The 130088-nt window shown below is 45.5% G+C and overlaps 1 protein-coding gene across 4 annotated transcripts; it reads left to right on the forward strand.

The window, feature by feature from the left end:
* Positions 1–15077: 15077 nt before the first annotated feature.
* Positions 15078–119784, forward strand: lztr1 (leucine-zipper-like transcription regulator 1). 4 transcript variants are annotated; one of them, XR_005460107.1, is made up of 23 exons: positions 15078–15331; positions 31258–31320; positions 36737–36793; positions 37726–37805; positions 40533–40641; positions 43423–43506; positions 51138–51195; positions 55862–56001; positions 60320–60521; positions 62956–63000; positions 76889–76999; positions 84144–84236; positions 84484–84579; positions 85078–85243; positions 89512–89598; positions 94701–94870; positions 95340–95496; positions 102864–102990; positions 105257–105406; positions 108456–108561; positions 109923–110003; positions 112162–112371; positions 117703–119784. XR_005460107.1 is itself a non-coding variant. In XM_038792579.1 (22 exons), exons 1-22 carry the CDS (start codon positions 15183–15185, stop codon positions 117817–117819), a joined length of 2448 nt encoding a protein of 815 aa, XP_038648507.1. In that variant the 5' UTR covers positions 15078–15182; the 3' UTR covers positions 117820–119784. The 4 variants fall into 4 exon arrangements, 2 of the variants coding, with proteins under 2 accessions (XP_038648507.1, XP_038648518.1); XR_005460108.1 differs by lacking the exon at positions 89512–89598; XM_038792579.1 differs by lacking the exon at positions 112162–112371.
* The last annotated feature ends 10304 nt before the right edge of the window (positions 119785–130088 follow it).

Here is a 130088-nt window from a genome sequence, read left to right on the forward strand (position 1 = left end):
TTTCAGGTTGAGCAAGTGAGCTAGCTGCCATGCCATGCCATGCAGCTAGCTCACTTGCATGACAAATCTTGATAGTGTTTTCTAATTGAAACTCTTTCCTCAATAGCCTCTCACGCACATTATTATTCAATATCCTGAACACTATCTGATCGCAGATCATCGATGTCTTTAATGTGCTAAAATTGCAAGACTGCGCCTTCAACTGCAAGTTGGCTAAAATACTATCAAACAATTTGCCTGTCTCATGGATACGCGTACGGAATATATAACGTTCAAACATTTCATTTTTCTTCAGAAAGCAATGCAGATCAAAGTATTTTATTACTTCATCGAAACTCTTGCTTTCCTATTCGCTGTCAAACGTGAAGGTATTAGAAATTTCTATTGCTTGAGGACCTGCTACCATGAGCAGCAACGCAATACCCCTCTCGTGCCTGCAGGCCAAGGGCTGAAACATAGAGTCTGAATTGCTGCTTAAAAATATGCCAATTCCCATCTACATTACCGGTGACGTGAAGTTGGTGGCGTGCCTTCAAACCTTCCATTTCTAACTTCATAGTCTTTCCACGCATTGAGTTCCAGTTGCCCATAGTTTACCAGGTCAGCGGAAGAATTTTCATTTTCTTTCTTCAGCATATTTCGACCCATCTTCTCCATTGTTATCTTCAATTGTTCATAATCCTGGTGCCATGTTATGTTCTGTGTTATGGCCGTGATAAAGATCAACACAGAACATATAGGGTGGGATTCTGCAATAATGGGGCTATGTTCCCACGCCGGCGTGAAAACCGGCGCCAAGCACTCCGTCAACAGCCACCGAAAGTGAGGAATTCTTCACTTTCTCAGGATCTAGGTTGACACCGGAGTGGTTCTCACAGCTCCAGCCGGCGTCGAAGGGCGGGCGCGAGTTCACAAATGCCTGGAACGTCCGGCGTGATCTCGCGCATGCACGGACCGGCGGCGTATTTCCGTGCATGCGCGGAAGGGGCGATGTATTTCTATGCATGCGTGGGGGTTCCTTTCTCCACGCCGGCCCCCGGGCAATATGGCGGAGCCCTACAGGGGCCCGCGCGGAGAAAAGAAGGCCCCACGGAACCAGTCTGCCTGCAGATCGGTAGGTCCTGATTGTGGGCCAGGCCACCGTGGGGGGCCTAACCGGGGTAGGATCCCTGTCCCCCCCCCCCCCCCCCCAGCACACTTACCTGCCAGATCCCGCCATGTGTGAGGTGAGTAATTCAAGTCGGCGAGACTGGGCAAAACTTGACGGCCACTCGGCCCATCGAGGCCTGGAGAATTGCCGGAGGGGCCTCTGTCAACAGCCCCCGACCTGCATGGTGGGAATCCCGCCGGCCCCTGAAAACCGTTTTTCAGGGGCCGGCGGGCACCAGAGAATAGGGCAGCTGGTGTTGGAGCAGCGGGCCGGGATTCACGTCTCCCCCCCCCAGGGATTCTTAAACCTGGCGCAGGTTCAGAGAATCCCGGCCATAGTTCTTTGATTAGTAGAATACTTTATTAACAGAATGAACACGTGGAAAGATAACTAATGAACTATGATACAAACGGTAACAAAATAAATGAATTCAGTGAATTCTCCTGGAGCTGCTTCTAGTGCGACTATACTTTTGTACAACTTACTACCAACTGGTGGATATCTCAAGTCACATGGTAGATCTCTATCGCCATCTGCTGGTTGGAAGTTGTATTAATAACTATATACATATATAGATACTATATACAAAACTGTGTACAGGCATATCACCACATCAATGATAATGAAGCCACAGAAATATCATCCGGTTAGAAGTTGGTTTGCGATCATCATAACGTCACGGAAGTTTTGCATCACAGCAAGAGGGCCTTCAGAATATTGTTTCTGCATCGGCCATCAAGCACCTATCTATTTTAATCCCACTTTCCAGCACTTGGTCCTGTAGCCTTGTGTGCTATGGCGTTTCAAATGCTCATCTAAATGCATCTTCAATGTTATAAGCCTCTACCACCCTTGCATCCAGTGAGTTCCAGATTCCCACCACTCTCTGGGTGAAAAGGTTTTTACCCAAATCCCCTCTAAATGACCTTAAATTTACTGAATCCCTACAGTGCAGGAGGAGACCATTTGGCCCATCGAGTCTGCACCAACCCTCCGAAAGAGCACCCTAACCAGGCCCACTGCCCCACCCTATCCCTGTAACCCAGTTAATCTGCACATCCTTGGGCCCTGTGGGACAATTGTGCACGTCCAATCCACCTAACCTGCACATCTTTGAACTGTGGAAGGAAACCGGAGCACTCGTAGGACCCCCACTTCGACACCTCCCCCACCCCCCAGACTTCTCTGCTCCAAGGAGAACAGCCCCAGCCTAACCAGCCTCTCTTCATAGCTGTTTTATGAGTTTTCATATGACAGGGCAGAATCAAAGTTCCTCTTTTCAGCTTTGCTTATACCGGGCGATGTGGGGGTGGTTGGGGGAGGGGGGGGGGGGGGGGGGGGGGGGGGGGGGTTGCAATGTGCTTTACAACTAAATCACAAAGAGTAGATCATAAAAGTGATTTGATGATATTCTGTCATAATACAGAGGATCTCTTTCAATGCTCAATTTATCATAATGCTTTTTTCCCCTTTTTTGAACAAGCCACATTGCTTCCATATAAACGCTTAATTTGTTTACTGTAGAATGCTTGGCTTTAGTTAAAAATACTTCAGCTAAAAAAAGTTAGTAAACTATTTTTCAACTACCATTCATTCAGCAACTCAGTCAAAACAAGCTGTGAGCACACTTTGGAAAAACACCTATTTTATACAACGCATTGAAGCTATAAAATTTGCTGTTGCCTCAAGGCTATTTCCACAGTCTTGTGAGATGTTTAGGTAATCTTTGAAGAATGTTTAACATGTCGCATAAATGTAGCTGTTTGGTAACCTTCAGCTCCTAGATTAGATCATTTGTTAATATTTTGATATTTTCTATAAATACTGTATCAAATTCTAACAGATACTTTTAAAAAAATCCATGCTTCCTGTGTGTGGAATACACTCAATCATAGATGCTCTCACACATCTCCTAGCAGCCAATAGGGATAAGCATTACCCTGGGAACATGTTCTTAAGTATGTAGCAGTGCGATGGGAAAAATTCTTTATGAAGGGGGTGAATGGGAGGAGGATTTGTCCACTTAAGGTCCAAACAATGGGAGAAAATGCTTGTTCCAACGGAATTTGATACAAAGGAATAAATATTGTTCGTAAAAAGAACTGGGAGAGTTTTGCCCACTACACCAAGGTTTTTCAAACTGCCGGTTGCGACCCGCGGGAGGGTCATGGGTCGGCGTCTGGAGGGTCACGGGGTGATGAATCGCTGTGCTCCCGATCACAGGAAAAGCACCCAATGGCTGCGATCTGCTTTTAAGAATGTGGACCGCGATTGGCTTTTACGTTGGGAATGCCGGCCGCGACCGGTCCTTAAATATGAATGATGGAGTCTTCCCAGGAGAAGCAGCACCAGATAGCAGGTCACACTCTGGTACACTGACATCACGCGCCCTTCACGTCCATGCTTTGGCGTGGAATCATAGAGGAGAGATTCCTCGAATTTGTAGTTGCCAACAAGCAAGCAACAGGACTATGAAGAACTGAACATTTTGTAATAAGGAAGAGAGGGCCAGAGACACAAACAGGCCAGGATCTCACAACTGAATCTGCTGGAGAAAGCTGCTCAGCAGAGCCCACAGCTGGACAAGGCAGTGCTGATATGAGCTGTATACAGAGCCCTAGGGCCTCTAGTGTGCCATGGTAGCACATAGGTTAGCACTGTTGCTTCACAGCAGCTAGGTCTCAGATTCGATTCCCGGCTTGGGTCACTGTCTGCGCTGAGTCTTCATGTTCTCCCTGTGTCTGCGTGGGTTTCCTCTGGGTGCTCCGGTTTCCTTCCACAAGTCCCGAAAGACCTGCTGTTAGGTAATTTGAAGATTCTGAATTCTCCCTCTGTGTACCCAAACAAATGCTGGAATGTGGCGACTAAGGGCATTTCACAGTAACCTCATTGCAGTGCTAATGTAAGCCTACTTTTGACAATAAATATTATTATTATTATTAGGAACAACCCATTCAGAAGAAACTGAAATTGGGACTAAAGCAGTATAAGGATGATTTCTTGAGGTATGGCTTTGTTAATTGTGCCAATGCAAATCAGGATGCAAAGCCCATGTGTGTGTATGCAAGGAAATACTGGCAAATGAAAGTCAAAACCGCAAAGGCATTTGAAGACTAAGCATGGAGAGTTCAAACAAAAACCTCTAGATTTTTTCAAAGGATGCAGCGAGAACTTAAATCATCAGCTGAAATCCTCAGCAGAAATGTAACATTGAATGACAAAGCAAATCTGACCGGGAGGACCAAGTAGGCTCACCTGTCGCATTAAAGGTAAATGAAAATGGTGTGTCACAAAGATTGGCGTGGGTCACAAAGGTCGGCTGGCATGAGTCCCGAGGGTCGGCTGGCATGAGTCCCGCGGGTCGGCTGGCATGAGTCCCAAAGGTCGGCCACTTGATAAAAGTGAGTCCTGGGAAGAAAAGTTTGAAAAACACTGCACTACAAATATGTTCATTGCAGATAGATTTGAACAGGTTTCGGTCATGTGGAGGTGGTGAATTAGTGTTTTTTTCACTGGGCTAGTAATCCAGCGACAAAGGGTAATGTTTTGGGAACCTGGGCTCAAGTCCCACCAAAGCAGATGGTGAAACTTGAATTCAACAAAAATCTGAAATTAGAATCTTATAAAATTCATATGGTCCACCGATGCCCTTTACCTAGTCTGGCCTACGTGTGGCTCCAGATCCACAGCAATGTGGTTGACTCTGAAATGGCCGAGCAAGCCATTCACTTCAAGGGCAATGCCCATGAATGAACTTTTTTTTTTTCAAATCGCTGGAAGTGCATACAGAGGGTAGTCCATTGCGCTGTATACAATGGAAATGGAGGGAAGAGGTTTGATCTTAAAATTGCACATCTTCCTTTTGATCAGAAGAGCCCATGTTTATAACAATTGTTATTGGTCAGATTGAACAGTCCCCTTTGTGCTTGTGCCATCTTGTGGTCAACATTTGATCATTTCAGTATGATCTATCTCTCATTCACAAAGTGCTTCACTGTGTTTATTACAAAGTGGCAAATTACCTCAATCGTTTCAGAATGGTTAAAGAAATGGGGTTTCCACATTAAACAAAGCAATGTGATCACATCAGTGACACCATCGGGCGGAATCTTCCAAGTCCACCAGTGGTGGGATTCATGCTGGGCGGAAGCACAAAAATCTGGAGTGATGGGAAAAGTAAGATTCCAGCTGCCGACTTTGATGGTGGGCTAAAGGTGGGCCTCGTGTCCCGATCTTTGTCAGGGACCACATTTTCATTCATTTGCATCTTAAGAATGCTCATTAAAAAGCCAGGTCGCCAGAATTCTGTTCTACCTCCAAATTAGGTGGCCCACCAGTGAGAATTTAGAATGATTTGTTTCCCAACAGTATAAAAGCGGGGCGTGCGCTTTGTGAGTTTCAATTCATCAATGACTTTGCAATCCTTGGGTGTTGTTTTCTGCTTCTCGGGGACCTCATAAAACTACACTCGAATGTTGATATCAAATGCTGCACCAAGGCTGAACAGAGGAGACAGGCTCACTGGGAAAGGGTGGGAAGAGTGCACAGGGAAGGAGGGGGATTGCTCAGGAAAGGGGGTGGAGGGGCAGGAGTGTCTGGGAAGCGAGGGAAGCGTGGGAAGAGTGCCTGGAAGACCCCCTCCCCCAGTTAGTGTGTGAGCACTGTTTGTGAAAATGTCAGCGATCCACCGTGACTCCCTTGACTTGCAGATTAGATCCACTCTAGTGGGGCTATGAGGCATCACCTTATCATGTTGTTACTGAGGCTCAGGTTTCCATTCAGCATTCAGGTAGACCGGAGGTTAGCAGCATGCAGGCATAGAGGGAATGGGTGACCACCAGGCAGACAAAGAGAACCGGGTAGGTAATGCAGGAGTCCCCTGATTCGATCTCACTCACTAACTGGTGTTCCATGTTGGATACTGGTGACGCCAATGGTTTCTGAGGGGCATTATTGCTCGTTCTGGGTGAGTGTGCTTTACACTCAATTGGCTCTGTTTTATTCCTTAGCTCTAGAGTCGCCAGGTATCCTTATGATGCCGCCACAAGATTCAAGTTCAAGTTCAGACCAATGACTCAATACACCAGTTAGTAAGTTCAAACAAGACATGTTTATTATTACACAGTTATTTACTACTCATGCATATAACACTAAAAGACTAGGCTATTCCTACCACTAACAGGCCAATACTTATCTGGAATAAGGGAACTGCCGGATCAGGGAACAATGGCCTCTTACTTTGTCCTGAATCCGCAGGCTTCCAGTTGGTGTGGGCTAAAGGGGTCAGGAGTGTCTACTCTCGTAGCGTGCGTTGTATGACACTTACTTGATGGTGGCTGCTGACCAGGCCTCTCCTTCTCAAGGTCTTCTGCTGCAAAGGTGTTCTGTTGGGAGGGCCGGCTGGTCAAGAAGAAAGAATCAGTCCTGGGACCTGACTTTTATAGGTCCCAGGGGCTTTGTGCCCTTCTGGGCGGACCCTCTATAAACTTGCAATCGACTGGGTCTCTTCCCAATTGATTGATTTGAATTTCCCCAATAACGGGGCTGTTCCTCGATCACTGGGCGGTTCTTTCCACCTTATTTGTGTCCTTTGTTCCAGACTCCACTGGCGCCGGGATGTCTGACCTTCTATAGAATGTTTCAATCTCTTCTAATTGTTGTGCCCATTGTGCCTGGGAATCAACGGGAATCACTCACTTAATATGCGCAGCTCATTAGTTACAATGCTGTCTGGTTTCTTTAGCAGCTAGAATACACAGGGGATTCTGCAAACTGCTTGTCTCTTTGCAACTGTCCATTTTTCCCTGTAACCTTTGCGTTCTTCCATTTTGTGTGAGGAAGTGGCCAAGCCAGGTGGCTACAGCATGCAGCAAGAGCCAAAGTCTGAGGCAGCTCAGCTGCCGAGGAAGGGGGAAAGAAGAATAGAAGAGCATTAGTGGTGGGAAATTCATTCGTGAAACAGAAAGGTGTTTCTGTAGCTGCCGTCATGACTCCAAGATGGTATGTTAACTCCATTGGATCAAGGATATCACAAAGCAGCGACAGACATTCGTCTGGGGAGGATCAACAGCCAGAGGTCATGGCCAATACTGATACCAACCACATAAGCAGGAAGTGGGATGAGAACCTGAAAGCAGATTTTAGGGGGTCAGGAAAGAAATGAAAAAGCAGGACCTCAAAAGCAGTTAGGATTGGTGCCAGTGACACTTGGTAGTGAGCAAAGGAACAGTAAGATTGAGCGATTGGCTCGATAATTGGTGTGGGAAGGAGGGCATCAGATTTTTGAGGCTTCAGGGCCAGTTCTGGGACAGTTGAGACCTGTACAAGATGGATGGGTTAGACCTTAGCAGGACTCGACTAACATGCTCCCATAACCCTCATTCCATAACATGAATGGTATGTCTGTCCCACCCAACCCTTCATCACCCACAGTCGGCCCTTCACCCTTTTGAAGGAAGACTATGTCAGCTTTCAAACTTCTCTAATGGGCCAAGACTCTGGATCTTTTCCTGGGCTATTAAGTCATCAAATGTTCCAGGTGACTATCCTGGTGGGAGATTTCTGTCCCCACCTTCCTGTGAGATCAACCATACTTATCTGGTGGACGCACCCCAGCACTCCGGGATTTCCTTTGTTAGGGGGCCATCCAAAATGGCCACGGTCGCCGTTCTGACCATGAGGCCAGGTCCTTGCACTCCAGGGTTTCCCTTTGGGTGCACCCAACATGCCAACTGTATGTCGACCATGTGGTGAACCTCTGCACTGAAGAGTTTCCCTTTGTTTAGGGACCCTCCAAGGTGGTTGCTTATGGCACCATCTTGTTCCTTCAACCTGCACGTTACCTGCGGAAGCCAATCTGAGACCCATCCGTTTCTTTTCCTTGTGTTCACCTTGTGTTCTCTCCTCCCCCCCCTGCCCCCCCCCAAACCCCTTCCTGCACCGTGTCCCCCTGGCGGAGCAGGCTTGACGGACCAAATAGCCTACTCCTGCTCCTATGTTCCCAAGTAGATCTTCAGAAATGTTGTTACAAAGGAAATTTTAATGAAGATGACCCATTTCATCTAGTCATTCCTGAATAATAAATATACCGCATTCCCAATGCACCAATTTACTTATTTTCTGAGATGAATACAGAGCCATAGCCATAATCTTCCTCGCTGGTAATCAGTCCAATTATTGTTCACGCTTCTGTGTAAACAGATTCTTCCTCACATCTGTCCCATGATGCACGATCAATTGTACAAAGATTAAGTTTGGATACAACTGTGGCTTTATTGCAGTAAGATGTGTGGCCTCCCACAGAAGCTGGCGAAATGGCTGCTGAATAGAGGACACGCTCCTCCTACTGGGCGGAGCCAGCAGGCAGGGGCTACCGGCGAACCTGTAGTACAAGTCCTACCTTATATCACCTAATACAGGTGTATCAGCGGTCTACCACATTCACCCCCTGTTAAAAATGAGTCCGGCGGGGGTGGTGGAGAACTATATACAGTAGTGAATTTATGTACTGTGTTTTATCAGGAAAAAGGAAAAGAAAATGTCCTTTGAAAGTTTGGTGCCAGTTAGAGATTCAACCGGTCTGATGCCTTGATATTCCGCTGGGAGCGACGTAGTGGTGGCAGCGATGTCAATGCTGGCGATGTCGATGCTGGCCTGATGTTGGATGACTCCGGGAGTGTGCCAAAATCCTCTTCATCCTCTGGCGTGGGCAAGGGAAGGAGGGATGGTCCTGGTGGCGTTAATGTTGGGAGCGCCTGAGGAGGGGAGGGTGGCGCCGGGCCGGAGAAGTGTGTATGGGTGGAACCTGCTGGTGCCAGGTCCCTGAGGGAGACAGTATCTTGGCGGCCGTCGGGGTACGCCACATAGGCATACTGGGGGTTGGCATGGAGCAAGTGCACCCTATCCACCAAGGGTCCGTCTTGTGGAGTCGGACGTGCCTACGGAGCAGGACCGGTCCTGGAGCTGCGAGCCAAGTGGGGAGCGACACTCCGGATGTGGACATCCTGGGGAAGGCAAAAAGACGTTCATGGGGTGTGTTATTCGTAGCGGTGCACAGCAGTGACCGGATGGAGTGTAGTTCATCAGGGAGCACCTCCTGCCAGCGAGAGGCTGGGAGGTTCCTGGACCGTAGGGCTAGTTGGACAGCCCTCCATACCGTCCCGTTCTCCCTCTCGACCTCCCGTTTCCCCGGGGATTATAGTTGGTCGTCCTGCTGGAGGCGATACCCCTGCTGAGCAGGAACTGACGCAGCCCATCACTCATGAATGCGGATCCCGTCACTGTGGATGTAGGCGGGGAAACCGAACAGAGCGAAGATTGTGTTTAGGGCTTTGATGACGGTGGCAGACGTCATATCGGGGCACGGGATGCCGAAGGGGAATCTGGAGTACTCATCGACCACACTGAGAATATACATGTTTTGATCGGTGGAGGGGAGGGGCCCTTTGACATCCACGCTGAGGCAATCAAAGGGGCGGGAGGCCTTCACCAGGCACGCACGGTCCGGCCGGTAGAAGTACGGCTTGCACTCCGCACAAACCTGGCAGCGTCTGGTGACTGTCCATACTTCCTCGACAGAGTAGGGCAGATTGCAAGCCTTGACAAGATGGTACAATCGTGTGACCCCCGGGTGACAAAGGCTGTCGTGTAGGGCCCGGAGTCGGTCTACTTGTGCGCTGGCACATGTATCTCGGGATAGGGCATCTGGGGGCTCGTTGAGTTTGCCGGGTCGATACAAAATCTCGTAATTATAGGTGGAGAGCTCGATTCTCCACCGCAAGATTTTATTGTTTTTGATCTTGCCCCGCTGCGTGTTGTTAAACATGAAGGCTACCGACCATTGGTCAGTGAGGAGAGTGAACCTCCTTCCGGCCAGGTAATGCCTCCAATGCCGCACAGCTTCAACAATAGCTTGGGCCTCTTTTTCGACAGACGAGTGCCGAATTTCTGAGGCATGAAGGGTGCGGGAAAAGAATGCCACGGGTCTGCCTGCCTGATTGAGGGTGGAGGCAAGTGCGACATCTGATGCGTCGCTTTCTACTTGGAAGGGCAGTGTTTTGTCTACTGCGTGCATCCCGGCCTTGGCTATATCAGCTCTGATACGGGCGAAGGCCTGTTGTGCCTCGGCTGTAAGAGGAAAGTGGATGGACTGAATGAATGGGCGGGCCTTGTCCACATAGTTTGGGACCCACTGGGCGTAGTAGGAGAAGAACCCTAGGCAGCGTTTGAGGGCCTTGGGGCAGTGGGGAGGGGAAGCTCCATGAGGGGGCACATGCGGTCGGGATCGGGCCCCAGAACTCCGTTCTGGACCACATAGCCGAGGATGGCTAAGCGGGTTGTGCTGAACACGCACTTCTCCTTGTTGTAGGTGAGGTTGAGGAGAGTAGCGGTGTGGAGGAATTTGGCACGGTTAGCGTCGTGGTCCTGCTGATCGTGGCCGCAAATGGTGATGTTGTCTAGGTACGGGAAGGTGGCCCGCAAACCATACTGGTCGACCATTCAGTCCATCTCCCTTTGGAAGACTGAGACCCCGTTAGTGACGCTGAAGGGAACCATGAGGAAGTGATAGAGATGACCTTCCGCCTCGAAAGCAGTGTTTGGACGGTCTGATTTACAAATGAGCAGATTTGAGGTCTATCGTTGAGAAGACCCAGTACTGCGCAACCTGATTGACCATATCAGATATGCGTGGGATGGGGTACGCGCCGAGCTGCGTGTACCGATTGATGGTCTGGCTGTAGTCCACGACCATTCTGTGTTTCTCCCCAGTTTTAACGACTACCACTTGGGCTCTCCAGGGGCTGTTGCTGGCCTTGATGATGCCTTCCTGATGCAACCGCTGGACCTCGGACCTGATGAAGGTCTTGTCCTGGGTGCTGTATCGTCTGCTCCTGGTGGCAAAGGGTTTGCAATCCGGAGTTAGATTGGCAAAGAGGGAGGGTGGGTCGACCTTTAGGGTCGCGAGGCCGCACACAGGGAGTGGTGGTAGGGGCCCGCCGAATTTGAGGGTAAGGCTCTGGAGATTGCATTGGCCGTCCAGGCCTAGCAGCCGCTGAATTCTACGTCCTGGACCATGAGAGTGACCGTGCAGAACCCCTGATCGCGACGGAATGGGATCCGGAGGCCAGGGAGATTCTTTGATTGGCGGGGTGGACCGCGAGGGAGCAGCGCCTTACCGTATCCGGGTGGATGAAGCTGTCGGTGCTCCCGGAGTCCAGCAGGCAAGAGGTCACGAGACCGTTGATTCTCACACTGGTCGAAGCGGTGTCCAGGTTGTGCGGACGTGACTGTCACTGAGGCGAGCTGTGGTCGGTCGTCGCTGGCGTCAGAAGATGGAGAGCGTAGGGGGCCCAGGTCGTGGAATGTTGTCAGCGTCCATGCCCCGTGGGGGAGACAAGCTGGGAGCGCCTGAAGATCTTGTGGGGGACCAAATGGCAGCGCCCATGGGCCGCATGTTGCGGGGGCTGGACAAGATGGCGGCACCCATGGGCCGCACGTTGCAGGAGCTGAACAAGATGGCGGCACCCATGGGCCGCACGTGGCCCCGGGAGGTGAAAATGGCGGCGCCCACTGGCCGCGCGTGGCCCCCGGAGGTGAAGATGGCGGCGCCCACTGGCCGTGCATGGACCGGGACGAAGATGGCTGCACCCATTGTGTGTAGGTCAGGGGGGAGGGGGCGATAGCAGCGACTGCACGGGCCTGGCACACCGTGGCGAAGTGTCCCTTTTTGCCGCAAGCCTTGCAAATGGCAGTGCGGGCCGGGCAGCGTTGGTGGGAGTCCTTCTGCTGGCTGCAGAAGTAACATTGGGGACCCCCGGGGTGCGTGGGTTGGCGTGGGGTGCAGGCGTACTGGCTGGGTAAAGCCCGTCTGTGGGGTCCACGTGGGATAGGAGGGGTTGGGCCGCACGGCCGGAGGGGTAGACCTGAGCATTATGTGAGGCGACCGTCATTCATAGAATTTACAGTGCAGAAGGAGGCCACTCGGCCCATCGAGTCTGCACCGGCTCTTGGAAAGAGCACCCTACCCCCCAGGTCAACACCTCCACCCTATCCCCATAACCCAGTAACCCCACCCAACACTAAGGGCAATTTTGGACACTAAGGGCAATTTAGCATGGCCAATCGACCTAACCTGCACATCTTTGGACTGTGGGAGGAAACCGGAGCACCCGGAGGAAACCCACGCACACACGGGGAGAATGTGCAGACTCTGCACAGACAGAGACCCGAGCCGGGAATCGAACCTGGGACCCTGGAGCTGTGAAGCAATTGTGCTATCCACAATGCTACCGTGCTGCCCTTAGAGCTGTCATGGAGAGTGCTAGCTTTTTAGTCTCAGCTAGGTCGAGCGTGGGCCCTTCTAGCAGTCTTTGGTATATGAGGTCCGACCCAATCCCCGTTACAAACGCATCGCGCATAAGAAGGTTGGAATGTTCGGTGGCCGTAATGGCCTGACAGTCACAGTCCCGGACGAGTGGGATTAGGGCCCGCCAGAAGTCTTCTATGGACTCACCAGGGAGTTGAGAGCCAGTGGCGAGTACGTGTCTGGCGAAGAGTGTGTTCATCTTCTGTGCGTAGTTTTTTTTAAGGAGAGCCATGGCGTCTGCATAGAACGGGGCGTCCTGGATCAGCGGAAACACGTTGGAGCTCAACCTTGAGTACAGGATCTGTATCTTCTGAGCCTCCGTCGGAGGGGTGGTCGCTGAGTTGATCTCGGCCTCGAAGCAAGCTAGCCAGTGATTAAAGTCCTTTTTGGCATCGCTTGAGTGCGGATCCAGCTGCAGGCGATGTGGTTTGATTCGGATGTCCATCTTTTAGAAAATCTTACTGCAATAAATTGATGCACGATCAATTGTACAAAGACGAAGGTTGGATACAGTTGTGGCTTTATTGGAGTAGGATGTGTGGCCTCCCACAGCAGCTGACGAAATGGCTGCTGAATAGAGGACATGCTCCTCCTACTGGGCGGAGCCAGCAGACAGGGGCTACCGGCGAACCTGTAGTACAGGTCCTACCTTACATCACCTAATACAGGCGTAACAGCGGTTTACCACATCCCAAAGCTGGCCTGATGTGTATTCTTGTCTTCATATTTCTTAAAGTTGGGGGGGGGGGGCACGGTTCAGCTCAGTTGGCTGGACAGCTGGTTCATGATGGCAAGGCCAACAGCATCAATTCAATTCCCGTACCAGTTGGGGTTATTCATGAAGGCCCCGCCTTCTCAACTTCATCCCGCAGCTGAGGTGTGGTGATCCTCAGGTCAAATCACCACCAGTCAGCTTTCCCTATTAAAGGGGAAAGCAGCCTATTATCTTTTGGGACTATGGCGGCTTACTTACATGACTATTTCTTAAGTAACACTTTCAGTCTATTTTCACAATTCTCTTTAGTAAAATCGGGTGTCAGAGACATCCTAGTCTCTGAGTCCGAAAGTGATGGGTTCAGGTTCCACCTGAGATTTCAGCAAAATGATCGAACCTGGTATTCCAGTGCAGTACTGAGGGAGTGCTATGTTTAAGTGCTATGCTGTCATTTGGATGAGATGTTAGACCAAGGCCCCATCTCCTCTCTAAACCTAAAAGATATTGAGCAGAAGATCTGTGCCGATGCGCAGCGGTGAGAGATGTTGAATTGGCAAAAATATGCTGACTTGTCGGAAACCCAACATGATACTGCTTGAAAGAATGTTCACAATTCATTAATTTCTGAGTGTAATTTAAAAATTCCTCCTCTTCCATTCCTATTACGTTTATGTGCTGCGACCCCTTTGGTTTCAGCTGAACTAGAGGCAATGGGGATGAGAAAAATATCAGCCATGATTGAATGGCGGACCAGACTCGATGGGCGAAGTGGCCTAATTCTGCTCCTATGTCTTATGGTCTTATCATATTCGATCCAGGTTACCGCTTCTTTGAAAGCTTCCTCATTAACGCAATGCCTTAATCCAGTTGCCTCTGATGCCGAAGCAGCCCATAACGGGACCCCAAGAGGTTCAGGACACCGAGGTGACTGAGGTTGCAGACACCGATTCAGAAATGGAAACTCAAGCATCAAAAATCTCCGATGGGGAGTCAATAGTTCTGCAGAACCGGCGAAGCAACCATCGAGACATTCAAAGTGGAAGCGGCATTCACCTTCCAGATTCACACCACCTGACCTGGCACCTCGGGGGCACGATGTTCGATCAGGCACAAAGAGAGTCCAGAGGATTCCTCGGAATTTGGGGGGTGGGGAGGGATGATACAGCCCGCAAGTACCTTACGGACTGGGAACAACTAACTTCCCTCTGAACCTTGCAGAATACGAGCTCCCGCGTTAAGGGAGCCGGGACCTCTAAACAATGTACAGTTGTATGGAATATAAAGCCGGCCTGATAGGCAGACGCAGTTTGGATCTACAGTGTCATGTATAGGAGCTGGTTTAGCTCACTCAGCGAAATCGCTGGCTTTTAAAGCAGACTAAGCAGGCCAGCAGCATGGTTCGGTTTCTGTACCAGCCTCCCCGGACAGGCGCCAGAATGTGGCGACTAGGGGCTTTTCACAGTAACTTCATTGAAGCCTACTTGTGACAATAAGCGATTTTCATTTCATTTCAAATACTTATTGTAAATAAACTACGTTTGTATGCGCTCCTTTGTGGCCTCATGAAAAGTGCTAACCACTGAATCACCTTGCTACCCCTTTGGGAGGTCAAAAGGGTTGGTTGGGAAATTCTGCCTTGGTTCAGCAATTCCCCATGTGACACGAATTTTGGTGAAGGAAGTAATGATGTCAAAGGTTTGGGCGCGAGGCACTCTGGTACTTGTAGTTTCCCTGGGAGGGGCAGCTGACCGCGCAGTCCTTTCTGGGGGTTGTAGTCTTTTATCCCGCTTCCTGCCCATTGATTTGTATACACATGCGCACCGGGGACTTCATTTCCCGGCGAGCGCCGCGCTCGATAATGGCCGCTGTATTGCTGATTTGGGCTCTGGTGTGTCTCTGAGGTGAAATCGGAAGTGGTGGCGACGGACCTGGTGGTTCTTGTCTCCGGGGCCATGGAGGGGAAGTCGAAGGTGGCCCCGAGCGTAGATTTCGATCATAGTTGTTCGGACAGTGTGGAGTATTTGACGCTGAATTTCGGACCTTTCGAGACGGTGCATCGCTGGAGGAGGCTGCCGCCCTGCGATGAGTTTGTGGGAGCCAGGTGAGGAGAGCCGAGGGCACGGGACAAACACCTCCCATCAACAACTTCTTTCACTTGCTGGTCCGCTTCGTATGTCCCTTTCCCGACACCACTCCTCATCCCACAAATACATGCCTCACCACAAACACTTCAAACAGACCCCTCACTGCACACTGATCATCAATATTGTCTCACACAGACCCCTCACTGCACACTGATCATCAATACTGTCTCACACAGACCCCTCACTGCACACTGATCATCAATACTGTCTCACACAGACCCCTCACTGCACACTGATCATCAATACTGTGTCACAGAGACCCCTTACTGCACACTGATCATCAATATTGTCTCACACAGACCCCTCACTGCACACTGATCATCAATACTGTCTCACACAGACCCCTCACTGCACACTGATCATCAATACTGTCTCACACAGACCCCTCACTGCACACTGATCATCAATACTGTCTCACAGAGACCCCTCACTGCACACTGATCATCAATACTGTCTCACACAGACCCCTCACTGCACACTGATCATCAATACTGTCTCACACAGACCCCTTACTGCACACTGATCATCAATACTGTCTCACACAGACCCCTCCCTGCACTCTGATCATCAATACTGTCTCACACAGACCCCTCACTGCACACTGATCATCAATACTGTCTCACACAGACCCCTCACTGCACACTGATCATCAATACTGTCTCACACAGACCCCTCACTGCACACTGATCATCAATACTGTCTCACACAGACCCCTCACTGCACACTGATCATCAATACTGTCTCACACAGACCCCTCACTGCACACTGATCATCAATACTGTCTCACAGAGACCCCTTACTGCACACTGATCATCAATACTGTCTCACACAGACCCCTCACTGCACACTGATCATCAATACTGTCTCACACAGACCCCTCACTGCACACTGATCATCAATACTGTCTCACACAGACCCCTCACTGCACAGTGATCATCAATACTGTCTCACACAGACCCCTCACTGCACACTGATCATCAATACTGTCTCACACAGACCCCTTACTGCACACTGATCATCAATACTGTCTCACACAGACCCCTCACAGCACACTGATCATCAATACTGTCTCACACAGACCCCTCACTGCACACTGATCACTCATACTGTCTCACACAGACCCCTCACAGCACACTGATCATCAATACTGTCTCACACAGACCCCTGACTGCACACTGATCACCAACAATGTCTCACACAGACCCCTCACTGCACACTGATAATCAATACTGTCTCACACAGACCCCTCACTGCACACTGATCATCAATACTTTCTCACACAGACCCCTTACTGCACACTGATCATCAATACTTTCTCACACAGACCCCTTATTCCACACTGATCATCAATACTGTCTTACATTGACCCGTTGTTGCACACTGATCATCAATACTGTGTCACAGAGACCCCTTACTGCACACTAATCATCAATACTGTGTCACAGAGACCCCTTACTGCACACTGATCATCAATACTGTCTCACACAGACCCCTTACTGCACACTGATCATCAATACTGTCTCACACAGACCCCTCACTGCACACTGATCATCAATACTTTCTCACACAGATCCCTTGCTGCACACTGATCATCAATACTGTCTCACAGAGACCCCTTGTTCCACACTGATCATCAATACTGTGTCACAGAGACCCCTCACTGCACACTGATCATCAGAGTAGAGTAGGAGGGAAAATATGGCGGGTAGTACCAGTGGGAGAGAAGCGGGCTTGTGCAGTATGCTACGATGGAAGTATTGAAAGTACGTGGATGTTTGCACATTTTTGCCTTTTTTGCTTTCTTTCTGTTGATGTCTGTAACTGTTTATAAAGCCAAAAACTACCTCAATAAAATTGTTTATTAAAAAAAAAATACTGTCTCACACAGACCCCTTACTGCACACTGATCATCAATACTGTGTCACAGAGACCCCTTACTGCACACTGATCATCAATACTGTCTCACACAGACCCCTTACTGCACACTGATCATCAATACTGTCTCACACAGACCCCTTACTGCACACTGATCATCAATACTGTCTCACAGAGACCCCTTACTACACACTGATCATCAATACTGTCTCACACGGATCCCTTACTACACACTGATCATCAATACTGTCTCACACAGACCCCTTACTGCACACTGATCATCAATACTGTCTCACACAGACCCCTTACTACACACTGATCATCAATACTGTCTCACAGACACCCCTGGCTGCACACTGATCATCAATACTGTGTCACAGAGACCCCTTACTGCACACTGATCATCAATACTGTGTCACAAAGACGCCTTACTGCACACTTATCATCAATACTGTCTCACATGACCCCCTTTTTAAAAAAAAATAATTTTTATTGAGATTTTTGAAAAATGTATAACAACAACACAATAATAACAATAACAATAATACATACACCCCGGCACCCATAACAACGCATATAACGAACACCCCCACCCCTCCAACCCAATAAACAACAAAATAAATTAACAATAAATTAAATTAACATAAACAATGCCCCCCTGAAATCCCCCCCCCTTTTTTCCCCCCTTCCCCCCGGGTTGCTGCTGCCGCTGGATAGTTCTCTATCTTTGAGTCAGAAAGTCGAGGAAAGGCTGCCGCCGCCTAAAGAACCCTTGTACCGACCCCCTCAGGGCGAATTTGACCTTCTCCAGCTTAATGAATCCCCCCATGTCATTGATCCAGGTCTCCACGCTTGGGGGTCTCGCATCTTTCCATTGCAACAAGATCCTCTGCCGGCCTACTAGGGACGCAAAGGCCAAAACACCGGCCTCTTTCGCCTCCTGCACTCCCGGCTCCACCCCAACCCCAAATATCGCGAGTCCCCAGCCTGGCTTGACCCTGGATCCTACCACCCTCGACACCGTCTTCGCCACCCCCTGTTAGAATTCCCCCAGTGCCGGGCATGCCCAAAACATATGGGCGTCGTTCGCTGGGCTCCCCGAACACCTAATGCACCTGTCCTCCCCAACCAAAAAACCTGCTCATCCTCGTCCCGGACATATGAGCCCTGTGCAGTACCTTGAACTGGATGAGGCTAAGCCTCGCACATGAAGAGGAGGAGTTCACCCTCTCCAGGGTGTCCGCCCATGTCCCCCCCTCAATCTGCTCCCCCAGCTCCACTTCCCACTTAATCTTCAGCTCCTCTACCGACGCCTCCTCCACCTCCTGCATCACCTGGTAGATGTCAGACACCTTCCCATCCCTGACCCACACCCCCGAGAGCACCCTATCCCTTACCCCCCGCGGGGGCAGCGAAGGGAACCCCTCCACCTGCCGCCTAGCAAATGCCTTGACCTGAAGGTACCTGAACATATTCCCCGGGGGGAGCTCAAACGCCTCCTCCAGCTCACCCAGGATAGCAAATCTCCCATCAATGAACAGGTCTCCCAACTTCCTTATGCCCGCCCTGTGCCACCCCAGGAACCCGCCATCAATGTTCCCTGGGACAAACCGGTGGTTCCCCCGCAGGGGGGCCTCCACCGAGCCCCCCACTTCCCCCCTGTGTCACCTCCACTGCCCCCAAATCTTGAGGGTAGCCGCCACCACCGGGCTCGTACTGTACCTTGTTGGAGGGAGCGGCAATGGTGCCGTTACCAGTGCCTTCAGGCTCGTGCCTCCCCAGGACGCCATCTCCATCCGTTTCCATGCTGCCCCCTCCCCATCCATTACCCACTTGCGTACCATCGCGACATTAGCCGCCCAGTAATACCCAGAGAGGTTGGGCAGCGCCAGCCCCCCTCTATCCCTGCCCCGCTCCAAAAAGACCCTCCTCACCCTCGGAGTCCCGTGCGCCCAAACAAATCCCAGAATGCTGCTGTTCACCCTCCTAAAAAAAGCTCTCCGAATGAAAATGGGGAGGCACTGAAACAAAAACAAAAACCTCGGGTGCACCGTCATTTTAACGGACTGTACTCTACCCGCCAACAACAGCGGCAGCATGTCCCACCTTTTAAACGCCTCCTCCATCTGCTCCACCAACCTAGTAAAATTAAGCTTATGCAGAGCCCCCCAACTCCTAGCCACCTGAACCCCCAGGTACCTAAAACTCCTCACTGCCCTTTTTAGCGGGAGCCTACCAATCCCCTCCTCCTGATCTCCCGGGTATACAACAAACAGCTCCCTCTTGCCCAGGTTCAACTTACAGCCCGAGAAACTCCCAAACTCAGCAAGAATCTCCATCACCTCCGGCATTCCCCCCTCCGGGTCTGCTACATACAGCAGCAAGTCATCTGCATAAAGCGACACTCGGTGCTCCTCCCCACCCCGCACCAGACCCCTCCACCTCCCCGACTCCCTGAGCGCCATGGCCAGAGGCTCAATTGCTAACGCAAAAAGCAAGGGGGACAGGGGGCACCCCTGCCTCGTCCCACGGTAGAGCCTGAAGTACTCGGACCCCCTCCCATTTGTCGCTACACTCGCCATCAGGGCTTCGTACAGCAATCTCACCCATTTAATAAACCCCTCCCTGAACCCGAACCTCTCTAACACCTCCCATAAGTACCCCCACTCAACCCGATTAAAGGCCTTCTCCGCATCCAATGCCACCACAATCTCCGCCTCCTTCTGCCGCCGGCATCATTATCACATTTAGCAGCCTTCGCACGTTAGTGTTCAGCTGCCTCCCCTTCACAAAACCCGTCTGATCTTCATGTATCACCCCCGGCACACAGTCCTCTATTCTAGTGGCCAAGATCTTCGCCAGCAACGTGGCATCCACATTCAGCAGTGAAATGAGCCTATATGATCCACACTGCAAGGGGTCCTTATCTCGCTTCAGGATCAGGGAAATCAGCGCCCGTGACATCGTCGGGGGCAAAACTCCCCCCTCCCATGCCTCGTTAAAGGTCCGAACCAACAGGGGGCCCAACAGGTCCGCATATTTTTTATAAAATTCAACCGGGAACCTATCCGGTCCCGGCGCCTTCCCCGACTGCATGTGGCCAATCCCTCTAACCAGCTCCTCCAACTGGATTGGTGCCCCCAGTCCCTCCACCTGCTCCTCCTGCACCCTTGGAAATCGCAGCCTGTTCAAAAAGCTCTCCATCACCACCCCCCCCAAACCTCCACCGGCAATTCCGACCGGTACAGTTCCCTGTAGAAGTCCCTAAAGACCCCATTGACCTCTGCCCCCTGCCGCACCACATTCCCACCCCTATCCTTCACTCCAACAATCTCCCTAGCCGCGTCCCGCTTGCGAAGCTGATGCGCCAGCATCCTGCTCGCCCTCTCTCCATATTCATAGACCACTCCCTGCGCCTTCTTCCACTGTGTCTCCGCCTTTCTGGTGGTCAATAAATCAAACTTGGCCTCCAAGCTATGCCGTTCCCCCAGCAATCCCTCCTCCGGGGCCTCCGCGTACCTCCTATCTACACTCAGCAGCTCCGCCACCAGTCTCTCCCTCTCCTCCTCTCCCCCCTCTCCCTATGGGCTTGGATGGAGATCAGCTCCCCATCGAATCACTGCCTTCAGAGCCTCCCACACCATCCCCACCCGGACCTCCCCAGTATCATTGACCTCGAGGTACCTCTCGATACATCCCCGGACCCTCCTGCCCACCTCCTCATCAGCCAACAGCCCCACGTCCAGACGCCAAAGCAGGCGCTGGTCCTGCACCTCCCCCATCTCCAGATCCACCCAATGCGGAGCATGGTCCGAAATTGCTATAGCCGAATATTCGGCATCCTCCACCCTCGGGACCAGCCCCTACTCAGGACAAAAAAATCAATGCGGGAATAAACCCTGTGCATGTGGGAGAAAAAAGAGTACTCCCGAGCCCTCGGCCTCTCGAACCTCCAGGGATCCACTCCTCCCATCTGGTCCGTAAACCCCCTCAACACCTTGGCCGCCGCCGGCCTCCTGCCTGTCCTAGAACTAGAACGATCCAGTGAGGGATCCAGCACCGTATCGAAGTCCCCCCCCCCCCCCATGATCAGGCCCCCGCCTCGAGGTCAGGAATGCGGCCCAACATACGCCTCATGAAACCAGCATCATCCCAATTTGGGGCATACGCATTTACCAACACCACCCTCTCCCCCTGCAGCTTACCGCTTACCATCACATATCTGCCGCCACTATCAGCCACCACCTCAGACGCCTCAAGTGCCACCCGCTTCCCCACCAGGATCGCCACACCCCGGTTCTTCGCGTCGAGTCCTGAATGGAAAACCTGCCCCACCCACCCCTTTCTCAGATGAACCTGGTCCGCCACCTTCAGGTGAGTCTCCTGAAGCATGGCCACGTCCGCCTTCAGCCCCTTCAGATGTGAAAACACCTGGGCCCGCTTCACCGGCCCATTCAACCCCCGCACGTTCCACGTGATCAGCCGGATCAGGGGCACCCCACCCCCGTCGACTAGCCATAGCCCATCGACTGCTCGCCCCTGGCCAGCACCCCCAAATCGGTCCATTTCCCACGGCGATAGAACCTCACCCCGACCGCCCCCCCCCCCCCCCCCCCCCCCCCCCCCCCCCCCGACCCGCACCAGCAGCAACCCGGTATTTCTCCCCCCCCCCCCCCCCCCCCCCCCCCCCCAGGCGAGGACCCCTCCTAGCCGCGACGCTCCCTCCATAGTACTCCCGTGAGCCAGCTGACTTCTGCTGACCCCGGCAGCTCCCGCCCTAACTCCGACCCCTCCCGATATGGGGTCACCCCTCTCTCTCCACCACCCCCACCCCCCCACAGCAGCTCCTTGGCACCGCTCCAGCGCGGGAAAACGGAACTGATATCCACGCCCCTTGCCTCCAGCTCCACCCCCCTCGTCCCGCAGCACGGGAAACCAGAGGAAAGCCCGCGCTTTCCCATTGCCCCACCCCACCTCCTCAACGCAGCTCCCAAATAGCAGTCCCAACCCATCCACCACCCCCGTACAAACAAAAGCAGAACAACCATAGACCCCAATACCCCCCTTAAAACACAAAACCATAACCAACATCATCCGAAAGCGGGGAAAAAAAACAAACAGAATAGCCAGCAACAGCATAAACAGTGATACAAAAAAACACCCCACAGTCCCCAATCCCTAGTTCGAGTCCAACGTTTCAGCCTGCACAAAGGCCCATGCTTCCTCCGGGGACTCAAAATAGTGATGCTGGTCCTTCTGGGTGACCCACAAGCGTGCAGGCGGCAGCATGCCGAATTTCACCTGCCTGCTGTGGAGCACCGCCTTCGTCCGGTTGTACCCGGCCCTCCGCTTGGCCACCTCCGCACTCCAGTCCTGGTAGATACGCACCACCGTGTTCTCCCACTTGCTGCTCCGCTCCTTCTTGGCCCACCGCAGCACACACTCCCGGTCACTGAACCGATGGAACCGCACCAGCACCGCCCGCGGGGGTTCATTCGCCTTAGGCCGCCTGGCCAGTACTCTGTGGGCCCCCTCCAGCTCCAGGGGCAGATGGAAAGATCCTGCCCCCACCAGCGAGTTCAGCATCACGGCCACATAAGCCGGCAGGTCCGACCCCTCCAGCCCCTCCGCGAGGCCCAGGATCCGCAAGTTCTTCCTCCTTGACCGAAACTCCATCTCCTCAAAGCAATCCTGCCACTTTTTGTGGAGCGCCTCGTGCATCTCCACCTTCCCCACGAGGGCCGAGACCTCATCCTCGCGCTCAGAGGCCTGCTGCTGCAACTCAAGGATCGCTGCACCCTGGGTTGTCTGGGTCTCCAGCAGCTTACTTGTCGTAACCTTCAGAGAGTCCAGCAACTCCACTTTCAGCTCCGTAAAGTAGCGCAGCAGGGCCGCCTGCTGTTCCTCCGCCCACTGCTTCCACTCCTCGGGGGCTCCACCGGCCACCATTTTGTCCACCTTCCCCCGCTTTTCCAGGGGAGCTGCTGCCGCTTTTTTCCTCGCCCCTCTCCGGGTCCGCACCATAAATCCCGGGGGTATTGCTCCAGACCCCTTTACACACCGGGAATCGTCGAATCAGTGCCGTTTGGGGCCCTTAAAAGAGCCCACAAGTCCTATAGAAGCGGGAGCTGCCGAACGTGCGGCTTAGCTCCGCATTGCCGCCACCGGAAGTCCTCCTCACATAGAGCCTTTACTGCACACTGATCATCAATACTGTCTCACAGATACCCCCTACACCACACTGATCATCAATACTGTGTCGCAGATACCCCCTACACCACACTGATCATTAATACTGTCTCACAGAGACCCCTTACTACACACTGATAATCAATATTAGAGTGAAGGAGGTGCTGGAGGTATTAAAGCGCATCAAGATAGATACATCTCCTGGACCTGATGAAATGTATCCCAGGCTGTTGTGGGAGGCTTTGGAGGAAATTGCCGGTCCTCTAGTTGAGATATTGAAATCATTGACAGCCACAAGAGAGGTGCCTGAAGATTGGAGGGTAGCAAATGTTGTGCCCTTGTATTTGAAGGGCTGTAGGGATAAGTCTGGGAACTGCAGACCGGTTAGCCTCAATTCTGTAGTGGATAAATTGTTCGAAGGTATTCTGAGGGACAGGATCTACAGGCATTTAGACAGGCAGGGGCTAATTAGGGAAAGTCAGCATGGCTTTGTAAGGGGAAAGTCATGTCTCATGAATTTGATTGAGTTTTTTGAAGGGGTAACCAAGAAGGTAGATGAGGGCAGTGCAGTCGATGTTCTCTACATGGACTTTAGCCAGGCCTTTGACAAGGTTCCGCAGGGTAAGTTGTTGCAAAAGGTTAAATCTCAAGGAATCCAGGGTGAGGTAGCCAATTGGATACAAAATTGGCTTGGCGACCGAAGCCAAAGGGTGATTGTGGAGGGTTGTTCTTCAAACTGGAGGCCTGTGACCAGCGATGTGCCTCAGGGATCGGTGCTGGGTCCACTGTTACTTGTTATATACATTAATGATTTGGATGAGAATGTAGGAGGCATGGTTAGCAGATGACACCAAGATTGGTGGCATAGTGGATAGTGAAGAAGGTCATGTAAGATTGCAACAGGATCTTGACCAATTGGGCCAGTGGACCAATGAATGGCAGATGGAGTTTAATTTGGATAAATGTGACATGATGCATTTTGGTAGATCAAATCAGAGCAGGACCTACTCAGTTAATGGTAGGGAGTTGGGGAGAGTTAGAGAACAAAGAGATCTAGGAGTACAGGTTCATAACTCCTTGGAGGTGGAGTCGCAGGTGGACAGGGTGGTGAAGAAGGCATTCAGCGTGCTCGGTTTTACTGGTCAGAATATTGAATACAGGTGTTGGGACGTCTTGTTGAAGTTGTACAAGACATTGGTAAGACTATACATGGAATACTGTGTTCAGTTCTGGTCACCCTATTATAGAAAGTATATTGTTAAACTAGAAAGAGTGCAGAACAGATTTACGAGAATGCACCTAGGACTTGATGGTCCGCATTATACTGCACATTGATCATCAATACTGTATCAGAGAGACCCCTCACGGCACACTGATCATCAATACTATGTCACAGAGACCCCTTACTGCACATTGATCATTAATACTGTCCCACACAGACCCCTTACTGCACATTGATCATTAATACTGTCACACACAGACCCCTTACTGCACATTGATCATTAATACTGTCTCACAGAGACCCCTTACTACACACTGATCATCAATACTGTGTCACAATGACCCCTTACTACACACTGATCATCCATACTGTCTCACACAGACCCCTCACTGCACACTGATCATCAATACTTTCTCACACAGACTCCTTACTACACACTGATCATCAGTACTGTCTCACAGAGACCCCTCACTGCACACTGATCATCAATACTGTCTCACACAGACCTGTTTATCGACGGAAGGTTTGCGAGCCTGGGGGAGTTGGAGGAGAAATTTGGGCTCCCGCCGGGAAACATGTTTAGATATCTGCAGGTAAAGGCATTTGCTAGACGGCAGGTGGAGGGATTCCCTGCGCTCCCCGCGAAGGGGGTGAGTGACAGGGTGCTCTCGGGGGTCTGGGTCGGGGAGGGGAAGATATCCGATATCTACAAGCTTATGCAGGAGAAGGAAGAGGCGTCAGTAGAGGAGCTGAAAACGAAGTGGGAGGGGGAACTGGGGGAACAGATCGAAGACGGGACATGGGCTGATGCCCTGGAGAGGGTAAATTCTTCCTCCTCGTGTGCGCGGCTTAGCCTCATCCAATTCAAGGTGCTGCATAGGGCCCACATGACTGGGACGAGGATGAGTAGGTTCTTTGGGGGTGAAGATAGGTGTGCCAGGTGCTCGGGGAGTCCAGCGAACCATGCCCATATGTTCTGGGCATGCCCGGCATTGGAGGAGTTCTGGAAGGGGGTGGCGAGGACGGTGTCAAGGGTGGTGGGATCCAGGGTCAAGCCAGGATGGGGACTCGCGATCTTTGGGGTTGGGGTAGAGCCGGGAGTGCAGGAGGCGAAAGAGGCCGGTGTGCTGGCCTTTGCGTCCCTAGTAGCCCGGCGAAGGATTTTGCTACAGTGGAAGGACGCGAGGCCCCCAAGCGTGGAGACCTGGATCAATGACATGGCGGGCTTCATTAAGCTTGAGAAGGTTAAATTCGCCCTGAGAGGATCGGTGCAAGGGTTCTTTAAACGGTGGCAACCTTTCCTCGACTTTCTGACTCAACGATAGGGTACTGGGACAGTAGCAGCAGCAACCCTGGGGGGGGGGGGGGGGGGGGGGGACGTTGATTATGTTAGCTTATTTTATTTAAATTTGATTTATCTAATTTTAATTTATGGTTAAGTTCTCTTGTTTGGGGGGGGGGGAATGTGATACATGTGATGTTACGGTATGGGGGGAATTGTGGGTGTTATGGGGCTGTTAGTTGCATATTACTGCTTTTTGCTATACTTTTTGTTATATTTTCTGTAAAAAATTCCAATAGAAATTATTAAAAAAAAAAAAAAAATACTGTCTCACACAGACCCCTCACTGCACACTGATCATCAATACTGTCTTACAGAGACCCCTTACTGCACACTGATCATCAATACAGTGTCACAGAGACCCTTACTGTACACTGATCATCAATACCGTCTCAAACAGACCCCTTACTGCACACTGATCATCAATACTGTCTCATACAGACCCCTTACTGCACACTGATCATCAATACTGTCTCACATAGATCTCTTACTGCACACTGATCATCAATACTGTCTCACACAGACCCATTACTACACACTGATCATCAATACTGTCTCACACGGACCCCTGACTGCACACTGATCATCAATACTGTCTCACAGAGACCCCTTACTACACACTGATCATCAATACTGTCTCACAGAGACCCCTTGCTGCACACTGATCATCAATACTGTCTCACAGAGACCCCTTACTGCACGCTGATCATCAATACTGTCTCACAGAGACCTCTTATTGCACGTTGATCATTAATACTGTCCCACACAAGGGGGTGGCGAGGGTGGCGAGGACGGTGTCAAGGGTGGTGGGATCCAGGGTCAAGCCAGGATGGGGATTCGCGATCTTTGGGGTTGGGGTAGAGCCGGGAGTGCAGGAGACGAAAGAGGCCGGTGTGCTGGCCTTTGCGTCCCTAGTAGCCCGGCGAAGGAATTTGCTACCGTGGAAGGACGCGAGGCCCCCAAGCGTGGAGACCTGGATCAATTACATGGCGGGCTTCATTAAGCTGGAGAAGGTTAAATTCGCCCTGAGAGGATCGGTGCAAGGTTTCTTTAAACGGTGGCAACCTTTCCTCGACTTTCTGGCTCAACGATAGGGTACTGGGACAGTAGCAGCAGCAACCCGGGGGAGTGGGGGGGGGGGGGGGGGGGGGGGGGGGGGGAACGTTTATTATGTTTGCTTATTTTATTTAAATTTGAGTTATTTAATTTTAATTTATGGTTAAGTTCTCTTGTTGGGGGGGGGGGAGTGGGGGGAGTGTGATGCATGTGATGTTACGGTATGGGGGGAATTGTGGGTGTTATGGGGCTGTTAGTTGCATATTACTGCTTGTTGCTATACTTGTTATATTTGTATATTTTCTGTAAAAAATTCCAATAAAAATTATTTAAAAAAAAAATACTGTCCCACACAGACCCCTTACTGCACACTGATCATCAATACTGTCTCGCAGAGACCCCTTACTGCACACTGATCATCAATACTGTCTCACAGAGACCTCTTATTGCACGTTGATCATTAATACTGTCCCACACAGACCCCTTACTGCACGTTGATCATCAATACCGTCTCACAGAGATCCCTTACTGCATGCTGATCTTTAATACTGTCTCGCAGAGATCCCTTACTGCACGCTGATCTTTAATACTGTCTCACAGAGATCCCTTACTGTACACTAATCATCAATACTGTCTCACAGAGACCCCTTACTACACACTGATCAACAATACTGTCTCATAGCGATCCCTTACTACACACTGATCATTAATACTGTCTCAGCGAGACCCCTCACTGCACACTGATCATCAATACTGTCTCACACTGACCCCTTACTGTACACTAATCATCAATACTGTCTCACAGAGACCCCTTACTACACACTGATCAACAATACTGTCTCACACTGACCCCTTACTGCACACTGATCATTAATACTGTCTCAGCGAGACCCCTTAGTGCACACTGATCATCAATACTGTCTCGCAGAGACCCCTTACTGCACACTGATCATCAATACTGTCTCACAGAGACCTCTTATTGCCGTTGATCATTAATACTGTCCCACACAGACCCCTTAATGCACACTGATCATCAATACTGTCTCGCAGAGACCCCTTACTGCACACTGATCATCAATACTGTCTCACACTGACCCCTTGCTGCACACTGATCATCAATACTGTCCCACACAGACCCCTTACTGCACACTGATCATCAATACTGTCTCACACAGACCCCTCACTGCACACTGATCATCAATACTGACTCACACTGACCCCTTACTGCACACTGATCATCAATACTGTCTCACAGAGACCCCTTACTGCACACTGATCTTCAATACTGTCTCACACTGACCCCTTGCTGCACACTGATCATTAATACTGTGTCACAGACACCTCTTACTGGTCAGTGATTCATCAGTTTTGTCACAGTGACCTTGTGCTGCACTCTTATCTATCATTAACCCCATTGAAATCCATGCTGTTCATCCATCCATACTTAAATAATTTCCGTGCACAAATTAATCTATAACCCTCCGTAAACCTAATTGTACACACTAACGCAGGATCTAAAGACAAAGCTGGAAGCGCTCAGCAGTCTGGCAGCATCTGTGAAGATAGAAATATTTTGAGTTTGTGTTTTGATTCGAATGGGACTCATTTTCAGAAATCGCTCCACAGGCACTGGTAGATTTTCTGAGTATTTCCTGCGCTTTCTGTTCTTATTTCAGAGTTCTAGTGTCTGCAATGTTTTACCAATATAGCAGTGGAAGAGCTGATGTGCTCCTGGGCACAATCTCTAGACCACCAAATAGAAGGAAATTTGCAAGAATATATCAGAAAGGTGTGGGAACGAAAATGCAATAATAAAGGGGAACTTCAGTTATCCTAATATAGTCCAGAAAATAATATTGTAATAGTCAAAGAGGAGTAGGAGTTTGTGACTTGTAGAAAAGGAGTCTATTGATCTGTACGTTTTTAGCCAGTGTCACATTTGCATGATCCTTGTCTATTTCCATAACAACTTGAAACCCATTAATATTGTGATTAATTTCCCAAATGCTCCCCTGAAACATGACACTGAAACATGTGGTTACCCAGCTGCACAATGGTTAGCACTGCTGCCTCACTGCCAGGGACCCGGGTTCAATTCCATCCTCGAGTGACTATGTGGAGTTTATACGTTGTGCCCGTGTCTGCATGGGTTTCCTCTGGGGCTCCAATTTCTTCTCTCAGTCCAAAGATTAATTCACCAGAACCAGATTTAACATTTCCTTTCAGATGCATTACTAAGACTGAAAGACACAAGTAAATCTCTTTATGTTTCTGTGTGCATGGCTTGCATTATAAATTTAGAGGGGCACATTTGGAGTGCATAAATCATGTATGCACTCCTGAGGAATCAGGGGAAACATTGGCCATAGCCCAGTGCATGGAACTCATGCCTCTGAGTCAGATGGTTATGGGTTCAAGTCACACCTCAGAGACCTGAGCCCAGAAACCAGACCTCTACTCCCAGTATCGTACTGAGGGAGTACTATATCGTTGGAGGTGCCATCTTTCAGATACGAACAAGGAGTAGGCCATCCGGCCCCTCAAGCCTGCTCTGTTATCGTGGCTGATCTGATAGTAACCTCAGATCTGCAACCTGTCAGCCTTAATAACCTACCACCCCCTTTTTTAACAGGAATCTATCCACCCTTGCCTTAAAAATATTCAAAGACTCTGCTTCCACCACCTTTTCAGGAAGAGAGTTCCAAAGACTCATGACCCTCAGATAACAAAAAATTGCCATAATCACCATTTTAAATGGGCGACCCTTATTTTTAAACAGTGGCCCCTAGTTCTAGATATTTCCACAAGAGGAAGCGTCCTATCCACATCCACCCTATCAAGACCCCCAGAATCTTATATGTTTCAATCAAGTCAGCTTTTACTCTTCTAAACTTCAGCAAGTACAAGACTAGCCTGTCCAACCTTTCCTCATAAGCCAAGCTGCCTGTTGCAGTTTGGTAAACTTTCTCTGAACTGCTTCCCAAAGCTTTTACATCCTTCCTTAAATACGGTAACCAGATAAGATGTTGAATAAAGGCCTTGTTTGATCTCTCAGGTGAACATATCACATACACATCCATCAATAGCCCCATATAACCTATGCCTCCAAATTCCTTTGTGTAACTCAGAATTACACATAAATACCCTAAGCACAAACAGACATAGAACATAGAACAGTACAGCACAGAACAGGCCCTTCGGCCCTCGATGTTGTGCCGAGCAATGATCACCCTTCTCAAACCCACATATCCACCCTATTCCCGTAACCCAACAACCCCCCCCCCCCCCCCCCCTTACTTTTTAGGACACTACGGGCAATTTAGCATGGCCAATCCACCTAACCCGCACATCTTTGGACTGTGGGAGGAAACCGGAGCACCCGGAGGAAACCCACGCACACACGCGGAGGACGTGCAGACTCCGCACAGACAGTGACCCAGCCGGGAATCGAACCTGGGACCCTGGAGCTGTGAAGCATTTATGCTAACCACCATGCTACCGTGCTGCCCTGCCAAATTATCTACATGGACATGTCCATAATTCTGTATTAAACCCTCAGTAACCCCAAACTGTGTCGTAACTTCATTCTCATCTACAAATTCACCAGTGTATCATAACAATGACTGTGCTTCAGCAGTGTTTTATTGACTATAAATGCTTTGGGTAATCCTGAGGTCATGAAAAGCACTGTATAATTATTTTCTTACTCGCAGGTCTCCCAGTAATCCCTTGGGCTTCCTTCTTTCCCCGTTCCCCTATTTTTAAAAATAAATTTAGAGTACCCAATTCATTTTTCCAATTTAGCGTGGCCAATTCACCTACCCTGCACATCTTTTGGGTTGTGGGGGCGAAATCCACGCAAACACGGGGAGAATATGCAAACTCCACACGGACAGTGACCCAGAGCCAGGATCGAACCTGGGACCCCAGCGCCGTGAGGTAGCAGCACTAACCACTGCGCCACCGTGCTGCCCTCCCGTTCCCCTATTTACTGACAATAAATAAACTCCATTTCAGATCTCCACATTCAAAGGACAGAGTTCTCACCTACTGATTGAGTTGGCCCACATCAAAGTGAATTTCAATATTGATGTATAATGGTGCAGATATGTCGGATTTTTTGTCCATGAAATTTGTGAAAATATTGCAACAGACTCCTATAGAATTGTTGTTGATGCTCATGTTTTCTCTTTCTTCAGACGAAGCAAGCATACAGTGGTGGCCTATAAGGATGCAATCTATGTGTTTGGAGGGGACAATGGGTATGTACTTTGTTTTATTAGCTTGTGGGATGTGCGCATTGCTGGCTAGGGATTGCCCATTCCTAATTGTCCGTGCGAAGGTGGTGGTGGTGAGTCTCTGCAGTCCATGTGGTGTAGGTTGCACCCATAGTGCTGTAGGATGGACGTTCACCCATTGGCCCTGTGACAGTAAAGGAAAGGCGCTATCGTTCTAAATATAGTGTTAGGATACCAGACCAGACCCTAACTTTTGTGAGGATACCAGACATGAAATCCCAAACAATGTTTCAATTTGAAAAACTGTGAGGAAAGGAAACATCACCCCAGGGGTGTTGCCTCGGATCAATATGTATTCTTTATGTTAAAACAAACTTTAATTTAAACACAGAATTAACCACATTAACGTCAGAGAAATAGCTTTACAATTAACAGTTAAACAATTATTACATAAAAGGAAAAAAACTTACTATCTGTACCTGCCACTAATTCCAATTAAGCAACTCGATACAGTTCAAATGTCACCTATAAATAAAGTTAACAAAACCGGTTACTTGCTTATCTGTGCAGACCTTTGGAGAGAGAGACCCCTTTCAGGAACAACCTGAAAATCCTTCCGTCTTGTCAGACTCTTCTGCTCAACCTAACAGCATTTGGCAAAACTGTAGACAGACATGGCTCCTCCCATTAATTACATAATCTGCATCTCACTATGAAGCCCCATCACCTGCTTAGCTAGGACAAAATACAAGGCCTCATAAATTATCTACTCTCCAAGGATTCTCCAACAATCAAAGCAATATCCATCAACTATCTCTCTGAAAACAAGTAAATGGTTAAATCAATATCATTACCACATCTTTTGCAACTCCTTAATTACAGCTTTAGCAGACATACTGTCAGTTTTATTAACATATAATATAATACATAATAATTTCTACATTCATCGCAATAGTTCCAAGTCAGGATGGTGTGTGGCTCAGAAGGGAATATGTAGGTGGTGATGTTCCCATGCATCTGGTACCCTTCTCCTTCTAGGTGGTAGAGGTCACAGGTTTGGAAGGTCCTGCATTATATCTTGTAGATTGTATGCACTGCTGCTACCAAGCCTCAGTGCTGGAGGGAGTGAATGTTTAAAGTGATGGATGGGGTGCCAGTCAAGCAGGCTGCTTTGTACTGGATGGTGTCGAACTTCTTAAGTGTTGTTGGTGATGCACTCGGCCAGGCAAGTGGAGAGTATTCTATCATACTCCTGACTTGGTGCTTGGAGATGGTGGACAGGCTTTGGGGAATCAGGAGGTGAGTTATTCACCGCAGAATTTCCAGCCACCAACCTGCTCTTGTAGTCCGAGTATTTATATGGCTAGTCTGGTTCAATTTTTGGTCAATGGTGAATCCCAAGATGTTGATATTGGGGTTAATGGAACAAATCCCGTGTATTAAAATACACCACACAGGTATTAGAAAAAATACAACCAAGGGTGATCTTTGTTCAGTAGGTATGTATGTCAAGACCACCCAACATAATTTACTACAATTCTAGGCGTAATGAGCAGATTAGCATTTGGTGAACTGATATATATTGTGTCTGTCATTGTAATTTTCAGAGTTGGGTAAGGCTGGCTGAGTTTCAGGGTTGCTGTTGCAACTGTTTTTAGAATAGATGATTTGAATATAAAGAATTGAGCAGTGATTAAAGTACATTATATTGATGTGTAATGAGCCAGACTGGATTAGGGAACTTAAGGTGAAGGAACCCTTATGGGGCAGTGACTACAATATGATAGAATTCACCCTGCAGTTTGAGAGGGAGAAGCTGGAATCGGAGGTAACGGGGAATAAAGGTAACTACAAAGACATGAGGGAGGTGCTGGCCAGAGTTGATTGGAAGGGGAGTTTAGCAGGGAAGACAGTTGAACAGAAGTGGCAGGGGTTTTAGGGGTTATTCGGGAGGCACAACAGAAATTCATCCCACGGAGGAGAAAACATGCTAAGGGGAGGACAAGGCAACCATGGCTGACAAGGGAAGTCAAGGGCAGCATAAAAGCAAAGAAAAAAGTATACAATGTGGCAAGGATTAGTAGGAAACCAGCGGAATGGGTCTTTAAAAGCAAGCAGAGGACAACTAAAAATACAACAAAGGGGGAGAAGATGAAATATGAGAGTAAGCTAGCTAGTAATATAAAATAAGTTTGCAAGAGTTTTTTTTTGATTATATAAAAGGTAAGAGAGAGGCAAGAATGGACATTTGACCACTGGAAAATGAGGCTGGAGAAGTAGTAATAGGGAACAAAGAAATGGCAGAAGAACTGAATAGGTACTTTGCATAAGTCTTCACAGTGGAAGACACCAGTGGCATACCAGAACTTCAAGTGAGTCAGGGGAAGAGGTGAGTGTAGTGACCATCACTAAGGAGAAAGTGCTGGGGAAACTGAAAGGCCTGAAGGTGGATAAACCACCGGTCTGATGGACTACACCCCAGGGTTCTAAAGGAGATAGCTGAGGAGATTGTGGAAGCATTAGTGGTGATCTTTCAGGAATCATTGGAGGCAAGGAGGGTCCCAGAGGATTGGAAAATGGCTAATATAACACCCGTGTTGAAGAAGGGAGGGAGGCCGGTTAACCTGACTTTGGTTATTGGTAAGATTTTCAAGTCTATTATTAAGGATGAGATTGCGGCGTACTTAGAAATGCATGGTAAAATAGGAATGAGTCTGCATAGATTCATCAAGGGGAGGTCATGCCTGACAAATCATCAAGTTAGGATCCTTTCAAGAGGTAATGAGAAAGTTAAACAAAGGAGAACCAGTCAACGTGATCTATTTGGATTTCCAGAAGGCTCTTGACAAGGTCTGAACAGGAGGCTGCTAAATAAGACAAGAGCCCATGGTGTTAGGGGCAAGGTACTGGCATGGATAAAGGATTGGTAGATAGTGGGGAAAAAGGGGTCCTTTTCAGAATGGCAGCGATGACTAGTGGTGTTCTGCAGGGGTCAGTGTTGGGACCACAACTATTCATAATATACATTAATGATCTGGAAGCTGGAACTGAGGGCATTGTTGCTAAGTTATCATAAAATTTACTGCGCAGAAGGAGGCCATTCTGCCTAGCGAGTCTGTACTGGCCCTTGGAAAGAACACCGGACCTAAGCCCACACCTCTACCCTATTCCAGTAACCCCACCCACTCTTTTTGGACACTAAGGACAATTTAGCATGGCCAATCCACTTAACCTGCACATCTTTGGACTGTGGGAGGAAACTGGAGCACTGGCGAATATGCAGACTCCTCACAGATAAGCTGGGAATCGAACCTGAGACACTGGAGCTGTGAAGCAACTGTGCTAACCACTGTGCTATCGTGCAGATGACAAAAAGATGTAGAGGGACAGGTTATGTTGAGGGAACAGGGAGGCTGCAGAAGAACCTGGTCAGGCTAGGAGTGTAGGCAAAGAAGTGGCAGATGGAATACAATGTAGAAAAGTGTGAAGTTTGGTATGAAGAATAGAGGCAAGACTATTTTCTAAATGAGAAAAGGCTTCAGAAATCAGAAGCACAAAGGGACTTAGGAGTTCAAGTTCAAGTTTCTCATAAGGTTAACATACAGGTTCAGTTGGTAGTTAGGAAGACAAGTGCAATGTTAGCATTCATGTCGAGAGGGCTAGAATTCAAGAGCAGGGATGTAGTTGTGAAGCTGTATAAGGCTCTGGCCAGACCATATTTGGAATATTGTGAGCAGTTTTGGACCCCATATCTAAGGAAGGATGTGCTGGCCTTGGAAAGGGTCCAGAGGAGATTCACAAGAATGATCCCCAGAGTGTCATATGAGGAGCGGTCGAGTACTCTGGATCTGTACTCGATGGAGGGGAATCTCATTGAAACTGACAGAATACTGAGAGGCCTGGATAGAGTGGATGTGGAGAGGATGTTTCCACTAGGAGTAGGAACTAGAACCCCAGGGCACAGCCTCAGACTGAAAGAATAATCCTTTGAAACAGAGATGAGGAGGATTTTCTTCAGCCAGAGGGTGGTGAATCTGTGGAACTCTTTGCCACAGAAGGCTGTGGAGGCCAAATTATTGAGTGTCTTTAAGACAGAGATTGATAGGTTCTTGATTAATAAGGAGATCAGGGGTTATGGGGAGAAGGCAGGAGAATGGGGTTGAGAAATATATCAGCCATGATTGAATGGTGGAGCAGACTAGATGGGCCGAATGGCTTAATTCTGCTCCTAGGTCTTATTATGGTGCCTGAGTTAAATACTTTATTAGCGTAGTAAATTGTGAACTTTGTGTAAATTTAAATTTTTCAGAAACAAAATTTTAAAATGAACAAAAAAAAACTTTTGAGTAAATAAGTACGGAGTTCTTAATTTTGTCAACTATGTTGGGCTGAGCTGTCAGAATTAACAGACCTTTTTGTATAGGCTGCATGTAGAATAAAAAGTTTCCTATCGCTTCCAGGAGAGCAATAGTATGAACTCATTGGTTATTAAGCTTCCTCAACATTGCTTTTCGTCTTTTTCTACCGAAAATAAATAATATATTTTTGATGGTTGCACCTATTCAGAATTGCCGAGTTGAGTGTATCCCAAATCAAGAAGGTCTGTATAGCCAGTAAAGAACGTTTCGCTTAGGGCAGCACGGTGGTGCAGTGGGTTAGCCCTGCTGCCTCACGACGCCGAGGTCCCAGGTTCGATCCCGACTCTGGGTCACTGTCCGTGTGGAGTTTGCACATTCTCCCCGTGTTTGCGTGGGTTTCGTCCCCACAGCCCAAAGATGTGCAGACTAGGTGGATTGGCCACGCTAAATGCTAAATTGCCCCTTAATTGGAAAAAATGAATTGGGCACCCTAAATTTATTTAAAAAAAAGAACGTTTCACTCATCAGTTTGGTTTGCATTCAAACCCAGCACTAAATTAACTTTTAGAAACTTAGTGTTGATGCCTGTTTCACTGGCACAAATAAGATCTCAAGTTTCAGTGTGCTTAGCTGCTGACCTAATTAGAATAGCCCCATTCTGTTGAGATGAAATGTAACAATTTGTTTTCCTGTCTCATATTGTTGCAAAATCCAGGACAAGAACACGAGCAGAGTGTTCATGTGTACTCAAAGCATAATTGAATGTTGCAGGATGTGAAGGGCTTCAGAATATTACAGACAATTTTTTGTTGCACCATTTTGATATGCTTTGTGATGAGCATTGGAAATCAAGCTCTTGCCAACAGAAAAGCCAACTTGGTAATTTAATATTTTGGTGAAGATCCCAGTAGACATTTGTAGACTGCTTGCAGAATTCAGTATTGAGCAATTTTTTTTGTGTCTATCTGAAAATTTCATCTATGCGTGCGCCGCAACCAAAGTTGGGAATGGGGAGAATCCACGGGAAGGAAATTGACCTTCCATGTTGAATGACCTTTCAATTTTGTTTTGTTTTTCCACAGAAAGAACATGTTAAATGACCTGTTAAGATTTGATGTGAAGGACTGCTCTTGGTGCAGGTTTGTATGACAACAATGACCATTTACAGAATACCCTGAATGGAAAAGAAAAGTCCCAGTTGGGAGGAAATGGAATTCTGACAGGCGTGTGGAAACAGATTCAAGAACAGGAAGGAGCGATCAGGAGGGGTAACCAAAAGATTTGTTAGATTAAATGGATATTTCAAAGGGAGTTCCAAATAGTAAATCCAAGGTGGCTTCGGGCTCCACAATCATAATGTGGAAAAGTTGGGGGAGGGTGTGAATATATCATACGATAGGAGGAGACCTGTTGTATCCGAACGATTCAAGCTTGACAACCAGCACTAGATGTGGAATAGATTTTTCACTTCCTGCTCTCTTTCCCCCTCTGGCCCAAAGTTGAGGGTTCGCTATTTCCTCTTGCTGTCTGTTGATGGAAAGAACATATTAGTGAAAGGTGGTGATTGCCTACTTGTAATAAGATCTTTACCAAAAGTGAGCTCATCTCTGGATTAGGACATTTTGGCCAACTGAAACCTCTGTTCAGCCTGGCACTTTAGGACCATAATATCCCTTAATTTTGCATATGATGGGAGAAAAATCATACTGTCAAAGGAGTCAAGTCAACTTTAATTAGCCACTACCAAAAGGCACTATGATGGTCGCTCCATTCTTTGCAAATAATTAGAACACTTGTTCATACCAGTTGAATAAATTGAAGTTATTGCATTCCAGGGCTTTTGCCAGTGTTTTCCATTTGATGTTTCTGTCAATTTTTGATGGATATTGCAAATCATTTGTCTTGAAAGTAGACAATACCTGGCAACTTATTAGCAACATATACACCATGATGTGCAATTTAAAAGTGTGGCTATGAAACAACTAACTTTGTCCTTGTTGGTTTTATTTTAAAGAAGGGTTTTTCGTAGTTTTGAAAACAATGTTGATTTTTTTCTGGTTTCCTTTGCCAGGGCTTTTACAACAGGGACTCCACCCGCACCTAGATACCATCACTCTGCTGTTGTGTACGGAAGCAGCATGTTTGTGTTTGGTAAGTCATGCTAATGGGCAGGCTTCTGAGGATAGTTCTGCCCTTGGATGATTCATTTCATCTTCAAGTTTACATTATGATGTTAAATATATCTGGTCACTGTTCTAAAGCTTTTGAAAATAATCACACTTGTCTAACCTTGAAGCTTTTTGTTTTATTGATCCATCTTCCCTTTCTCCATGACCCACCCAGCTTTATAGAACAAAAGGATTCATTATTCTGGTCGTCACAGGATGCGATTGCACGAGAGAGGGTGCAGAGGAGATTCACCAGGATGTGGCCTGGTGTTTCAGCTATGGAGAGAGGCTGGCTAGGCTGGAGTTGTTTACCATCGAGCAGCGAAGGTTAATGGGGGACCTGATTGAGATTTACAAAATTATGAGGGACATAGATAGTGTAGATCTGAGGAACCTTTCCCCGTAGTAGAGGGGACAATAGGATTAAGGTAAGGGGCAGGAACTTTAGAGAAGATTTGAGGGAAAATGCTTTCACCCAGAGGTGGTGGGAATCTGGACTATCGAGGTGGGAACCCTCACAACAATTGAGAAACATTTAGATTAGAGGAGACAGTGGTGCAGTTTGATTGAGACCCAAAACTCAATCCGTTAGGCGAGGAGACGAGGACCCGTGGGCACAGCCTTAGAATTAGAGGGGGTAAATTCAGAACAGAAATGCGGAGACATTTCTTCAGCCAGAGAGTGGTGGGCCTGTGGAATTCATTGCCGCGGAGTGCAGTGGAGGCCGGGACGCTAAATGGCTTCAAGGCAGAGATAGATAAGTTCTTGATGTCGCGAGGAATTAAGGGCTACGGGGAGAATGCTGGTAGGTGGAGTTGAAATGCCCATCAGCCATGATTGAATGGCGGAGTGGACTCGATGGGCCGAATGGCCTTACTTCCACTCCTATGTCTTATGGTCTTATGGTCTTAAGACCCATCTGGGGACCTGGGTTTGAATCCCGCCATGGCAGAGAGTGAAATTTGAATACAACAAAAATCTGGAATTAAAATTTTAATGATGACTATGAAACCATTGTCGGTTAAAAGCCATCTGGTTCATTAATGCCTTTTAGGGAAGGAAATCTGCCATCCTTTTTTTTTAATTTAGAGCACCCTATTCATTTTTCCAGTTAAGGGGCAATTTAGCGTAGCCAATCCACCTACCCTGCACATCTTTTGGGTTGTGGGGGCGAAACCCACGCAAACACGGGGATAATGTGCAAACTCCATGGAAATCTGCCATCCTTACCCAGTCTGGCCTATATGTGACTCTAGATTCACAATGTGGTTGACTCTCAAATGCCTTTCGAAATGGAGGGCAGTTAGGGATGGGCAATAAAGGCTCTCGCAGCCAGTGACGCTTGCATCTCTTAAAATGAATTTTTAACAAGCACTTGAAACACCAAGGCTACGGGCTAAGTGCTGGAAAATGGGATTAGAATAGATGCTTGATAGCCAGCGCGGACACAATGGGCCTCTTTTTGTACTGTAAAACTATATCGATCAGTGGAAAGTAATTGTGACACGTGGTTATTGCTGTTGTTAGGATAGTCTATACTGACAGCTCTCCTAGACCATGATCTGTCCTTTCCTGCAGATAACTATTTCTTTCTCTATATTTTACTTCTGTTTGGGACTGCATCCAAAACTAGGCTTTCATATACTGATCCTGATTTAAATATTCTGCACAGTTGTGTGACCAGTAAGATTCCAGGAATGCTGCAGTTATCGACTGCAACCTGACCCCTTTGCTGGCAAAATCATTTTTATGTAACTTGGACTGGATTTTTGATGGACTTATAATGCAGGACAACAATGAATTGAAAGGAATAGATACTCTTGTAAGAAAATTAGACCAATAGGGAGTTGCTCAAGTCTTAATCTCAACATAAGGAGTACTTAAGGTGCTGTACTTTGTTTTTACAAAAACAAGTATCAATGGGAAAATGGAGGGAGTTCATCTTGTCTTCGTGCACACTCGTGTCTGGGATTAGTGATTTCTGGAGATTTTCTTTTTGTGCGTTGAGTAAGCATTGAAGCCCTAAAGTGAGGCAGTGAGCTGTTTCATTGGTATTGGCAGATTTACTCACTGGGAAGCTAACAAGACACTTATCAAATCAATACCAAACTTTGCAATACCTCATAATAACCGATCGAAACCTACTGCCAAGAACGATCTTAAGTTATGTTCCTTTTATTTTTATACGGTTAGATTGACCCTTTATGAAAGAGATAAGGATTTGTATAGTTAAACAACTTCCATTTATAAATTGCCTTTCAGGATGTACCAATTAATGAAGTACTTCGCAACTGTGGTCACTTTTGTGATGTTGGGTAACACTGGGAGGGCAAATATTGACTCGTATTGCTCCCCTGCTGCATTTTGAATAGTACTGTGGGATCTTTTACATCCACAAGATCGGACACAGAGCTTCATTTTAACCTTCCTTTTGAAAGATCCTCTGATAGTGCAATACTCCTCCATGCTACACTGAAGTATCAAACAAGTTTATGTGCTCAAGGCTTTGGAGCTGATCTTGGCTCTCAACCTTCTAACTCAGGCAGGACTATTACCACTGACCAAAAGTAGTTATATTCCACAAATGTTGTTGAAAAAATAAAGTACAGTCCAAAACAAGAAGAAATGTTCGCGCATAGTTGGAAGGGGCCTGGGATATGACCACTACAGTTCAACAATGACCTTGAGTTAGTTACCTTTCCCTCTATAGGTGGCTACACTGGAGATATTTATTCCAACTCTAACCTGCAGAACAAGAATGATCTGTTTGAGTACAAGTTTGCCACAGGCCAGTGGACAGAATGGAAAGTAGAGGGCAGGTAAGTTTACTTACTATATAGCTTACTATATAGCTTGTTGATCATTCTGAAAAAGAATATTTAGCATTGTAGTATGAGTTATGGGGGTGGGAATTTTGTGGTAAGGTAATATAACAAAGCTTCTCTTTGCTGTGCTGCAAAGCTATGTTCCAGGTAAACTTCAAATCACCTTTAATTGACTGAGACTCTTGTCATATGCAGATGCACGAATTAACAGTTTTAGTTGGTGATTTACTTTCATTAGATAGGGTTAGTAAAATGGCAAGTGTAATGTGTGAATGGTTTTAAGTTGGTTTGCTAAGCCATTTTGTTTCTTAATCCCCCCCCCCCCCCAACCCAGCCCACTACATGAAGGTCTGTCTGCAAGAAATTTAGCCAACACATTTCCCTGAGGCTATTTTACTAAAATTCGTAATGGGGAAAAGAGTTAATGCGCCATGAGATGATTTATTCTTTGATTCATTCCCCGTATCTCCAATCTTGAGATGGGAGATACAAATTTAAACCTGCAAACTTTTACTTTAGCATGTATTTGGTCATTTAACTGTGGATTATTCCACTCTTGTTCGCGCTGGCGATCGAACCCCTGGCAATAGCCCTGCAGGACGCAAAAAGCTGTAAGGGAATCCGGAGAGGAGACAGAGAGCATAGAGTCCCACTCTATGCAGATGACCTGCTCCTCTATGTCTTGAAGCCACAGGAAGGACTGAAGGCAATACTGCAAATACTGAAAGAGTTTGGAACCTTCTCGGGCTACAAACTTAACCTGGGCAAAAGCGAGGCATTTCCAGTGAACCCAAAAGGGGGAGGGACAGAGTTGAAGGGGCTCCCGTTCAAAACGGCCCAGAACAGATTCCGTTACCTGGGGATCCAAATAGCCAGAGACTGGACACAGATCCACAAGTGGAACCTGAGCAGCCTGGTGGAGGAAGTAAGAAAAGACCTTCAACGGTGGGGCTCACTCCCACTCTCCCTGGCCTGAAGAGTGCAGACGATCAAGATGAACGTACTGCCAAGGTTCCTCTTCTTCCTGTTTAGATCCACCCCGATCTTCATCACCAAGGCCTTTTTCCAAAACATAGACAGACTAATCATGGCGTTTGTGGCGGGTGCAAGAACCCGAGAATTCCCAAACCGACACTGAAAGAGGGAAAGTCAGAGGGGGCCTGGCTCTACCGAACCTATAATACTACCACTGGACAGCAACGGCAGAAAATGTGAAGGGATGGGTACAAGAACCTGACACAGATTGGGTACAAATGAAGGAGGCATCCTGTAAAGGAACAAGCCTCCGGGCCCTAGCCACAGCAGCACTCCCATCCTCATCAACAAGGTACACAACAAGTCCAGTGGTAGCAGCCACGCTGAGAACGTGGACCCAGTTGAGACAGAACTTCGGGATAACAAAATGTCTCTTATGGCCCCCATCTGCGGCAATCACAGATTCCCCCCAGCCATGCTAGATACCACCTTAAAAAGATGGAGGCGGGACGGGGCGCACTGACGGTCGGGGACTTCTATGTAGGGTGCAGACTAGCAACACTGGACGAACTGACGAGGAAGTGGAAACTATCAAAAGGACAGGAATTGAGATACCTCCAAATAAAGCACTTCCTCCGCAAAGAGACAGTAGGGTACCCCGGGGCCCCAGAAAGCACACTACTAGGGGACCTGATAGGCGCAAGCAGCGGGAAAAGGGGGCCATGTGGGAAAATATACAGACAGCTACTGGACAGAGCCCAAACACCACTGGACGGGACCAGACAAAATTGGGAGGACGATCTGGGAACAGAGGTGGGATGGGGACTCTGGAGCGAAGCACTGAGCAGGGTGAGGCTCCACCTCCTCCTGCGCAAGGCTTAGCCTAATGCAGCTCAAAGTGGTGCACAGAGCGCACCTGACCAGAACCCGAATGAGCAGGTTCTTCCCGGAGGTGGAGGACAAATGTGAACGGTGCCAGAGGGGCCCTGCCAACCACACCCACATGTTTTGGGCTTGCCCCAAGCTTGCTGGGTTCTGGACAGCCTTCGCCGAGGCAATTTCCAAGGTTACGGAGGTGAGGGTGAAGTCATGCCCAATAGTGGCAATCTTCAGGGTATCGGATCAGCCAGAGGTACACATGGGGAGCACATCAACGCCCTTGCTTTCGCTTCCCTAATCGCACGCCAGAGAATCCTGCTCGGCTGGCGATCAGCAGCACCACCCAAAGCTGCAGACTGGCTCGCTGACCTCTTGGAATTTCTCCACCTGGAGAAGATTAAATACGCCATCCAAGGGTCAGAGGACGGCTTCCTGGATACTTGGGGGCAGTTCGTCGGCCTGTTCCAAAACCTGTTCGAAACTGTGAATTATTACCAATAAGTATGCATCTTATGGTGATCATTTATTCTTTCAATGTGGCTATCATTCCGCATCAATTATATACTGAACTGGTTGTTAATGTCTGACAGAACACACACCAGTGTCAGAATAAAGCAACCCACAAGCTGCAGATATGTATGAGTGGTTTTCTTTCAGGTGATTACTGTGATCTGTTCAAGCTACGTGCCATACATTTTGCTCCTTGATAGAATTCCAGCTTGTAACCCTGTCTTCAGAACCTCTTTTCATAAGTACACCATCTTTAATCTTCAACCAGGTATTTGCTGTAACCCAATAATAAGGGTCCATTGCTGGGTGGCTATATCATACTCTTTAGATAATGCTATATGTTTAATAGTGTGCCCTTTATTCATTTATTGCATAGAAACCTTTCAGTTGCAAAATGTATTTTTAATGCAGGTTGCCAGTTGCAAGATCGGCACATGGAGCCACAGTTTATAGTGACAAACTCTGGATCTTTGCAGGCTATGATGGTAATGCCAGGTAAGTTAAGAGCAATTTCTTAAAGTGCTATCTTGTTAGTTTAAGTGAAAACACTGACCAGCAATTAGCATTCAGATACTCAATGGCGCTGGATTGTTGCCAGGCATCAACTCGTTATATGCAGCCAGGCTCCATGTCGCAAGGCTAACTGGGTGAGGATCATACACAGCCTGGTTTCCATTTACCATGTGGGCTGAAACCAGACTTCATTTACCAGTCTAATCGCCTCTAATTTACAGGCTGACCATTCAGTGCAGATTTAGAATTGAGAACTGGTAAAATTTACATGACTGCCAGGGATTCGTGCCCACATGCATAAAGACCTGGGCAATGTTGAGGCTTGGGCTAATAAGTGAAAAGCCACAATTGTGGCACACCAGTTCCAGGCAATGGCCATCTCATACAAGAGAGAATCTAGCTATCACCCCATGACATTTAGCAACATCACCATCAACATCCTGGAGGGGGGTCACACTTGATCGGAAATTTAGCATGTAAATGCAGTGGCTACAAGAGCAGATCAGCATCTTGGAATTCTACAGCTAGTATCTCACCCCCTGACTCTATAAAGTTTGTCCATCATTTGCAAGACACAAGTCAGGAGCTTGATGGAATATTCCCCATTTGCCTGGATGAGTGCAGCCCCAGCAGCACCAAAGAAGTTCCACATCATCCAGGACAAAGCAGCCCACTTGACTGGCACCCAATCTACTACTTTAAACATTCACTCCTTCCATCACCAGTGCACAGTGACAACAATGTGTTCCATTTCCACGATGCACTGTAGCAACCCGCGAAGGTTTCTTTGACAGCGTCTTTAAAGCCCAAACCTCAACAATCTCTGCCACCTAGAATATAAGGGGGAATCTCCTTCTGTTTTTTAGGCAGTCCCTCAGGATGAAGGATGGGTTGCTTCCACTTTGGTTAGATAAACTCATGGATGGTTGAGAAGTCCAAAACATGATTTGCATTCTGCCACATGTGGAGCAGGTGATGCTTGGGTTGGGTAAACGAGTTGTTTGGAGGTGTGTACACATTCTCTGGGGTGGCATAGTGGTTAGCACTGCTGCTTCACAGCTCCAGGGACCCGGGTTCAATTCCGGCCTCGGGTGACCGTGGAGTTTGCACTTTCTCCCCCTGTCTATGTGGGTTTCCTCCGGCTGCTCCTATTTTCTCCCACAGTCCAAAGATGTGCAGGTTAGGTGAATTGTCCTTAACGTCCAAAAAGGTTAGGTAGGGTTACGGGGATAGGATGGAGATGTGGGCTTAAGTAGGGTGCTCTTTCCGAGGGCCGGTGCAGATTCGATGGGCCGAATGGCTTCCTTCTGTACTGTAAATTCTATGATTCTATATGATGTCTTGACTTAGTGTCTGCATGTTCCCGATGAAATCTCTCTGTGTTCGCTGCCTTCTTGATTGAACCTTCGCCATTTTGGTTAGCCAAGATCCAGGGTCTCCCATGAGTTGGTGAGGATGTTTATTCTCTTCAGGGAAACTTTGAGGATATCCCGAAAGCGATTTCTTAATTCACTTATGGTATGTGGACAACGTTGGGTAGGCCAGCATTTACTGCCCATCCTTAGTTGCTCTTGAGAAGGTGGTGATGAGCAGCCTTCTTCAACCGCTGCAATCCCCGAGGTGTAGGTACACCCCCAATACAGTTCAAGAGGGAGTTCCAAGATTTTGACCCAGCGAGAGTGAGGAAACGGCGATATATTTCCAAGTCAGGATGGTGAGTGACTTGGAGAAGTGTCTCGAGGTGGCGGTTTTCCCATGTGCCTGCTGCTCTTGTCTTTCTAGATGGTTGCAGTCATAGGTTTGGAAGATGCTGCCTAAGGAGCCTTGGTGAGTTCAAGCAGTGAGTCTTGTAGATGGTACACACTGTTGCCACTGTTCGCCGGTGGTGGAGCAAATGAAGTATGTGGATGGATACCATCAAGCGGGCTGCCTTGTCCTGGATGGTATCAAGCTTCTTAAGTGTTGTTGGAGCTGCACTCACCCTGGCTTGGGGACAATATTCAATCACAATCCTGAATTGTGCCTTGCAAAGGTGGACAGGCTTTGGGGATTCAGGAGGTGAGTTATTCGCTGAAGGAGCAAGCCTCTGACTTGCTCCGCCATCCTCCTGGGAGTCTCCGGCCACAATTGCGCAGTCGGGTTCCAATAGAACAGTTGTTTCAGGAATCTGGTTCCAGGCATACTAATGACACATCCTACACAGCCGAGTTGGTTTAGAGTGATTAGCGCCTTGATGCTGGACATGTTGGCTTGGGAAAGGATACTGCTGCTGGACTGCCTTTCCTACCACCGGAATTAGGACATTTTGCAATGTCTTCGCTGGCAGTATTTCTCCAGTGCTCCAAGTCTGCAAAAAGTATGGGCACACGGGGATCATTAGCCCCTGGTAAACGATGACCGTCATCTTAGGTTCTCAAATGCCCTTTCCTTCAGCTGACCGAGGACAAGCTGGCACAGAGATGCTAATGCATTTTGTCATCTCTTTTTGCCTTAGTCGAGAAGAGGCTTCCCAAAAAATCCACGTTTTCAAGGATCGTGCCATTAATCTTAGTAAATTGGAAGATGCGTTGTATTGTGGGAGCTGTGCTGCCTCATGGCGCCGAGGATCTGTGTTCAATCCCAGCCCTGGGTCACTGTCCGTGTGGAGTTTGCAAATTCTCCCCGTGTCTGCGTGGGTCTCACCCCCACAACCCAAAGATGTGTCGGGTGGGGATTGGCCACGTTAAATTGCTCCTTAATTGGGAAAAAAAAGAATTGGGTACTCTAAATTTATTATTCAGTTTTTTTTAAAGTATTGTAGGAGCTGATTGAAAGAGGATCGTAGTTTTCTCTTCGGCGATCACTCGCTAACGAATATGATTGTCCACCTAAGAAACTCCGTTTTACTGGTCATGGGCTTTGTGGGTCCTTACATGGCTGCTGGACCCGATCCTGGAGCCGCATCTTCAACCACACACTTGGCAGGTGTTTCCAGGAAGTGGGATCAGTCCTTGGAATCTAGATCACTGGTATTCCTTTCTCAGGCTCCTTTTTCAGGCATCCTCTTGCCATTGGGTGTCCTCAAAGAATTGTGTCCCTTCAATCAGGAGGTTCTTCCATCAAGGTCTCTTCTGAGTAAGGTTCTCCCAGGCATTGACGTCTATGTTGCATTTCTTGAGGTAAGCCTTCGGGATGTCTTGGAAGCGCTTCCTTTGTCCTCCTCTTGAAGAGGCTATCGCGGATTGGATACGATGTTGGATCGCCACATCGATGTCAGCCTGAGATGAGAGGTGGCTCCCTATGTAGGGGAAATATTCCTCATTTGGTAGGGTTTCTCCGTTGATCTTGATGGAGGGAGAGACTGGATCTTGCCCTGCGACGGATTGATAAAATAATTGAGTCATCTTGAGATAGAGACTGAGACCTGAGCAAAGATGCACACAAATATCATTGGCATATTGAATCTCAATGAGCGAGGTTGGAGCGATTAAAGAATTTGGATTGAAGGAGACATAAGTTGAACTATTTTCCAGAGGGAGTAAATGCATGGCATCATCACCATCTGCAAGTTTCCCTTGACGTCCCTCACCATCCTGACTAGGAACTGTATTACCATTCCTTCACTGTCGTGGAACTCCCTCCCCACCAGCACTGTGGTTATAGCCATACCACGTGGCTTGCAGCGATTAAGGAAACAGCTCTCCCCTACCTTCACGAGGGCAATTATCAAGTAAAGTTAGAGCTGGGCATAAATGTTGGCCTTGTCAGCAATACGCACATTCCATGATCAAAAATAAATTCAAGATTTCTTGTGTTACTTGACTCGGAAGGATAACAGCCAGTTCCCTACAAACAGTGAAATGGTGGGCTATTAGGCTAATTCCTTGTGTCAGAGGATTGAGTTATGTGAAAAGCAAGCAGAAAATAGAAGCTTTGAAAGGCGTTCAATAAGAAAGTACTTTAAAATAAGTAAATAATCTACTGAGTGGATTAAAAAATCTTAATCCATGGCACTTGATTTACAGCACGGTGCCAAACAGGTAAGAGGCATATTGAGTACTGATGTCAGGAAACACTTCTCATAAAGAGTGATCAATATCTGGAATGGTCTTCCAGGAAGGGTCTTGGAGGCAAAATGGTGGAGTTATTCATTCAGAAGCAGGCGTTAGTGCTGGAAACCATTTTTATGGTACAGTAAATGGTCTGCCTCAACGATACTTGCTTTTAGTGTTGCTGTATATATTACTTAGTTTTTGTGACTGCTCTCCTTCAGTCAATGCTAATATTTGTGCATTGATTCTTTCTATTCCCCCCATGGAGCACCCAAAGTCCAGAAGATGGAGTAAAGTAGAAAAGGGTAGGCAAGAGCAGCACACTAATGATGTAGTAGCTATTTGGAAGCTAGGCCCATTTTATTTCTGAAAGAAGCCTGTTTTTTTGAGTGGATGAACAATTATTGGTTTTCTTGAATGTTTTGATACACAGCAGAACGTTAAAGAATGAAATGTTAGTATATTTTCTCACTGATTCTGGCTGTAAGGGAAATGGTACAAGAAAGATTAGATGAATAAGAGGTAATTGAGGAGGTAAAGGAACCTTAGAATGTATTAAGTGATCAGCAAAATAAAGCCAGAATATTAGTTCAAAGATAGGCAGGAATGCTATCTCCCCCCATTATGATTGGGCCTTTACATTGCCAATGAAGACTGTAGAGTAGCTTAGCTGCCTTACAATCAGTCTTACTTTGTATTTAAGAATCTGAGGGCACCTAACAATCCTTGGTGTCCTTTGTACACATAATGATAAAAATAGTCAAGGATAAGAAAAACTAATATTTCTCATAAACTTTCTAATTGCATTTCAATTTCTTTTTGAACATTCTGAATGGTTTTATTTTCCCTCTGGTGTCTGGAAGACTATTCCAAACTTTTATTTGTCTGAGCAAAGAAGTTCTTCCTCATAAATCTGTTTACATTTACTTTAACCAACTTGAGTACCTTCAGCTTCAGCATTCCTGCCTAGCTTTGAACTAATATTCTGGCTTTATTTTGCTGACCACTTAATATACTCTAAGGTTCCTTTACCTCCTCAACTACCTCTTATTCATCTAATCTTTCTTGTACCATTTCCCTTACACTTAGAATCAGTCTTCTCAATGCCTGTGTTTTCTTTGGCATGGCAACCAGAACTAAACACCATACTCCCATATGTGATCTGACCAGTGCAGTGTCGAGCCTTGAAAACATAGGACATGGGCAGCACGATGGCGCAGTGGTTAGCACCGCTGCCTCACGGCACCGAGGTCCCAGGTTCGACCCACAACCCAAAGATGTGCAGGCCAGGTGGACTGCCCACACTAAATTACCCGTTAATTGGAAAAAATGAATTGGGTACTCTAAATTTTTTTAAATGAAACATAGGGCATAGAAAATAGGAGTAGGAGGAGGCCTTTTGGCCCTTTGAGCCTGCTCCGCCATTCATTGCGATCATGACTGATCGTCCAACTCAAAAGCCTAATCTCGCTTCCCCTCATACCCTTTGATCCCCTTCGCCCTATATCTAACTGCTTCTTAAAGACATAAAATGTTTTGGCCTCAACTACTTCCTGTGGTAACAAATTCCACAGGCCAACCACTCTCTGGTTGAAGAAATTTCTCATCTCTGTCCTAAATAGTCTGCCCTGTACCCTCATACTGTGACCCCTAGTTCTGGACATACTTCGGGAACATCCTTCCTGCATCTACCCTATCTAGTCCTGTTAGAATTTTATAGGTTTCTATGAGATACCCCCTTTCTTCCGAACTCCAGCGAATACAATCCTAACCAATTCAATCTCTCATATGTGAGTCCCACCATCCCAGTAATCAGTCTGATAGCATAAAATCTGCTCGGCAACTGCACAACTACTGTACAAAGAAATAATATTAATGTTCTGGTTATATATCAGAATTGTAAGAGATCTTTTGGTCAATGTCTCCACCAGCAAATTTGATGATAATTCAGAAAGCAAAGTAACTGCAAATGCTAGAAAACCTATATAAAAGAATGGAGGTTGCAGGAAACACTCAGTAGGTGGCACCCGTGAAGAAAGGAGGATCGGGTTAAAAGTTTGTGGTCAAGGACCCTTCATCACATGTTAACTCCATCTTCTTTTCTCCCTAATTGCTGTCTGCCAGCTGAGTCTTTCAAACATTCTTTGTTTTTATATCAATAATATTGCAGTTGCTTTCAGTATGTAGATTATTTTTGTGGGAAACGGGGCTCCTAAATATTGAATGCAAGACTTGAATCCAGAATGATATTCACATCTGACAAATAACCTTTTTGTTCTCTTTTGACCCATTTCTTTTGCGATATTCATCTCTGAGGCACTTTAAGCCACTTAACCTTTTTTAAAATCTATTTTGGCAGTCCCGTGTTTCGCCCTTCATTTACAAATCCTTTTTTTTCTACATGCAATGATCAGTTTATTTTCATCTCATTGTAATTGCCCTATTCATTTTGGGGACTTAATTTTCTTGGGTATATTTAATTTACATTTCTTCAATACTACTAAAACTTCCACAATCTTGCAGCTGGACTTCTCAATTAATTTGTTTTGTTTCATCCTTAATAAATTTATCTTTTCTAATTCTAATAAATTGTATTTCTGACTTCATACTCAAACTAACAGTCGATGCAATGACGTTGGAAGTTTAATTTAGATCAACAAGGTACGTTAATAGGACTGTCAGCAGGAGCTGAAGGCTAAGTGGGAAGTGGAGCTGGGGGAGCAGATTGAGAAGGGGACATGGGCGGACTCCCAGGGGAGGGTGAACTCCTCCTCTTCATGTGCGAGGCTTAGCCTCATCCAGTTCAAGGTACTGCACAGGGCTCATATGTCCGCGACGATGATGAGCAGGGTTTTCGGGGGTGAGGACAGGTGCATTAGGTGTTCGGGGAGCCCAGCGAACCATGCCCATATGTTTTGGGCATGCCCGGCACTGGGGGAATTCTGGCAGGGGGTGTCGAGGACGGTGTCGAGGGTGGTAGGGTCCAGGGTCAAGCCAGGCTGGGGACTCGCGATATTTGGGGTTGGGGTGGAGCCGGGAGTGCAGGAAGCGAAAGAGGCCAGTGTTTTGGCCTTTGCGTCCCTAGTAGCCCGCCGGAGGATCTTGTTGCAATGGAAAGATGCGAGACCCCCAAGCGTGGAGACCTGGATCAATGACATGGCGGTATTCATTAAGCTGGAGAAGGTCACATTCGTCCTGAGGGGGTCGGTACAAGTGTTCTTTAGGCGGTGGCAACCTTTCCTCGACTTTCTGGCTCAACGATAGGGAACTAGGTCTGCGGCAGCAGCAACCCGGGGGGGAAGGGGAGAAGGGGAGAAAAAGGGGTGGTTTCAGGGGGGCATTGTTTATGTTAATTTAATTTATTGTTAGTTTATTTTGTTGTTTATTGGGTTTGGGGGGGTGGGGGGGGGGGGGGGTTCGTTATATGCGTTGTTATGTGCGCCGGGGGGTGTTTATTATTGTTGTTATTGTTATTATTATTGTTCTGTTATACATTTTTCGAAAATCTCAATAAAAATTATTTTAAAACATAAATAGGACTGTCAGCAAGGAAATCTACTTTTTTTTCTTTAATTTACTCAGGCTGAATGACATGTGGACCATTGGCCTCCAGGATAGAGAGATGGCATGCTGGGATGAGGTAAGAAGTTACAAATGTTACAATTGAATGGAATTAAAGTCATTTTTAAAACGGTTTGAGAACAAAAGGCTCAATACAATGAACTCCACAGAATATTAATGTTTCTATTTGAATTTGAAATAAATATCTTGCCTTTTTGCAACTGGGGAGGAACTGTGATGTACATGGTATCTTTGTATGGGAGTATACATATGCTATTTATCGTATTTGAGAGCAGACGTATACACATTGCTTTAGCACAAAGACTGACCGAGGCTAAGGTCGAATCTAACAGGTTTTCAGCATCACTTTGTTTTTGGAAGACGTGATAAGCAAACTTTCTTGAATAATAAATTCCCACATATTTCCTTCCTTCCCTTCGGCTCAGAGAAACAGATATGTGTTGGCATTTGTTCCTGTGGACACGAGCTGCTGTTGAGTCCCTTTATTATGTGACATTTTTCAAGTGTTATCCGAGGGTGTGGACAGGTTGTTTAATCCCAGGGAACATCACATGGAATCTGAGCTACTCCACAGCTGCAATCTCTTTACTTCGCACTGCCAAATTCTGTTTACTTATTCTCATCCTAGTTATCAAACACCAGAGCCATCATCTGGCTTGAGACAAGCTGTATCCAGATGCTGTTAGGGAACACATTCATGCAGCCCAGTGGAAATCTGTAACACAATAGCATAAGTTAAAGAAAAATGAATCATAGAATGATACAGCACAGAAGGAGAACATTCAGACCATTGGTCAGCTATTGAAAGATGTGTCTCCCCAAAGCCTTGTTTAAAAAATAAATTGCTTCAAGTATTTATCCGATTTCGTCTTGAATTTTACTATTGAAGCTGTTTTGACCACCCTTGCATTCCAGATCACAACTGTTTGCTGTGTCTTATAAAAGAAAATCCTTTGTCAACCCTTTTCCCCGATCATCGTAAATCTGTGACCTCTGGTCACTGTCCCTTCTGCCTCTCAGTCTTATATCTCAGTCTTATAGGGGCAGCACAGTTGCACTGTTGCTTCACAGCTCCAGGGTCCCAGGTTTGATTCCCGGCTTGGTTCACTGTCTGTGTAGAGTCTGCGCGTTCTCTGCCTGGGTTTCCTCCGGGTGCTCCACTTTCCTTCCACAAGCCCTGAAAGACGTGCTGTTAGGTTAATTGGACATTCTTAATTCTCCCTCTGTGTACCCGAACAGGCGCCAAAATGTGGCGACATAGGAACTTCTCACAGTAACTTCATTGCAGTGTTAATGTAAGCCTACTTGTGACAATAAAGATTATTATTAATTTACAGAATGAAATGTTACAAGCATATAAGTCCTAATAAGTCCTTTACAGCTTCAGTAAGAATTTGTTATATGTACTGAAATAGAACTCCAATTTACGCCTTCCACTTGCATAATTAAATACTATTAACACATATAATCAAAGTCCTTCATCCCTGTACCCAGTAAATGTAGTAAATCTCTTCTGCACCCTCACTAAGACCTTGATATCTTTCCAAAATTCTGTTGTGTAAAATTGAACACCATATGGCAGCTGAGCCCTAACCAGTGCTTCAAAGGTTTAACATAATGTCCTGGTTTCTCTATTCTTCAATTAATAAAAGGAAGGGTCCTGTATGTTTTTGAACAACCTTGCTAACTTACTCTGCCACTCTCAAAGATTAGTGTACCTGGACCTTTCGCTCTGTTTGTTCCTGCAGCCTGTTTAACATTGTGCCGTTCAGTTTATATTGTCCTTCCTCGTTCTTCATGCACTAAATTAGGATGATTCTAACCACAGATTTGAGCCAGGGAGGTGGGACGGAAGCTTTCGGAAATGGGAAGAGAAGGGGATTAAGACTCTAAAAGATTCGTTTCTTCGGGGTCGATTTGCAGGATTGAGGGAGCTGGAAGCGAAGTATGGGCTGGAGCAGGGAGAAGTGTTTAGGTATATGTAGGTTCGGGACTTTGCCAGGAAGGAGATACAGAGCTTCCCGGAGGAACCGGTCTCCACGTTGTTGGAGGAGGTGCTGGCGGCAAGTGGACTGGAGAAGAGGACAGTGTCAGCGGCATACAGAGCTATGTTGGAAAAGGATAAGGCACCACTGGAGGGGATCAAAGCGAAGTGGGAGGAAGAATTGGGAGAGGTTATAGAGGAGAGGGTCTGGTGTGAGGTGCTCCGGAGAGTGAATGCGGAGGGAGGGGGGCTAATCACGTTCATGTGTTTTGGTCCTGTCCAAAGCTTGGGGAGTACTGGAAGGAGGTGTTTAGGGTAATTTCCAAGGTGGTGCATGTGAAGCTGGACCCGGGTTCCCGGGAGGCGATATTCGGGGTGTCGGATCAGCCAGGGTTGGAAACGGGTGCGGAGGCAGATATCATAGCTTTCGCCTCGCTGATCGCCCGAAGGCGGATCCTGCTGGGATGGAGAGCAGCCTCTCCACCCTGTGCCCTGGCGTGGCGGGGGGACCTGTTGGAATACTTGACCCTTGAGAAGGTTAAGTTCGAACTGAGGGGAAGCTCAGAGGGGTTCTACAAGTCATGGGCACTATTTATTATGCACTTTCAAGAACTGGATAACATCGAACATTAGTTGGGGTGCGGGGGGAGGAGGGCTGTGTATGTTGAAGATGGCTATGGGTAATCCCTGATTCCTTTTTTTCTTTGTCATTTGTTTATGTTAACATGCGGGCTGATGTCTGGGCATGGTGGGAGGATGGGATCGGTGTTACTGTTATGGGGTTTGAGATATTTGTTGTTGGTTATTGATTGTTGTTGGGTGTAAATTCGGGAGAAAAGTTGTGAAAAAGGAGAATAAAAATATTTTAAAAAAAAATTAGGATGATTCTCTGCTTTGTAAAGACAGAAGCAAAGTACTCATTTAGTACTCAGCCTTGCCCATGGAGTCTGCAAGAATATTTCCTTTTTGGTTCCTCGTCACCCCCACTCTTCTTATTATAGGGGCTGTTTAGCACAGGGCTAAAAAGTTTAGCACAGGGCTGTTAAACAGGGGCTGTTTAGCACAGGGCTAAATTGCTGGCTTTGAAAGCAGGCCAGCAGCACGGTTCGATTCCCGTAACAGCCTCCCCAAACAGGCGCCAGAATGTAGCGACTAGGGGCTTTTCATAGTAACTTCATTTGAAACCTACTCGTGACAATAAGCGATTTTCATTTCATTTCATTATGATTATCTTTTTAATATTCATGTATTTATAAAGGACTTTTGGGTTCCCTTTTATGTTAACCCATTCTCATGCTATCTCTTTATCCTTCTTATTCCTTTTTTAGATCACCTCTGCACTTTGTTATTTTGATTCTTTATTGTATTATCAAGCATACGTTTTTCTATTTTATTTTAATCTCCATGTTTTTAGTCATCCACGGTGCCTGGGCCAGATCCTTTTTTAACTCAATTAGCCTTCCTTCAGTGAACTATTTTTACGCTTGACTGTCCTTTGCCTTTCCCATAGATTTTCTAAACCTGTTGGTATCACTGTTCCCAAATTTTCCCCTCTGAATTGTGTAATGTCAGTCCCACTCCATTCTCTGAACTAGATCCATCACAACTTCCACCTTTGTTGAGCTGGAAACCCATTGATTAAGAATGTTTTTCTGTACAAGTGTCGAGAATTCTGTCCCCTCTGGCTTTAACTCTTCGTATTCCAGTTATATTTGGATAATTGAAGTCCACCATTATCATTCCTCTGGTCTTTGCATCTTTCTATAATTTGCCTGCAAAGTTGCTCCTCCATCTCCAGCCCACTGTCTGGTGACCTACATATACCCAGTAATATAGTAGCTCAACTACTGTTAGTAGGCAGATAAATTCTACATCATCTCTCTTCAATTACATTTTGGAATCTTTGATCAATATTGCCATGCCCCCTTCTTTTCCTTCCCTACCTTTCTTATATAAGACGGAGTCAAGAGTATTAAGTTCCCAAACCTTTCCTTTTTTGAACCCAGTCTCTGTTATTGCTACTGTATCATAGTTGCAGGTGACAACTTGTACCTGCAGCCCACCAACCTTATTTACCTCCGCACTCAAAATCCATCTTAGTCTGCCTCCCATTTGTCTGCTGTCTGATCATTCCTGTTTTGGAGCTATCCTTTAGTGCTATTTGTGTCTCCAAATCTTCTTTGCACTTTGTTTCTCCCGTCAAATGTTTTATCCTAGTGCCCATTCTGGGTGGCACGGCTGCCTCATAGCTCCACCTGGGTTCAATTCCAGCCTTGTGTAACTGTCTGTGTAGAGTTTGCATTTTTTCCCTGTGTCTGTGTGGGTTTCCTCCGGGTGCTCCGGTTTCCTCCCACAGTCCAAAGATATGCAGATTAGGTGGATTGGCCATGCTAAATTGCCCCTTAGAATCTAAAAAGTTAGGTAGGGTTACTGGTTGTAGGGATAGGGTGGAGACATAGGGCTTAAGTAGGGTGCTCCTTCTAAGAGATTCACCTGTGGAAGGAGCTGCGCTCCGAAAGCTAGTGATTCGAAACAAACCTGTTGGACTTTAACCTGGTGTTGTAAGACTTCTTACTGTGCCCTTTACAATGATCGTAGGTTGCCTTGAAATCCTTAAGAGGAAAATGTGAAAAAAAGTCTAATGAGAGACAATCATTTACAGCCCAGGAAGAATTTGAATTTGCAAAACAGGTCAGTAGGCTGTAATCTCAAAAGATCTGCTTTGTCTGTGTTTTTTTAGATCGAGCAGAGTGGAGAGATCCCTCCTTCGTGCTGTAACTTTCCTGTGGCTGTCTGCAAGGACAAGATGTTTGTTTTCTCAGGACAGAGCGGAGCAAAGATCACCAATAATCTTTTTCAATTTGAATTCAAGGAAAAAGTGTACGTGCTGAATAATTATCCTTTCTAATTACTCATCCTTAATAAACGAGTGAAATCGTTATTACATTGCCAGAGGTTTTGAGGAAAGGAAACTGGGGTCAGGAAATATAGGAAATCTCTTGTTTTCTCATCAAACCTTAATGGAGAGGTTCTCTGCCTTACCCAGCAGCACATTTACTGCAAAGCTGGTTACTTGGGAGCAGTAAAAATAACTATCTTTGTTGAATGTAAAGAATCATGATTGTGGTTTGAAAGAGATTCTTTCTAACTTGAGATTAATGTATGATATAGCTTTTGATAAATTCATTTCTTGAGGCAGGGCTTTTACATTCTGCCACTGAATTGATCCCTGTGTCAGCTGCAGCCTAATCTGGTGTGTTCCTTAAAGATGGAATATCGTGCTCACATTACCATTTCTGAAGCTGATTAAGAACAAGCTGGATGAACAAAAGTGTGCTTACTACAGCACATAGCAGTGAAGCAGCAAAGTATTAGCTTACTGTCTCAGTTCCCCTTCTCTCTGAAATTTGGTGTTAATTGCAAGATGACCTGAACCAGATGCCCTGCATCACTTGCATTGGGAATTAGTTTGCCAGGTAACTAAAGTTATTAACATTACGAGATCACATGCAGAAAGGCAAGTGACTGAAGCTCTTTGAAATGTTTAGCCACAGTTCTGGGGAGTAACAGGTTCTGCTTTGTTCTTTTATGTGGCTATTCTAAAAAGTGCTCAATTTTGATTGCTGATTCAAAGTCGGTAGAGTCCAACTCAAAGGGTTAAGGAATTAATTGTGGTCTAACTATGATTTTGTTAATAAGGTGATGTGTCCCCTGTTGCTCAATACTGAACGGACATTTAACTGGTCAGTGATGACTTACAGACTGACGTTCATGTTTTATGACCATCCACTAAATAACCCTGTAGTTGCAAATTTTCTAATGGATTGCCCTGTATATGACATTGAGACTTGGCAAACCTCAAAGAAAATAATTTGAAGGACAATATCTTACTATGTTTTTTTAAAAAACTGTACAGCAAATTGAACAATACAAATATGAAGGTTATCCAATTGTGTTTTGCTGCATCTGTGCATTCCGCTGAACTTTCCCTTTACAATTAAATAAACTACTGGAGCCTAATAAACTAAATAACCCTTCAGAACAAGATGGCTGATTCCCTTGTCAGGAATAAAATGGTCATCGCCGTACAGCAAGCCTCCTTTCCTGTTCGCATAGTCTTGTTTTATTTAGGCCTATTTTCCTTATAGTATGAAGCTAGGCTTCCTACAGATGTGCTGGCCTGAATAAGATGACACTGAGCTGCAAATTGCCTTTATACAAATTGGTACCCAGTGTACTGTCTATCTGCCCCTGTCCAGGCACAATAGCAGTTTCATGTTAGACAAGTATCTTGTTTCTCAAAGCAGACTCTTTCTTTAAAACTCGAAGTCTTGGTGCAGTTGAAGATAGTACAATTGGTCCAAAGTGCTTTGGCAAAGTACACTACTACGGTCTTTTATTATTTGTTCATGGGAAGTGGGTATGCTGGCAAAACCTGTATTTATTGCCCATCCCTAATTGCCCTAATTGAGAAGGTGGTACAGTAGTGAGATCCTGACAATTGCCTGGCTTGCTAAGGGGCATTTAAGAGTCACCTACATTGCTTGGGTCTGGCGTCACATGAAGGCCAGACCGGGTAAGAAAGACCAATTTCCTTCCTAAAGGCCATTGCTGAACCAGATATGTTTTAATGACAATCTGGTTGTTATATTGTCACCATTATTAATGTTAGATTTTCATTCCAAATTTGTTTAATGAACCGGATTTAAATCCATTAACTACTGTGGTGGGATTTAAACTCCCGCTGTCCAGGCCTGTGGATTGCTCATCAAATAACATGACACTAGCTACTGTTTCCAATATACCTCATTCCTAATTCAGATTGTTCACAACATTTTGGGTGCGATTTAATGGGAAAAAGCAGAGTCCAGTTTTGGGCTTGGGTGCCGAGAACAACCCAGCTATCAAACAGGACTCTTTTTTTGTTTTGGCCTTGGGGAAGAACGTCCGCCGAGGTCGCTTTTACCTTAATTTCCTACACTGACTAGCTCAGCTGATCTCCCCGATCTCTGGACCCCCCCACACCGCGGCCTCCGGACTCCCCCCAACCTGCCTGTTAGGGGGTCCTCGAATCCTCTACCCCTCCACCCACAGACCCAATCTTTAGCAATGCCAGCCTAGCATCCGGACATATTAGCACTGCCAAACTGGTACCCTGGTGACACTGCCAGGGTCCCTGAATGGCAGCAGGTGTCTCTGGGTACCACCCTGCCCAGATCTCGACCTCTCGGGGGGGGGGGGGGGGGGGGTCTCCTTTGGCCTGTGAGACTCCATTCCAGGTGCTGTTACGCCTGGTCCACGTTTGTGTGGGCCATGGAGTAGTCTCTCGGGCGCGGGCGTTTGTTCATGGCCCTTGGGAGAACCCGGCGCCGATATATTGAGCCTAACAGCTCACTTAAATATTCAAGTCTGGATCTTGCTCATTGAGGTCATTGGATCTCACGAGGCACCCTGAGCATCGCAAATCTCACGAGATTCAACGGCCTCATAGTGTCCCAAGTCAGATCAGACCAGGCCATTCAAGCGGGCCCTTTGTCTATGTGAGTCTCACCCCCACAACCCAAAGATGTACAGGTAGGTGGATTGGCCACGCTGTGGCCAGGATTGTCCCTTAATTGGAATTTTTTAAAAAAAGGCTGCTGTGCTAATAACTCACGACTGTTTGAAAGTCTGGCTTTAGTATACAATTTAAGCAGGCTGAATGATGCTAAGCAGTGGGTTTCAGCATAGCTTACGAGCCGAGTGAGAGACAGGTTCTGTGATGTCTCGCTGGTGATCCGTCCAGAGGAGGTCCAGAGGAGGAGTGATGTCCTGCACCCACAATGGGGAAGGACTGTCCCTCAGCCTTGTGACTCCTGTGCCTCGGCAACTGGTGCTGTTTTGCTTGGCCACATGTCCTTCTCCCATTCTTCCTACAGTCCAAAAAGGATGATGTGATACCTTTAAGTAGGGCTCAGACTCCTCAGCTTTATCTTGATTCCTCTGTCAGTTGGTTGTGGCTATGGGGGCAACTAGGGCTATCCACCAGAATGCCATGCAGCCTCATTAATGAGGACCAGCAGGCAACTTAAGTGGTAGTCAGCCTATTAATGGTCCTTTGGGCAGATGTTCCTCGCACAAGACTCAATTCCTTTACCAAGATGACACCTGGCACTAAACATGGGCAAAACATTGTTTCACCTCTAGAGTCCACTGAAAGAAGCCGGAGAAAATTGCTCCCTAGGTTTTATTTTAATAAGCAAGCAAGTCTTCATTAAAAATAGAATATTTTCAATGCACGATTAAATATTTTGACCAAAATATACTGTCTCTCTTTCCTTATCTTTTACTTGTATCAAAGTGTTTTTTATCAATAATGGTTCCTCATATGAATGTCGGAATAAAGGACATTAGAATTATTTCATCATTTGATAGAACATATATGATACATATAACTGCACATTGAAGCAATATTCTGTGATGATTTAACCACTCTGGTTTTCATCAAAGATGGACTAAACATGTGACATTTAAAAATAAACTTCAATGCAATTAAGATAATTCATTAAAACAAAGAATCTGACTGGAAAGCAGTGATCAGACTGTAGGCAATAGTTCTGAAAAATAATATTGATGTGTCACAAAAGACTGAAAAAATGATAGCCGAGCAAAACCATGGTAACTGTCCATGTGCTTGAGATCCTACTAGCAATGACTGGTATCAGGATCAGCAATAAGTGAAAGTCAATTATTTACTGTTCCTATTTATTTCCTTTTTGAAGTAGAATGGCTGGTCATCCTTTTGATAACATTTATATTCAGATGATTACAACGGGAGATGATTAAAATTTAGTTCATATATTTACATATGATGTCCTGAACTTCATGAAGGTTTCTGTGCTGAAAATTTCAAAAGGAGGGTGTCCATTACAATGCAGTTTTTATACATTTGCCATTGAAAAATGTATATTTTGCTGTTTTCTGTTATTATGAGTTTGTTGAAGAATTAAATAAAGCTCTTACCTGTTTGTTTTAATGAAATTGAATTTTGAACTTCTTTGTGACATTGTATACCAGTATTCTGAAAATACTGAACAACTCCTGGGGGAATTGTTGACCTGAAGTTGTATAACGGATGATGCAACCTGCGCTACTTTAGTTTTCCTTTTAGTTGTTACTAATTGCAAATAATTTGAATTTGATTTGTGTTCCTGTGCAGTTGGACAAGAATTCCCACTGAGCACTTACTCCGAGGCTCCCCTCCCCCACCTCAAAGGAGATATGGCCATACCATGGTGGCATTTGACCGACATCTCTATGTGTTTGGCGGCGCTGCAGATAACACGTTGCCTAATGAACTACATTGCTATGATGTGGACTCTCAGACATGGGAGGTCATTCAGCCCAGCCCAGATAGTGAGGTGAGTTGAGTTATGGATTCTATCCAAAATACATTTTACTTAAGTTTTGAAATATTTTGTTTAGTTCAGCGTGATCTAATTTATTTTTTCAGTTTTTAAATTATAGATAATTGAAGGAATTTTAAATATTAAAAGATGCTTTTGGAAAGAACTTTAATATATTGCATGACTTCTCAGAGCAAATGGTGTTGATGTAGAATCCCATTTGCCCCTCCCTTAGCTCACCACCCCTCATGGACAGTTCTTTTCCTCATGAGGTTGTTTGCTTTAATGCTTTTAGTGCAAGTGAGAGCATGCATTGTTCATGCTCTGTGGCTTTACAGTACAGTTCCTCTTTCTTCCACCCCCACCAATCCCACCTTTCAGAGATGTAACTCTTTTAACATATCTTTCAAATATAAAAGCTCTTTGGTACCTCTTAGACATCTTTAGCGAGTTTTCTTTTAATTAATCGATCATGATTAATGTTGCTTGTTCGCCATTGTGTCTTAAAGATGTTGACGAGTGCAAAATCAATGCCTCTTGCACAGATTGATGCCCTGTTCAATTCTCTGTTTGATTGCCTGAGTTATTTGTAGTAGCTAAATTATGTTCTCATTTTGCAAATGAAGAGCCAGCAAGATCTAAACTGAGCTATCTTGGTGCATCTATAAACACATTATCTGAACATAGCATTGCTTTTTGGATTTCATTTCAGAGCACAACACATTAGCTGTAATGTATTTTAAGGTAGCGGGGAAAATTTCACCTTGTATATTAGAGAATACACATCTGCGTAAAAACATTTTCAGATTAGTTTTACATGTGATGTTGAATATTTTTGTATTTGACATATAACAAGTTCCTTCATGTTTTTCCTCTGTGAGAAGTTTTTCACACATGTGCAACAAAATTGAAGTCTCTAGATGTTTTTTCTTGACCCAAACAATTGATCACGTCTGCATAAATACCACACAATGCAGATAGCAAACAACCCTTCAAGAAGTCTGATTTACTCTTGAAATTCAGTTTTTCATGTGGCCCTTATTACATTGGTCAATAGAAAGTGCATGCAGTTACCTGTTCAGCAGGGGTATTAATGCTTTGCTGAGCATGTAAGTGATGGTGATCTTTTCTAGCTCACTAGTTAGTGAAGGGGAGTGAGTATTGTACAAACAGTCGAACCAAGATTGTCAGTTTGGAATGAAACAGAAAATGCAGGGAATACAGCGATCCTTGACATCCATGAAGTGAAAAAAAACATTACAACCTCTCTGGTTTCACTTTGCAGATGATGACTGATCTCTGCATCTAGCATTCACAGTTTTCTGTTGCTTTTTGGGGCTTTGAGCAAGTTCAGGACATCTACATTTCACAGCACACCACTCAGTAGTACAATTATTGAAATAGCAAAACTGAACATCTTTCAGTCTTCTGCTCAGCAGAATGTTTCCTCTGTTCAGTAAAGTATAAACTCTTTGTTGTAAATTCAAACCTGTGTGTGTTGCGCTACACAGTTGAAAAGTTGAGAACTGCAGATAATCTGTTGGTCATAATATTACATTGAATGTACAGCACAGAAACAGTCCGTCTGCTCCAGCCAGCCTGTGCTACTGCGTGTCCAAACACGGTAGCACCGTGGTTAGCGCAGTTGCTTCACAGCTCCAGGGTCCCAGGTTCGATTCCCGGCTTGGGTCACTGTCTGTGTGGAGTCTGCACGTTCTCCCCGTATTTGCGTGGGTTTCCTCTGGGTGCTCCGGTTTCCTCCCGCAGTCAAAAGATGTGCAGGTTCGGTAGATTGGCTACGCTAAATTGCCCTTAGTATCCAAAAATGGTTAGGTGGGGTTACAGAGATAGGGTGGAAGCGTGGGAATAGGGTAGAGGTATGGACTTGGGTAGAGGTATGGACTTGGGTAGAGGCATGGACTTGGGTAGAGGCATGGACTTGGGTAGAGGCATGGACTTGGGTAGAGGCATGGACTTGGGTAGAGGCATGGACTTGGGTAGAGGCATGGACTTGGGTAGAGGCATGGACTTGGGTAGAGGCATGGACTTGGGTAGAGGCATGGACTTGGGTAGAGGCATGGACTTGGGTAGAGGCATGGACTTGGGTAGAGGCATGGACTTGGGTAGAGGCATGGACTTGGGTAGAGGCATGGACTTGGGTAGAGGCATGGACTTGGGTAGAGGCATGGACTTGGGTAGAGGCATGGACTTGGGTAGAGGCATGGACTTGGGTAGAGGCATGGGGTTGAGTAGGGTGCTCTTTCCAAGGGCCGGTGCAGACTCGATGGGCCAAATGGCCTCCTTCTGCACTGTAAATTCTATGATTCCTATGTTGTCTCCTATACAACCTAACTGTAATGTTCGATCTAGAATGATTATGTGTAACACACTATTTCATTCATACCATTACATAGGTCTAACTTGATCTTTGTTTTGCTGTCTTCTATAGGGGAGCAATTTATACACAGAGGCAACTTATGATCCAGATTTTATGGTAAGTTGCTTATTCTGCCAATGTTGCACTTCATGTAAGTGTAAAACTCTGAATTTGTGGTGTTGACTTGTAGTTTCTAAAGAGATTAATGCAAAGTTTGGGAGTGGGTGGGGGGAGGTTATTGTGTACTACCAGATTGCAAGGTGCTCCAGGATTGAAACTGGTACAATATTAAATGTTTGACTTTTCACAATCTTTCCATGTTTCCCAAGGGCTAAGGAAGCTTCTTTGTTCACTCATTAGTTGCAAGTATTGTCATTTTCTTACACCCAGTATTTCCTCTGGAAGAGGAAGAACGGCCAGTATCTGTATACAGTGCTTCAAAACCATTGTTTTGTGTTGCCACTCTCATTAATGACACACCTCCTCTTGAAAATGAAGAGACAGTAGTCTTGCAAATTTGTTTGTTTTGGCATTAAGTCAGAGGTACAATATTTAGTCACAGTACAGAATGTTTCTTCAGGGGCTTTGGGTTCAAGATAATGATTTCTTCAGTTACAATATTGTGGTGAGGCAGGCACAACATAATTCTGTACAATTATGAACATGTCTGACACTTTTAAATATAAAGTGACTACAGTGTTTTTGGGAACATGCAGAGTTTGACAGATTCCACCAGTTGAAGGAGGGAAACTGAAGATACCTGAGACTAAGGGTTGATATCGGAGCAGGATGCGTAGACTTTCACGGCAGCAAAACTGGTGCCGAACGTGGACCGATTCAGCAACTGTAGAGGAGCTAGCACCGACGGCATGTGGAACACAATCAATTCCAATGGAAAATGTTGAGGGATTCGCCGTGTCCGTGATTGACACTCGGGAGGCTGACAAGTTCCAGCCGCATATACAAATTCCAATCCCCGCACAACTCATCCCAGCCAACAAGATGGTACTGGTTGTGCTGGAGGGCGCCCATATAGCTGATGGGTCGGCTGGGGCCAGAGGGCACCTAGGGGGCTGGCCTGGGAGGGAACCCATACGACCCTTGGCCCTAAGTTCACAGTGGTCTGTAGGTGGCGTGCGCAGCTGCATGGCTGCCTTTCCAACTGCGGCAATGGTGTCTGTGCCAGTCCACCCCAGCCCACAACCCACCTCCTGGCCACTCCCCGCTACTCCCCCTGGCCCTGGCAGAAGCCCTCCTGGCCAGTGGCACAGCTGTCGGCAAACTATGGCGATGTTGGACACTTTCCATACTCCCTCAGTAGCCATGATGCTGGTTCACGATTTTTAAAAGCACAAGTGAACCACGCCATCGGGAACTCCACCCATCGGAAGCGGAGAATCACGGAGGCCCCGGAGAATACCAGGTCAGGCCCGCTAATGATATGCAAAGGGTGTTTACTGTACATGCGGTCCGGACCGCATTGGCGCCGCTGTCGAGGTGACGGAGAATTGCAATTTGGTGTCAAGTCGGCACCCACCGTGATTTTTGTGTCGGAACCTATTCTTCGTCCAATTGCGTTTCCAATTTCGCCGTCAGCCAACGGAGAATCCCACCCCCGATTTCTGCACTTGAGGTCAAAACAGTTCCTGCTACAGGACATTTATTTGATCTATTTGAACTGTATTTCACATTTGTGTTTTGGTAAGTTAAAGATATCTCTGTATCAGACCTTGGGTACTGTCCACAGTAATGTCAGCTCAAAAACAAAGCTGAGGTGGAAAGCTCAATGACTTTGGAAATCCAGTCACAAACCACAGATCATGAGTGACATTGTAGGAATGGATTTTTTACAGACCATGGGTGGAAGTTTCACATTTTATGACAATGGGCCTGATCTAACCAAATGGGAACAGAGTCCCATAGTAAGCGAAAATCACCCCCCTATCTAATGCCCATTTGGTTAGATAAGGGGCCTCAGCTGGGATTGCATGCCCGAGGCCGCATTCAACCCCGTTTTCTGCACTGAGGAGCTCTGCTCGCCTGCACTCCTCAGTGCAGCAAGAGAAAATGGCGTCCCGATCTCTCAATCTACTGACGTGACCGTCCACCCCTACACCCACACAGTGCCCCCCCCCCGCCCAATCATTTCCGTGTGGAAAATGCCAACCTGGCACCCAGGTGGCACCGCCAGGGTGCCTGGCTGGCAGTGCTTGAGTGCCCTGGTGGCACCTGCATTGCCAGGGCGCCACCCTGCCCAGAGGGCAAGCACCTGGGGGCCTCCGATCCCCAGGGAGACCTTGAGTGTCGTTCCATCTGGTCCCCATTTGTGGAGACGAGCACTGAACGGAGCTCGTCCGAGGTCTCCTAGGCAAAGGGGATAGATCTCAACACCTTGCTTACCTCCGGGAACTGCATAATAGAGTGAGACCAGCTGTCTTGCTCTCATGCAGATTTTTCCAAAAAAGGGATCCCGCCCACAATGGGCGAGCTTCAAATTGCGACGTCTTGCGAGATTGCATTAATCTCGCAAGGTGTAACGAGCCGGCTAGATCCCAAGAGTGGGGTCTCCTGGCTATGTTGCGCTGCTACTCGCTGCTTTTCATGCACAGCATGGCCGGTAGATCACACCATATGTGTCAACTCAGGCACTACTCGGCAACCACGGCTCTTAAACTGCAGCTCTTTACAGCTTGGGGTCAAAAATACAATAATAGAATAAATGGACCACCTCCTCCAACTCCCCGACCACCCCTGGTACTGCCCTCTGGCTGTGGGCACTGCCTGGGCATGACTCTGATCTACTGCGACCCTGGCAAGTCCTGTTTGCCAAATCCCCATTTTTAAAAACCTGCTGCAAACCCTGTGATGTCATGACGCTGGTGTGTGGGGAGCGACTTTGCTGTGTGGGGGATGTTACAGCCAGGATGCCCGCTAATGATATAAAAACATATATAATGGAATAAGACTGTAAGACATAGGAGCAGAATTAGTCCACTCGGCCCATCTAGTCTGCTCCGCCATTCAATCATGGCTGATATTTTTCTCATCCTCATTCTCCTGCCTTCTACCCATACCCCCTGATCCTCATATTGATCGAAAACCTATCTATCTCTGTCTTAAATACACTCAGTGATTTGGCCTCCACAGCCTTCTGCGGCAAAGAGTTCCACCGATCCACCACCCTCTGGCTGAAGAAATTCCTCCTCATCTCTGTTTTAAAGGATAGTCTGAGATTGTGTCCTCTGGTTCTAGTTTTTCCTACAAGTGAAACATACTCTCCACGTCCACTCTATCCAGGCCTCACAGTATCCTGTAAGTTTCAATAAGGTCCCCACGCATCCTTCTAAACTCCAATGAGTACAGACCCAGATTCCTCAACCATTCCTCATACGACAAGCTCTTCATTCCAGGGATCATTCTTGTGAACCCCCTCTGGACCTTTTCCAAGGCCAGCACATCCTTAGATACGGGGCCCAAAACTGCTCACAATACTGCAAATGGGGTCTGACCAGAACCTTATAAAGCCTCCAAAGTACTTCCCTGGTCTTGCATTCTAGTCCTCTCGACACGAATGCTAACATTGCATTTGTCTTCCTAACTGCCGACTGAATCTGCACGTTAACCTTAAGAGAATCATGAACAAGAACTCCCAAGTCCCTTTGTGCTTCTGACTTCCTAAGCATTCCCCCATTTAGAAAATAGCCTATGCCTCCATTTCTCCTTCTAAAGTGCATAACTTCACACTTTTCCACATTGTATTCCATCTGCCACTTCATTGCCCACTCTCCTAGCCTGTTCAAGTCCTTCTGCAGCACGCCTTCTTCCTCAATACTTCTATCCCTCTACAGATCTTTGTATCATCTGCAAAATTAGTAACAGTGCCTTCAGTTCCTTCTTCAGATCATTAATGTATATTGTGAAAAGTTGTGGCCCCAGCACCGACCCCTGAGACACACCACGAGTCACCGGCTGCCATCCTGAAAAAGACCCCTTTATCCCCACTCTCTGCCTTCAGCCAGTCAGCCAATCCTCTATCCATGCCAGGATTTTTATTTTAATAAATTTAGACGAGCCAATTATTTTTCTTTTCCAATTAAGGAGCAATTTAGCATGGCCAGTCCACCTAACCAGCACATCTTTGGGTTGTGGGGGTGAAACCGACGCAGACAAGGGGAGAATGTGCAAACTCCACACAGACAGTGACCCGGGATTCGAGCCCGGGTCCTCAGCGCTGCAGTCCCAGTGCTAACCATTGCACCACTTGCCGCCCTCTTGCCAGGGTCTTACCCTTAACACCATGGCTCTTAACTTATTTAACGGTCTCCTATGTTGCACCTTGTCAAAGGCCTTCTGGAAATCTAAATAAATCACGTCCACTAGTTCTCCTTTGTCTAATGTCCTTGCTACGTCCTCAAAGAGCTCTTAACAGATTTGTCAGACATGACCTCCCCTTGACGAAGCCGTGCTGACTCAGTCCTATTTTATCATGCAGTTCCAAGTACTCCGCGATTTCATCTTAATAATGGATTTGAAAATCTTTCCAATGACCGAAGTCAGGCTAACCGGCCTATAATTTCCCGTCTTCTGCCTCCCTCCCTTCTTAAACAGCAGTGTTACATTAGCCACTTTCCAGTCCTCTGGGACCCTTCCTGCCTCCAGTGATTCTTGAAAGAGCATCACCAATGCCCCCACACTCTCCTCTGCTATCTCTTTCAGAACCCTGGGGTGTAGTCCATCCAGTCTAGGTGACAGCTGATGGGAATCCCATTACGTCACTGGTACAGGGTGAGCACAATGGAGCGGGGAAATAATAAAAACTGTCTTGGGACCCCCTTTTTGATTCTCCGTCCCCTCCACCATTCCCGCCTGCTGAAAACAGGGACGGAAAATACCCCTCCCTATGTCTTGATGAAGATTTATAGTGCATTCTGAAATGGGGATAGTATGACACATTTGGCATCTTTGATATATGCCTCATAAAGATGGGGCAATAGTTCCTTTCTCCTGTGTCGTGCTCCCTGCAAATGTGGGAACATCCAATGATGGCAGTGAATCTAAATAAATAATAGTGAAGATTTCTGCAATATGGCATTTTCCCTGCTGTGGATTCACACTAGCTTACTTGAAGCAGCTGAAGTAAAAGCAGGAAGAATCAAACTTACAACACATTATTGTTTTAGCTTATCATTGTCCTCTCACACAGTGTAAGGTTAATCTCTGAATGTAGATGAGCTGCCAAATACGACAGTTAATAATGGATTTCATAAACATTTAACTCTGAATGTTAAGGCACATCAAGCTACTTTAATATAACTCTGGGAATAAGATTGCTATACAAATATGATGCATTTGGATTTGTTTTATTTGTTTTGAAGAATTCCGACTTTACATTTTATGAAATCTTGGACCACTATCCGAGCTGTAAGCAACCCTGAATGGAATGGCAGAAGTAATTAATGGATTATTAATATCCTGAACCATTCCCGTATTAGCCTCCCCGAACAGGCGCTGGAATGTGGCGACTAGGGGCTTTTCACAGTAACTTCATTTGAAGCCTACTTGTGACAATAAGTGATTTTCATTTCATTTTCATTTTCATTGATGGTGGGAATGAATTTTTCAAGTGGTGAGGGGAGTGTCTATCAAGCAGGCTGCTTTGACCAGGATGGTGCTGAGATTCTTGAGTGCTGTTGGAACTTCCCTCATCCAGGCAAGTGGAGAATATTCCATCACCCCCTTGATATCAATAACTTCTGAGCATGTGACACAAACAAACATTGTACCTGTTCAGCCATTCTATTACTCAGCCCCTTATTAAGGTAATCACCACCTCCAAGTTCCCTTCCAAATCACATATCAACCTGATTTGGAATTATATCCTTGTTGCTTCACTATCCCTGGGTGAAAACTCTGGGTCTCCCTATTTAATAACACTGTGAGAGTGCCTTCGCCACATGTATTGCAGCAGTTTAAAGCACCTCTTCAAGGGTAAGTGGGAAGGGGTCATCACATCAGTGATATCACATTCCATAAATTAATTTTAAAAACAGCATATGGTAGATGACTGGGAGTATGACAACTTGCCATGTCACCCAAGAAGCTACCTCCTGGTGAAAGATCCAGTGCCTGCAGACAGCATTGGTATCAGATTGTTTACACCAAGGGATTACATCTGGCAATTTTTGCTCTCAATCCAAGCTATTAGAACTACCAGTTGCCAGTTGGAATGTGTATTGACTGAATGTGACTTCACTGGCACACACAAAATGAGGAATAAGGGCTGCATATTTGTTATATGTCTTCAAAATGAGGTTTTTCTTGCTTTCATCTTTTTTTCTACCAATTCTGTATTACCTCTTCTCATTTTTATTTTCTGATAATCTCCCTGATTTGCCTTTATGTCTGAGGGCCTGTCTCCCACGCAGACTGGTATTGCAGCCCAGTGGAGTGAGAACATGTTTACCACATATTGGTGACTTTCTGATGTTCACAATGCTGCCCTGGGCAGTTGAGGATAAATATAAGTTGCTTTCTATAGGATGATGGTTATAATGGTTATATTAGGGAGCTACATCAGAGTTATACATCTCATGTTTTCTTTTGCGTTTTCTGATGTCTTTGCATCTACAATGAGAGAGAAAACAAAATCAGCATGGAATGCATCCTGGCACCTGGCCTCTGAGCTGAGGTGTGCTTCATGATGTTATTTGGGGGACTTCTGGGGGGAGAATTGCCTGGTATACTTGGGGCTGAAATAACTTCACCAAAGAAATGCGAGCTTCACTGGGATATAAAATTAATCTTGCTTGGGAGTTTCCTCTCCTTCTACCCCCAGCCCTTTCATCACCACCTTGCGTGACAATTGAAAGTGAAAGGATAAAGGTTATTGGTTGCGTTGGTGAAGATGCTATAGCCTTAGTTATTTTAGTTAAGCTCAAGTGTATTGTCCATGTGGAATTAAATGCGTTTGGTGTACGCCAGCAGGTTGTAGACTCAGCTCCTTAGAAAAAAGTTAGTTGCTTCCAAGGATATGATCAAGATATAGTTCAGTACTTCTCTGTACAGATTATTCATATGCAGCTCTCTAGCACTATCCAGTGGCAGAGAAGTATTACTGCATTCATGTTATTACAAGAAGTAATTCAGGTTTCACCATTATGCAACTTTCATGCTGTGATGGCTGAACATTTTGACTTGGGCACACCCGGGGCATTGTTGGATAGTGCACTTGGTGGTTTAGATACGCAGATTAAAGGCTTACCTTACTGTAGAAACAACAGATTAACAATTTTTTTGATATCCTGGGGCTTTAAATAATTTCCTGGATGAGAGGGCAGACCTGTGACAATACTGCTTTCTCAATTACCTGTCAGAAGTAGAACAAAAGCAATTGGGAATAATGCTATCGCCAATACTTTCTCAATTTCCTTGCAAATGCTAAGTCCCAAACAAAAGCACAGTTGATATCAATACTCAGGAAAGCAGTTGTGATTGGACACTAATGTCCTGATAACACATCCAGCCCATTGCTGGCACGCTTTTTTTTCGCATTAGCTATAATATGTTGCTTACTAGCTGTGGATTGGAGAATAGGTAACAGAAACATTCTCAAAGTTGGGCATTTACAGGGAGAGATTACACAAACTTGGATTGTATTCCTTGGAATTTAGATGTTATCGGGTGATTTGATCAAAGTTTTTAAGATAAGGAGCTAGGATTGATTGAAACTGGGCTGAATTCTCCGGCGGGATCCTCCGGCTGCGCACTCAAGCCAGCGGATTTCCCAACAGTGTGGGGGTGCCCACAATGGAAAACCCCATTGGCTGGCTGCTGGGATGGAGGATCTTGCTGCTGGCGGGGACGTACCGCATCAGAAAACGGATGTAGCGGGATAAAGAATCCCGCCCACTATTTCTGCTGCTTGACAAGTTTAGGGCTGGGTGGTATACATAGTCTTAAAAAGTAGCCCTTTCTGGAATGTAGATGTGTATCAAGACTCAGAAGGTGGTCAAGTTTGGAAGTCTCTCTCCAAAGGGCAATTATTTTTAAATCTGAGGTTGATAGATTTCTGTTCACCAAAGCTGTTAAGGAATATATGCATAGACAGGGAGTTAGATCACAGATCAGCCATGATAAATTTAACTGGTTTGATGGGCTGAATGGCCTATTCCTATATCTATCCCGTTCACGATCACAGACATTCTAAAAAATGTTAGTCGTTCATTCAGTCAATTTGCACACATCGAGTTCCCACAGATAACAATATGATAAAGCCGGACAATCTGTATTTGTGGTTATAATTGGGGGACGCCAAGGGCAGCACGGTGGCGCAGTGGGTTAGCACTGCGGCCTCACGGCGCCGAGGTCCCAAGTTCGATCCCGGCTCTGGGTCATTGTCCGTGTGGAGTTTGCATATTCTCCCCGTGTTTGCGTGGGTTTCGCCCCCACAACCCAAAAATGTACAAGCTAGGTGGATTGACCATGCTAGATTGCCCCTTAATTGGAAAAAATGAGTTGGGTACTATAAATTTTTTAAAATACATAAATACTTGGAGGATGCCGGTGGTTACACCAATGCTCTTTGAAATAATATGGTGGGATCACTTCAGTTTATAATTTTATCTAAAAGGAAACACCTCCAACTGTGCAGCACTCCCTCATCACTGCACTAGAACATCTGTGCTAAAGTCCTGCAGTGGAACACATAGCATTCTTGTCTGAGAAAGAAGGTTATCAACTGACACAAGAAAAGAGGGTGGAGGGAGGTCTTAAGTGTGGGGGTGTGCAGGTTAGGTAAGTAGGGGCTGACACATAAAGCAAGTAGGAATAGAAATTATGGGCTGGATTTTGCGATTACATCCACTGCAAGAACGCCATGGACAGGACGGGGACCATGTTAGGGGCTGTTTAGCACAGGGCTAAATCGCTGGCTTTTAAAGCAGACCAAGGCAGGCCAGCAGCACAGTTCGATTCCCGTATCAGCCTCCCCGAACAGGCGCCGGAATGTGGCGACTAGGGGCTTTTCACAGTAACTTCATTTGAAGCCTACTTGTGACAGTAAGCGATTTTCATTTCATTTTATGTAAAGGTCCGTTGACCTCGGGTGGGAATTTCTGGTCGCCGGGCTGGCACGGCCGAAAAATCCCGCCTTATATGTTACCCTTTATAGAAAAAGTATTGAAGTATAAGAGTAAATAATTGTATAGGACCTAGGTGAGACCACAGGCGTAATTTAACGTAAAGGTTTCTACGTGTCATTTGTGGCGGGTTTTGCCAAAGTGTTCCCCACCACTAACTCACGGCACTTAGGACTCGATTCTCCCAAAAAAGTTTAATTTGTGGTGGGTTTTTCAGGGAGTTTCATGGCAGCTCTATCGGCGAGTTCCCCATCGCTATTCAAAGACTCTTAGTCACTTTTTTGGACGCTGGGGAGTTTCTCACCGGTTTAGCCCACACTTGGAACTTTTTTAAGCACTGGGGAGCTGAACTGGGTCATTATCTGTGCGGAGTCTGTACGATCTCCCCATGTCTGCGTGGGTTTCCTCCGGGTGCTCCGTTCCCACAAGTACAGAAAGATGTGCTTGTTAGGTGAATTGGACATTCTGAGTTCTCTCTCTCTCTCCTCAACAGGCCGGAGTGTGGCGACTGGGGGATTTTCACAGTAACTTCATTGCAGTGTTAATGTAAGCCTACTTGTGACAATAATAAAGATTATTATTATTACCAGCCTCGCATTGGGGTGCGACGAGGTCGGTAGATCGTGCCCCACATCTGGGGTACAGTTTTGGCCTGCTTAACCTAAGGAAGTATATACTTGCCTTAGAGAGAGAATGATGAAGGTACATAAGACTGATTCCTGAAGTGAGGGGATTGTCTTATGGGAAGAGATAGTGTTGACTAGACCTTTTTCCCAAGAGTTTGAAAGATTTTCTGATTCGAAAAATATAAAGTTCTTAAAGGGTTTAACAAGGTAGATCCTGGGAGGGTGTTTACCTGGCTGGGAGTCAAGAATTTAGGGTCATGTAGGAACATACTACATGGAGTAGGCTATTCGGCCTTTTTAGCCTGCATTGCCATTTGATAAGATCATGGCTGACCTAGTTGTGGTCTTAACTCCGCTTTCCTGTCTGACCCCTATAATCCCTGATTCTGTTGCCTTTCAAAATCTATCAAACCTTGAAAAAATGTAATGACTTAGCCTCCCCTGCATTCTGGGAAAGAGAAATCCACAGACTAACAACCCTCAAAGAGAAAGAATTCTCCTCACATCATTCTTAAAAGGGGAGACCTCTTATTCTTAAACAGTTTCCCATAGTTCAAGTCTCCCCAGAAGAGGAAATATCTTCCTGGTATTCATCCTATCCAGCCCCTCAGGATCTTATTTGTTTCAGTAAGATCACCTTTAATTTTTCAAAATTCCAATGGATACAGGCACAACCTTTTCAAGCTTTCTTCATAAAATAAGCCCTTCATCTCAGGAATGAGTGAAATGAACCTTCCATGTCTGTTTCTAATGCAAGTTAAAATAATGAGACCAAAACTACTGGGATTGAAGGCAGACAAGTCACCAGGATTTGATGGCCTACATCCTAGGATGTTAACAAATATGGCAGCAGAGATAGTGGATCCATTGGTTATAATATTCCAAATATAATATTCCAAAATTCCCTAGACTCGGGAAAGGTTCCAGTGGATTGGAAAAATTCGAATGTAACACCCTTATTCAAAAAGAGAGGGAAGCAGAATGTAGGATCAGTTAGTTTAACATCTGTTGTTGGGAAATTGTTAGAATCCATTATTAAGGAAGTTATGTCAGGATATTTGGAAAGTCAAATGCAGTCCATCAGAATCAGCATTGTTTTATGAAGGGTAGTCATGTTTTACTAATTTGCTAGAGTTCTTCAAAGATGTTTCAAGCCAAGTGGATAACTGGGATCTTGTGGATGTAATATATCTGGACTTCCGCAAGGGATTTGATACGGTTTCGCACCGAATGTTAGATCACATGGGGTTGGGGCTAATTTATTAGCTTGGATTTCCTCCAGGTGCTCCGGTTTCCTCCCACAAGATGTGATGTAAAGTGATTTGGACATTCTGAATTCTCCCTCGGTGTACTCGAACTGTGGCAACTAAGGGGTTTTCACAGTAACTTCATTGCACTGTTAATAAAAGTCTACTCGTGACCCTAATAAAGCCTACTTGTGACCCTAATAAAGATTATTATTATTATTTAAGGGGCAGGGATCTGCCCCTTTACCTCTTCCATGCTTAACATCCCAGGCCCAAAACACTCATTCTAGGTTAAGCAGTGTTTCACTTGCACCTCTTCCAGTTTGGTCTACTGCATTTGCTGCTCCCAATGTGGTCTCCTCTATATCGGAGAGACCAAACGCAGACTGGGTGACCGCTCTGTTGAGCACCTTCAGTCTGTGTGCATTCAGGACCCTGACCTTCCCGTTGCTTGCCATTTTAACACAAGACCCTGCTCCCATGCCCACATGGCTGTCCTGGGCCTGCTACAATGTTCCAGTGAAGCTCAACGCAAATTGGGGAACAACATCTCATTTCCGGTTAGGCACGCTGCAGCCTTCCGGTCTCAACATCTAATTCAACAATTTCAGATGATTAGCTCTACCCCACCTCGACCCATTTGTTTTCATCCCATTTCATTTTAACTGTCTTTTACCATTTATATATATTTACCCCCATATATATAGCTTTTATATATATTTACCCCTCCATCTTATCCATCTTTCCTTACCCTTTCACCCCTCTGCTTCCCTCGTCCCCTCCTCCCACATCTACATCTGTCACAGTTTACCCTCTGATGTTAGTTTCTCTGCAGTTTGGCCTTTCACACCTTTTGTTCTCTCTGGGGAAAGCCATTAGCGCACTCTCCCCTTGATTTCTGTGGTTATCAGCACCCCGTTTCCCTGGGTTTCTGTGGCTAACACTAATCTTTCATTCTCGACCATGGTATAAATATTTCCCACATTCTCTGTCTTTAGCTGTGACAAAGGGTCATCTGGACTCAAAAGGTTAGTTCTTTTCTCTCCCTACAGATGCTGCCAGACCTGCGGTGATTTTCCAGCAGTTTCTCTTTGGTTTATTATTATTTACAATCCATATTAACGACTTGGGTACAGGGGTAGAAGGTTCTATAGCTAAGTTTGCAGATGGCACTAAATAGGTGGGACAGTAAGTTACAATGAGGAAATAACCGTTCACGATGGCACCGGAGCATGGCGACTCTGCGAGCTCTCTTCCCCCTGTCCCTTTTCTTTTATCTCCTATTAGCGTTCTGACCTACTCAGCGTTCTGATCTAGTAAAACTATTTTCCTCTTCTTATATAATTACCAATCACTGTTGGTCGATGTACCATTGTCAATGTTCTTTGTTGATTATTCTCTTTGTATACTATGTACGTACTGTGTACCTTCCCTCGGCTGCAGAAAAATACTTTACACTGTACTTCGGTAGATGGGACAATAAATCAAAATCAATCAATGAATATGGATGGGTTAGGTGAGTAGGCTAAAATGTGGCAGATGGAGTTTAACATGGATAATTGTGAGGTCATCCATTTTGGTGGGAAAAATGGAAAGTAAACTTAATATCTAAATGGGGAGAGACTTCGGGGTGGTCCGATGCAGAGGGATCTGGGCATCCTCATGTATGAGTCGAAGAAAACTAGCATGTAGATACAGCAGGTAATTAAGAAAGCGAATGGAATGTTGGCATTTATAGCTAAAAGAATAGAGTAAAACGGTAAGGAAGCGTTGTTGCAACTTTGCAAGGCATTGGTAAGACCGCACCTGGGGTATTGTGCACAGTTTTAGTCCCCTTATTTGAGTAAAGGCATGGTGGCTTTAGAGGCAGTTCAGAGGAGGTTCACACGATTGATTCCAGAGATATGGGATTTGCCTTATGAAGAGATATTGAGCAGTTTATGCCTATATTCTCTGGCGTTTATAAGAATGAGGGGAGATCAAACTGAGGTATATAAGATATCCCATTCCTCTTGCAATAAACACCAACATTCCATTTGCCTTCCTAATCACTTGTTATACCTGCATATTAGCATTTTGTGTACCAGTACACCTAGATCCTTCTTTATCATTGAGTTCTGCAAGCTCTCTTAATTTAAATAGTATACTGTTCCTCTGTTCTTCCTGGGAAAATGGACAAGTTCACTTTTTCTCCATTTGCCAAACTTTTGCCCACTCATTTAACCTATCTCCATCCCTTTTGTAGATTCTTTACCTCTTCTTGACAACTCACTTTCCTACCTATCTTGATGCCATCAGCAAATTCAGTCACCATACATCTGGCCCCTTCTTCCAAGTCGTTGATATAGATACGGTCACAGCCTCAGAATGAAGGGTCAACCATTCAGGACTGAGATGAGGAAAAATTTCTTTAATCAGATAGTTTTGAATTCTTTGCAATTTTCTACCTCCAGAGGGTGAGGACATCCATTAAGTGGTGCTTGCAATTAGGAAGAAAAAGGTTGGGATGGAATTTATGTTTACATCTTCTCCTTATCTCACCACCTTTGCATCTCTGCCCAACTGCTCACCATTCAATCTGTAATGGGATCAAACATCCAAGGTATCATACTGTGGGAATAATGATGGGATGAGGGAAGAGAGGAAAATGTTTAACTTTGTCATCATCACAATAATAGGAAAAATGAAATATTACACTTATACAATAAAGATTGGAGTTGATGCACATTAATGGAGTAGAACAGAGATTTTTAAATAAATTCAATTTGAGCGATATCCAACTAATTTGGGACTGTTTGACATGACAGGGTAGAGGAAGCGAAACTGACAGCACAGGTTCCATTTGCAGCGATGACATCCCTCTCTTATCTCACCTATCTTCCTGGTACTCCACCCCATGTAAAAACATGTTTTCACAAACAGTGGAGGAAAGAGTAGACAAGTGATCTTCAAAGTTACTTCAGTTCTGAAATGCTTTCATCCTTTCAATTCTCAGATGCCCAGTGGACGACTTTTCCATGCTGCAGCAGTTATTTCTGATGCTATGTATATATTTGGTGGGACAGTGGACAACAACGTGAGAAGTGGAGAGATGTATCGGTTTCAGGTAAGTAATGCGCCAGGCGCTTCAGTGCACATGCACTTATGTGCATTGGAGCCTATTTTATAAAACTAATGGTGCCTGATGACAATAATAGGCACTAAATCTTAAAGAATGCATTGTTAGAAATGAGTGCCCACAGCAAAGCACTGAAGTTAAAGTGTACCCTAAATTCATAAAAGTAGACGGGGAGGCGTGATCAGTGATATTTAATATATATCACTGCTTTTAAGTACACTTCAGGTACACCAGAGTGCCCTGGAACAGTATATGGTATCATGGTTTGAGCAACAGTTGAAGCTAACTGTTTATATTCGCTACAAACAGGATGCTGCTGTCAAGCCATGAAGACGTTCTACCTAACACACAAATGAGCATTTTGGTAAATGGATTTCAGTGCCAGTGTGATATTAGATATGTAGGTCGTAGCGGACCATACCAAATAACATGTCCATTCTGCTGTTTGGAGCAGGCACGCTACAACCAGCCTGTGTTTGCAAAACTCAAAACACAGTGTCCAACATTAGATGTAATGCCATGATTGGACAACATTTGCTAAATAATCCTCAAGTGCGCTAGGAATTGCGCGTACAACCAATTTAAGGTTGGCAATCAGGCTTGTGGTGTGGCATATTTGCATGTATTGGAAGCAACACATATTACAGGGCCCTGATCTTTGCAGACGGAGAAAACATGTCCCTACATTGCGCCTGTTTCAGCTAAGCAAAATAAATGACATTCACTGGTTCATTCTTCGGGGCAATGCCTTGACCAATCAGAGTCTAGCTGCCCAGTTTGCATTTCAAACTATTCTTGGCAGTTAACTGTCAGTCACCATCAACTAGTACATTCTCCACTCAATGCCTCTACCAATTAAAGTCCAATTGCCAACCAATCAGCACTCTCTTTTCATACAGTATAACTTTGTTGTTTTCCTTTGCACTGCTATTCTTGCGATTGTCCTGAAGAGTGCAAGACAAAAAGCTTTGATAAAATGTTTCATTTTTCAGTGATACACTTTTTAAGCAATCATTCTTTGTAGTATTAAAATTGTGAACAAGTTTAGAGGTCCTGGACATTCACAAGGCTCGCTGTAGTTATGCTATACTATGTGACTTTGGCAAAATTACAATGCAGCATGATTTGCCCTGCCAGCACTGTATATTCTTTCAGTTTTAAAAGATTATTTTCAACAGCATTAAAGAACCAAAAAAATGGAAGAACGTGAGTGCCTTTGCTGGATAACAGCATGTGAGAATAGGGAAAATTGAACCATCACACAGCTATTTACGCAAGCATCATGGCTTGATTTTTTAATAGTTTTTTGAAAAATTCATTTTGGAATGTGGCCTTTGTTGGCTAGGCCAGCATTTATTGCCCATCCCTAATTGCCCTCACGCTACCTTCTTGAACTGCTGCATTACATGTGGTGTAGGTACACCCACATTGCTGTTAGGGAGGGAGTTCCAGGATTTTGACCCAGCAACAATGAAGGAACATCAATATATTTCCAAGTCAGGATGATGAGAGGCTTGGAAGGGAACTTCTAGGTGGTGGTGTCTGCTGTCCTTGTCCTACTAGATGGGTTTGGAAGGTGCTGTCTAAGGAGCCTTGGTGAGTTCCTACAGCACATCTTGGCAAAAGTACACACAGCTGCACCGGAGCAATGGTGGTGGAGAGAGTGAATATTTGTGGAGGGGGTGCCAATCAAGCAGGTTGCTTTGTCCTAAATGGTATTGAGCTTCTTGAGTGTTGTTGGAGCTGTACACATCCAGGCAAGTGGAGAGTATTCCATCACACTCCTAACTTGTGCCTTGTAGGTAGTTGGCAGGCTTTGGCAAATGAGGAGGTAAGTTCCTCACCGCAGAATTCCTAGCCTCTGATCTGCTCTTGTAGTAACAGTATTTATATGGCTAGTCCAGTTCAGTTTCAGGTCAATGGTGTTGATAGTGGGGGATTCAGCGATGGTAATGACATTGAATGGGGCGAAGTTTGAATGTCATGGGGCGATGTTTTGATTCTTTCTTATTGGAGATGGTTATTGTGTGACCTGAATGTTACTTACCACTTGTCAGCCCAAGCCTGGAAAATGTCCAGGTCTTGCTGCATTTGGACATGGACTTCCTCAGAACCTAAGGAGTTGCGAATAGTGCTGAACATTTTACAATCCAGGGAATTCACCATGTTTCAAAAAGACCACCTCTCATAATTCTGTCCAGTGACATTCCACAGTATTTGCAGACACTTTACAATAGCAGAGTTATTCAAAATTACCAAACCTGCAATTTGGGTGCTCGGCCCTTGTAAGTAATGCCAATAATGTGCCCTCTTGCAGCTAAACATCTGTTCTTTGATGTATGAATTCAAATAATTAACCTTGCTGGACCAGATTTAGGCAGTTGGAGTTATGTCAGCCAGCTGGGTTGTGTGAACCCAGGACAGTACCGATTCAGCTGCTTTCAACACCCACCTGGGTTTCTGTATCAAGATGGCATGCTGTGTTCGAATAAAGTTTCTTGTTCAATGTTTAATCTCTAGTTGCTGAGGAAACTGCTCGCGCCTGCTCCGCCATTCAGTAAGATCATGGCTAATCTCATTGCGGCTGAATTCCACCGTCTGCCTATCCTGATAACCTTTGAGTCCCTTGTAGTCAAGAGCCCACCTACCTTGGCCTTAAAAATATTCAATGACCCTGCCTCCGTTGATCCTCAGAGAAGAAAGTATCAAACACTCACAACCCTCCGAAGAGAAAAAATATTTCTTCTCATCTCCGTTCTAAAAGGGAGACCCCTTACTTTTAAACCCTGTCCCCTAATTCTAGTCTCACCCACAAGAGGAAGCATCCTTTCTGCATCCACCCTGTCAAGTACCCTCAGGATCTTATATGTTTCAACAAGAGCACCTCTCAACTTTCTGAACTCCAATGGATGCAAGCCCAGCCTGTCCAAAATTCCTCATAAACTAAGGCCTTCATCCCAGGAATCAATTGAGGAAACCTGAATTGCTTCTAACAAATTTATATCCTTTCTTAAATAAGGAGGCCAAAACTGCATGCACAGCATTGTGTGCACTTCTGGAATTCCATTCTAGGAGGGAAGTGATTGCATTGGAAAGGGTGAAGAGGAGATTTACCAGGATATTGCCTGGGCTGGAGAATTCTAGCTATGAAGGAAGTTTGGATAGACTTGAATTGTTTTCCTTGGAGCAGAGGAGACTGAGGGGGGGGGGACATGACTGAGATGTATAAAATTGTGTGGAGCATAGATAGATTTGACAGGCAGAAACATTTCCCCTTGGTGGCGGGATCAATGACAAGGGGGCATAGATTTAAGGTAAGGGCAGGAGATTTAGAGGGGTGATGAGGAAAAACTTTTACCCTGAGAGTGGTGGTACACGCTGCCTGTGAGGGTGCTGGAGTCAGAGATCTTCATAATATTTAAGAAGTACTTAGATATGCACTTGCAATGCCAAGGCATACAAGGTTATAGGTCAAGTGCTGGAAAATGGGATTAGAATTCTTATTTGGTTGTTTTTGACCGACGCAAACGAGATGCGCCAAAGGACCTTTTCTGTGCTGTAGACCTCTATGACTATGAGAGTACTCCAGATATGGGACGGAATTCTCTGATAATGGGGCTATGTCCTACCTGAAGGGGGCTAGCAGAGCCCTGGAGTAGTCCTCGCAGATCCGGTTGCCGATACGGGGCCCTGCACATCAGGCCGGGGGTCCACGCATGCGGACCCACAGTGTGGACCGGCCGTGACAAAATGCCCTCCCCCCCCCCCCCCGCCGGAGATCGCACGCGCCTGCCGGTCGGTGGCCCCTGATCACGAGCCTGGCCATCCTGGAGACCCCCGGCCTAGTGACGGATCACCCCCCCCCCCCCCCCAACCAGGGCGGCCGCGGACTGAATCCGCAGCCGTCACTCCGAGCTCCCGCCAGGTGGAACTATGTGTGAACCATGCCGGCAGGAACTTGGCCAGTTGTCGCCGGAGAATCGCCGCGGAGGCCTCTTTCGATGGCCCTGACCGGCATCGCAACAACCGTGCGCAATTAGCAGCGATTCTCCGATCCCTGGAGAATTGCGGGAGCGGCGTCGGACCCGACCACGGGTCTGACGCCTATTCTCCGCCCCCGCGCCAAGTGTGATTTTGGCGCGGAGGCTCGGAGAATCCCGCCCATGGTCTGACCAATACCCTGTACAATTGTTGCAAAGCATCCCTACTTTTATATTTAATTCCTCTTGCAATAAATGACATCATTCCACTTGCCTTCCTAATCACTTTTTGTACCTGCATACTGAAATTTTTTGATTCATGTACCAGGACACCCAGATCCCTCTGTACCACTGACATCTGCATCTCTCTCTCATAGATCATAGAATTTACAGTGCAGAAGGAGGCCACTTGGCCCATCGAGTCTGCACCGGCTCCTGGAAAGAACATCCCACCCAAGCTCACACCTCCACCCAATCCCCACAACCCAGCAAACCCATCCAACACTAAATGCAATTTTGGACACTAAGGGCAATTTAATATGGCCAATCCACCTAACCTGCACATCTTTGGACTGTGGGAGAAAATAGGAGCACCCAGAGGAATCCCACGCAGACACGGGGAGAACGTGCAGACTCCGCACAGACAGTGACCCAAGCCGGGAATCGAATAGGGACCCAGGAGCTGTGAAGCAATTGTGCTAACCAGTATGCTACCGTGCATAAATAATATGCTGCTTTTCTATTCTTCCTGCCAAAGTGGACAAGTTCACATTTTAACACATTGGGCGCGATTCTCCGCAACCACGATGGGTGGGAGAATAGCGGGAGGTCTGCTCCCGCACTTCCCGCTGTTCTCCCACCCCCACCAAAATGGCGTGTCCGGTTTTGCGACATGCCGCTCTGAGAAATGTGGGCCACCGTTTTTCACGGCGGCCCGCGATTCTCCGGCCCGGATGGGCCGAGCGGCCTGCCGTTCCCGACCTGTTCACGACGGCGGCAACCGTACCTGGTCGCTGCCGTCATGAACATGGCGTGCTAGGTAAGTGTGGGGCCTGTGGGGGGCGGATCGGGGATTGAGCACCACGACCGTGCTTGGGAGGGGGCGGGCCCGCGATCGGTGCCCACCAATCGTCGGGCCGGCATCTCAAGGGGACGCACTCTTTCCCCTCCGCCGGCCCACAAGATCAAGCCGCCACGTCTTGTGGGGCGGCTGAGGGGAAAGACGGCAACCGCGCATGCGCGGCTTACGTCATTAGGTGCCACCGCCGCGTCATTCTTGGCGCGCCGGGCCTTGAAGCCAGGGACAAGGCCTGGCGGCCGAGTTTCCCGGTACGGCCCTCCTATCCCCCGGGGAGGGGAGAATAGGGGGCGGGAGAGGCTTTCGACGCCGTCGTGAACCTCTCCGGGTTTCACGACGGCATCGGGCCTTGCGGAGAATTCCGCCCATTATACTTCATCTGCCAAATTCTTGCCCATTAATTTAACCTATTTCCATTTGCAAACTTTTCATACCCTCATGACAACTTACTTTTCTATCAATCTTTGTATCATCAGCAAATTTAGTAACCATACAAGTTTGGTCCCTTAATCCAAGTCATTGATATAACTATAAATAGTTGAGGCCCCCACACTGGTCCCTGTGGCACACTACATGACAAATATTGCTGACCTGAAAATGATTCATTTTGCCTACTCTCTTTCCCATTAGCTAACCAATCTTCTACCGTATTACCCCCTACACCATGAGTTCTTATTTTGCATAGTAACCGTTGATGTACCTTATCAAATGCCTTCTGGAATTCTTAGTACAGCACAGCCACAGGTTCCCCTTTATCATGTTGCTTGTTACTTCCTAAAAGAACTCCAATAAATTACTCAAACATGATTTCCCTGTCACAGAACCATGTTGACTCTGCCTGATTGCATTCAATTTTCTAAATGCTCCGCTGTAACTTCCTTAATAATAGATTCCAGCAATTTTCCTTTGGCGGATGTTAAGATGAATGGTCTGTAATTTCCTACTTTCTGTCTCGCTCCTTTCTGAATAGAGGAGTCATATTTGCTGTTTTCCAGTCTGATGGGACCGTTCCAAAATCTAGGGAATTTTAGAAAATTAAATTTCAGCAGCCACTTACTTTAAGACTCTACGTTGAAGTCCATTAGGGCCTGGGGACTTTCGGCTTTTTAGTTCTAATAGTTTTATTAGTACTCTTTCCCAGGTGATTATAAATGTTTGTTTTAAATTTCCCCTCCCTTTTCACCTCCTGATTCACAATTGTTTGTCAAATGTTATTTGTAGCCTCTGCCAATGCAAAATATCTGTTCAATTCTGCAGTTTCCATTTTTCCATGATTAATTTGTCATTCTAACTCTCTGGAGGAAAAACGCTCACTTTCCTTTTTTCCTTTTTATATACCTGAAGAAACTCTTCCTATCTGTTTTTATATTTCTAACTAGCTTTCTCTTGTACTCTTAATTTCTCCCAGTTTATTAGTCTTTTCATCGTTCTTTGCTGTTCTTTAAATTCTGTCCAATTTTCTGCCACTCATCTTTGCTAAATTATCTACTTTTTCTTCCAATTTGATACTACCTTTAATTTCATTAGTTAGCCACCGATGGGGCGACACAGTGGCCGAGTGGTTAGCACTGTTGCTTCACAGCTCCAGGGTCCCAGGTTCGGATCACTGTCTATGTGGAGTCTACACGTTCTCCCTGTGTCTGCATGGGTTTCCTCCGTGTCTGCGCTTTCCTCCCACAAGTCCCGAAAGACATGCTGTTAGATAATTTGGACATTCTGAATTCTCCCTCTGTGTACCCAAACAGGCGCTGGAATGTAGTGACTAGGGGCTTTTCACAGTAACTTCATTTCCGTGTTACTGTAAGCCTACTTGTGACAATAAAGATTATTATTATTAAGTAGTTCAAACAAATGATTTGGATGCTTTCAAAAGCTAGATTGAGTACATGAAAGAAAAGAGAATAGAAAGATCTACTGAAAGGCTATGATGCGGTCGATGGAATGGGAAGAAACTCATGTAACATATAACAGTCTAGTTGGGCAGAATGGCATGTTTTTGTGTTTTAAATTTTATGTAATTCTTTGATGTTGTAAGTGCATCTTACGTATTCAAATCTCTGTCTTTCAATTACAGTTTTCTTGTTATCCGAAGTGCACTTTGCATGAAGATTATGGGAGGCTGTGGGAGAACAGGCAGTTCTGTGATGTGGAATTCATCCTAGGAGAGGTAACAGCTACTAATCCTGAGTCACCAGAATTTTCAGCAGTGTTGAGATTTGGTTAATGAGGAAAAAACTGCCTTTAAAACAAGGTTTGGAGTGTGAACGTAATCATTTCAGTATTAGAACTTGTGAGCCGGTGCATCAGATGATTCTTCAATGGTTTTTATCATTACTTAAGCCTCCATCTACCCTAGCTGATAATGTTTCCTTCGGGTGAAATATTAATCACCATTTTGTCTCACCTGATAACAGAAAGAAGAGCGAGTTAAAGGGCATATAGCAATGGTTACAGCTCGAAGCAAATGGTTAAGAAAGAAGATTACCCAAGCCAGGGATTGGCTAAAGCAGGTAGGTAATCGACCACTGGTGTAAGGGCTTTACTGTGCTTTGCAGAGCATCACCCCTGAATGTTGCTGAAAGCTACATCATTTCAAAGTGAGGAATGCAGATGTGTGGATCATGTGTTAAACCCTGATTAACACTGAAGTTATTGGAAAGGGGATTTGCAAGGGATTTGCTTCCAAGAATAAAGAGGTGTTGCTGCATATCCTAACTTTTTAAATTGCTTTTCCACACTAGTTAGATGTTGCAAGAGGTGACTCCATTGTTACTCCCAGGTGTTTCTTGACGAGTTAACCTTGCAGTAATTCCACAATTTAGGAAGGTGTTATTTTATCCTCCTGTCAATGGGAAAAATAATGGGGCATTTGTGAACGTTTTCTTCGTGTCCATTATCAAATAACCAATTTCTTCAGTACAATAATTTGACACTGCTTTTAATATTTTAGCCCACTGATTTAAATAAATATTTTATTTACATATACATATGTATGTATGTACTTCCAGAAAGTCAAGCAGGAAAATGCAGTTGGAGAAGAAATAGCAGGCACTAACCTGAAACCAGCAAGTTCCCTACTTCAGCTGGAGGTGGTGATCCGTGAAGCTGAAGCACAACCGTTTGAGATCCTGATGCAGTTTCTCTACACAGACAAAATCAAGTACCCACGAAAGGGTAATGTTTAATATTTTGCTGCGAAATGCAATTCCCCCTAAATCCTGTTTAGATTTTTTAATAACTAAGCCCCTTCTGCCTGCTTAATACTGTGCAGGTTATTGAGGGAACTTTGCTTACTACTTTCTAAATTCTGGAATTCAGAATTGACCCTTTATCCACAGAATTACTCAATCCTTTCCCTTCCATTTTTATGAATAAACTGTATGTTAAATATGCAGTACGCAGGTGCCATTATAATGCTGCATGACCTGCTGAGTATTTCCACTGGTTTTCTGCCTTTGTTAATCTTTTAATGGTTGGTTTCTTGTAAATGTGGAAAAGCTGTGATTTTAACTTGCTGAGATCTTCCACCTTGTTTCAATAATGTAAATTCCTTGAATGATTAATATTGACACATATCTGCAAAATAAGTCTTGACAAAGGATATATTCCAAGAAAGGCTCAGAGAATACATTTTTGTGGCTTTTCCTAATATCTGGCAATCTTATTTAAACAGGATGTAACTCTAACCTTGCCACTGATGGTGTACGGTAAATGATTGACATGTCCAGCTGTTGCCCATTTCATGTTTTGCAATGATGCTGGATACTGTCCAATAATCTTACAACTTTTGAGCTTGGGCCTTTTACAACCAATGTCCAAGACTCCCGTAATACCATCCCTAGGTATGTCCTGTTGCATCACAGGACAGACCTGACAGAGGTGATGGCACAGTGCTAAAGCTTTTGGAGGGGGTGGCCCTGGGAGTCCTCAACATTAATTCCTGGGACTCTGTAGTCTCAAGTCAAACACGAGCAAGGAAACTTCCTGCCGAATGCCATCTACAACCTGCCCTCAGTTGATGAATCAATAATACTTCTCCATTTTGAACCATTGAATGGTTACAGCGCAGAAGGAGGCCATTTGGTCCATAGTATCCATGCCGTCTTTCTGCAAGGGCAAGTCAGTTGGTCTGACTCCCTTGCCTTTTCCTCATAATCCTGCAAATTTCTTTGATTCAGATAATTATCTAATTTCCTTTTGAAAGTAGTGATTGAATCACACACTCAGGCCGTAGTGTGCCTGATCACCAGGTCCTAACCACTCACTGCGTAAACAAGTTATTCCTCATTCTGCTTAGATTGGCTCTCGACCCTTCCATCAATGGGAACAGTTTCTCTGCTTTAAAATTAGATGTCGCCGTTACAGGACAGTGATGCAAAGAAATTTTTTCTCTGATGGTTGTGCATGTTTGGAACTGTCTGCCTCAGAAGGCAGTGGAAGCGAGGTCACTGAATATTTTTAAGGCAGATGTAGATAGATTCTTGTTGGGCAAGGGAATCAAAAGTTATCGGGTAGATGGCAATGTGGAACACAAACCGATCAGTCATGGCCCTATTAAATGGCAGTGCAGGCTTGAGGGGCTGAATGGTCTACTTCTCCTATTTTGTGTGTTTGCATGTTATTCTGTCCCGAGCCTTCATGATTTTGGACACCTCTGTCAAATTCCCTCTTAACTTTTACTTCTGTAAGGAAAACAGTCCCAGCTATCTACGTCACTGAAGTCTTTAATCATGGTGTTTGAGGCGGGTAGAATAGTCTCGGACATAGAACATTACAGCGCAGTACGGGCCCTTCGGCCCTCGATGTTGCGCCGACCCGTGAAACCATCTGAAGCCTATCTGACCTACACTATTCCATTTTCATCCATATGTCTATCCAGTGACCATTTAAATGCCCTTAAATTTGGCGAGTCTACTACTGTTGCAGGCAGGGCGTTCCACACCCCTACTACTCTCTGAGTAAAGAAACTGCCTCTGACATCTGTCCTATATCTACCACCCCTCAATTTAAAGCTATGTCCCCTCGTGTTGGTCATCACCATCCGAGGAAAAAGACTCTCTCTGTCCACCCTATCTAACCCTCTGACTATCTTATATGTCTCTATTAAGTCACCTCTCAGCCTTCTCCTCTCTAACGAAAACAACCTCAAGTCCCTGAGCCTTTCCTCGTAAGACCTTCCCTCCATACCAGGCAACATCCTAGTAAATCTCTGAACCCTTTCCAAAGCTTCCACATCCTATAATGTAGTGACCAGAACTGCACGCAGTACTCCAGGTGCGGCCACACCAGAGTTTTGTACAGCTGCAGCATGACTTTGTGGCTCCGAAACTCAATCCCCCTACTGATAAAGGCTAGCACACCATATGCCTTCTTAACAGCCCTATTAACCTGGGTGGCAACTTTCAGGGATTTATGTACCTGGATGCCGAGATCTCTCTGTTCATCTACACCACCAAGAATCTTGCCATTAGCCCAGTACTCTGCATTCCTGTTACTCCTTCCAAAGTGAACCACCTCACACTTTTCCGCATTAAACTCCATCTGCCACCTCTCAGCCCAGCTCTGCAGTTTATCTATGTCCCTCTGTAACCTATAACATCCTTCAGCACTATCCACAACTCCACCGACCTTCATGTCATCTGCAAATTTACTAACCCATCCTTCTACACCCTCTTCCAGGTCATTTATAAAAATGACAAACAGCAGTGGCCCCAAAACAGATCCGTGCGGTACACCACTAGTAACTGAACTCCAGGATGAACATTTGCCATCAACCACCACCCTCTGTCTTCTTTCAGCTAGCCAATTACTGATCCAAACCGCTAAATCACCTTCAATCCCATACTTCCGTATTTTCTACAATAGCCTACCGTGGGGAACCTTATCAAATGCTTTACTGAAATCCACAGACACCACATCAACCGCTTTACCCTCATCCACCTGTTTGGTCACCTTCTCAAAAAACTCTAAGGTTTGTGAGGCATGACCTACCCTTCACAAAACCGTGTTGAGTATCGCTAATCAACTTGTTCTTTTCAAGATGATTATAAACCCTATCTCTTACAACCTTTTCCAACATTTTACCCACAACCGAAGTAAGGCTCACAGGTCTATAATTACCAGGGTTGTCTCTACTCCCCTTCTTGAACAAGGGGACAACATTTGCTATCCTCCAGTCTTCCGGCACTATTCCTGTCGACAAAGACGACATAACGATCAAGGACAAACACTCTGCAATCTCCTCCCTGGCTTCCCAGAGAATCCTAGGATAAATCCCATCTGGCCCAGGGGACATATCTATTTTTACACTTTCCAAAATTGCTAACACCTCCTCCTTGTGAACCTCAATCCCATCTAGCCTGGTCGACTGTACCTGAGTATTCTCCTCGACAACATTGTCTTTCTCCAGTGTAAACACTGACGAAAAATATCCATTTAATGCTTCCCCTATCTCCTCTGATTCCACACACAACTTTCCACTACTATCCTTGATTGGCCCTAATCTTACTCTAGTCATTCTTTTGTTCCTGATATACCTATAGAAAGCCTTAGGGTTTTCCTTGATCCTATCCGCCAACGACTTTTCGTGTCCTCTCCTCGCTCTTCTTAACTCTCCCTTTAGGTCCTTCCTGGCTAACTTGTAACTCTCAAGTGCCCTAACTGAGCCTCATGTCTCATCCTAACATAAGTCTTCTTCTTCCTCTTGACAAGTGCTTCAACTTCCTTAGTAAACCTCGGTTCCCTTGCTCGACAACTTCCTCCCTGCCTGACAGATACATACTTATCAAGGACACGCAGTAGCTGTTCCTTGAAAAAGCTCCACATTTCGATTGTACCCATCCCCTGCAGTTTCCTTCCCCATCCTATACATCCTAAATCTTGCCGAATAGCATCATAATTGCCTTTCCCCCAACTATAATTCTTGCCTTGCGGTATATTCCTATCCCTGCCCATCGCTAAAGTAAACATAACCGAATTGTGATCACTATCACCAAAGTGCTCACCTACATCTAAATCTACACCTGGCCGGGTTTATTGCCCAGTACCAAATCCAATGTGGCATCGCCCCTTGTTGGCCTGTCTACATACTGTGTCAGAAAACCCTCCACACACTGCACAAAAACTGACCCATCTATAGTACTCAAACTATAGTATTTCCAGTCAATATTTGGAAAGTTAAAGTCCCCCATAACAACTACCCTGTTACTCTCGCTCCTGTCGAGAATCATCTTTGCAATCCTTTCCTCTACATCTCTGGAACTATTCGGAGGTCTATAGACAACTCCCAACAGGGTGACTTTCCTGTCCTGTTCCTAACCTCGGCCCATACTACCTCAGTAGATGAGTCCTCAAACGTCCTTTCCGCCGCCGTAATACTGCCCTTGATTGATTAACAATGCCACACCCCTCCCCCTCTTTTACCATCTTCTCTGTTCTTACAGAAACATCTAAATCCTGGAACCAGCAACAACCATTCCTGTCCCTGCTCTACCCATGTCTCCGAAATCGCCACAACATCGAGATTCCAGGTACCAACCCATGCTGCAAGCTCACCCACCTTATTCCGGATGCTCCTGGCATTGAAGTAGACACACTTCAAACCAGCATCTTGCTTGCCGGTGCCCTCTTTCGAACTTTTAACCCTATCCCTGACCTCACAACTCTCAACATCCTGTACACTGGGACTACAATTTAGGTTCCCATCCCCCTGCTGAATTAGTTTAAACCCCCCCGAAGAGCACTAGCAAATCTCCCCCCCAGGATATTGGTACCCCTCTGGTTCAAGTGAAGACCATCCTGTTTGTAGAGGTCCCACCTACCCCAGAATGAGCCCCAATTATCCAGGAAACCAAAACCCTCCCTCCTGCACCATCCCTGTAGCCACGTGTTCAACTCCTCTCTCTCCTTATTTCTCACTTTGCTAGCACGTGGCACGGGTAACAACCCAGAGATAACAATTCTGTTTGTTCTAGCTCTCAGCTTCCACCCTAGCTCCCTGAATTTCTGTCTCAAATCCCCATCTCTTTCCTACCTATGTCGTTGGTACCTATGTGGACTACGACTTGGGGCTGCTCCCCCTCCCCCTTAAGTATCCCAAAAACACGATCAGAGACATCACGAACCCTGGCATGTGGGAGGCAACACACCAACCGTGAGTCTCTTTCGTTCCCACAGAACCTCCTGTCTGTTCCTCTAACTATGGAGTCCCCAATGACAAGTGCTCTGTTCCTCTTCTCCCTTCCCTTCTGAGCAACAGGGACAGACTCTGTGCCAGAGATCTGTGCCCCATTGCTTACCCCTGGTAAATCGTCCCCCCCAAACAGTATCCAAAACAATATACTTGTTATTGAGGGGAACGACCACAGGGGATCCCTGCACTGCCTGCCGGTTTCCTCTTGTTCCCCTGACGTTAACCCATCTACCTTCTTCTTTTACCTGAGGTGTGACTACCTCCCTATAACTCCTCTCAATAACCCCTCCACCTCCCGAATGATCCGAAGTTCATCCAGCTCCAGCTCCAGATCCCTAACGTGGTTCGCGAGGAGCTGGAGTTGAGTGCACTTCCCGCAGATGTAGTCAGCAGGGACACTCGAGGTGACCCTTTCCTCCCACATTCTGCAGGAGGAACACTCAACTGCCCTAACCTCCATTCCCACTGAACTAACTTCCCAACTACTGAAAACGAAAAAAAACATTTAAAAAAACTTGTTAGTTTAACAATTCGACGGACAGAACTTTTTTTTTTTTGGTTAGAGGAGGAAGATGGGTGGGAGACACTACGTAAGTAGTGTTTCGGGTAAAGCTGTCACTCGAGAACAGCCCCTTCACAAACCACCTTCAACTTACACTGACCACACTGCACGTATGCAAATCTCCCCGGAACAGCCAATCAGAAGCTCTGCTCTGCTGCCCTCTGCTGGATGTGGGAGGTCGGTACATTATGGCCAGTGGGAAACTGGAGGGGGTGCAGGCGGCATTAGTAAATGTGTATGCGCCAAATTGGGACGATGTGGAGTTCATAAAGAGGATGCTAGAGAAGATACCGGACCTGGACTCGCACAAGTTGGTCATGGGAGGGGATTTTAATACAGTTATTGACTCTGGCCTAGACCAGTCAAGCAGGGTGCCAGCAATGGCAAAGGAAATAAAAGGGTTCATGGAGCATATGGAGGGGTGGACCAATGGATATTTGGGCAGCCGAGGTGCAGGAGTTCTCCTTCTACTCACATGTGCATAAAGTGTACTCCCGGATCAATTTCTTTATTCTGATCAGGGCTTTACTGACGGGGGTGGTGGACACGGGGTACTCGGCGATCACAATCTCAGACCATCTCCGCACTGGGTTGACCAGGTTAGTAAAGACAGTAACCAGCGCCTGCACTGGAGGTTAGATGTGGGACTTTTAGCTGACGAAGGGGTGTGCGAGCAGCTGAGGAAATGGGGACTCAAAGCCCCTGAAGTCGGAGACCTGGCTATCTAACATGGCTAGCTTTCTCTGTCTGGAGAAGATTAAGTTCGCCATGAGAGGGTCAATGTTAGTGTTCGCCCGGAGGTGGCAACCGTTTGTTGACTTCTTTGCGGAAAATTAATCGTCAGCAGAAGGGGGGTGTTAGTTTAGCTTAGAGTAGGGGGTTAATAAAGGTGGGACCTGTAAGGGAGGGAGACGTCTTTTGCACTGTGTTTATAGTTTCATGTACATTGTTTATTTTGTTGTAAAACCAAAAATATCTCAATAAAATGTTTACAAAAAAGAAGTTAGTTAAACATGATTTGTCTTTAATAATTCCTTGATGGCTTTCCTTAGTTAACTCATATTTTCCCAAATGACTGTTAATAATGTCCCAGATAATTGTTTCTAAAAAGCTTTCCCACCATTTTCTGGGATGATCAGCCATTTACCTGATAATATGAAACATTGCTCGGGTGTCTCCATCCCACTAAAATAGGACAAATCCAATCCGGCCATTACCAATCCAGTTATCAGAAAAGTGATGCAAGTGGTCATTGACAATGCTAAGAAAAAGCACTTACTCATCAGTGCTCAGCTAGGGTTTTGCCAGAACCATTGCAGCTTTGATCCAAACAATAATGGAGGACTTGAATTCCATTGGTTAGGAATGAATGACTGCCCTTGATATCAAGGTAGCATATGACCATGTATGGCATCAAAGGGCAATGCCAATATTGAAGTGTGTGTGGTTGGTGGGTGGCCGGGGGGAGAAACTTGGGCTGATAAGGGCAACTAACATTCGAGTCATGACTATCTCCAACACAAATAAAACAAATCATCATCTCTTGACATCCAAAGGCATTGCCATCACTGAATCCCCCATTATTAATATCTTGGGGACTATCGTTGACCAGAAATGTAACTGAACCAGCCATATAAATACTGTCACTACAAGAGCAGGTTAGATGCTGGGAATTCATTGGCCAGTAACTCACTTTCTGACCCCCCAATGCCTGTCCACCGCCTTCAGGGATGTAATACTTGCCCCCTTACATGGATGAGGGATCCAACTAAGAAATTCGACACCATCCAGGACAAAGAAACCCAGCTTAATTGGCACCCAATACACCACTTTAAGCATTCACTCCCTCCACAGCTGGTGCACAGTGGTGGCAGTGTGTACCATGTACAAAATGGACTACAGTAACTTGCCAAGGCTCCATTGACAGCACCTTCCAAACCTATCATTCCTACCATCTGACACCAGGCCAAAATCCTAGAACTTCCTTACATTAATGTGGGAGTACCTATACCAGGTGGACTGTAGCGGTTCAAGATGACAGCTCATCACCTTCTCGAGGGTAATAAGAAACTGGCAATAAATGTTGACCTTGCAGCAATGCTTGCATCCCGAAAGCGAATTAAACAAAAATACACATTTAACATGTCCCAAATTAAATGTATTTAAATGTATTAAATTTAATATGTCCCAAAGCACTTCGCAGGAGTGATATAAAACAACATCTAACATTGAGCGACATGAAGAGATATTAGGTTTACGTGACCAAAAGCCTGCTCAAAGAGGTATGTTTTAAAGAGCATCTGGAAGGCAGAAAGCAAGGCAGAGAGTTATGTCATATATCATACAGTGCAGAAGGAGGCCATTCGGCCCATCGAGTCTGCACCGGCTCTTGGAAAGAGCACCCTACCGCATACCCACGGTCAACACCTCCACCCTATCCCCATAACTCAGTAACCCCACCCAACACTAAGGGCAATTTTGGACACTAAGGGGAATTTATCATGGCCAATCCACCTAACTTACACATCTTTGGACAGTGGGAGGAAACCGGAGCACCCGGAGGAAACCCACGCACACACGGGGAGGATGTGCAGACTCCGCACAGACAGTGACCCAAGCCGGAATCGAACCTATATCGAAGTTGTAGGGAGGAAATCCAGAGTTAAATAGAACATGATTTTAACAATGTGATCTCCTGTGGCGTTGCACACTGTATGTAAATTGACATTAAAAGACTCGCTATAGAGCAATTTTCCCAATGTTCTTGGATTTGTTTTTGCTTGAACTCATGGTTTATATTTATTGCACGTTGATGGTTCTGTCACTGTACAAATAATAAATCGAGTATTGCTGAAAAAGCAGACATGTCAAAGCTACAACATGTCTGTAATTTCAGCAATACTTAAGTTCTGTACTACCAAACGACTTAATAAAAAATTAATTTTTTATTTTTTTAAAATTTAGAGTACCCAATTATTATTATTTTTCCAATTGAGGGGCAATTTAGCAAGGCCAATCCACCTACCCCTCACATCTTTGGGTTGTGGGGGCGAAACCCACGCAGACACTGGGAGAATGTGCAAACTCCACACGGACAGTTACCCAGGGCTGGGATTCGAACCCAAGTCCTCAGCGCCGCAGCCCCAGTGCTATCCACTGCGCCACCGTGCTGCCCTTAATAATAAATTATTGATGAGTTCAAATTTCACAATGGCAATTTGCAAACCTAAAATTGATTTTTGTGTGTACGTGCATTATATATACATACTATCTTATATATATATTAGGTATAATATATCTAATTTATAAAAAATATAATATATACATATACATTTGGCTGCATGTAATTCCAGTCACACACCAAGGTGGCCGGCTCTTAACTGCCTTCTGAAGTGGCCGAGTACACTTCTCTGTTGCATTCAGGAAATATTTCCACTTTTTTCTTTCCTGTCAATATACAGCACTCCTGATCAGGTACTGCATGAATTAACCACTACATCTAGTACCTGAATACAGGGTAATATCTGTTTCCCAGCATCCTTTGGGGATGTGAGATGCCAGTTCGTCAAATATGCCGGTTAACAGAGATGTAAGATGACTTCCTTGTTTTATCCATTGAGAAAGCTGCAGGATGATCATGCAGGTGTTGAGGGCTCGAAGGGTGTGGGAGCACACAAATCGAGCGTGAGCAGCGCTGTGGGGAAACTGCTGCCGAGCAGTGGGAGGTTGAGTCAGGAGCAATGACAGGCTGCCGATCGCCTAAGTTTGACATCTTCAGCCAAAACACAGAATTCTAGTTAGTAGAGTGCTGGATAACTGAAATTTCACTGTACATTTTTAAAGCTGAAATAATTAGACTGCTGTCCTTTGTCATGTAGGTCATGTGCAGGATGTTTTGCTGATAATGGATGTTTACAAGCTTGCCCTGAGCTTTCACCTGGCTCGACTAGAACAGCTGTGCTTACAGTACATTGAGGCCTCAGTTGACCTTCAGAATGTGCTCACTGTGTGTGAGAATGCCAATAAATTACAGCTGGACCAATTAAAGGTATGTGCGTCATGTGGTGAGAACAAAGTGACCAAATGGCTTTCTTTAAGAATGCCATTTACAATCTCACTGTTTCTATCACAGGGAGTTAACCTTTTCACCCACCATATTGCATATTCTTTAGAACTACTTTACCCGAAAGAGAGATTAACACCATCACTGTTTAATTAGTTAGCTGCTGAGCAAGCTGTTCCATGCATAGTGATTAATTTTACAGCTGAATTGGAGACTGCTTGTTTTGAGCACTTGGCGCCAAAAGTAGAAATGTGCCCCATTCCTTAGCACCGACTTCACTTCCATGGGATGAATAGCATGCCTCTTCCCAAGCAATTCTGTTCTTGCAGTTGGTAGTAATGGGGAAACTTTTGAAGTGAAGGTAAGTGGTGCTCGGCCCATGTACACTAAATTATTTCAGAAACTGTGCCGTTTTGGAGAAACAGGAGTGGTTTTAATGTCTTTTTTGTTTCAGGAGTACTGTCTAAATTTTGTGGTGAAAGAATCGCACTTTAACCAAGTGATAATGACCAAAGAGTTTGAGCATCTTTCCCCCTGCTTAATTGTGGAGATTGTAAGAAGAAAGCATCAGCCCCCGATACGGGTACATTCTGATCAGCCTGTCGATATAGGTAATTTGTGTGAAGTAAACATTTTTTGTACGCAGTGCTCTCTTTTACTAGCTCAAGGCAAATATACGCTTCTTAATTTTTTTTACCGTTTTCACTTTGTAAAGATCTGTAATATGTATCTATAGATCGATAATAACCTTGATTACTGTCTTCTGCAACTGGTATCCCTCCAATTGTTTCTCTCACTGTGGGGAGGTCCTGCTCAATATTCCTTCCTAAAGCTCTCGTCAACATCAGAAAATGGCCCAGAAAATGTTTTAACCATGTTCAGGCCTTTACTAGGCATATAAGTCAAGGATGTTCTTGCTATGGAGCGAGTGCAGCAAAGGTTTACCAGGCTGATTACTGGGATGGCGGGACTGTCATACAAGGAGAGACTAAGTTGGTTAGGATTATATTCATTGGAGTTTAGAAAAGTGAGAGAGGATCTCATCGAAACTTATCAAATTCTGACAGGATGGGACTTTCAGTGATGGCGGGCGGGAGGCAGCCGCACATTGGAGGGCTCCCGTTCGGAAATGGCTTTTCGGGGCTTTAAGCCCGGTTCCAGGGGTCACGGAGGTGGCAAAAGTAGGAAGAAGGCACAGAGGGGGCACAGTGAAGGAAAATGTCAAGAGTGAGAAAAAAAACGGCCGTTAAAAAAAGAACAGCTGAAGGTCCGTCGGAGAGTGGAAAGGTCACCGCGGGATAACCGAGGAAAATGGAGGCTGGAGCACCAGGGGAGGCCGCATTGATTACGGCTGAAGAAATGACTACATTGATGGCTGTGGAATTCGAAAGGCAGTTTACCAAACTCATTGAGGCAATGAGGAAGGAGATGAGGGAGGTTTTGAGTGTGCTGGTGGAGGAGACAATTACCCCGGTGAGGATGGCGGTGGCAGAGGTGCGGGAGCAAGGTGAGGCGCTGAAGAAAGTGGAGGAGATATTGCTGCAGCACGGTGATCAACTTACCTCAATGGGGAAGGAGATGCGGAAGGTGACAGAGATTAACAAGCATCTGCGAGGAAAAATGGAAGACCTGGAAAACAGATCCAGGCGACAGAATTTGAGGATTGTGGGGCTGCCCGAAGGAGTTGAAGGACCGAGGCCGACTGAGTATTTTGCCACGATGTTGCGAAACTATTGGGGGAGGGGGAGGATCCCATCCGATACGAACTGGATCGGGCTCATCGGTTGTGGAGGCCTGTACCAAAGGCGAGTGAGCCGCCAAGGGTAGTGACTCTGTGCTTCTGTAGGTACAGTGTGAAGGAGAAGGTCCTGTGCTGGACCAAGCAGAAGCGGGTGGTGCAGTGGGCTGGAGCTGGTATACGCGTATACCAGGACTTTACGGTGGAGCTGGCGAGGAGGCGGGCTGCCTTCAACAGGGTGAAGAGGGCACTGTACATTAGCAAGGTGCTGTGTGGCATTGTATATCCAGCGAAGCTGAGGGTAATTTACAAGCTCAAGGACTTTTATTTTGGAACGGCGGAAGCAGCGGAGGAGTTTTCAAAGGCAGAAGGACTGTGGCAGAACTGAGAAATTGGGAAATGGCCATGTGCCGATGTAACCTCATGACTGTATTTTCTTCTTTTTTTTGTTTCATTGCTTGCGGGTGTATGGGCTAAAGGAGCCAATGTTGTATATATTTGGACACGGGAAGTGATGGGACTTTCACTTGAAATGAGGGCTCTTTGGGGTGTAGGTGGACATGCAGGGTTTGTGTGCTAAAAGGGGATTTCTGGGCTTTCCTAGGGCCGGGCGAGGGGGAAAGGGACCCGGGCGGGGGCCTCTGTGCTGACCGGTTTAAACCGGTCAGTGAACGGGAGTGAGGTGGGGGGAGGGGCTGCGGCCATCGGAGCTTGGCAGAACAAGGTCCGAGGGGTCCAACCGGGGTGGAAAGTTGGGGGGAAGGAACCGAGGTTGGGGGGAGGAGTTTTACAAGAGGCAGTGGAGGGGAGGAGTTGAAGAGGGGGGGCGTGGGGGGGTAGGGGGGGGGCTGGTTTACAACTCTTGGGTATCATGCACGGTACTCTTTCGGAAGTTGGAGGGCATTGAGTGGGGGGGGGGGGGGGGGGGGAGTGGACTCTATAGGTTAATGGTGACCATGGGTGATCCCGAACTCCTTTTTCCTTTTCTCCTTTGTTTTTTGTTTCCACCGTGGGAGGGTTTGCTTTATTGGATGCATATATTGACAGGTGGGCCGTTGTTTGGGGTTGTGGGAGGATGGGATCGTCGTTATTGTTAAGGGGATTGATTTTGTATTCGTTACCGTTTACTGTCTGTTGGTGGGGTGTAAATCTTGAAGGAAAATGTGAAAATGGAGAATAAAAACATTAAAAAAAAATTCTGACAGGATTAGAAAGGGTAGATTCAGAAAGAATGGGCCTGTTTTTGTCCAATGTGTGCCGGAGGGTTTCCTGACACAGTATATAGATAGGCCAACAAGAGGCAAGGCCAAATTGGATTTGGTACTGGGTAATGAACCAGGACAGGTGTTAGATTTGGAGGTAGGTGAGCATTTTGGTGATAGTGACCACAATTCGGTTACGTTTACTTTAGCGATGGAAAGGGATAGGTATATACCGCAGGGCAAGAGTTATAGCTGGGGGAAAGGCAATTATGATGCGATGAGGCAAGACTTAGGATGCATAGGATGGGGAAGGAAATTGCAGGGGATTGGAACAATTGAAATGTGGCGCTTGTTCAAGGAACAGCTACTGCGTGTCCTTGATAAATGAAATGAAATGAAATAAAAATCGCTATTGTCACGAGTAGGCTTCAATGAAGTTACTGTGAAAAGCCCCTAGTCGCCACATTCCGGCGCCTGTCTGGGGAGGCTGGTACGGGAATCGAACCGTGCTGCTGGCCTGCTTGGTAAGCCAGCGATTTAGCCTAGTGAGCTAAACCAGCCCCATAAGTATGTACCTGTCAGGCAGGGAGGAAGTGGTCGAGCGAGGGAACCGTGATTTACTAAAGTAGTTGAATCACTTGTCAAGAGGAAGAAGGAGGCTTATGTAAAGATGAGACGTGAAGGTTCAATTAGGGCGCTCATGAGTTACAGGTTAGCGAGGAAGGACCTAAAGAGAGAGTTAAGAAGAGCCAGGAGGGGACATGAGAAGTCTTTGGCAGGTAAGATCAAGGATAACCCGAAAGCTTTCTATAGGTATGTCAGGAATAAAAGAATGACTAGGATAAGAGTAGGGCCAGTCAAGGACAGTAGTGGGAAGTTGTGCGTGGAGTCCGAGGAGATAGGAGAGGTGCTAAATGAATATTTTTTGTCAGTATTCACACAGGAAAAAGACAATGTTGTCGAGGGGAATACTGAGATACAGGCTACTAGACTGGAAGGGCTTGAGGTTCATAAGGAGGAGGTGTTAGCAATTCTGGAAAGTGTGAAAATAGATAAGTCCCCTGGGCCGGATGGGATTTATCCTAGGATTCTCTGGGAAGCTAGGGAGGAGATTGCTGAGCCTTTGGCTTTGATCTTTATGTCATCATTGTCTACAGGAATAGTGCCAGAAGACTGGAGGATAGCAAATGTTGTCCCCTTGTTCAAGAAGGGGAGTAGAGACAACCCCGGTAACTATAGACCAGTGAGCCGTACTTCTGTTGTGGGCAAAGTCTTGGAAAGGTTTATGAGAGATAGGATTTATAATAATCTAGAAAGGAATAATTTGATTAGGGATAGTCAACACAGTTTTGTGAAGGGTAGGTCGTGCCTCACAAACCTTATTGAGTTCTTTGAGAAGGTGACCAAACAGGTGGACAAGGGTAAAGCAGTTGATGTGTATATGGATTTCAGTAAAGCGTTTGATAAGGTTTCCCACATTTAGGCTATTGCAGAAAATACGGAGGCATGGGATTCTGGGCGATTTAGCAGTTTGGATCAGAAATTGGCTAGCTGTAAGAAGACAGAGGGTGGTGGTTGATGGGAAATGTTCATCCTGGAGTTCAGTTACTAGTGGTATACCACAAGGATCTGTTTTGAGGCCACTGCTGTTTGTCATTTTCATAAATGACCTGGAGAGTGTAGAAGGATGGGTGAGTAAATTTGCAGATGACACTAAAGTCGGTGGAGTTGTGGACAGTGCGGAAGGATGTTGCAGGTTACAGAGGGACATAGATAAGCTGCAGAGCTGGGCTGAGAGGTGGCAAATGGAGTTTAATGCAGAAAAGTGTGAGGTGATTCATTTTGGAAAGAGTAACAGGAATACAGAGTACAGGGCTAATGGTAAGATTCTTGGTAGTGTGGATGAGCAGAGAGATCTCAGCGTCCATGTACATAGATCCCTGAAAGTTGCCACCCGGGTTGATAGGGTTGTTAAGAAGGCGTACGGTGTGTTAGCTTTTATTGGTTATAGGGATTGAGTTTCAGAGCCATGAGGTCATGTTGCAGCTGTACAAAACTCTGATGCGGCCGCATTTGGAGTATTGCGTGCAGTTCTGGTCGCCGCATTATAGGAAGGATGTGGAGGCATTGGAAAGGGTACAGAGGAGATTTACCAGGATGTTGCCTGGTATGGAGGGAAGATCTTATGAGGAAAGGCTGAGGGACTTGAGGCTCTTTTCGTTAGAAAAGAAGGCTAAAAGGTAACTTAATTGAGGCATGCAAGATGATCAGAGGATTAGATAGTGGACAGTGAGAGCCTTTTTCCTCGGATGGTGATGGCTAGCATGAGGGGACATAGCTTTAAATTGAGGGGAGATAGATATAGGACAGATGTCAGAGGTAGGTTCTTTACTCAGATAGTAGGGGTGTGGAATGCCCTGCCTGCAACAGTAGTGGACTCGCCAACATTAAGGGTATTTAAATGGTCATTGGATAAACATATGGATGATAAGGGAATAGTGTAGATGGGCTTTAGAGTGGTTTCACAGGTTGGCGCAACATCGAGGGCCGAAGGGCCTGTACTGCGCTGTTATGTTCTATGATGGTGGAGGAGTCCAGAACTCGGGGTCATTGTTTGAGGATAAAGGATAAACCTTTTATGGCTGAAATGCGGAGAAATTTCTTCACCCACAGAGTGGTGAATCTGTGGAATTCACCGCCACAGAAAGTAGTTGAGGTCAAAACGACGTGTGAATTCAAGAAGGAATTGGATATAGCTCTTGGGGCTAAAGGGGCCAAAGGATACGAGGGGAAGGTGGGATCAGGGTATTGAATTTGATGATCAGCCATGATCACAATGAATGGTGGAGCAAACTTGAACGGCCAAATGGCCTACTCCTGCTATTTTCTACATATATCCCATCCTTTCTCCAAAGAAATGCTATATTCTCAATGGGAGTTAGCCTCGGTGTTTCACTTCAGAAATGCATGTTTTACTCGCCTTATGTGGTGGTTTATGGGAGCAAGCTAACAAAGAATCTCTGTTGCCAAGAGTTTAAGACGCGCCTACACAGAACAGACCACACATGGCATCTGATGAATAGAAATGGGCCCTCTGGCAAAGAAAAATGAAGTGCAATGTTGATTCCAAGCTAAACGTCATAGCTTTTGCTGATTCATCAAATAACTGTGCTGCAACAAGTGAATTTGGTGTTCGTGAATCACTAGTGTGAGAATGGAAGAAGATGAGATCAGCCCTAAAGAAGATGCCCAAGACCAAATTCACTTGAGAACAGGAACAACCGACTGCCCTGATCTTGAGAAGCATGTATTGGTATGTGTCCTTGAAAATCATCAACATGGTTACGTCGTCACCAGAAATATAATGTGTATATACGCACTTAAGTGGGCCAAATCAAACACTGAATCCAGCAAACACTGAGTGCAGCAAAAACAGCAACTTTGTGTAGCCATGAAAATGCCTACTGTTCCAGCTGAAAACCAAGATTGCTCAGATTCACAAAAAATATCAATGCCAAAATTACCAGTTTCCAGCAGTTTATCTTCACACAGCAGCAATACATGAGTGTCCAGTATGGTAAATCAGCAACATGGATGTAATGCCCATGATTTTGATATGCCGAGCAACCGAACTGTGAGTGGGAAGGTTCGAAGGTAGTTCTAGTGAAAACTATCGGACGTGAGAAAACACAATTCTCAGTGGTCCTAACATGCATGGTGGATGGAATGTAATCAAGGCCTATGGTTATTTTCAAAAGTAGAACCATGCCAAACTCAAGTTCCCTGCAGCAGTTTTTGAAGGTGTCTGTGACTATAGGTGGATGGATGTGATGGAGTGAAATTGTGGATTGATAATGTGTGGGATGCACATCCTGGTAACGAATGCAAAGAAAGTGTGGAATATATTCAGATTACATATTAACAATGAGATCAAGAAACCCCAGCAAATAAATAACACCAAGATTGCAATTATACCAAGGCTCTCACGTCTGTAGTTCAACCTTTTAAGGATCAAGTTCATGCTGAATGCAATAGGTGGATGAATGAGAAAAAAATCTTCACAAAGAGTGAAAATATGGGCAGCATGATGGCACAGTGGTTAGCACTGCTACCTCACAACACCAGGGACCTGGGTTCGATTCCAGCCCTTTCTGTGTACAGTTTGCATGTTCTCCCCATTTCTGAGTGGATTTTTTCAGGGTGCTCTGGTTTCCTCCCACAGTCCAAAGATGTGCAGGTTAGATGTATTGGCCATGATAAATTGCCCCATAAGTGTCCAAAGATGTGCAGGTTAGGTTAGGGGGAGAGGGCTGGGTGGGCAGGTGAGTGGACCCTAGGTCAGTACAGAACCCATGGGCCAAATGGCCTCCTCCTGCACTGTAGGGATTCTATGAAATATGCTGCTGCCCCACTTGATATTTTGTGTGGTTTCACCATCAAATTGTGAAAAGATGTTAATGCACAAACTGTCATCAATTAGTTCAAAAAATGTGGAAGATCAAATTCAGTGAATGGAGAAGAAAATTATTTGTTGTGTAAAGATGAAAGTGTCAAGTCTGATCCAAAGTGGGGTCCTTACGATGATGCTATAGCCATAGTGACTCAATGAAGCTGATGGAAATCTTTGCATTTAGTGCTGAAAGAAATGAATTTGACATTCTTGTAAACACTTTGATTATGGTTAAAGGTATCCTTGTTGAATTACTTAATTGAGTAAAATGTGTCACGTTGATTTAATTTGAATTACTGGTGTAATGTCTCATTGTCACTTTTGAAAATGGTGACCACCTACACCAGCACATTTTATACTCTGCATATAAATCAACCTGTTTTCTGAAGGATATTTTGAGGATTCAGTGATTGACTTCAGCACAGCCATCTATCCTATATATGAGTCTCATTATCCTCCAGTGTATGTCATAAACTTCACTGCTTATGATTTATTAAATCCAATGTCAGTTGAAGGGATTCTTTTATTTGTGTTATAATTCACCAGCACATTTGACCTATAGATATTTACTTTTAATTTTACTGTCAGGCACATCTCTGGTCCAGGATATGAAGAGCTATCTGGAAGGAGCAGGCATGGAATTTTGTGATATAACTCTACTGTTGGATGGTCATCCCAGGCCAGCCCACAAAGCAATTCTAGCTGCCCGCTCCAGGTCAGTAACAAATGAAATATTCCACCTATTGCTTTGCAGATGACCACTGGACTTCATCTTGAATGATGGTCAGAGCTGAGGGGGTTGGGTCTCAGTCATTCTATATCTCATGATTTTTCAGACACTGGGATGAATTCACCAGCTTCCCAGCCATGTGTTTCTCAGCAGCATGCCATCGCTGGCAGCAGGATTCTCTGTTTCCACCGCTGCCCAATGGGATTTCCCATTGTAGCCACCTCACACTGCCGGGAAACCCGCAGGCGGGAGTGTACTGCCGGCGGAACGGAGAATCCTGGTGGCAGGGAATTCACCCCACTGTTTTTGGATATTTTCAATATACTCAACCCTTGCAGTTACCACGAAAGTAGAGCCTGGGGAAAAGTTGAAGCACTTAATTAAAGGTGCCGATGAAGCCTGTTTTATTTTTAGAATTGCTTGTTACACTATGCAGCAGTTTTTCATTGTAATTTGGGCGGCACGGTAGCACAGTGGTTAGCACTGATACTTCACAACGCCAGAGTCCCAGGTTAAATCCCCAGCTTGGGTCACTGTCTGCGGAGTTTGCACATTCTCCCCATGTCTGCGAGGGTTTCCTCCGGGTGCTCCGGTTTCCTCCCACAAGTCCCACATTCTGAATTCTCCCCCCCGTGTACCCGAACAGGCGCTGGAATGTGGTGACGAGGGGCTTTTCACAGTAACTTCATTGCAGTGTTAATGTAAATCTACTTGTGACAATAAAGAAAATTATTGTTATAATTTTTCCCACAGTTCTCTCTCCCATAATCCTGTAGCCCAACCTACATATCCCTAGATACTAAGGGGCAATTAAGCATGGCGAGTCCACTTAACCTGTACATCTTTGGACATGAGCAGCATAATGTTTTAACCAGTATATATTTCCATCAGAAATGCAAAATTTAAAATGGATGGAGGAGCTAGATTTTCACGACTTGGACTCATTCCTTTTTTGGGATCTATCTCATTTACACATGCTTCATTGGGCATTTTTTTAAAACAACCTTGGTTAACATGTGTCTGCACAGCCCCAAATTCAGTATAGCTGTAAATGTTACTCCTATAATTTTTATTTAACACAATTTTTCAAAATGTATTTTGCAGAAAGTGAAGTGAAAAATCCAACTCTATGGCCTTATTTTGTATGTTCAGGTTAAAGGAAGATTTATAATTGTGGCATGAATAGACCAAATAAAGCATGAATAATATATTTTTTATAAGATATTAGCTCAAGGTGAAATGTATATGCTTATGAAGAAAAGTGTTGATATTACTTACCAAGGAGTATTCCTAACTTTTAAAAACTGAGTGCCTTAGAGAGCCCCTCTTTCTAATGCGAAAACAGAATTCAGCCAGTTAATAATTTAATTGCACTGGTTCCCATGAAATATATTATGCACAGACTTAATCATAAAACATAAATTTTCAGTACTCTTACTATCTATTGTAAAGGTCTGACACAGATACGATTAGGCACATGGTCTACTACAATGTAAACTCTGACATTGTTAAGCACTGACATCGTCCCTGTTATCCCCCTCTGGCAAAACTATCGCTTTAATAACATCTTAGTCTCACATATTGTGGAACTCCGAATCACTTAGTATTACAGTGAGGTTTCAAACAACAGTTTACATTTATATAATACCTGCATGTGCTTTACAAGGTGGAGAAAAAAGGATGGACATTCACAAGAGGAAATAATCTGTGGTGGGTTGTTATTAGAGTTGAGAGTATTTAATTGCATGGCTTTTGAAATCAGGGAAGGAAATGATGAGGTGGCTGCCAGTTGTGAAGTGATTAAAATCAAGGATGTGAAAAGTACCAGTTTGGATTATCTTAACTAAATTTGAAAACATGTTTGGAATGCTTCCTTGAGCACAACTGATACTGCCATCTGTCCGTGATTTCTTGAGGTAGATGATAATGTGATTATCATGTATCTCCTGAGGTTAACTGGGCCGGGTGAACTGCAGATATTAAGAAATGCAGCTACCATCTACCAAGAGCTGTTCAGAATGAGTAAAGTTGTAAAATAGGGCCATTTTAATTCTAAATTCCCATTCGGCAGATTCAATGACAGAATTACAACATTTAGGTTTATTTTGTCGACAGTAGCAAGTTAAAACGTAATACTCTAGCAGATTGGTTTTGATTAATTGTATTATGTTAGAAACTTTTGACCTGACAGTAAATGTACAGATATGTGATCTTGTTTTGATTATTGATTTCTGTCTGTGATGTTTCATAGTTATTTTGAAGCTATGTTCCGATCTTTCATGCCTGAAGATGGGCAGGTAAATATCTCCATTGGTGAAATGGTGCCCAGTCGACAAGCTTTTGAGTCACTCCTTCGCTATGTGTACTATGGTGAAGTCAACATGCCTCCAGAGGATTCACTGTATCCTTCCTTAGTACATGGCTTACTTAGACAACAGTATTGCCATCTTTTCCATACAATTCATGGCGCCGAGGTCCCAGGTTCGATCCCGGCTCTGGGTCACTGTCCGTGTGGAGTTTGCACATTCTCCCCGTGTTTGCGTGGGTTTCGCCCCCACAACCCAAAGATGTGCAGGGTAGGTGGATTGGCCATGCTAAATAGCCCCTTAATTGGAAAAAATAAATTGGGTATACTAAATAAAAAATAATATATATATTTTCCATACTATGCTTGCACTGAACAAAATTGTAGCATTGCAAACAAATGCTCTATTACGCTGTACAGCAAGTAATCAAGCACAGTTTCATACCTGTGGTTCATCGAACAGCAATTTCACAGTTCGAGCCATATTCCCAGTGAATAGAGCTAGTGGAAATTGTTTTTTTTACCAAAGGAAAAGGGGTATGAAAACTGGAATGTCAATCACCTTGGCCTAGTCTTGAGAGCAGTGTTCTTGCTCTTTGACTGGGAAGTGATTGCAGGGATATAAGAATATGTGAAAAATAAGAATTAAAAGGGGAGGATTTGAAAATGTGTTAGAGACGTGTGATCTCTACTGTCTCATGCAGATTAATTTTCAACAAGTGAAATGTGAGCTGATGCATTTTGGAGGATCAAATCCAGGTACGAATTATACTGTAGGGGGCAGCATGGTGACACAGTGGTTAGCACTGCTGCCTTACAGCGCCAAGGTCCCAGGTTCGATCCCGGCTCTGGGAAACTGTCCATGTGGGGTTTGCACATTCTCTCCGTGTTTGCGTGGATTTTGCCCCCACAACACAATGATGTGCAAGGTAGGTGGATTGGACATGCTAAATTGCCCCTTAAATAGGGAACTCTATGAGTTGTTCTGTTGCACAGCCATTAGAGGATATCAAAAGATGATTAATTATGGCAATCCCAGATGAAGTCTTTGGCTGATTTCAAAGACATTGAACAAAGCTGCCAAGAAAATCATCAACTGATTCCAGACCCCAAATAATGTCAAATTAATACAGCCAAACATCTTTTCTACTTTACGATATCTGTGCCCAAATCTCCAATCTATCTATATCCTGTTGTATCCTCTGACAGTTCTCGGCACTATCAGCAACTCCGCCAATATTCATGTAATCGGCAAACTTACTAATCAGACCATCCATATTTTCCTCCAGATCATTTATATACACTGCAAACAACAGAGGTCCCTGTACTGATCCCTGCAGAACACCACTAGCTACAGATCTCTGTTCTGAAAAACACTCTTCCACCATTACTCTCTGTCTTCTATAACCAAGCCAGTTCTGTATCCATCTAGCCAGCCCATCCTGAATCCCATGTGATTTTAGTTTTTATACCAGTCTGCCATGTAGGACCTTGTCAAACGCCTCACTAAAGTCCATATAAATTACATCTACAGCCCTTCCCTGTCTCAATATTATGCTCAACATGCCAGCTCGAGTGAGCACCTCAGTGTCTGGTATTTTGTCCTGCCATCTGATCTTCAGAAGCTTACGAAAGCAGCTCGAGTGAAAGTGGCTGAGCTTCTTGGCATGACACTGATACAGTCCAATCTCACATGTGAAAACAGGACTATTGCTCTCTCGACTTTCAGTTTAGTGGGCAGACATACTCCTCTTCATTCTGAGACTAATGTTTGAAGTCTGCCAAATGCTACACTTACTTCAGTAATTTTTGCTTGTGTCTCGCCAATATAGATAGCTTGAGAGAATGTGCTGCTAAGAGAAGTGAACTTACCCCCTGTTGACAGTCTGAAACCTTGCACTCAAGATAGGGCTTTTCTGGACTAGGCTGGCACAGTTTCAATTTTCTTCATGGTGATTGTAAGTGGTGACACTGGTCACCTATGGAGTATGGAACGAGTTCATCCTTGAGAAAGTGCCACATCTGACAGACCTGAGAGAACTACTTTAGGTACAAAGTCCGGATCTTTGCCCTCATCTACCTGAGGAGAGTCAATTTAAGGAAATTGGTGCAGGTTGCACATTCTTTTTGGAGTGGCTGTAGACAAGGAGACTTGCTGTCATAAACTATCTTGTCAGTGCATTGACTTGCCTTCGCAATGATGTTGGTCATATGGTGGTTGTTAAACTTCCCGTCCCCCCAATATGACAACACACAAGCAACTCTCATTGATATGTATGTCCCTACCATGACCAAGCCTGATGAACCCAAAGAGAAATTCCATGATGATCTCCATTCCTTGATTGCTACTGTGTCAATGTCAGACAAGCTAATTCTTGGTGTCAAAAAGGGGTAATCGGAAAAAATGGGATTGGCAGTTGTAACAGCAGTAGTCTTCTCGTGCTGAAGATGTGGGTTGAGCATATGGTCTTAATCATCAACACGGTTCTCCGAGTCCCTGATCACAACAAGGCCTCTTGAATGCACCCCCCATTCTATGCATTGGCATCTATTCAACTGACGTGGCCAGGCAGAGACGGGCAGGATGTCTGCATGCTGAAATGTTATTTGGCACACTTCTTCTGGAGTAACTGCAGATTCTCTCAGGTGATTCTAGGATAGGTGCTGAAAGGGAAAGAATACTTTGAATTCCCTGTACAATGAAATCTCAATTTGAACTGCTGTATCTGAGGGAGGAGAGGTGAACAGATATCTTGCACAGAAGAGCTGACGTGAAAATGTGAATTATCCAGACCATTCCATTATCTTTCCTAATGCAATCTCCTGATTGCAGATAGCTACTCGCCGAAGCCTCCGAGGGAAGAAGGGAAAATAGATACAAGTTGAAAACTACTTGGATAATTGTTTTCAGTATGTACTGCAGGGTGTGAGGGAAAGAACAGTCATGGGTGCTGCCAGATGCCCTTTCACCTGAATAGTGATGAATGCTGCTAGGTACCCTTTAACCTTCCAGCTATCTTACTAGCTGTGCAAATGAAGTAACCGGAATGGCTGTTTTCATTTTGTGTGCAACTTTGATAAGATCTATATAGCCATGAATCCTTTTTTCACGGTGAGACAGGTTTCCTTAACTTCCCGCTGACAGATATTTGTTTTCAGCACCTTATTATTATGGCTTCACAAACAACAGACTGCAAGCATATTGTAAGCAGAACCTGGAGATGAATGTGACGGTAGAGAATGTTCTTCAGGTGACTTGTCTTTTCTGCTTTTTCTGTAAATATTCCATCACATCTTGATCAGACTATTGAAAGTATTTCACATGATATTTTCACTGAATATTCCTGTTGAGAATAGTGAAAATTAACAGTACACTTAGCCACTGTTGTAACCCAGCTGATATAGTACCTATATTCAATATGGAACATGCATGTGCCTTTATTTGAGAAAAAAATGGCCATCTTTGTCTCTGACTAACATTCCTCCCATCTATCCTGTCATTCTCAAAATCATCATGTCTATAAAACTCCTGATTTTGTGTTTCCTCTATCATTGAACTGCTGACTATTTCAGTTTCCCTTCCTGACACCTAAGCTGCCTAAGGTGTTAGAAATGGTTCTCTCTCCTGAGCTCTTGTCTCCATCACTTTCGAAACAGATATCATCATTCCTGTCCTCAAAATATTCACCCTCCAGTCCTCTGTCCATTCTCCAACCTCCCTTTCCTCAGAAATCCTGGACCTTGTTACCACTTAAATCTCTGCCCATTCCTCCTGCAACTACCTTTTTAATCTCTCCAATTGGGCTTCCACATTTACCACAGTGCCAAAACGGTCCTTACCAAGGTCATAAATAATATTTTATATGACTATAACTATACTACGTTTTACTTTCTTCTCTGTGGTCTTTGACATGGGAAACCACACCATCCCATTTAAACATCAATAGCACTTCATTGCCTAACACTGTGTTAGCGCTCTCACTTGATTCAATTGCTCTCATTTTGGCCAATTGTAGCCAGAGCAATAACTTATCATCCTATCTCTCACAGAAGAGAGATCTGTGGGCAGATCTGAGCCATTATCTCTCTCTCTCTCTCTCTTCTCCCCCCAACCCCCTCCCCCCACCCACGGACTGACTGTAGTCTCTGGCTGGACTAGACTATAACCTTGGCATCCTCTTCAACCACCAAGGTCCACTTCCAACTCCATGTCCTTTGTCACAAAGGCTGCCTGCTTCCACATCACCCATGCAATGCCTTTGTCATCTCGACAGCTGCTCCAATGTTTAAATTTTAGCCTCCCATCCTCTGTAAAATTCAGTTCACCCTCTGCCTTTATGCCACAATGATGATGTCCTTCAGCTACTCAGGTCCGCTGCTGTGGACTTTCATCTCTGTACTTATCCATCTCCCCATCTCCTTTTAAAAATTCCTTATAATCCTCTTCAAGTAACCCTTTGATCCTTCTTCTTTGACCATGTCCATTTTTAATTATGCTGTGAAGTGCTATTGATGTTTTCTTATATTAAAGCACTTTATAAAAATGAGGTTCAGTCAACAAAATAACAAACAATGGGCCTAAATAATTTAAACTGTTTACCTGTCTCCTCAGATTCTGGAAGCAGCTGATAAGACTCAAGCTTTAGATATGAAGAAACATTGTCTCCACATTATTGTACATCATTTTACCAAGGTAGGAAGGATCCTCTTTGGCTCTGTGAGAGTCTGTTGTCCTTTTATACCGTCTTGGTTATAGCAGTTAAGATCCTATCCTTTTATTTGTGTTTAGATTGAGATATGCTTTCTTGGACAAATCTTGAATAGAAATGTTGCAATCAGTTCTAAAAAACCTGACGGAAGTTGTCTCACAGTTATAGTTTTTGCATACTTTATCTTGTATTTGCAATATGATTTTGAGATTGTTTTCTTTCTTCCTGCTGTGCTTGTCTGACTGCCTGCCCAGCATCTATTATTGAAACTTCCGACAGCTCAACTTTGGCAAAACTGAACCCTTTTCCTTTAGCTTTCACCAGTCCCAGTGTGCTTCTGGCAGTCACTTGCCTAAATATCCATAGCTGTTTGATTTGAGCCCAATTGTGCACAATCTCAATGTTCTCTTTGACACTGAGCATTTTACTCCATGCTCCTAATCCGCCAACACTAGCTCCTTCAAGCTCCCGATGTGGCCTGAACGTCTTGCCCCTCCCTTTTCCGCACTTTTCCCATCGCACTGTAAAATCCACACGTTCACCAGCGCAAGGAATGATTTCTCCCGTGTAGTTTTCACCTCTCTCTTTGTGTCTGCACTTTACTAACCGCAGCTAACCCAGAGCCTGTGTCCCGAGATCTTTCTCATACATGCGGAATATTTGGCTAATGGTAAAATTCTTGGTAGTGTGGATGAGCAGAGGGATCTCGGTGTCCATGTACATAGATCCCTGAAAGTTGCCACCCAGGTTGATAGGGTTGTGAAGAAGGCCTATGGTGTGTTGGCCTTTATTGGTAGAGGGATTGAGTTCCGGAGCCATGAGGTCATGTTGCAGTTGTACAAAACTCTAGTACGGCCGCATTTGGAGTATTGCGTACAGTTCTGGTCGCCTCATTATAGGAAGGACGTGGAAGCTTTGGAACGGATGCAGAGGAGATTTACCAGGATGTTGCCTGGTATGGAGGGAAAATCTTATGAGGAAAGGCTGATGGACTTGAGGTTGTTTTCGTTAGAGAGAAGAAGGTTAAGAGGTGACTTAATAGAGGCATACAAAATGATCAGAGGGTTAGATAGGGTGGACAGCGAGAGCCTTCTCCCGCGGATGGAGGTGGCTAGCACGAGGGGACATAGCCTTAAATTGAGGGGTAATAGATATAGGACAGAGGTCAGAGGTGGGTTTTTTACGCAAAGAGTGGTGAGGCCATGGAATGCCCTACCTGCAACAGTAGTGAACACGCCAACATTGAGGGCATTTAAAAATTTATTGGATAAGCATATGGATGATAAGGGCATAGTGTAGGTTAGATGGCCTTTAGATTTTTTCCATGTCGGTGCAACATCGAGGGCCGAATGGCCTGTACTGCGCTGTATCATTCTATGTTCTATGTTCTATCTGTAATGCTCGGGCAGCATGGTGGTGCAGTGGTTAGCATTGCTGCCTCATGGCGCCGAGATCCCAGGTTTGATCCCGGCTCTGGGTCACTGTCCATGTGGAGTTTGCACATTCTCCCCGTGTTTGCATGGGTTTCGCCCCCACAACCCAAAGATGTGCAGGTTAGGTGGATTGGTCTCGATAAAGATGCCCCTTAATTGGAAATAATTAATTGGGTACTCGAAATTTATTAAAATAAAAGTACACCTGTCATCCTCACTGACTTCAGTGCCCCAATTGATTCAACTTCGAGATTCTTGGTTTCAAATCTCTCCTAACTCCGCTGCCTTTGTGTGGGGAAGAATAACCTGGGCGAGAATTGTACTTGGGCTGATCAAACATAACTACAAGCAGCTGCTTCTTAAAAATACTGGGCAGAGGCGAGTTGCCTCCTTGCTTTTGTGTGCTGTTCAAGTGTGGCTCAGAAGGATAAAGTGAAGGCATTTAATTTAAGCAAATATAATTGTGTGCTGGACCACAAACATCTCTGTTAATCACTCTGAGTAAAGTAGAAAAGATGTTTGGCTGTATTAATTTGACATTATTTGGGGTTTGGAATCAGTTGATGATTTTCTTGGCAGCTTTGTTCAATGTCAGCCAAAGACTTCATCTGGGATTGCCATAATTAATTATCTTTTGATATCCTCTAATGGCTGTGCAACAGAACAATTCATACAGAGTTCCCTATTTTTTGAAACATTTCTCCCCTAGATCAGTTCCAAATGCAGCAGCAAACAACCAGTTTTCCCCCACGTTTTTCTTCCTATGGAAAAGTCTGCAATGTTTGGTACCCAGTTCAGATCTACCAGAGATGGGCCGGGATTCTCTGAAATCCCGGCGAAGAGTTGATGCCAGTGTAAACACCAGAGTGGTGTACGCACAGTGGGCCTCCTGGCCCAGTTATTCTCCAGATTTCAGAGGGTAAGAACGGCGCCGAGTGCTGTGCGCTGCTACGGCGCCGAAAGCCGGCCCTACACGGCCAGCGTAGGTCCACACATGCGCGCGACGGACGGCACATAAACTGTCAAATACATTTTCTGCTGCCACAATAGCAGAGCAATCAAGTGACCAATTATACCACGGTATACAACTCAAAATTTTCAGCATTGAAAATTTTTAGGTCAATGGCTTTATTAATGGTTATGTTTCAAATAATGAAAGAGTGGCACACTGCTGTCCATTTCATCTAGTAAAGCCATAATATTCTTTGGGTTTAATGTCCTGACAATTGGAATCTGTGCCCAAGACAAAGTGGACCCTAGAATTTAGATTTGTATTCCATTCAGCAATAAAGATGCCACAGAACAACTGATAATGACATGTCAAATAATAGGGTTAGTCAAGGTGTTCTTCCACTGTTATGAAATACTGCAACGTTTTGAAATTAAAATGTTATCATTTGGCGTTAACTGGGATATTTACACTTTTTTATATTTTGAAGTTAATGAAACAATATGTTTGAGAATATGATGAACATACTTTGTGCAAATATCGAACTGTATTAAACACCAGAGTTTTACAAATACTGGAATTTTACTAGTATTCTTTTTGTCCTTGCATCTGATCAGAGGAGCTCAGTGGATTTGTGCAATGAAAATTTATTATAAATTACTCTGCCAGTCAGTATCACATGATATTGTGACATTTGCACTTTGATGTGAAATGAAACATAAATTATATAAACCAAACACTTCAGCAACTCAAGCAAATGTTTGCTCATAACTGTACTATCTTGAACTTTGAAAGCTAAAATATATATTCTATTTTTTGTATAAAGTACTATATCTTCTCCCAGAGTGTTTATGTGTGATGTATACCTTTGAAGGTTTAAGCCGACGCATTTCATTTTACAACACTGTATCTTGGCACGGCGAGAAAATATACCTCTGACCTCATTGCCCTCTCTCCGTTCCTCCTGCAGAAACTGCTGAATGTAGCATGCATGTGTAATCTAATATTGCTTCAGTTGTTACATCCTGTTTCAAAGTGAAGCATCGTTTTCTATGTATTGTCTGTTGGTTTGTTTTTCTGTTAACTGAAAACGCTGTGCGATGTTCCAGCAGAAGTATTTCAGCTGCAAGGTGTACAGAACTTGGTTGTCAGGTTAGCAGACAACTCCACCAAAATGGAACCATAGAAAAATTACGGCACAGAAAGAGGCCATTCAGCGCCTTGTGTCTGCACAATTGGTTTTCGTAAAATAATAATCTTTATTGTCACAAGTAGGCTTACATTAACACTGCAATTAAGTCACTGTGAAAAGGCCCTAGTCGCCACATTCCGGCACATGTTCGGGTACATGGAGGGAGAATTCAAAATGTCCAAATTACCTAACTGCCCGTCTTTGGGGACTTGGGGGAGGAAGCCGGAGCACCCGGAAGAAACCCACGCAGATACAGGGAGAACGCGCAGACTCCACACAGACAGTGACCCAAGCTGGGAATTGAACCTGGGACCCTGGCGCTGTGAAACAACTGTGCTAACCACAGTACTGCCGCGCTGCCCATGAATGAAATGTGTTGCAAGAGGCAAAGGGGCAGTATCTTTAAATTAGTCTTGTTTTTGCTCTTTAATTCTGAGGCAAATTGGTGTCCTTGCTCTTGAATGCTTCTGCTGAGATCTTGAAAGTTGGTAATAAGACCAAGAAGAGTACTCCAGAAGCCAGACAGAATGTTGAATACATTGGGAAGATTCATGATTAACTGGCTGGGCAGAGAGAATCCCGTTCTAAAACTGTTCTGTGTTACTCCATGGAACCATTGAATTCCTACAGTGCAGAAGGAGGACATTTGGCCCATTGAGTCTGCACCGACCCTCTGAAACTGCACCTTCCTCGACCCACTCCCTGCCCTATACATGTAACCCTATAATACTACCTAACCTGCACATGTCTGGACACCAAAGGGCAATTTAGCATGGCCAAGCCACTGAACCGGCACATCATTGGACTGTGGGAGGAAACTGGAGTGTCCAGAGGAAACCCATGCAGACACGAGGAGAAAGTGCAAATTCCAAACAGACAGCATCCACGGTCAGAATCAAACTCTGGTCCCAAGCGCTGTGAGGTAACAGTGCTAACCCATGTACCATTGTGCTGCCGCAATAGAATCATGGAATCCCTGTAATGCAGAAGGAGGCCATTTGGAGCATTGAGTCTGCATCGACTCTCCGAAAGAGCATCCTACCTAGGCCCTCTCCCCCACCCTATCCCCTTAACACCACCTAACCTTTGGGCACTAAGGGGCAATTTAGCATGGCTAATCCACCTAACCTGCATATCTTTGGACTGAGAGGAAAATGGGGCAGCAGATGGAAACTCATACAGACACTGTAAGAACGTACTAACTCCACACTTACAGCCACCCAAGGTTAGGATTGAACCCGGGTCCCTGGAGTTGTGAGACAGCAGTGCTAATCACTGTGCCACCGTACTCGGCAGATAGAAGGATGATGTCTATGTGTCATGTTGAATATTCATTACCCATGCTATTGCTCATCTTAAACCTCACACTGGATCCATTTATCTTTGCAAACTGCAGTCCATCACCAGCCTCGCTTTCCTCTCCACTGTCCTAAATCTGTTCTAAATATGTGGCCATCTTTCCTGAACACCAAAGGCTTATTTTGCTGAGGGGCGAAACAGTTTCTGTGCACTCAACCCGACAAATTTAACATCCCCTTAATTGCCATGGAGATGGTTTCCTTGTCCAATTAAGGCTGATGGGTGCAATCTCGAAGCTATACGGCCAATCAGACACACTAACTTGTTCAGAGGAGCATTGGTTGGGCTGCAAATGAAGCCAGTAATTGGGAGGGCACCTCAACAATACGATGCCCTCTTAACCATTTCTTTAAAACTTTCAGAACAAAATACTAAAAGACTGTGGATTGTTTGTGTGTGGGTGGCAGGGGAGGTCCCCACTACAAAGGTGGGATTTGGCTGCATCCCTACCCAGGCAGGAACGGCCTGTAAGCCTACCTGGAGCCTTGGCACCCTGGTGGAGCCCACAAAATCCTCCCCATGCATAACTTTCTTCAGTCAGGTTTTCACTCCTGCCACAGCTTTGAAAATGGCCCAAATCAAAGTCAAAAGTTACATCTTTTGTCATAGAACCCTACAGTGCAGAAGAAGACAATTCACCCATCAGGTCTGCACCTACCCTCCGAAAGAGCACCATACCTAGGCACACTCCCTACCCTATCCCTGTAAACCCATGTCCCCCCACCTAATTTGCATATCTTTGGGCACTAAAGGACAATTTGGCATGGACAATCTACCTAATCTGCACATCTTTGGACGGTGGGAGGAAACCGGAGCACCTAGAGGAAGGCTGCAGTGCTAACCACTGTGCCGCCCTAAAAGGATTTGAACCAGGGACCTCTTGATCTGCAGTCAAGCACTCTGCCCCTGAGCTAGGCCTCCAGGCCACTCCCGCATGCTAACCAATTGCGCCACTGGAGCACACCACTCCTAGCCAGCTTCCCATCTTCCACCCTCCATAAACTTGAGCTAATCCAAAACTCTGCTGTCCTAACACCTGAATTAAAAAATTCTCATCAGTTTTTAAAGCCTTCCATGGCCTCGTCCCTACTTATCTCTGTAACTTCCTCTGGCTCTACAACGCTCTGGGAACTCTGCACTCTTCCAATTCTGGCCTCTTGCGCATTCCCTATTTTAATGATCCCACCATATCTTCAGCTACTAAGCTCTGGAATTCCCTCCCTGTCTCTTTACCTCTTTTCTCATTTACAATGCTTTTTAAAACCTACCCCTTTGAACAAACTTAGTTATCCGTGCTAATATCTCTTTATGTGGTTCAGTATCAAATTCTGTTTGCTAACACTCCTGTGAAGCAGTTTGGGATGTTTGCTACATTAAATTCAAGTTATTGTCAGAAACAATAGTTCACCCGAACTTGCTGCCACTGATTTCTGATTATGTTCGGTCATTCGCTTTTATGTTGTGAATAAGCATTATGCCTTGTTTAACAAATTCTGCAAAATAAATTTGAAATGAAAATGACGCCAAATGAAATAACCAACCATTGTCTTATTCTTAATATATTGTATTGAGTCACGGGCTATTGGGTTCTCATTAACATTTTATTCCACAGTTCTCTATACTCCTTAAATTGAATAATATAATTGTAGAATAGCCATGTAGCATATTTCCTTAGTTTCCTTATTTGAGTAGATCCTGCTTTCTACACGTATTGGTGAGTGTAAAGGAAGGTGGGAAAACAAATCTGCGTTTAATTGGCAGGAAGGATTTCCTGTTTCTATTGTAACTGATGCCAGCTGATCACCTTTGACTTTGCGCCATGTAATTTTCTAATAAAGGTTCCATGGAAAGTGCAGAACATCAGCCTCAAAGACATGTGATCATAGCATCATGTACTGTCAGGCAGAAGCAAGAAGTTCCAATGAGCACTTGAGTAAACGTACTTCAAAATAATGATCAGCAAAATGATTAGTGAAATGTATACTAGTGGAAAGAGAAAGGTAATTGTGCAGCAAAATATGCAGGCAAAGCAAGGCTAGCTTAATTGTATTGCTCAAGCAGTCGCTGCAAAGCAGCTGGATGTAGTAATGTGATCACAGTCTACAAATATTACAGTTTGTACATTATCTCATGACATTACTCTCAATGTCTTTGTTTCGGTCCCTATTTGTATACTTTTGGGAAAATACCATAGATATTACTATACTTCCAGAGTGAATAAGACAAAAGATAGCTTTCTTCACTGATGGTGTGTTAGTTGAAATGGATTTATGCTGTTCTACAAGTGTACCAGTGGTACACTGCATTCCTAGTGGATAGCAGGTTAAAGTCCATTTGCAGCTTTTTCCTCTCCGCCAACAGTTCTACGTTCGGGGCCTTGGAGTATTGGGAATTTGTATTTTACTGCTTTCCCACCCAACCCTTCCATCCACTTTCAAATATATTGACCTGCTTTTTCCCCCAGACCAGAATTTGTATGGGGGTTGTGGGGTGCAAGGCTCATGAGAAGTACTGGACTACTTTGACTTTGGATAATTGTTTATTTCTGTTACTTTGGCGCTTGATGTATCACACTGATGCAGATGTGAGATATTATCTGTTGTACCTCATAGTCCCATCTGTATCTCTTGTAACAGTAATTCAAGAGTGAGTATTTCTAGGTCATACTAAAAATTGTACTTCAGTTTAATTCTTACTGTATAACCCTCTTGTTTCCTAATTTCTTAAATCCATTTATTTCTTCCCTTAAGGTCTCCAAGTTGCCCAACCTACGATCCCTAAGTCAAGCGCTGCTTCTAGACATCATCGAGTCATTAGCAAATCATATTTCAGACAAACAGTGTGCAGATCTGGGCTCAGATATGTGACAATTAATTTTAAATGTGGATTTCAAATTGTTTTAGACACTTTGCTCTCTTGCGATTCAAATTTGTAGTATTTATTGCATATATTTAAATAAAATTATTTTTAAGTAGGACAGTTAGAATATAAGGTTCAAGCTATTTTGGAATCTGTGTTTAAGTTGGGCCCTTGGTTAAAGATAGTGTCTGGAAAGATAAAGTATTAATGTCCCACTTTTTGTTTGCTGGTTCAAACATAACAATGGTACAAGTAACTTTACTTTTTAAAGACAAATGACATGGCAAATTATCATCCTTCATTCATAAGAGGATTTGCATAATTTAGCCATTAAATTTAAAAAGAACAAGCATATTTCATTTGGTCATGTGTTCTCTTTTTGGACTTCTAAAATTATAACTGGAATGAATACAGCTGGCACTCCAAGGTGCATGAGATGACAACGGTGAGTATCAGTCTCACTTGCTTAATTGTCTGGTAGTTTTGAGTCTCTCTAGTTGACTGCTTAATTTTGTTTAATTCTCTGAGAGTGCCCAGAGATTCCACGATTGTAACTGGAGCCCTTTCAACTGATGTTAGCCAATGGCCTCTTTGTTAAGTATTAGTTGAGTAACACTGTTTGTAAATGAATACAAGTGGTTTTGCTGAATGGGATCTGACGTCACAAGGATGCCACTTTGCTCTGACCAGGCATCTCAATTTTACAGAAATCAAATGAGCCATGACATTGATTACCATGACTGTTGTAATAATGTTGACAGGAATTGTGTAAAGACCTGTTCGTACCACATATGTAAGGTGACAACTGGTGTTCTGATAAAATAAATCCCACAATTTCAGTGGAACTCACATATGGAAAGATCTGAAAGTAAAGAACGTTAATGCGGGCTAATATGTTGTTTCCACCCCCTCTCCTGGCAGCAAATGTGTTGAATCTTTTGCTTGGCTTTTATTCCATTGTTGCTGTGTTGTGTTGCATCTTGGTTCTGATCAGGAAAATTGTTGAAAATGCTAAAAGTTAGAGGAGGAGATTTCTTTATTTGCCCCTTCATTATAACTGAAACACAAGTTCTGTCAAGTGATCCTTAATTTAAAAAAAAAAGCAAACAAACACTTGCACAAGCAGAGCAAACAGTTAGTGGCAGATGTTGAATGTGTTACACAGTTCACATGTTTATTAAGCTGTGCACCACATGGTGTGTTTTTTTGCTTGTGTCTGAAGTTTTTTTTAAAATTTAGAGTACCCAATTATTTTTTTCCAATTAAGGGGCAATTGAGCATGGCCAATCCACCTACTCTGCACATTTTTGGGTCGTGGGGGTGAAAAAAACCCACGCAGACACAGGGAGAATGTGCAAACTCCGGATATTAACCCAGAGCCGGGATCGAACTTGGGTCCTCAGCGCTGTAGGCAGCAGGGCTAATCACTGTGCCACCATGCCGCCCAGCTTGTTTCTGAAGATAACTAAAATTCACAATAGCAGTTTTCAAACAACCTTAACTGTCACCCTGGGGAAAAGTAACCAGAAGTATTGCGTATTGCTTATTATTGTCGTCATGTTGCTATTAAGTCAGATTTACAATTACATTATGTAGTTCAAGTCAGACTCTGAACAATTGAAAGTCCGTGACTGCAATCCTACATGATCACAAATAACCATGTCACTGAGAAGGTGATCATGACCTTGTGTCCTCCAAACACTTAGATTAATTGTAGCAAAACTGATAACCGGTTTTAGGGTAGGGTGTTGAGACTGAGGGAAATGTATCGCAAAGCCTATTAAATACAGTGATCAAAATTCATTTTTATATTTGTTATATATGGTATAAAATGTGTGACTGTAATTAAATTGTTAAGATTAATATGTAATGTAACTTGCACATATCATCAATGTTGCATTATTCTGTTTCTTGTGCCTCAAAAAGGCTCTCTTCTGTAGTATTCCTAACACTATAAAGTACGCTGTAATCCAGTTGCATGTAATTGTGGTGATGTTTTCTGTGTAGCACAATGAATAATCTGGGCTATATGCCAGTGTGCCCTGTGCAGAGCAATGAAACTGAAGGACTGACCGCATAATGAAGGGGTTGTATTTGTAAAGGAGCAACTAATTGAACAAAAGATAGCTGTAAATTTGGGATAAAATTCCACATTCTGCTCATTGCAATAGTGATGTTTAATCTACAGTTATAGTTCTCCTGTATGGTTGTACATCAGCGTTGCCTTTTGAGATGTAGGACCAAACGGAAGCCAGATTATCTCCCCAAAATATGTCAAGTATCTGAATTTATGGTACTGACGACTGCCTGTTACTTTACAACATTTTGTAAATCCCATTTTGAAGGAATAATACTGCTCCTGAAAACAGAAGTCCCACCTTTGATAGTGTAGTAATCCACGGGAGACAAGAGTTCCGTCACCACATCAATATTTATTTACAATAACGATATTACAGGAGCAGCTACAAACAGTGCTGCTAGCAGTCCACTCAACTTAAGACTGGCTCACAAAGCCTACACAGGTGCTTATAAGGCCCCCCTCAATGAGCTATCATTGAGGGAGCTCATACTCCAATTGGCCAACCAATAAAGCTAATTGGAGTTCATTACAGATAGTGTGTGGTGCAGATGGTCGATCATCAAGCATTTAATCAGCGACTGGGATCCATGAAGAAAACAGCTGAGCATCAGGCATAAATAAACAATAAAACACAAAAGAATTTCTGGACACTGGTAAAGTGATGGGGTTTATAAACATCAAGTTGCCAGCGGATTTGGATCTATGTATAAGAAGCATTGCCAAGCTGGTATCCCGAGAGGACCAACATTTCTAATAGAATCTAGAGAACTTAAGAGTCTGTAGATGTCTGATTGTAAACTGCCTTGGAAAGGATGGAACCGGGAACTGTTGAAAACCTGTGTCATTTCAGACTGTAGGGATTCCTATAGTTGGGGAATAATTTGGAGGGCAGTTTATGGATTGAATAAGGAGGCGCTAATGGTACAATTTGGCAATGGTATGGATGTTATTGGCATATGTGGATTCCCGTTTAGGCAACAACAGAATTAAAACCTCTTGATGTCTTAATTCAAACACGACGATGAGTGTGTAGGTGGAACATAAATTGAAGTTCAAGGATCATTTAGGGAGAGAAAACAATAGCCAAATTGTTTTGCCTTGTGCCTGGAAGTAAGGTACCAAAACATTTATTGTGTCCTTTGAAGGAAAAAGGCGTGTGAGCATCTACTGCAGGGTTTCAAGCTATTTGGAATCACTTTGAGATTTGAAGGTGTAAGTATTTGACTCAATTAACAACCATCAAAATAATTATCTCCCCATTTATCTCTGTTGTTTGTGGAATTTTCAATCTGGCTGTGTTTCACTGCAGAACAAGTGACTGCATTTCAAGAAAAATTAATTGGCTGTGAAACTCCCAAAAATGTCCAAAGGACGTAAAAGGCACCATATAAATGCAACTTCTTTCCGTCATTTTGACCCACTATTTAGGAAGTGATTATTTAACACCACTCCAAATCAAAGAACATTTAGAATTGATTATTTATAGTATAGAATCATATTGCACTGGAGGTGACAGGTTGGCTCATTGAGGCTGTGTCAGCTCTCCGGTCCCACTCCCATCTCTTCCCCCACACTCTTGCAAATCTTTCCCTTTTCCTTCTTGAGCAAGAAAAACTTTTGTAGTATCTTTAATGTAGTCAAATATCACCAGTCGCTTCATGGGAGCATTGTGAAACTAAATTTAACACCGAGCTACATGAGATATTAGGACGACCAAACGTTCAATCAGAGGTAGCTTTCAAGGAATTTCTTAAATGAGGGGAGACGTAGTCTGGTTTAGGCGTGGAATTCAAGAGCTTGAGGCCAAGGCAACTGCAGTCATGGCTGCCAATGATGGAGGAATTAAAATGGTGGATATACAAGAGGCTAGAATTAAGACTGTGCAGTGATCTGAGGGTTGCAGGGCTGGGGTGACAGAGATGGGAAAGGGGTATGTATGGAGAGATTTGAAAACAATGCAAATATTAAAACTGGGGCATTGCCCGACTGGAAGGTCAATGAGTGCAGAGATGAGCAGGACTTGATGGGGGCTCAGATTTGGACAGGATTGATTTTGATTAGCTTAAATTTATATTGGGTGGAAAATTGGAGGCTAGCCAGAAGAGCTTTTGAATAGTCAAATCGAGAGGTTAATAAAGGCTTGGATAAGACTTATCTGCAGCAGATGAGCTACAATGGGTGGAGTTGTGTGATATTACACAGTTAGAAGTAGGAAGTCCTGGTAATGAAGCAGATATGTGGTGAGAAGGTCATCTCAAAGTCAATTATAACTCCAGGTTTGTGAACAGACTAGTTTAACCTTAGGCAATTGCCAGAAAGGAAAAGTGTTGGTAACTAAGAGATGGAGGTTTTATTGGCAGGAAATGAAGACGGAACTTTGATCATCCCCAATATTTACTTGGACAGAATTCTTCTTATCAAGTGCTGGATATCAGTCAAGCAGTGTGGCAAATCAGAGACAACAGGGGAGTCGAGGGAGTTACTATTAAATCTTATTCCACCACCCGTAAAGGCAAAAGATGCAAATTGTAATATGTCGTGATTTTTTAAAAAATGTTCTCTTCTCCTGCTGACATTCTTGATTATTTTAAATCTGTTCGCTTGTTCCTGCTCATTCTGCAATAATTTATCTCCTAGTTGCTTCAAAAAGCAATTCAAAATCAATTCCCTATTTACCCGACCAAGCTGAAGTCGAAATAATAATTTGGAGTAACTTGAATTGCTGATGGGATTGTTAGAATGATTTGAGATATTGCCCTTCAAATACAGTTCAAACACTTGAGAGTCAGTTATACCATGGACAGTCCTGACATCAGACCTGAAGAGAACAAATCCCTAACAGCATCAAAAGTCTATGGCCCTTCAGGATGCGCAGGTCTGTATTCTGTAATTGGTGGTGAGGCTTTGAGGGCTTATGAGCAGCAATTTCTAACATCTTTTTCTACGCTCTACAGATTTGTGGCAGGTGTGAACAGGACAACCAACAGCATGACTTTTCAGCCAATCACATTGAAGAATCCTGGTGAACCATCCAAGTCGGGATTCTCCGATCCCGCGGCCAAGTTCTGACGGCGGCGTCAAAAGCGGCGCGAGCCATTCGGGCGTCAACGGGCATCCAAGCCCATGTATTCACCCCTTCCCAGGGGGCTAGTCCGGCACCAGAATGGTGTCCACTGCTCCAGCCGGCGCGGGTTCGCACATGTACGTGGGTTCCCGTCTCACGCCGGCCCAATATGGCAGAGCCCTACAGGGGCCTAGCGCGGAGGAACATAGGCCCTCCCACGGAAATAGCCCGCCCGCCAATCAGTAGGCCCCGATCGCAAGCCAGGCCAACGTGGAGGCCCCCACCCCCAGTGTCGGATACCCCTGCCCCCCCCAACCAGGACGCCCCCCGAGGCCAGAACTCCGAGGATTATATGTAACGTCGGTGGGACTTGGCCGAACTCGGCGGGCACTTGGCACGGAGAATCGCCGGAGGGGGTGAGAGGCACTTTCAACGACCCCGACCGGTGCGGCGACGATCCTGCGGGCGCCCGAGAGTCGGCGGGCCGGCATCGGAGCGGCGTGGCGCTATTCTCGTCTCTTCCCCCCCCCCCGGCGATTCTCTGACCCGGCAGGGGATCGGAGAATCCCGGTCCCAGAGTCTAAAACGAGAAGTATCAATCACATTTGTTCAATCATTGTAAAATAATGTACCTCCTCCAGGTAACATACCTTAACTGGCCTTGGACTGGTCCATGATTATGGTAATGCCATTGTCTTCTGCAGTATAGCTGACCAGGAAACTCTTCTGCTCTTACCGCCTGCCATCAGGCTTATGGGAAGGATGAACAAGCTAATAATCAGCCTGTTTGGCCATGTAATCGGACTTAACCTATTGTTGCTCGGCCTTTTGACTAAGATCAAGCCCAAAATAAGGTGTAATGCCTGTTCTTGTCAACTTGGATTTGTTATGGCTCCTTTGTGGAAACCACGAATTGGATTCAATTTGAATCTGAATTGTTTTTTTGGAGTAAGCAAGGGGGTGGATTGGGGGCTCACCCCATCCAAAGCAATGGCATCACAACTCTGAGAAAAGAATAAAATCAAAAAATAACGTGACTTGAACCTGGAACATCTGGCTCAGAAGTAGGGACATTACCACCATGTCAGTAGACCTCCTTAAAATCATGTACAGAAAGTGAATAAGATGGAACTGAGAATGGGATTGAGAGAATAGTAAGAGACAAAGAACATTTTGGAGGGGGGAGGGTTAATCTGCCAGCAATTACATTCTGAAGGAATGAGACTGCATGCTTTTAAAATTTAATTTTCAGTGCCAGAGAGTTTAGCAGTACTGTAGATGTATCGCTTACATCCGAATGCACCACCGTAAACTTTTCTCGCATATTTGCCAGGTAACGACACAATACTCCAGCTTGGGTGGAACTAGTCTCTTACACAAGTTCAACATAACTTTTTAGCTCTTATATTCTATGTCCTTGGTAATAAGGCCTAGAATATTGGATGCTTTCTTAACTGTATTCTCAACCTATCCCGCCACCTTCAATGGCTTATATACACATACACCGAGGTCACTCTGATCCTGCTTTCCTTTAGGGTTGCACCCTTTACTTAAATTGTCTGTCCATGGGCAGCACGGTGGCGCAGTGGGTTAGCCCTGCTGCCTCACGGCGCCAAGGTCCCAGGTTCGAGCCTGGCTCTTGGTCACTGTCCGTGTGGAGTTTGCACATTCTCCCCGGGTTTGCATGGGTTTTGCCCCCACTACCCAAAGATGTGCAGCACGGTAGCTCAAGTGGCTAGCACTGTGGCTTCACAGCACCAGGGTCCCAGGCTCGATTCCCCGCTGGGTCACTGTCTGTGCGGAGTCTGCATGCTCTCCCCGTGTCTGTGTGGGTTTCCTCCGGGTACTCCAGTTTCCTCCCACAGTCCAAAGATGTGCAGGTTAGGTTGACTGGCCATGCTAAATTGCCCTTAGTGTCCAAAAAAGGTTTGGAGTGGTTATTGGGTTACGGGGATAGGGTGGAAGTGAGGGCTTAAGTGGGTCGGTGCAGCATCGATGGGCCAAATGGCCTCATTCTGTACTGCATGTTCTTTGTTCTCTGTGCAGGATAGGTGAATTGACATGCTAAATTGCCCTTTATTTGGAAAAAATGAATTGGGTACTTTAAATTTTTTTAAAAGTGAGTTTGAATGTCAAATCTCTTGGCAAGGTACTGCTATAGCATTGCTTGTAGAGGCGCAGGGCAAATCAGAAGCGTGGATATCCAAATTTAATTACGCATGTTAATTTTTTAAAAAATAAATTAGTGTGCCCAATTAATTTTTTCCAATTAAGGGGCAATTTAGCATGGCCAATCCACCTATTTTGCACATCTTTGGGTTGTGGGGCGAAACCCACGCAGCCACGAGGAGAATGTGCAAACTCCACACGGACAGTGACTCAGAGCCAGGATTGTTAGGTATGTTAAGTTATTTACCCGATTTACTCCACCATAACCAAGAGCATTGATAGCCTCACTGTTATTTCTTAATGTAAAATCTGGGCCATCGTCTTCTGGTCAGCGGAATGGATGCAAGATTATGATTGGGCATTCTTGATATAAAATAAATCAAAATTGTTTTCTGAATTCTGTATATGGTCTGAAATCAAGTTGATTTTCTTCACATACGTCAAATAAGGGCAGCGTGGTAGCACAGTGGTTAGCACTGTTGCTTCACAGTGCCAGAGTCCCAGCTTCGATTACCGGCTTGGGTCACCGTCTGTGCGGAGTCTGCACGTTCTCCCCGTGTCTGTGTGGGCTTCCTCCAGGTGCTCCGGTTTCATCCCACAAATCACGAAATGCGTGTTGTTAGGTGAATTGGACATTCTGAATTCTCCCTCTGTGTACCCGAACAGGCACCAGAATGTGGCAACTAGGGGATTTTCACAGTAACTTCATCGCAGTGTTAATGAAGTCTACTTGTGACAATAAAGATTACTATTATTATCTGGTTATATGATTTTGATACCAAATGGTAATCTGGAACTTGATCTAAATTTGACCTGTAGCTCCCTCTGCTGATGAGATGTTGGACTGGACCTCAAATACTGGTGGAAACTTTTCCTTTCATTCAGAGTAATAGATTTAAATTAATGTCCTAATTATTTACCTACCTGAATTACTGTTCAGTAAGCAGCATCACCCGGGGAGTCTCCCAGGACATTGGAGACCCCTGGATGGTCAGGGTAACTGCAGGTTGGCCTCCTGGCCCTCCCCCTGGAACGTGGACACCTTGGCAGTGCCACACTGGCACTGCCGAGGTGCCTGAGTGACACTGCCTGGGTAAGAATGCCCAAGTGCCAGGGTGGCACTGCCAGGGGGCAAGTGGGGCCATGCCCATGAAATGAGAATGGGGGGGGGGGTGAGTGCAGGGCAGGTAATTAGGAGCCTCTGGGATATTGGATGGGTGATGTGTGGGGGTCCAAGAAGGGAGGAGTGCTGTAAGGGGGCTTGGGAGGGCCTGAAGAGGGGAGACCCCAGGGACCTCTAGAGTGGGTTACCTCACTTGGGGGGTGTGGGGTAGTATCCATGTGTGTCTGGGGCATGACATTGCCCATGGGTGGGGTGTGTGGGGGACCACAAGCTCACTCAGAGATCGGGGCACCCTTTCAAAATGACAGCCCGATCTCTGAGTTCAGCTCTCCAGTGCTTAAAAAAAATGCTAAGTGTGCGCTAAACCAGTGAGAAACTCCCCAGGGCCCAAAAAAGTAACTAAGTGTTATTGAATAGTGGTGGGGAACTGGCCGGCAGAGCCGGCGGGAAGGTCCCTGAAAAACCCGCCACAAGTTAACTTAGAAATGCTTTGGGAGAATCGTGCCCAAAGTATTCATTTAGACATGTCGTCTGGCTCCACACACAAATTAACACTGTGGTCCTCAATGGGCCCACCTTTTTCCCTGGCTATCCTTTATGTACTTGTAAAACAAGTCCAAAGATGTGCGGGTTAGGTGGATTGGCCATGCTAAATTGCCCGTAGTGTCCTAATAAAAGTAAGGTTAAGGGGGGGGTTGTTGGGTTACGGGTATAGGGTGGATATGTGGGTTTGAGTAGGGTTATCATGGCTCGGCACAACATTGAGGGCCGAAGGGCCTGTTCTGTGCTGTACTGTTCTATGTTCTAACTTAGGATTTTCCTTTATTTTACCTGTCTGTATCCTTTGATGCCCCCTTTTTGCTCTCCTAATTTCCTTTTTAAGCTCTCTTGCACATTCTAGGGCTTCTGCTGTTTTCAGCCCTCGATATCTGCTGTAAGCCTCCCTTTCTCTTTTTATCCAATGCTGTGTATCCCTCGATATCCGGGGTTCACTGGATTTATTGGGCCTACTTTATTTTGGACACGCTGACCCTGTACTCTCCCTATTTCATTATTGAATGTGTCCCATTGATCTGTCACAGATTTACCTCAAAGTGACTGCTCCCTGTCCACTCTGCCCAAATCATATCTGATCTTATTAAAATTAGCCATCTGCTCCAAACCTAAGTCACTGGTGGGTTTCATACCAACAGCAGCCACTGTCTCCCTGCTGGAAATGCCGTTCAATAGACCTGTAGTCTCTGATCACATTGGAGTAGGAGTTCGCTATTCAGACTGCTCCTCAATTCGAACTGGATCATCACTGATGTACTTCAAATACCATTTTCCAGCACTACCCCTATATCCCTTAATGTTATTGGCATCTATAAATCTATCAACCTCTGCTTTGAATGTACTCAATGGCTGTGCCTCCACAGCCCTCTGTGGTAGAGAATTCCAAAGATGTCCCGCCCTTTAAGTGAAGAAATTCCTCCTGATCTGGGGCCTAAATGGTCTACCTCATATTCTTAGGCTGTGTCCCATGGCTCTGGACACCTCCCCCTCCCACCTCCAAATCAGATTTTATGTGCTTCGATCAGATTCTTCTAAACATTGGAGAATGCAGGCCCAGTATTGACCAGTGGCTCTTGGAGTTATGCACCTGGGTCCTTGATCCGGGGAAGGTCTGAGTGGCAGTTGATGCCAAACTCTTCCCAAAAAGAGGGGCTGCAGGGATGTTGCTGTGTTTCCAGCTGTCACAACGCCCTCAGCGATGCCCCTCAGTGACTGGGACATACACTGGAGCACCCCAGCAATGTCCACCTGTGACAGGGACACGTCTCCCAGTGACCGGGAGATGCTCTGCAGCGTGTCGGCTATGCCCACCTGAGATGAGATATGTCCCACAACACTTCAGCTATGCCCACATGGGACTGGGAGACCTCCCCTAGCGACCGGGCCATTTTCTGGAGGGCCTGGGCAATGCCCACCTGATACTGGGACATTCCCTGCAGGGCCTCATCAAGGTCTGCATGGTACTGGTCACGTCCCCCAGAGACTGCGACACAGTCGAGGCGTTCAGCATGACTCACTTTCTGAGCTATGCCTTGGCCACCTCCATTCATGCTGCTGACATCATGCACCAGACTCTCTTGCGGTCACCACCCTAGCAGTATTGGCCTCGGTGACGCGCATTGCCAGCACCATCTCCTGCGCCCGTAGCCTTGGACTCCTCCAGTCAGCAATTGACCTGCTGGGGCGTCGCTGACAGCCCCCTCTGAATCTCACGGCTGCGCCCTAGCAGCTGCATCAGCTCCGGATACACCTGGTCCTGAGGCTCAGCATCTGACTGGAACCCAGCTGGGCCCTGGAATCCAGCAGACCTCCGACTGCCTGGGCATTCCTGCCTCCATCTGATGTGCATCAGCAACTGTGGTGCTCACCAGAATGTGCCCCAGAAGCCTGACCACTATCGTTACCCATGGATGTGTGTGTCTGCGCTGGTGGTGGGTGGGAATGACAGCTGTGATGCTTCGACAGAGCTCTCCTCTGAGATGTTCTCATGGGAGGCAGTGAGGGTGGACCACTCATCGGATGGAGATCCTGCGGGAGAATGAACATGTGGTCTGTGGGAGGGTGGGGTCATTCTGTATGGCATTAACAACTCGGATGTGACGGGTCATTTGGGTGGGGGCCGGTGGATCCTCACTTCTGTGCCATATGGCAATCTTTATGTTGGTTACTGATCTGTCCTCGGCCACCCCAGCAATCTCCAGGGCCTGTTCCTCTGATGTCCAGCACCCCACCGCCCGTCTGGGCCCTCTCCTGCCTGTTGTCTACCTTCACCTGTGGGGAGACAGATGGGGCATTGTTAGCCGCATACCTTGTCCATCATTATGGTTTGGGGAGGGGAGAGTTGGAGGATTGTTTGGCAGGGAGCTGACCCGTACGGGGAGGGTGGAATCGGAAGTATTGGTGGTAGGGGCAGTGTAGGCAACAATGCTGGACATGGGTGGACCAGAAAACAAAACGGTGCTGGGCAGGGACCAGGGTCCGATGCCAATTCCATCCATGCGGCCCAGTGGATGTCATTGATCTTGCAGCACTGGATGCCGGTCCTCCCGCTTACACTCCCCGAACTGATGGCCCTGCCACTTCCTCCCCGGTGGCACTGGCTGCATTGTGGCTGACCCTCCGAGACCCTTTGGCAACAAGGCATCTGGCCTCTACTGTGCCCAGTAATCTGCCCAGGTCGGCATCCCCGAATCGTGGAGCTGGTCTTCTCGGTGGCATGGCTGCAAGCTCAGTGGGGTTGACTGTGCAGGATCACATTAAGTACTGCGGTGAACGCAGTCCCAGTGAATCAGCCAGCGGGTCACCATTTGCAGCGAAAATTGAGTTGATGGGGAATTTGGCCACAGTCATAGGTGTATAAGGTGTATAGTAGGGGGCTGAGGACACAACCTTGTGGGGCAGCGGTGTTGAGGATGATCGTGGAGGAGATGTTGTTGCCTATCCTTACTGATTGTGGCCTGTGGGTTAGTAAGTTCAGGATCCAGTTGCAGAGGGAGGAGCTGAGGCCCAGGCCACGGAGTTTGGAGATGGGTTTCTTAGGAATAATGGTGTTGAAGGCTGAGCTGTAGTCAATAAATAGGAGTCTGCCATAGGTGTCTTTGTTATCTAGGTGTTCCAGGGTTTAATGCAGGGCCAGGGAGATGGCATCTGCTGTGGACCTGTTGCAGCAGTAGGCGAACACTTAGGCCCAGCACTTATGTCCAGAATGTAACTTGACACTTTCAGCCCAATCCTGAATGTCGTTTATACTGTATACTGGAGTTCAGACGACCAGAACACATACCTT

This window comes from Scyliorhinus canicula, chromosome 1, assembly GCF_902713615.1.
Source record: "Scyliorhinus canicula chromosome 1, sScyCan1.1, whole genome shotgun sequence".
Classification (NCBI taxonomy): domain Eukaryota; kingdom Metazoa; phylum Chordata; class Chondrichthyes; order Carcharhiniformes; family Scyliorhinidae; genus Scyliorhinus; species Scyliorhinus canicula.

Bases quoted from the DNA above. Each gene is read 5' to 3' on its own strand.
- lztr1 (XM_038792579.1), top strand. From the start codon at position 15,183: ATGGAGGGGAAGTCGAAGGTGGCCCCGAGCGTAGATTTCGATCATAGT. The intron at 95,497-102,863 runs GTAATTTGTGTG...TTTTACTGTCAG, and splicing joins TGATCAGCCTGTCGATATAG to GCACATCTCTGGTCCAGGAT. The intron at 102,991-105,256 runs GTCAGTAACAAA...GATGTTTCATAG, and splicing joins ATTCTAGCTGCCCGCTCCAG to TTATTTTGAAGCTATGTTCC.